General features: G+C 39.5%; 1 protein-coding gene and 1 long non-coding RNA gene across 2 annotated transcripts; one reads left to right on the forward strand and one right to left on the reverse strand.

Annotated features, from left to right (window-relative positions):
- Positions 1–33,706: 33,706 nt before the first annotated feature.
- Positions 33,707–119,780, reverse strand: hs3st4 (heparan sulfate (glucosamine) 3-O-sulfotransferase 4). Its single transcript, XM_020642486.3, has 2 exons — positions 118,293–119,780; positions 33,707–35,853 (listed from the first exon to the last, which is right to left on the reverse strand). Exons 1-2 carry the CDS (start codon positions 118,889–118,891, stop codon positions 35,199–35,201), a joined length of 1,254 nt encoding a protein of 417 aa, XP_020498142.1. The 5' UTR covers positions 118,892–119,780; the 3' UTR covers positions 33,707–35,198.
- On the forward strand, positions 89,638–92,796 carry LOC136183072 (uncharacterized). The gene is made up of 2 exons (XR_010668895.1): positions 89,638–91,536; positions 92,571–92,796. It is a non-coding gene; the product is annotated as an uncharacterized lncRNA (long non-coding RNA).
- Positions 119,781–121,896: the final 2,116 nt, after the last annotated feature.

The following is a 121,896-nucleotide window of genomic DNA, read 5'->3' on the forward strand; positions in this document are numbered from 1 at the left end:
GCTGATAGTTGACTTCCATCCATGAAATCCTGGTACTGAGCCCAACCAAGCCTGACCTAGACGGGTCATTAGACTTTGGACTATTTGCCCTTAAAGAGCTAGAAGCAGCAAAGTTAATCCAGACGCAAAACCTTGAGGTGGATGGTGAAATTCAAGGTTTGTAATTATTATGAACACAGACGCGACCGAGTTTCTTTAGGAGGGTGAATATCCCCAGTCACCTTTAATCTACAGGAACAAACAAAGGGGATCCGGTGGTCAAATCCATGGGGGTAAAGCGTGGCATTTATTAGCTTGGCTTTTGTTCTAAACAAACCCTTTGAAAAATATCCCTTTCTGTAAGACATTACGTAGCCTACAGGGGGCAAACATAGCTAAAAATCAATCAATAAATAAAATGTTTAGGTTGCTAGTTTGGAGGTCGTTGGTGAACGTAGCAACAGTTAGTATACTGAGGACTTGGAATAAGCACTCACCAATGTCCTGAGTGAGTCACGCTAGTCCTAAAGCATCTCATTTTACAGGTAGCAAAACAAGTCAGAACCTCTTTGGTGCACAATTATTTTTAATTTCAAGGTGATGGAAAAAAAAATTAAGCTCAGCTACTTTTCCTCATTATGAATAACCTCAGGCAATAATCCTCTACAAAAATTTCTGTCTGGAAACAAAATCTTAGAAATAAGAAGTTCATCAAAATGTATTTATATTAGATTTTTTTTCTTCCAAGTGTCCGAAACCCCTTTAGAAAACTTATTTTCATTTAACATTTAACACTTTTTTTGTTGCATAATCCAGTTTAAATAAATAAAACCAAAGTCTTTTCTTGTCCTCCTTGGAAGGAATAACTTTTATCTCTGGCTCCAGTCCCTCTGTCCTACGGCCTCAAGTTTTATTTAATAAAGATTAGTAGTGCGGAGAAATGTGGAGAAACAACATACTGGCTGTATATACTGCAGAGCGTCAGGAGAGAAAGTCTTCAGCTCTCCTGTCATCAGGGCAGTGGAGCGACCCACAGGGCGCCAGAAAAAAGGAAAGCTGGCCCCAGACATACTAAACTTCAGATCAAAACAGAAGAATATTCAACATAAAGAAGAGGAGCAAAAAGATAAAAAGGCTTTCTTTGTCACCTTTCTTCTGTCACACAGTCCAGAAAGACTAAATGGACACAAACAATTCTGTCTAGTGTTTGGTGATTGTTCTTTGTGGAACACATTTCTACCTCAGTCACAGGTGGGTGATGAGTAAATGCTAAATAATACTTGATATAAAACTTGAGTAAAGTCAAAACAGGACCAAACTATTCATTTGTATATTTATGTGCTTCTTAAAATATATTGATCAGTAATGGAATAAAAATATTTGTCTTTTTACTTCAGTTGTTAGCTTGATGTACATTGTAACAGTACGTTTTTTCCCCAATAAAATAGTAAAGAATAAGAAACCACCCTTATTGTTATTCTTGATTTGTACCAGTTACAATACTAGATAATAAAGCTATTAACAATAAAATCCTCTTAAGATAAATAAGAAATACACCTTTTCTAAAATGCAGTGAGATCCCATTTAGAGTAGGGGTGCAAATGAGTACTCGGGTACCCGAGTCATTAAATAATAATCGGTTACAAAAAAAATGTAATTGATAATCGTTTTGTAGTCCTCGTTTTGTAAATGTTTCTTGTTGCATTGTGGGTTCTAGGATAGGCCTAATTCAAAACAGAAAAAAGGAGCAGACTCAAACAGAAATAAAACTTCAGGTGCACGAGTGCAAAAAGAAAATAGATGACAAACAAAGCGCTGATAAAGGCTCTGCGCTGAATCGCATCCGTTGTTGATCCATACGCTGCTACCCTAACAAAAATATCCCTTTAATTTACCCCTTTATGAATTCACAATGAACAAAAAGTCCCAAACAAACAAAATATGCAATATGATCTACGAAAGTTCAGTTCAAATTGTCTTTTAAGTCCAAAGAAAAAGAAGGACTTTCATTTTGCGATTACCGCTTTACCCCGCCAAACGAATGACGTCTGATCTTCCAGGACAGAGCAGCATAACTAGATGTTTTCCTATATTTTAGAATTTTAGATGATTATTCTTTAAATAACTACAAAACGGAACAACCTTATAGGGAGAAATAGCTCACAATGGACGGATGATCGAGATTGAGCGAGTGTGTCATTACGCACAGAGGAGAAAGATGAAACAGATACTTAAATCATTCACCTGTTCTATTGTAACTTAATTTACCAGAGTAAAGTGTGCTCTACACTGCAGACTGTAGTCTTTGTTAACAGAATGTTGCTGTCAAAACAGCTTCAACGTGCGATGAGTGCATATTGACGTCTGCATGTTCGCTCGTGACACTCACTGCTCTAATTATAATAAAGTGTTAAAACGGTCATAAGATACGTCTGTGTGAAGTTTTATTTGAGGTTTGCTGTCTGTTGAAGTAATAAATGTCCTAATTTGAACGTTAATACAAAGTAACAATTATTAAAATCCCGAAGATTAAAATTAATCTATAGATACAGTCGGCAACGCGTCATAGTTGGGGGCGGGGCCTCCCGTGGGGAAAAGAACCACAGAAGAAAAAAGGACTACAAAATGATTACTCGAGTACTCGCTTTAACAATGGGAATAACTGATTAGAGAAAATTTTGCATTTCTGCACCCCTAATTTAGAGTACATCGGTTTGGTATTTTAAGATGTTTTACTTCCTGAAGAGTGAAGACCAGAGTGGTAGCAACAAATCCGAAGAATTTCCATGAAGTAAAAATGTCTGCAGAACAGAGGGCAAGTGTCTGTTCACTGTGTATCGCATTTAATACAAAGTATTTCACAATCAATTATATAACACCAAATCTAAAGCAACAATATGTAGGAATAGGGTTTGGTGTGCTTTGGCGCCCACCGAGGGTCTCTGAGTGTAACTGCACTGTCAGGAACGTGTCTGGTAATGCCCAGTCAAAAGATGGATAAGTTCTGTAAGGTATGAGGGTAATTTTTCTGAGAGCTTTATAAATAAAAAGATGCCAGTGCATATCACGTCTTTCTGTTAAAGATGACCATCCAACCTTGTTGTACAAGATACAATGATGTGTATTATAGAGGTCACCTGTAATAAATCTTAATACAGAGTGGTAGACAGAGTCGATAAGTTTAAGCGTTGTGGCATGTGCATGCCTATAAATAATACCATGTCCAAGGCTGACATAAAAACAGACTCCACAACCCTCTTCCTACAGAACATTGGAAAAACAATTTTATTTCTGTAGAAATAACCATTTTTTTGCCTGAGTCTTTGTATAAGATTATTAATGTGGAAGTTAAATGTCAGTCTTTCATGAATCCACATGCCCAGATATTTATATTCTGTGACTCTCTCAATAATTAGCCCATTTCTGTCAACTATCTTGATATCGTTTTTCGTTAAGTTCTGTAGCTCTCGAGAAAAGCATACATTTAGATTTGTCAGCATTGAGGACTAATCACAGGTCATTTAGGGTATCCTGCAGTACATTAAAAGACTGCTGCAAATTTGTGGCTGCAAGATGTACCGAGTCAACCACACAATATAGAACTTTGTCATCAGCATAAAGATGGGCATCACGGTTTGGTAGAGATGAGACAATATTGTTTATATATATAGTAAATAAAACCGGGCCTAAAACTAAACCTTGTGGAACACCTTTTGTTACTGTTAAAAGATCGGAACAGCAGCTTCCTAGTTTTACAGATTGTTGTCTATCAGAGAGATAACTCCTGAGCCAATTACATGCATTTTCACTGAAACCAATGTTACACAGCCTTTGGAGGAGCAGGGAATGATTCACACAATCAAATGCCTTAGTTAAATCAAGAAAGAGTGCCATGCAGTGCTGTCTTTTATCTAAAGCAGAGATATTGTCATTAATAACCTTTGTTATGGCAGTAACAGTACTGTGCCCTGTTCTAAAACCTGACTGATATGGACTTTGTTCTGGAAAGAAAATCTTTTAACTGGTCATTTACTAAGGATTCCATAATTTTTGCAAGACAAGGCAATTTGGATATAGGCCTTTAATTATTGAGATTGCCCTTGTCACCTCCCTTATGTAGGGGTGTGACATGAGCCTTTTTCCAAAGTTTTGGAATTATACCATGAGATGGAATGATTAAAAATGTTTGTAATTTGTTTTGAGATAATCTGTGCTGAAAAAAAGGATGCAGGTTGTCTGCTCCAGTAGATTTCCTATGATCAATTGCAAGCAATGCATCCTTGACAGTTTTGAGAGAGAACGGATGCAGGGTAAGTAGGGTGGAGCACAGATCAGTGACTACATTGTTGTCACACAATGTGGGATCTAGGCTGATGTTCTCAAAGAGGTTACCAGCTGCCACAAAATGTGTGTTAAAGGCTTGACAAATTTATTTTTGATCAGAGAGAAAGAGGTCAATCACCATGATCTGATTTGGAATAGTCAAGCTTTTGTTCTTATTTGTGTTTACAGCTTTCTAGAAATGTTCAGTGTTCAAGTAAGAGCTGGAAACTAACTCAATGAAATACACAGATCTAGATCTTCTCACCATAGAAGTGGACTTGTTTCTTAAGTGTCTGAAAGCAGACCAGTCGGAATTATTCCCTGATTTTCTGGCAATGGACCACGCTTTATTTATTTCTGTTAATAGATCTATTATTTCACTGGCAAACCAGAAGTTTGATCTATTTTTCACTCTATGTTTCTTAAGTGGTTCATGCTTGGCTATGACTGAGAGGAGTGTCAAGGGCCAATTCGACATCAGGGATTTCAGATGTGAAATGAATGTCACTATAAAACAAATCGTTTAAAAATGCTTGCTCATTAAAATGTTTTAATTGACGCTTAAAAAATATTTTGGATGGTAATTTCTTAAGATGTGTACTCCTGACACAAGCCACCATGGCAGTGATCACTGATTCCAAGTTCAAAACACCTGTGGAGGTTATTTTATCACTTCTATTAGTGATGATCAGATCAATCAATGTGGAGTTTTGAGGGGTTTTTAGATTAGGTCTTGTCGGCTCGGTGATCATTTGAGTGAGATTTAAACTGCAACAGAAGTCTTTAAAGTAGTGTGAAGAAACAGAGAGCCAGTCAATGTTAAAATCACCCATGACAATTACTTCTCTGTAAACATATTTAGAGAGAATGTCTCCTAGATCCTTGATAGAGCTAGAGGCAGCCGATGGGGGCCTGTATTTTCCAATTACAACAAAACAATCATTAGAAGCCAAGACTATTTCAAGAGCAATAAATTCGAAACAGTTCGGCACAGAGACAGCATGAGACAGAAAAGCAAGATTTTATATAGACCACACCCCCTCCTTTTCGGTTTCTGTCTATTCTATACAGAGTGTAATCATCAATAGCCACATCAGAGTCACTAACGCTCTGTTTTAACCATGGTTCAGTGAGAACCATAACATCAGGGTCTGCCTGAGACACTAATATCTTAACATGATCCATTTTTTCATGCTTAAGCAGACTTCTGATGTTTAAATGTAGAAATCCCAGACCTTTTCTAGATTTGAGATTGTGTGGTGAATTTAGACTGAGTGAAACAGGACACTCAGCTGAAGGAGGGGTCTCTGGTGATATATAGTGGAGAAATGTATGCCATTTTGGGACCAAAATGCCCCATATTTATTTCCTTCAAATCTCCTGGTCCGGCGGTAATCCATTGTCACCGGAATGTGACAAGAGTATTTGTCAGTACTGAATGTAAAAATGTTAGATATTGGATCAGGTATAGAAGGTGAGATGTGTAATTTGCTGTGTGGCCGACAGGGGGCGTTTATGTTATTACCTTCAGATGACGGCACGGAGAAAGACCCACTGACCAATGATGAATGAGTATCCAGAGCTGGTGCACACGTGCCATTGATTGTAAACAGTCACACAGGTAGGCTGGATAGAGTACAGTGAGAAATGTTCGCCGACAGCATCCGTGTGTCCTGTGGAATGGGATGTAGACCATCTCCTCGCAACAATTCAGAACGCTCCCAGAATAAATAAAAATTGTCAATAAAAACAAAGTTAAGAGCTCTGCATTGGGAGTGCAGCCACTCGTGGAGGACATCTCGGTGTTGGATGCTACCGCTACCTGGGTTTGCTGGTTCAGAGCTGGCGCAGTGTCTAGCCACTGCTTCCTTCAGCAGCCTGCACCGTGAGGACGAGGCTTCATTTCGGGGTCTTGGTTGATAAGCGGTGGCTGATGGGCAACGTTTCTCTCCTGATAGCGACGCTGCGGTCAATGGAGAGAATTCGTTGAGGTCATCCGTGTTGTAGGAGCCCACAGTCGGCGGGCCGGGATCAGGATGAGCATCCGAAGAGAAGCCAGCCAGGTCCCGGTACACAGCTGAGGTTGGCAATAATAAGTTTTCCAGGAAACTTATTTCCAAGCTGAATAGCCTCGCCAGTTGGGGGACAGTTGGAGACGATTACACTGCTTGTTCTTAACCTGGGTCCAAGGCTCTTTGGTGAACCTAACTTGAGTTAGATTACTTTCTGCCCCTGGTAAAACTGCTTAATATGAGACTTGGGAAGCACTGATGCATCAGTTCAACATCGGCCAATATTGGCTCTGTTGACAAACATCGGAACATCGGCAAATAATGTGGCATGAGCCAATGTCGGTCGCCAATGTTTATTTGTTGTGCCAAATCAATTTAAGGCTGGTATCTAGTACATCTAACTAATTCAGAGAAGAGGTTTTTTATTGAGCAGATGAAGTCACCTGTTGGACATAAATCCAATGTGTGGAGCAAAAAGCACACAAACAATATAATTACACTTCTGTCAGAATACATCTGTCTTCATTCCTAATGTATATGTGGTGAAAGCTTAGTGATTTCTCAGTTCCTTATGGCGTCAAAGCGGCTGGGTGGGTCGTCCTCCACACATCATATAAGATCTTCTCATTTGTTTGCTCATTTCCAGGTGATAAAAAAAAGAAGCCAGAGGCACACATCCGAACATCCTCTCTCCATATTACACTTGATTCCTTTTTATTGCTTTACAACATATTTTTAAAAGGTAAAGCAGCAGGGTTTTCTTCCAGCCCCTTTACTGATTTTTATGTGACTAGATATGTTCAAATAGTGAGTCATGAATCCTGAACACGTTTAGACCGCATTCTCAGCTCTTACCTCCGCCCACTTGCAAATAAGCCCCATCCTGTTGACAATACAGAGAAATCGTGAGTGCTGTAAACAATGAGCTGTAAAGGCCAACACACTGATGACAGGCTGCACGTCCTTGTTTTAACTCTGCAATCACCAATAAGGCCAGGGGTAAACCACTATCTCTGGTTGCTTTTTCTGACAGTACCACATTCAATCTAAACCTCATTCTGTCAACACCAAAAACACCTAAATTGAATAATTAAAGGTATTTGCCAGTTTTGGAGCCTGAATGTGAGATTTCTTTCTTGTGCAGCTTAAAGGTTTGACAAAAGACTTAAAGTGATGTTTATAGGTTTTCTTAGTTCTTGTGGTTATAAAGCAGTTGATTCTGGGTGCTCTCATACCTCTCCTGAGCGCTCAGGATGTCCGCCCCAGCCCCTGCAGGAACGAGTTCATTCTTTTCAAGGAGGTCAATATGAAGACAATTTTAGCCAGTGATGTATCCTCTACGCTGCAGCCGAGCATTTCTCAACTGTCATAATCAGCCCGGCTCGATAACTTTGAAAGATCGTCCTGGGCAAGGTCAGTCCTCAGTCACTGTGTCCCAGTATAGTTTCCAGCAGCTGATCTAATGTAATCACAGGAAGCTGGGAGCAGCTAAGGGGGCTAGAATGATCAAACACATGCTTCAGTATTGCTACAGAGAGAAAACCTGATTTGGATGAATAAAGTAGGTCCTGTAAATTCGCTTAGGGGAAGAATATGTGGAAAAGAACACAAGACCGACAATATGCATGTACTCCTGAACAACAGAAGACTAAGAGCTCTTCAGTAGAACCAGAGGCGTTGCAGACAATAATTTAAGCATCTCCCGTTACAGGTAGCAAATACATATTACAAGTCTGGAGGGTTATTTAGTCTTAGTATCTAGTAGGATCATAAATGTACCTTTAAATCTCAGAGTGGCATACTAATCACAACATTAAGACATTTTTTCATCTGATATGTAAGAAATTATAATTAAGGATGCCTTCCTGTCTGTTATGAAAACATGTCCGTGCAACATCTCTTAAACCACAGAAAGATGTATTACCAGTGACAGCTTCTTCTCATCCGAACACTGTGTGCAGAAAAGCTGGTTGGCAATCATTGGAACTCAGATCTGACAGGCATTGGTTCTTACGACTTCTTAATGAAACTGGACTAATAGTCTTAATCTGACTCGCTCATGTGATGAGATCTAATGCTCCAAGGCTTTGAACAAACAATAAATTAGCAAATCGTTCTTTACTTTTTATGCTGCATTAAACAATAACCTCAACACATTTTTTCCCAGTTCAATTGAAAAAAGAACAACAACATTATAACAAACAACTCTGCTCATTAATACTGTTCTTTATGAAACACTTTATTATCTTTTGATAGTAATGGGTTGGTTTGACATGACAGCAAACTGACAGTAAAGCTCCTAAAATGAGAAAGCCTTGAATTAACTTTAGTGATTCATGCTGGATTTACACACAGGAAACTCCTACAGTACTGTTTGTTATTAAGGGATGGCTGGATTTTTATGAAGTGGAGCTGTATGAGGTACTTGTCAACAGTAAGCGTATTGCCCACAGGAGATGCCGGTCAGCATACTGTTGTCAGTGGGACTAGGTAACAACTTCAACACCTTTCTGAAACAGAAGATACCAGCGGCTCACATGTGCCTGCAGTCTGCACCACTCACCATCCAGAGTTCCCTGCTTTACTGAACGCCTGTGTTTTTTTTAGGCAAAATTCAAGTTGACTCATACTCTTAGATCAGAACAGCTGAGCAGTGTGCTGCAGGAAGAGGGACACGTACGTGTTGCATCCACTAAACAGTGTTAAACAATTGGGCTATCTGACAGCAAGAATTCAAAAAGATAAAACAATCTAAATGAAGTTTACACTTACACCAACATTGGTGTTTAGGTAACTAAATAATGGAGTACCAGCAACGTGTAGTCTATAGCCTACATGTTGGGGCTCTAGCAGGTTTCTGAATAGAGGGGCCATGCTGACTGGAATCTTCTGTTGGTAACACTCTAACTGTTAACAAGTACCTCATACAACTTCAGTTGAAACAACAACAATTATCTAACAATCACAGTCAGGGGTTTGATCATACCGTCTCAAGAAAGGCTACAGCTAACACGAGCTAAATTGAGTGCTGTGATTTATTAAATGCACTGATAGTTTTCAACGGAGTGTAAAAGTGCAGCAGCAGAGTATATTAAAAAAAAAATACATGGGAGTATGATGCATGTTACGTAAACCCTTTTCACATATACGGAAATCTCCTGAAAAACTGAGATTTGGCTACCTGGAGGTTCTTTAGGCTATATGTGAACACAAACAGCCGCATTTCTCGCACGGACTTTACCCAGAGTTTCTCCGGCCTGACCCCTAGTATTTTATCCACAGAATATCCAAGTGAGCTGATGTCTGAACGCGGCCGAATATACTCCGGAGATTTCAATTTGAGCCAATAGGAAGAGAATGACATTTATATACAATGACCGGCTAAAGTGTCTGCACGCGACCACTATGATCTCCGTGCACGTAATTAAACGGCCCCCTCCCCTCTGACAGGGAAAGTCCCCCACTGTGAGGAGCATATGTGAACAACTAGGTCGGGAGAATCTCCGGAGAAGTCCTCCTGTAAATATCTAGATATTATCCGGAGTGCATATGTGAAAACGGCTATACACATTTTACCCCATGCATGTGTGTGCCGATTCTGGTCAAATATAAAACTCTAAATACATGGATTATATTTTGGTATTTAGCATATCTCTGCCTATTTAAAGCCCTTATGTGTATCCCTTTAATCCCACGACAACACAAAAAAACAGGCCTGTCGTTCCTCTCTGATTCCAACAAACATGGATTAGCTACGGTATGTCAGACAATAAAGATGGTGAGATGAAGATGGCAAAGCAAGGGCCGAGTGGTTTGACAACAGATTGAGAGAGGGAAAAAAAAAAAATCGTTTTTTATTGAATGGGATTAAATCATTGGGAGTGTAAACATGAATAGCACACTGTGCCTCCAGTACAGAGTGAAACACTCGATTTCCCAGCAGTAGCTTGATGTGGCCAGAGAGTAGCAGGGACTCTACTCGGGTAATGACGCTAACTCTCCTTCTATTAGACAGGTCCATAGGAACAAAGGTCGCATACAGGGACTTTATTCCATATGATCTATATGTTTGTAGCAAATTATGCTGTGAAATGTTCACAGGAGGCCACAAAATGTCCATATCTCACCATCTAACCCGTCCCATGATGCCGACTGCGGCTGCCATGTCTGCACTAAAATAAAATATGCATCGATTGGAGAAGCCACTGGGGTTTTGCTCTTTTGTTGAGCGTATGCACTGGTACTTGAATTGCTGCTATTGGTTCATTAGCAGTGTTCATGCTGTGCACACAGTGGAAGCAAAATGCACGGATTAGGTTTTTTGTATTGTTGTCTTTAAGCTAGCGTTAAAATAGCTGCCTGACACTTATTTTTTTAAATAATAAAAAAAACTAGGAAAGACAATCAACAGCATGTGGCTAAAAAATACTTTAGCTTCCTCTCTGTCCATGTAAAGTGAGAAAAACACAATAAAATGTGACATGTGTAGTACCTTCTTGAGTGATTAAGTACTGAAACCCTGGTTTCCTACCATTGTAATTCTTCATCGACCTGAGAGATGTTTAAAATCCAGCCCTTGCTGTTTGTAATTACTAGTTAAACCTGGGAGTCTGTTTATGTTGGACATAAGCGCTGTGACGTTTGGATGGAGGACCTTCTATTAAGTCCAGTGACCTGAACACCCAGAGGGACTGAGCCCTTAAATAAAACTAAATATCTTTGTCAATATAGTTTGACTGTATTGTTTCTGCTTGTATTGCTGCAGGTTCTGGTCAGCCTTTTTAACAACCTATTCATCAATACTTAAAGGTCGCAATATAAAAATTGATTTTCTTAAGCTGCAGAATGTTTACAAGACCAATACATCATTTTAAATAACAGTGGCGTGGCAGCAACCTGAAAAATGCTGTTTTAAACAAGCGCCTGGTTTGAATGTATTAAAACACAAACCGGCCGCTCACTATAAAACACAAACGTTCATTCTGTGTATTGCACTTTTTTTTCCCCCTGACATTGTGGGCAAATTGCAGGTGCATTCATTATCCAGTAATTACCCCGTAGTTAGTCTTCTGGTGTATTATTCATTACATACACACTCTGCACAGTGCTGTGACAGGAGAGGTAAAATGAATGAGCTCCGCAGATAGGATCAACCTGCACTTGCATCATTAATACTGAGCTACAGCTTAGAAGTAACCTGCGCTCAAGGCCACTGCTAAGTGACCGCTCACAAACACACAGACAAAAAAAACTCACTAAACCTCGGCCTCCTAGTAATGAGAGCACATGATGGCTCCTTCGAAGTCTGTGAAAAAAAAACAAAAAAAACCTCTAAAATCTATTCTTCACATCACGCTGCAAAGATAAAATTCCAGTCCATTATTGCGGGTACAGGTGGCACTTCATTCTTGGAAGTTTTTCATTTCTCTGCCGGAAAGCGCCAACAGCTGGAAAATGTAATGTCTCCGTAAATGATGCTTCGCGCTTGATGGTGAACAGGATGCTTGCAGACTGATAATGTTTCGGGGAGGGGGTTTGAAGGCAGGCCAACAAAGAGGGATTTGGGAGGATGTAGCAGCGAGATGGGACAGTGAATCACACTGTAGGGATCACTGCACAAGAGGAGCAGCTCACCTACATGCAAGCAAAGCTGCAGGGTAGAAGGATCCTTGTGAATGAGGCGAGAATACATCCACATTGTATTGATCCACAAGTGATCCCTGCAGTGAATAAAGCACACAGCACCAAGCAGAGATGTGACAAATCATTTAAGAAAAGAGAAGAGAAGCCAATATATGCAAAGTATGAAGAAACAGAGAAAATGTTGATGGTAAAAATGTTAAATGTACAAATACAATAAGATTTTTAATAATTTCAAGGCTTTGATGAATATTCAAAAATGATTGGTCAATTATGGTGTTTTACATTCTGTACTTTCTACCATTTTGTATAGCAGAACAGTGCGGTGGCTGCTGTTCTGGTCAAAGATTCTGGAGAACTACGGCCTTCAAATCCATTCGCAGAAAGAAGACATGTGAATTTAAAAGCCTTTTTTACAGTAGCTGAAAGGTGAGGGAAACATAATAACCAAGTGAGATAAGACATAAAAATGTTTAAATGCAACACTTGGCAGACCACAGTGTTATCATGGCAGAATATTCACTTAACCATTTTCATAGCAAAATGCACTTATTTTACATAACAGCCAAGTCATTTTAACTGTGAACACATTTCTTTATGCAGCTAAGCAAACGCAAACTTATCAGGTATTTTTTTAAACAGCCAAGTACACTACAAAGCAAAGTACACTCAATTCAGCAAAGTATGCTAATTTTAACAGCTATGTGGAAGAGCCCAATACTCTTATTTTAACAGCTATGTGTAGCAATTGTAAGAGCCCAATACTCTTATTTTAACAGCTAAGTATACAAAATTAACGGCCAAGACATCTAAATTAACAGCTAAGTACACACATTTACCAAAGTACCCTAATTCTAAGAGCTAAATACACTTATTTTACCAGTAGAGAGAAACCAATTTTTACAGCAAAGTTCACTGATTTTTAAAAGCCAAGTATACTAGTTCTAAAAGCCCAGTACAGTAATTTCAATAGTCAAGTACACTCATTTCACCCAGCTATGTACACTAGCCTTTGTCCTCTACAGGCTGGATTACTGCAATACTCATCAGGATCTCCAGCAAGAGCCTCCAAAAAGCTCAAGTATGTTCATATCAGTGCCACGAGGATCCTGATGAGAGTGTGGAAATATGACCACATCACACATATCCTTCACGCGCTCACTACACTGGCTTCTCATCCATCTCAGAATTCAATACAAATGTCCCTCCTCACTCATCCGTGCATCCACAGCAGCGGCCCTGCCTACCTCAATGAACTCCTCACGCCCTGATCCTCTGCAAAAGAAAATCTCGGCTTTGGCAAGAACAACCGTCTCCATTCACAAAGGTTATGGAGATTACCATTCAATGGTTGCATTTCCAGCAGTAACATACAACAGACTCTTGTTAGTGGGGGAAATTCAATGATTTTCAATCAGTAAAATCATTTATGTAAAACATTTCATGTTGTTATTGTTTCTTTTCCATTAAGGTATTAAGTAATTAACAACTAATACTGCAAGTGTGTTAAAATTTTTCCCTTACATAACTCTTGGAAAAAGACTTCTTTTTCCTGATCTGCAACAGAAGTACATTTTTATGTAACTCTAAGCTCTGTAAGAAACACTAAACCAATAAGTTAAGGGCTTACTGTGCAACTTTCAGAGCAGATTTCAGATCAGAACAATGCTCTCTTCAGACACACATCCCTCCGCTACCCCCCTCCTCTCCTGTCTCCACACGTCCCCCGCCCATCCCATCCTGTTTCACTCCCAGGGTTCTCTGTAAGGCACAGACAGCAGCAGACGAGTGCTAATAAATGACTGAAAACAAGATTCTAAGACCAAAGAACATCATTACAAGTAATGATATTCATCTCAAAGTTGATTGGATCTTTTCTTCTGTTTGGAACTCCTTCACTTGTCATGACACACCATTATCATGCAGCAAGAAACAGATTCTCTGAGTGGGCGGGGCTCTCTTTTCCACTGTGGTGGCGGGACCAATGGTTGGACAGGAACAAGTTCACTAGAAAAAAAGGTTTTTGCCTCTTTGAGACCTTGACAAGCTGAAGGAAGAGCTGCCCCTTCAATGTGAACACAGAGCAGTGATCACAATTTTCCAGAGGGAGTTTAACCTAAATCTCTTTTTAAGGAGTAATTACTCCTGATATATTTACATACAGTATTAGCTTTTTGCTATATTAATATTCAGAACGTTGCTTATTATACATTTAACTTGCATTACTTGATTTGTTTTGGCAAAGGAGCAATTCAACAAACTGTTACCACATCACTGACATACAATCACTTTATAAATCCCCATTTACAAGCCAACACTTGTCTATTTTCATCATATACAGGAGACACAGAAGCACATCAGCATTCATTTGAAATCATGCTCATTCATTTACAGTCCAATTTGCACTCTCTTTTCAGCCCTGGCTTGCTTTCTACTAACTCCTGAGAGAATTATGTGGCTCTGTAGCTGCTAAATGCTCCACTGTGTTCACCAGCCAGTCCCTGACTTTGTCCGTCTGTTGTTTGCTGATGGACAATTTTTCTTTTCTTTACAAAAAAAAAAGTCTCCTATCTCATTCTGAAATGACACTGAAAGCAATGAGACTATGAAACTGAAAGGATGTGGTCAAAGACAGTAAAGCAGTCCACAGAGCAGAGGGGATCTGCCTCCTTGTGTGAGGAGAACATTTGGCTTCAACACTACCCACACCTCTTTCTCTTTAGTAATATTCCTTTTACACATTGTCAGTATGAAACTTGTTTTGAAAGCCTCTTTAATAAATCTTGTCAGTAGGCAGTGGTTCCCAAACTTTGCCTGCCGAGCCCCGCTCTTTGTCAGATGAAAATATTAACAAGCCCCCCCCTCAGACAGATTTTTTAAACCAACTCTCTGAAGAGGAACAACTCTCTTAAAATGATCAAATGTCTAAAATCTTTCTTTCTTGATTTTTACTTCCGTTCCTGCAATAATTTGTATAACTTGTTTGGTCCTTTTGTTGTGCTACAGATCGCAACATGAAGTCCATCTTTGATCTGCATCTTGTCTTGATTGAGGCGACTGCAGAAAAAAGCTATTGCACAGAGGTAGGATGTGGCAAAAGGAAGGAGTGTGGCTCTCTTCATTACCGCCAGATTTTCATGTCGATGTTTTAGTAGTTGTGACGTCCAGTGTAGACTCATTGTTAGCCTTACATTCACTTGACAGCGTTGTCACAAAATTTGCCATGCTTTGCTGGCACTTCAAAACAGTGTGCTTTGCTTTTATTTAGCCTTGCTGTGCTCCCCCCCCCCCCCCCCCAGGCGACACTTTGGGAATCACTGTGCTGAACTTTCATTGAAGGGGCACATATTTTCATTAAATGGTGAACTTAACGAATCAACTTGAAAATCATCAATGTGAATGTAAGCCTTGTTTACTTCGTTTTTTTTCAAACAATGCCTTTATTCTGAAATCTGTACTGGAGCGTTATTCAGTGAATGCATTGCGAAGCCATTAGCTCTTTCTTAGGGCAAACTGTCTTAAAATAACATAGTGATAAATCACATATGTTGTCGGTTAAGCTATGTTAATAACATAAACATCAAGTTACATGCGACATTAATTCTTGTGTGATTTCCCTCCAGATCTCTGCCTCCCCTCTCTGACTCTCCTTCTCTGCCCCTCTCGGCAATGCAATGAGTTATTTTTTGTGCCTGTATGTTAATGAAGCACCTGTTTTTAATGTAAATACTATTGTTTTCTAAAAGCCCAACACCTGAGACCTGTTTAACAACTGAAACCACCTCTGTACAGATGTGCCAAACAGCCTGTAACATGAAAACTGTTTCCTATGTATTGTATATTTTGTTGATGCGTATTGTGATTTACAGTGTACGTCTTTTCCCCCTTTCCTGTATATAATCAATCCTTATAAGGATATTTATTAAACCAATGAATTTAAATATCATATAGGCTGATTTATGGTAAATGGACTTGAGCTTGAAAGTGACCATCAGAAGTAACTAATCCTATTCATACATGCCCAAGGACACATCGGACATGTGGCTGCAGGAGCTGGGGATCGAACCCTTGACCTTCCTGTTGAGAGACGACCGACACTTCCAACTGAGTCACAGCCACCCCCCCACCCCCCTCTGGCCCTGATTTGGGTCGAACTTGAAAATAATTTGATGTTAATGACATGCCATAACCTTAAAAACATTGCAAACATAGTTACTGTCAGAATCATAATATTCTAACGGAGCTTTTAAGTTATATCTTTATAGACCATCATTTATGCAGAACCCTCAAATAACAAACTGTCTGATGGTTTAATTTCTTAAAGAGCTTCATTAGTACTTGCTTTTTGGCAGTCATGGTACAAAAGGGAAAATGTTACTCTTACAAGAGAGATGGTGATGAGTGTGTTTCTCTTTTCACACACTTTCCTTTAATATTGTCTCTGCTAAGGTCAGGAGTAACTTCTTTCATGTTTAGACTTCTTATGCTGCAATCATTTTTTCGCACTGCTTTTTCTGTCTTTGGTCTGACAAAAAGGATTTATTTTCCTTGTTTTAAACTTTCCGAACATCCTTAGTCATGTTTCCTCTTATTACACAAGACAGGTATGAGGAAATGAATCCTAAGTTTAGTTACAGAATGCCTTTTTTTTCATCCTGCCTGTCCCTTCAAGGAGCAAATAACAAATAACACTATGAATTTGATATCATACTAACATTTAGTCCTCACAGTACAATTTGAGTTCAAAAATGTTTCACACCACCACCAATTAAAATCTGTCTTTGTTTATCCGTGCCTGCTGTGTCTCAGGAAGACACTGAAAATAGATTTTTGCTGCAGGTGATTCAGAACTGTCCAAACGAGTCCTCACCCGCACATTTTTCTTTTTTTCTTCCTTCTGCCTGAAATCCCACTCGAGGTTTGGTCCTGTGCCTCGGCCTGGCAGAGTTTCTTGCAACACAGCAACATTCATATTTTAACGGCTGAATATGAATTATGCACAATAAGCAGTGAGAAGGAATTTAATGATGCCTCCCTTGTACAGTCTGCCTCAACAAACGAAGAGTGATTCCCCCTGTCTTAGCTGCGGGGCTGGAGGTGCTGATTTGAACAAATCTTTGACCTCAGCCTGCTTTTCTGCTTCAGGTTTGCAGTCAGCGCACAGGTTTCTGAGGAGGGAGAGGAGAATGAGGCTACCTCACCCTGTCAGAATATTGATCCACTCTGACATCTAATGTAATGATTCTTTGTCACTAAAGAAATGACCGGACAGTCTGAATTTGGGTCCTATCACCAGTGACTTTTAATTAAGACTCCCCTGTCGTCCCCTCCTGACCTCGTCATCTATATCACACGGCAGCCAATGAGAGACGATTTTACCGCCAGCCCAAGAGCGAACGCTTCTCGCACAGAAATTGGATGAGTTATCCTCTGTCGCTCAGTGTAACCTTGATTTGTGTGGCAGATAAAAAAAAAAAAAAAACCCTCTGCCTTGAAATCAAATATTATTTTGTAACAGCAGCAGCATAAACAGATTCTTGTATGCACAGAGCGGTTTCTTTGGATCTTGAAAAGCAGCTCAGCAATTGCGTCTCTAAGCCTCACAAAACAACAGACGGACTGTTTTTGGGCTTCCTTCACAAACATTTGATTTGAGCTCCTGGACAAATTTCAACATTTCAACATTCATGTTCGCTCAAACATGCTTGGGGTTCTTATCAGAGACACAAGGACGTTGCGCTGGAACAGAAAAGATGCTTTCTTACATACAAATTTAACGATTTCCCCCTTCTTGCGTGACTAAACCCATTTCTATTCCATTTACACTTATTAACATCAAACTACCATTTTTAGTAGCGATGAATAATTGAGAGATTTGTGTTGTAATTGTGAAACGGGTAAACATTTATATTTAATGTTACATTAAAAGCAACGACCGCACAGTCTTTACGTTGTCTTTGTCTCTTTCTAAAAAATGTTTTCCTACTGTCATGATATTCCCCTCTTTCACTGCCATTTTTTATATGCATAAACATCGTGGAGGTGCGGTTGACGTTATTAGATAGGACAGCTGAATTGAAACAGGATCCAGGGGGAAGAGAAAGGGAGGTTTACATGCACCAATAAGTCACAGGCCTGAGTTGAACCAGGCCTCTAGTGGGCGCCTTCACTAACTGAGTTCAGCCCGATTCCCACACCTCTTCATTTCCACTTTTAATCAGAGAAATCTTTAAATATCGCCCAAGAGCCAATACACAAACAATTAATCAACACACAAAACTCAAGTCAAACACAATTTTAACATTATTAAAATAAATTTAATAGGTATGAGTTGCAGCAAACAGTGTTCTTCTTCTCCTTGTCTCCTCCTCTTCCTTCATCTCCTTCGTCTCCTCCTTCATCTTCTTGTCCTTCATCTCTCCTCCTGCTCCTTGTCCTCCTCCACCTCCTCCACCTCCTCCTCATGCCCAAATGCATTTCTTTTTATTCTTTTCAACTTTAACAAGAAGTGATGTTTCCTGCAATAGGGAGGGAAAAAAATATGATCCTTTTTTTTGTTTAAAGCATTCCTCCTTTCCACCCATCGGTTCTTTATTCTGAGGTTAATGAGAACATGTCTCGTTCATCGACAGGTGGTACATGCCTTGTGGTTAACATGATATTATGTTTGCACAAGCAGTGGTAAACGTATAACATGCCTTTTGATGACTTAGACAGAAATCGTTAACAGAAAACAGCAGGAAATGGATGTCTGAAGGAGGAATCATTAGTTTGATTCTCGGCCAAATTAAACAAATATAAAATTAGAAGCTTCTGTCTGTGAGTCAGTCTTTATATAGAAAGGTGAAAAGCCTGCTGACCTGTTTGTGTACCTGTGGTGACCATTAATTACTGGATCCTGACTCAGAGAGATATTATTGTAATTATTAATCATAACCCAACGCTGTGAAAAACAACATCAAATCCTCCGTATTGCATTTAATATTTGAAGTTTGTGGACGCAGACATGATGTCGGGCTGATGACACTGTTGTCCTCAGGTAGCCTCGGCTTTGATGCTGTTTTTCTTAGCCATTAAAAAAAAAAAAAAAACAGGTCAGAAATAAAAAGACATTTCAGGTGTAATGTTGAAGGCTTCTTCATTTTTTAGTAGCTGAAATGGTTTTCAAAGTGTTTTAGTTTGTCCGTGCATGGCCCCGGGCTTCCATTTGATTCAAGTCACAACATTGTGAATGCCTTTGGACGTTCAGTCATAGTGCTGAGCTATATTCAGTCCACTGCAGGCTGACTTTTTCCATGATGAATTTAGGCTCAATTTAGGGACACACTGGGCTTGCTGTGTGTCTGGTTTGCATATCAGTGAAACAACAAGGAGTGTTTATTTTTTATGCTCTGAATGAGGATTTTTTAGCCGGCTATAGCCTGCACATAACAAATCCCCTCCTTCTGCAACAGATCAATGGCTCAGACTCTGAAAGCTATGCATCTAAATTATAATTGGGAATGCACATACTGTAGTTTTACTGTGCAAAACAGCCCAGCCACATATTTCTGTAACAAATGAATCTTCCTCAGTGGAGTCTCTTCCAGTTATGCATCACAAAAACTCAAACTCATTCCTCCATGATGAATCCCATCTTGCTCTGTCTATTTAGAACCCTTATGGGATGCAGTTATTTCGCTTCTTCTGCACAGTGTTCCTCATACTACTATCTGCTGTCAATTCCCTATTCAATTAAATGATAAGCCTTTTATTTCACTGTTCAAATGAAAGAAGAGTGTGCAAACTGTTATTTTGACCTAACACATTTAGATTTAAACCCCCCCCCCAAAAGTTATTTTTTGTGCATTTTTTATCTCCTCATGAACATCAGAATCAATATTTTTTTGCAAAATCTGCGTGGTAAACGTGGATTCTCTTCTTCTTTCGTCATTATATGAGAGTCTTTGAGAGCTGCTTTCTCCGGTAAAATACATAAATTGGCTCTTCCAGCAAACAGGGGATGGTCTTATTTGTTCGAGACATTAACATATCGCTTGTTGTTTGACAGCATGGACAGCAGGCTGGGAATTCCTGCACACAGCAGTGTAATCCCAGGAAGGTTCATTACACTAAACCTGCTCAAACCTCGTGTACTCGAGGGGATATTTCTTAGAAACCCACATGAACGCACTCACACACAACAGCTCGACATTTGAAGCAGTTTCCTTTTGCTTTTTTTTTTTTTTCCATCTTTCTCTCATTGTCATTACATTATCATCATCATACATTTACCAGTAATATAACCCAACGTGTGACTAATGATGTTTTCATGCACAGACCATATATCTCTCTGCAGCTTTGGTCAGCACTGTTTTGTTCAGGAGTTGGATTGCTCGAGGCCAAAACCTGAACTTATGAGTCCTGCATCATTTATGCATTGTCAACATCAGGATGCAACGGTTAGAGCAGACTCAGTCCACTGAACAAACATATTGATGTATTTCCACCCATTGAAAGATTAAATCAGAGTGACTGTTTGCTCCATATCGTTCAAGTCACAAACAGATTTCTATTTAAAGTTCAGAATGAAGTCAACATCAGCTCACGCTAAAAAGCAAAGGAATTAAGCAAAGAGGGGAAAGTCAAGTTTGCTACAGGAAGGGAAGAAAAATATCCCCAAGAACCAAAAATAACACGGGGCATGTGCACACAGTGAGCACAGCATGTTGTGTTGGCACAGGAGGATTTCAGCTTTTCTACATTTACTTTTATGTTTTAGAGCTCATTATGAATGCAAGACTTGTGAACAACATTTATTTAAAGAGACTTTTCTGTGGTTCAAAGTTGATGCTAAAATTTAAGATTTGATATGTCACACAAAGTCATCTTACATGCTGTATTATTAGGACAGAGCCTAAACTGAAGCTCGAGTACAGAATTAAATGAGTGAAATATATACATCAACGCATCGAAGAAACTTGTGCACAATGTTATTTACTTATAATTTAGGACATGACACTGTGCGCTATCTTGTGCCTATTAAATATCTCAAAATATTGTCAGCAATAATGCCATATGGTAGTGGATTCAGGTGAAGGTGAAGAAGTTATGTAGGATCACTGACATATTTGTATGCTGTGCCAAGTTAAACCGGCATACATCCACTTGACTGGAACAATGAGTCACCGGGTCAGACATGTGGACATTAACCTGCAAGTAGTCTACGTCTGAAGTCTGGCAGTGTTAGCATTGCTAACATTAGCTTCCCTCGGCAAACCAATTTGATAGCATATACCCGCAGGCGATGTGACACTGTGTTTAGCCCTGTTAAATAAATTGTGCTTCTAGTCTGAAAGTAAAATTGTGTTTAATCGACGGAGACATGAGTCACTGGGAACATCCCTGGTTGCAACAGGCTTTATTTTTATTGTAGCAAATTGTATTTGTTAAATCCTTTTAATGTGACTTTTGGTAATATTGCTCACATTTTTTTATGTTATTATTTTGTTGTGTAATTTTATAGTCAAAAAAAAAATTCTTAAAAAAATGTAACAACTGTAGGTTATCTGGCTGTTATTCTATGGAGTAGATATGATTGTGGGGGCAGGGATTATATTTAAAATGCTACTCAGACATGTGTGCACACACTACTTCATGCCCCCCAACCTCAACCCACCCCAGTCCAAAAATCCTGGACACACCCCTGTCTTCCTAATGTATGTCAATTTTGAGCAAGTTTTTATTGTAGATTTGGAACATGTAACGGCAAATATGAAATATAAAGGTGAGGAAAATAAAAAAAGAAAACAGTATTTTCTGATGTTGTGTCCAGTGCCGAGATGCTCAGGGTTGCTAATTTGAAAGACCCAATCAAATATGCTCCTCCTTGCTCTCAACATTTTTGCCTTAAAAAAAAGCCAATTATTGCGTAAATTATGACCCATAACTAGTCCCAGTGTAAATAGGAGGGATACTTTTATTGAAAGTTATTGCTCCAGCCTCCTGATCTGAAAAATGCATGTTTCAGAAGAGAGCTGTCTGCATCCCTTGCAGCAAAATATCATGAATTTGGTCTTATTTGCATTCAGGCGCGTGATGCTGTTCATCTTCTTAAGATTTATGCCTGCCACATGCAGGGTCAAGCGTACTCCTTCAAACTTTATCTGCAGGCTGACAGAGGCAGTGCGGCAGCAGGAGCGGATAGGAAATCATTTACTAACATTTAGCGGGGGGGAAATTTATGTTGACAAGAAACGTAAACCTTTGTCATAACTGGATAGACAAGTGAGCAATCAAACATGATGAAATGGTGCAGCATCCCCTCTTGTAAGGTTTGGAACAAGAGCATAAAACTGGAAATGACAAAAGATATCAACAACCATTATATCATGAAAGCATTGCATTTACATGTGAGCAATATCAAATGAGATGTTTAATGAAGACCAGAGTGTTAAATTCATATGAGTCAAGTAGCTAAATGCTGTGTAGGTTGTGTTGTTTCTCATAGTCTGCATCTTGGGCTTCTCTATCTGCCAAGATGCTGCCAAGAGACTACCTGACTCCCTTTGCACCTTTAAGAAAAAGCTAAAGACCTAGCCCAGTCATGAAAACCTACACACTTAAAGATATTGATGTTGACAGTGATCATTTTGATGATGAGGACGATGGTTTTGTTTGATAATGTCGATGACGATAGTTAGCAAGGTTTTGATGCTGATTAGCTACAACTCTCAAGAACAGCTGTGTATGCCGTGTTTTGTCTCTACGCACCTGCCTGTCCAGCACCTGTGTGTCCGATCAGACTTAAAGATGTGTGTTTTCACTTACTGATGATGGTTACTTCTTTCTAGAGCCTTCCTTTTTGTTTTATTTACTCTCTGATGTACAGCGCTTTGGATAAAAGCATCTGCTAAATGAATTGTGGAATTGTAGGCTTACAGACAATGCCCCCCACCCTCCAGCACTGAATGCACAAGGTCATACACTATATCTGAAGTTCTTGTAAAAAAAACCATTTCAACCTAGAACTATCTGCTTTTAAACTTTTGGTTTCCTTTTAGAATGTAACCGAAGGTGAACATAAATCAGAATGAGAAAAGAACCTTATGGAACTCTGCTTACTTTTGCATTTATTGTGGACTGAGCAAAAAGTAAGATCTGGAATTCAAACCAGCCAAATGCAGTTCCTTTAACGCCAAGTAAGTGTTCTAGTCTCTAACAGGATATCACGTTTAATTTTGTCGAATGAAGCACTAAGATCTAACTGGAAAAGTAAAGCAAGACTTCCTTTGGCAACATTCAAACATCACCTCCATGATTAGATCCATCTCCCTTACAACACTCCAGTCTAAAACCTGAATTACACTTGAATCCTGCATCAATTATAAAATTCAAATTGAAAGGTGTTTCATATTTTTTTGCATTCCTGCAAAGTTACTCAGAAAACGAATGCATACACTTGTGACACTCCTCCCTCGCACAAAATAGCCTCATTAGTGCCAGACAATGGGCCACTGGGTGTTGATTCCCTGAAGTGTGAAAGTTTCTGCCTCTCTTTAGTCTCGCTGTAAAGCTACACACTCACTCCTTTCTTCTACCTACGCAGAGTTTTTCTTCCTCCACACAAACACTGTTTGAACAAGTTCACTTCATTTAGATTCTAACGGAGAAATGCAGTATTCTTTCATCTTCTCAAAACGTACACATTTAACAGGTTTTTTTGTTGCGTTGCACCATATTAGCCTCGCCATTCTGAGGACTTGTATTTTATGCGTCTTTTTTCCAGTAAAACTCTGTTTGCTGGGGGATTTACTGCACTCCTGTTGTCAGTGTCTTTCAGAGCAGTCAGTAAAAAAAGAATGAGTGCTATATTCTGCTGTGGAAGCACATAAACTAAGCTGAGGCTCATGTGAGGAGTACTGAGAACAAAAAAACTGTAAATGGAAAGAACCCCTTCACTTGACAAAAAGCCCGACGTAAATGTAAGGTTTTTTTTATAGAGTGTAGTGTGTTGTCAGGGACAGACACAAGCGGTGGTGGTAGACAGGATAAAAGTTGTACTTTAGTGACTCTGGCAACTATAATTACAATCACTTTAAAAATCACTCAGAAGCCATGCAGTTTTCCTCCAGAGAGGTGGTGCCAACAGGCGTCAGTTATAGTTCAGTTTGACAGAACTCAAGAGTGAACAAACCTTTATTGGATTACTACAAATATGGTCAACAGGAGGTTTTTGGCAGCATCTTTTAAAAACAGACATAATGTCCATCTTCACTGGCTTTGCAGAAAAGACGCTCTCGTGCCTAATTGTCTTTAAAGAGGCTAATGGCTGAAAATATCCAAACAGCTTCACTTCAAGTTATCCCGACTTTCAATACCATGACAACCATATTTTATGGAGGAGCTTCAAGTTGTAAACTGCCTACGTTGAAACTGTTTCAGCTGGTGCAACACTTTCCGTATAAGTCTGTCAGCTCTGTCCTAGAATAGGAAATGACTAAACTAGGCTACATTTGAATGTACACTAAGCTGGTGCAATCCAGAGCTGACCTTTAATACTCCTTTTAATGATGGTCTAAGTATACTGCGCCTAGTCGTTCAAAATATTTAACCTGGATAATACGATCTGGATTTTGGAATACACTTTCATTGCTATCAAGGATCATGTAACCAAAAACAATGTTGATAGGATCAACTTCATCCAGGCTGCAAGGTGATGCAGTGGTTAGTGCATTTTCCTCAGCAAGAAAGTTCCTGGTTTGAATCCCCATCTGACAGGACCTCTCTGTGTGGAGTTTGCATGTTCTACACATGCATGCGTGTGTTCTCTTTGGGTACTTCTGCTTCCTCCCACAGTCCAAATAAATGTCTGTTAGGTAAACTGGTGACTCTAAATTGCCCGTAGGTGTGAATGGTCTTTCTCTATATGTCAGTCCTGTTATTGACTGGCGACCAGTCCAGGGTGTACCCTTCCTCTCGCACAATGACAGCTGGGATCGGCTCCAGCCCCCCTCGACCCTGAACGGGAAAAGCAGTAAAGAAAATTGATGAATGGATGGATGGAACTTCATCCACATACACATAATGATGACCTATTTTGGATAACCAGAACTATGAATGGGACTTAATTTGTCCACAAGGGCCCCAATCAATTGTAAATGTTCCTCACCTCTTCTTTTAATTTAAACATTATATGATTGATATTAACAGATATTTGGTGAAATATCTAATAGCAACAAAACATCACAACTCTATATGTTTTCCATGCAATGATTCAGCAGTTCAAGGGCAGAATATGAAAAAAATTACAAAGAATCAACATCATTGCAAAAATTTGAGTTTTTCGCCTACATTTCGGTCTCGTATTCGACCCTGAATCCTGATCCAGATGTTCTGCTTGGATCAGGATAATGCAGATCAAAGTTAACAGAATTCTACTCAAAAGTTTTGAACACACTTTGGAGGAAGTAATCAATCCTACCTTCTCAGCCCAACCGGTCGAGGCAGATGGCTGTTTTTCAACACGTCTGTTTCTGTCTCTTCAAAGGATATTTTTTCTTGTCAGGTTTGCAAAGTGGTGACATATTGGTTGAGGATTTTTGTAGCTTTTTTTTTTTTTTCAAACTTTAACTGATCATTAATCATGCCCTTTGTGTCGCTGCATTCAGTCTGCGGTGTTCTGGAAACAGTGACCATGTGCTATACAGTTTTCCCTGACTGCCCGATGCATAATTAAGTATTCAGAGCATGATAATTGTCCTGGAAAAACATGCATGACTACACAAAACAACACAAATAATCCCCCTTGTCACTTCTGGGATGAAAACAAACCGTGTGTGTGTGTGTGTGTGTGTGTGTGGTGAGAGATTAGAGCAGCTCTGGTGGTGGTTGTATTAATCGATCATTCGGGTGTAAGATGTCAGCCGGACATCATGAAGGACCTCTAACGTCGGGCGCCTATTAATTGTTTTGTTTATGCGGCTCCAATCACAACATACCACACCTCTCCCCACAGAAAATTAATGATTACTGGCAAAAGGTTAATATCCACTCAGCTGAAAATGCATCAACAGTGAATTAATGAGATCATTACCTGCATGGATTGATCACGAAATTAGTCTTCTGTCAGAGCAGGACTTTCTGGGATGTGCAGGTATTGATTTGAAAAATAATGTGTTGGTGAAGCCCTTGACCAGATGGCCTGTGCTGAGGAATACCCTCTGTTTGAGGACGTTCCAAGAAAAAATAAAAAAATAATACTTAGATAATGTGAAATAATAACTTGGAAAAAAAGGGATTTTGCTTAAAGTATTCAGATGAATCTGAAAAAGTAAAAATGCTGCTATATTTCGGTCTAATTTTCTCAAATCTGAAAGAAACTTCTTTTCTCCAACAATCTAAAAGTTTTATCATTAACTTGTGTTTTTTTTTTTTTTTCTTCCACTGGCCTGTTTTTCGCAGTCTTGAGGAGCTAAACTACCAGCAGGTCCCCACGGTAATTTCAGGAATGATTCATGCGCATGAAATATGTCTCTGCAGAAAAATCGTACTGGGTTATTAATTGGCAGGGAGTCAGACATTACAGAGGACTCCAGAGATAAGCTGATTCATGTATCAATCCGTCATTTGAGCAGCACTTCCAAAGTTAACCAGTCAATCTGAATGTGCATCAGAAGTGGAATGTCTTATTAGAGCCAGGCTGTGGCTGAATTGTGCTTCAGACTTTTCCAAATGTTACAAACTTAAACCAAATGTCTGCAAGAGGGGCAGCTGGTCACCTTCATTTCTCTATCATGAGATCAATCAGCATTCATAAAACTCTTATGTGTCTGACTTGTTAATCCAACAAGCAGAGCTTCTTTTTCTTTTAGTTAATTTGCTATTTTTTTCATTTTTGCAACCTTACAGACTTTGTTCTTCAGTTTGACAACTTTTTTTTTTTTTTCCCATTGAAATATTTAAGTTTTTAGTATTAGCACCAGCAACAAATGTATCAGACCAACATAGCCTACATATTGGTCCAGTATGAAAGCTTTCTCATGGCTCTTTGCTGCCTCGTTAAGAATTTTTTTGTAATTTGTAATTCTTTAATACAACTGAAAAATCATTAATTAAAACACAACTAGTGCATTCAATGTGTCAAATATCAAGATCATTAATACATAAAACAGACTGACAAATATAAGTTACTTTGTAAGCCCTGTTGGATTAGTCCAACTTTCTATTAAACTGTGTTATTACTAAGAGTCTCTTTGGCCACTGCTAAAACATTTTGTTCAATCTTTTCAGCATTTAAATGTACCTGCATTGTAGTTCGAATAGAGATCTACGGTGTTGTTTTCGAGATGTCGGTTCCCCCGCCCGCTGCCGCTCCTCCTATTGTGAGTATTTATGTAAATGATGTAACGGAGCACAGACGCTCTAGCTGAGCTGTGGCAGCAGCAGCGCTCTGTGATGGGGAGCAGAGACTATATGTCTGCTCCTCTCTATCCAGAATAGAGAGCTGTTAAGGAAAGGTGAATTAAATTTTTAAAAGGTTTAATATTTAAAAACAAAAACAGCAAGGTCAGACAGAGGTCGTGTTAAAGTTTCAGTGTGCATATCAGACGCTGTCATTTAGAGAAATTGAACTGGCATGTTGAAACTTGATTTTCATTCTCACAGTCGGGAAAGAGAAACCAGTTTATCTCCTGATTCCTTTTTTTTTATTCTTAATACTGACTGAATGCATCATCTCAGTGCATCTTTGAAAAAAAATGAAACATGGCATTTTTTTTTAGTTGTTTGTTTTGTTCATTTCCCCAGCTCTGATTTTGGCCGTATCCTTATAATACTGCAGTATCTTGTAGATTTTATTTCTACTTTTGTGTGTTTATGCCTCAAAATCTCTCATCTTTGTCTGACACCTCATTCTAATATTACATCTGGTTTATCTGAGGATTTGTTTTGTTTCTCTTTCCAACTATGAATGAGTCACTTATGCAAATGTTTCCCAAGTATTAACCAAATGGCTGCTGTGATCCTAATTTCTGAGATGAAATGTCATTTATTTCTTCTCAGTTTTTTTTTAAAGTTTTTTTCGACAATCAACACAGGCTCATCGTGAGACCACTGATCATACTCTTGTTTGTTTGTGCACACATGCGTCACACTGTGAATGCTGCATTTGGTGTCGTTCTTAGTAGCAGCTTCAAAATGGACTATTTTGCGACATTCGCTGTTTGCTTGTTTGTCCTCTGGCTTGGATTTTCCAACAGCACAGCTCATAAATATAACTCACTGTCCTTCAGCCAACTCAGAAGTCTCTGACTATGTTCATTAACACCGAGGCTTGGCTTCTGGATAAGAATCCGAATGCATCCAAGTATGACGTAATCTACCGCAGGCCTGCTCATAGAGGCTGCAGAGGGCTCAGAATTATCGGAATTTTTTTAAATATATATATATTAATATTGTAAAAAAAAAAAAGGTTCCCAGTGTTTCTTTTTCTTCAGTGTCATTACACAAGACCTTGAAAAATGAGACACCACTGCCCTTGTTCCTCCACTCTGCTGTATGACGGCCCTTGATTCAAGGTGACACAGGACCACTTTATGGAGCTTCCCTGCCAGCGGAGAGGAGTGCTGGGCGTCATGACAAACCCCTGTTCTGGCCTGCAGCCTGAAAACACTCAACTCTGCTCCTCAAGGCCCAGTGTCCTTCAGGTCTCTGATCCTCGTTCTGATCCTCCTTGATACGTAATGTGCCTCACAAGGAGCCAATAAGATGCAGAACAGGTGTTGCCGGGTAACTATTAGGGGAGGGATCAAACGTCTGCAGGACACTGGAGAACCATATTGATACACACACGGTGGGCTGGAGAAGAAGACATGTTTAATTTATCCCTACAAAGGGGGAATAAAATACAACATGTCTTTTGACCCCCCCCCCCACCAAAAAAAAAGGACATTTTATTTTAACCTTAACTTGATTAACCAGGATTATCATGTGACACTCCTACTTTATCCAACCACCTTTGACCCCATCCACTCTCTCAGCTATCCTAGGATGCACATTCACAAATACAAATCCTTATTTTTGAAAAACACATTTGGACATATTCCTGGCTTTGATAACGTTATTCAGCATAACATATTTGGGAAAGCAGTTTACTAAGAGCCATTACTGCTAGGAAACCAGGTTGACATAACTTGCACTGATAACTTGGCAAATTATTCATACTTGTTTCTCTCCTTGATTCTTCCCTAAACCCATTTCCAGAAAATTCCATGCCCACTTTACTTATAAGAACTAGAGTTCAGTAATCACTGTATTGATTGAGGAGATCATGGAATGTAATTGACAATTGCACATGATGGAGTTGTTAGAGGAAGTAACACAGGGAATTATTTTTTAAAGATAATTGTTTTGCTGCGCATCTGAAAAATAAATTAAAGGTTTCTTAAGAACAAGACAACTCAATCATGCCTGAACATTTTCACCACCCCTGTGTGTGTATGTGTGATAGAATATGTTGTTGTTGTTGTTGTTTTGAGCATTATAAAACATGAGGGGTAAGGGGATAGACTTCTGGGTTAATACTATTCAGCTGCGACTGGATTACTGGAAATTATCATAGCACAGCGTGAGCGGCCGATGTGATTTCCATGCCGATTTCATTAAACATACATTAATTATGAATGCCTCATTTATTGGTCTACATTATCAACAGGTTTATCTTTCACTGATTACTGTTTAATTGGTGATTAGATGATTACTGTGAGCGCCGACGCTGGAGTGGCTCGTTTTTTTTTTTTTTTTTCGTTTTTGTTTTGAAATTATCTTTGCTCGAGCGGACCTTTAAACACAGTGAACACAGAGCAGCTCATTAATTAACACAACACAGAAAAGTGGATTCATAGTAAACAACACAAGGAAGTAAAAAAAAAAAGAGGAGCTAATAATAAGTGTGCTGGACTTTGTTGTGTTTCATTTGCAATAATGAGCTGACCTGTTCTTCTGAGTGTCAAATTTTCATTTTAACCTCCTTTTTCAAACAGTTTCTCTTTCAGTTGTTTACTGACGCTGTTGTGTTGCCTCAGATTGTGGAGCTCATAGTGGAGTTTTTAAGAATGCAATTGCACACAAGACTTATATTTGAGTTAACGTTAGGACTCCAGTCGGGATCGTAAATCACCCAAACAGAGGAGAGATGAGATGAGGTCTGGAGCACAGATTCATGAAAGGGTTCTTTTTCCTCTCCTGAGGTGGTTTAGGAGGAAGTTCCTGATTCAGGAAGCTGCAGCAGATGAAAGGATTTTGCCAGGTGTCAACTCTGGTCTGTGGAAAAGGCACAAACTGTTGGTAGGAGGATGCAGGACACATTTAGGGTTCAGGACAACACCTGAATGTATTTGATATATAGAGAACATTTTGAAATATATGGAAACGACGAGTGTCTTTCAGAACAAGCAGAGCAGATAGATGTTATTATGTTTGGGTCATGAACCTCTATATGTTCAGTCACCGATGTACAGATTTTCCTTTGACACTACCGGATGCATTGTCCTAACTTTCTGTCACTGCTTTCATCCTTTCTTAAACCTGAAGATAAAAAAGAAATCCAGAAGCAAAATGTGAGTTTAGAGAAAAAGATTCTGGTTCATAAAGCAGCTACACAGTCATGAGTGACTGAACCATTTTCAGAACATTTCCATGCAGATACAATTTCAAGATGGTAAGATGAGTGATTTAATTTGGGCTTAATCAGATTAGAGTGTAAGGAGAGTTTTTCAGTTTCATTTTATATTCTGATTCTTTAATTTTTTGTTTTGCAAAAATTCAGCACTGTTTTTTCAGAATTACCAATCTTTGCTAAAACTGCACTCTTAGTTTATCTTAAGGCCCTGATACACGAAGCAGACCGCAAAGAACTAGTGGCGACAAAGACCAACTGTGGCGTTGCCCCACAATGCCTTTTGTCTTGGCCAAAAAGTTGCACTTGAACACACCGCAAAGACTACAGCCAACCACCACGTATGGTCAGTGTATGCGTGAAAGGAAATAACTCTCCATGCCAGAAGGTAGCGGTAGTTCATTATTATGATACGAGAAGTCCATTTTCACACCGCTGTCGGCCACCACTGTCTTATAGGTAGCCTACTAACCGAGAATAGTGTCTAATAAAAAGCTGAAAAAAGGCTCTCGCATGCACTGTTTTTGGTCTTTTAGTCGAAAAAGAAGAGGTGGACGAGCCAAATAGGGAGAAACCGCACTAAATTGATGAAAATATGGAGCTTCATGCTCCAAGGGGCTTTCCTGAACCTGTGTCGAAAACAAGCAGACGGGGGGCTGACGGTGCCGGACACACTGCAAAAATAGGATCAACGATTGCTCTGCGACGATCCAACAAGGACCAACGGTCGGCGATCTCCTTGGTGCGTCAGGGCCTTTAGTATTTTGTGTGTAATCTTTGGTGTCAGCAATGGAGTCGTTGTAGGGCCAGAAGAAATAATAGATCTATGACAAAATAATAAAATCATGTGTGAATAAAAATATGAATTAATAATAGAATTGATAAGTACAATGAAAAAAACATGCAAATGAATAACAACTTAAATATATAACGTATTTTCCGCACTATAAGGCGCATCGGATTATAAGGCGCACCTTCAATGAATGGCCTATTTTAGAACTGTTTTCATATATATAGGGCGCACCGGATTATAAAGCGCATAGAATAGAACGTGTTTACAACTAAACAAGGCTGGGAGATATTGTGAATATATAAATACGTATAAAACGTAGTGCATTCACAATAACTCAACATTGTTCAAACGTTAATGTGCATATTCACAATATCTCCCAGCCTAGTTCAGTTGTAAACACGTAAAAGAAACACAGTCTGATACCGCTAATTCAAACGTTAGTGCATAACTCAACATTGTTCAGTTACGTATAACACGTAAAGCTCACTTTTTCAGTTCATTCCCCGTCCACGAATCCCTCGAATTCTTCTTCTTCAGTGTCCGAATTGAACAGTTGGGCGAGTACGGCATCCAACATGCCCGGCTCCCTCTCGTCATTATCCGAGTCAGTGTCGCTGAGCGCCGTGTACAACCAGTATGAATCAACCAATTAACCAATTGATCCATATATAAGGCGCTCCGGATTATAAGGCGCACTGTCGTTTTTTGAGAAAATTAAAGGCTTTTAAGTGCGCCTTATAGTGCGGAAAATACGGTATATATGTATATAGTGCTTGAAATATTACAACTTCAAAACACATTTTATTAAATTATTCAATACTTCTGTTTAAATATATGTAAGATATATATCTATATTAGTATTCATTACATTACTTGTATTTTTCCTTCCTTATTGCTTTTCCTTTAAGAGCTAAGCTGTCAATAAATTTTGTGTGCAGGCCTTCCTCTGTAAATACGCTTACTGTATGATTACTCTTTAAGAGACTCTTTCAAAGTAGATTTCTACACAAAGTTGACACCGTGTGTGAACTTTTTGTAATCCTTCAGTCAAATGAAGTGAAAAACCAATTAACTGCTCTTAATGGAGACTTCACTCCCTCTGCAAACATGTACCGTTCTATAGTTCTACTTTTCACTTTTCAAACTGAGCTGGATGTTTTTCTGTATCTTTTTCAGCTGTGTTAATTATAGATCATATAAGAGACGCCTGAATGCAACACTTTGAACCACCTCTCAAAAAAACAGATTATAGCCCTTCACCAACTGCTCCTCTGACTGCAGCTCACTTTGAGGTACATCCAGGAAGCTTTATTTTCACGCCATGTATCACTGTTTCAACGCTTTGCCAAATTGTCAGTAATGACTGACAAATATGTATTTGTTCTTTATTTTGAAGTGGTGGCTCTTCAGCGGTGACAGCTTGATGAGGCGGCGATGCTCGTTCATCATCTTCTTTACTTGATGCGAAAAACCACATAATGCAGCGTGACCCCCAGCGGGAGGAACACATGAAGGACAGCTTAGCATGTCTTTCATGCATCGTAACTCTCCCAGGAAAAATCACAGACACAACCCTGCCTGTACCCAAACAAGCAAAGAGTTACCAAAGAGAAAGGTGCTGCGCGTTTCTGTTAATGAGAGGTTGGATCCATGTTTTGACACCGCAGAGGAATTCCCCCCACGTGTGTGATCCTGGATATGCAAATGACAGCAGGATGCATATTACAGATGGGAAACAGAGTCCTAGTATGCCTAATAACCCTGTTGGTTGCCTTTTCTGGATTTCTTTGAGTAGCTCCACACTGAGTAGGAGGGACTGTCTTGTTTGAAGGCTGGCTTATATGTGTTCTTGTGCTCGAGGCTAACAAATGTGAATTAAAAAAAAAAGATTAAAAACATCTCTTAAATGTGTGATTAGCAAGTCTTGATGAATCTTTTGTTAAAACAGCTTCCCACCGCAGAATACCAGAGGTGCTTTCGGAGAAGACAGGAAGCTGAAAGGTAAAAAGTGCAGAGAGATTGTCAGGAAAACCCCAACAGATGGCTGCACAGAAAACGCCTCAAAGTGGAAGTAGTGACTGGGGGGGAGTGAGACTCTGAGGTAAGTGTTGAGGCTTGGCGCTACAAAGGGCAGTATAGTGCTTACTTTGATTGAATCAATGGCTCTGTGTAAGTAGCTGCTGGTGCCGGGCCTCCCCAGGGTGACAGAGAGGTCTGCAGAGAGTGTAACAATCCAGCCATCCATGGCCAGAGAACAGGGAGGATTAACAGAGCAATGCATCATAGCTGGAGCAAGCAGTGATGTGGAGCAGACTGTATTTATTGACTCATTGACTGTATTGATTGTCTCAATTGATGAAAAAGTCCAGAGACAACAGACAGACGCACAGCGAGTTATGCAGAATGAAAAATAATAGAGAAAAAATATGACGTTGTAAAGGAGCATTGCACAGCAAAACAAAACAAAACAACCCTGTTGTTTTTCCACAAAAGCAGCCACCAGTTATCCCAAAGTGTGTGGCAGTAAACCTCTGGTTACAGCACATTTCCCTGGCAAACAATCATCTCATTCAAGTTAAGTACACATACAGTAATGGCTTTGGAATCTACCTGGGCATGTATGTAGCTTTTTTCCTTCACAGCAAAAATTCTCTCTGACATTGACATTGTTCCAGCAGCAGCGGTTTATTTAACACGCCATTAATCTCCAACGACAGAAGAGCGCGTGGCAGCAGATGTTGGTTAACAAACTTCTGCTCAGTCCTGCGTTGTTGTTCTTCACCCTCATTGACATGTATTACTGCGAAGAGTGGCTGGGGGGGGGGGGGGTGGTTGCCAGGCAAGCAGTCAAGGACTGGAAGAGTTAACGGATAGTTTTATTTATTTTTCGGGAGGCCACAGGAAATTGTTTTTGTCAAGATGCAGGATTGTTTTGATCCACAGCTAACCCTTGATATTTGTAGAACACGCATTCATTTGTCAAATTATGCCAAAACCACTGATACTGCGGCACATCTGAGTGCATGGTCATCAGTATGCTAATGTGTAGCTATGCAGCGAAACAATCCAATTATTGACTGATGGCCACTGTACATCAGCTCCCTTATTGAATATGTGTGCAATTAATGAGTGCAGGGAAACCAGAACACTGACACTGAGGAAATTAACACTTTGGTAAACTCAGACTGACAAAACAGAAAAAGGATTGTCTCCACTCACAAACGGAAGGATGAGCACATGTCAAAGGATTACTGGACTGTGTGTCTATGATTTTCTCTCTCTTCTAAAGCAGCAGGACAGTGTGAAAAGACATAACACAGAGCTCTTCATGGCCTCAGCCATTGAAATAGAATATCTTTTTTGTACTGGGTGCTGGTAAGTGGGCGTGAGGGCAACAAACTGCAGGAAAGTAAAGGGAGAAGAAACAGGCAGAGTTTGCCCTTAGGGCTCATGAGGTAAGGACACTTAACTCATCGCATGCATTGCCATAGTCGACAGGATTTTTATATCAGCTCTATGCTTTAAAAACAAAATGAATAAATCATCTTCTTTTCACAAATATAAATATATTTTATGTTTGGTATGTACAATATGATTTGCCATCATCAACCACATTAGTATTGAAGGGAGAGAAAAAGCATGTCAGTAAACTCTTGCTAATGGATACAGACACTGCAAAGACGGCCATGATTGATTGGCGTGCTCGAGCACTCCCTCTGCAAGAGGAGCGAGACAATAGTTTTTATAATTGAAGGCTGGTGGTGTGGCTAAAAGCCGTTGCCATGCCGCAGTCTGCTTAGTCCTGAGAGCTGCGAGATTCACTGTCCTCCTCCAGCTCCCACTCAAAGTTCTGGCCGGTCATTTGGTAGAACATCATGTTAAAGGGTTTGTAGAACTTGTGCAGCCGCCGAATCACGTCTGGGTCGATTTTAGGGTGAGTTCTCCCTTTGGATTTGCCTAGGCATCTGGGAGTGCTGCTGTCCTCCGGCTTCTTCAAACACGGAAATCCTTTAGTCTTATTGAAGTAAAAGTGTTTGTCTGTGACAATCCTTTTGAGGCCCAAGAAGTCCTGCACTTTGGCCATCTCGCCCGCCGGGTCCACGATGAGCCTCTCGCCGCTGACAAAGTGCATTTGGGAGAGAGGGAAATACTGCATCCAGCTCTCCAAGTGGAGCGCATATATTCCGATACGTAACGCACTCCACGAGGCGTCGATAAGACCCAGCGTCCGGTTCTTGAAAGCCAGAACCTCAAAGGTGGGGATCTCGGGCTTCTTGGACAAAGTCTGCGTGTAGTCTGAAATGGCTCTGGTGACAGGATTACGCACCACAATAATAAGCTTGATGTCCCTGGCCATGGTGTGGATGCGCTTTGGGGCATGGTTAGTCACAAAGTAGCTGGGTGTCTTCTCCATGGTGATCTGCCCCTCCAGCGTTGAAGGCATCAGGTCTCTGGGAACACAAACAGGAAGAAGAGGGGGGAAAAAAAAATCAGCTTAGCATGGTTTTATCCTGCACACCTCTTGCAGTGCAAATGAAATACCCAAGGACACTGTGCGAGCAAATTTGGTACATTTATTAAGCAGTACATTATTTGAAATTACAAGTGAAAATAGCTGTTATTATCACTGGACATTATGTTGCGAGGAGAAACATACAGCTAATTACACCCGCGGAGTAATATTCCAGAGATAAAAGAAAGGAGATGAAACGGCAGGCAAAGCAAGTATGCTCATTGCTTAATTGACTCCATCTGTGTTACTCCAGGAGCTGTTTTGGAACTTTAATAATGAGTGCGCTGCATATCATTAATACCGGGGTGCCTGGGGTATTGTTTTGTCATACATCTATTATGCATGCATGGCTCACACTCAGGCAGTTTGATTTCTTATGCACACACACTTCCAATGCAATGGGTGCAGGCTGCTCTTTTCTTCTTCTTCTTCTCCCTGAACAATGTGCAAGGTTAGGGGCTGTCCATTGAAGGCAGCCATGATTCATTATAAGATCCAATGTGATAATTTGTAGCACAATAGAAATGTCCCCACCCCCACCACCACCACCACCACCTGAGAAATGTATTAGCCAGCCATTTGCCATTGCCACAAATATGCTGGTGAGAGTGAGTTGTAGGATGTGACAGTGCAGAGGGAACTATATCACACACACAGAGACGGGGCTCATTTTTACAGTTTCTATTTTCATATCAATAATAAAGCATAGCATTGCGCCTTGAGCAAATTCTTATCAAATGTTTACACTGATGCTCATTCCAATCCGTGCTGTTTTCTTTGTTTGTAGGCTATGTGATTCAGTGCTAAATTGGTACATTAAATCCTCTGTGAGACACACCGTGTATTTAACTACTCACAAATAGCTGCACAGGAGCTCACAATATAATGTAAAGTGAAACGGAATCCAAGCTCACACAGTGTTTTTTTTTTTTTTTTTCCTCCCCAAATTAAGTAATGTTAGCTCGGGAATTAACGTATAAACAGCTGGCCAAAATCCAAATGATTCCATGCGGGGGACTCCCAGATTTAGTGCACAAGCTTTCTTCATAATTCTGCCTTGAAACCTATTTCCTTCCTTCCTCCCGTCCCTGCTATATTTTCTTTCCATCAGGCTGCTCCCCAAACCTACAGTTGTAGCGATATAGTCACATCAATCATTTGCATCTTGGACATATTCTAAATTAACTGTTCTCTGGCAAAGAATCCAATTTACTCTGCAAAACATAAGAGCTGTTATGCACATATCGACCACCCTCACACACAGCCATGCACCCATGGATACATGGCCTGAAAGTCTCACAAGTGGCCTGGTAATTGCATCTCAGTAACAGTATTGCCTTCCTGATGGGTAATTTCCCTCCGGATTATGTTTTTCTCTTGACAGAATAGAACTGTGGTTACTTCTGGGCCTGTAATGGGATATTAAACATATCTACAGATAGAGTACAAAGAGTATTAGTTCCCATTATATTTGATCTTTTTGCACTCTTGTCTTAAATTAATGAATCACTAAAAATGTATTCTTAACCTGTCAAGGACTTCTGCTTTAAGTGAACTCCAAAGAAAAGTTGGTGGTCTGACGGTCTAACACAACCATGTATGTCATAAAAAAAAATCTCAAATACACCACAGCAAATCACCTTGAAACATCCTGTTTGGACATGAGCTGCAGCTTCTCTAGTAATGTGCTGTGCATCTTTGGAGCATATCCAATTGACAGGACAGATGCACGATGTTCAAGGTAACCTTAACATAAGAAGCCATTGTCCCTGTTTGGCTCAATGCTAATCATCCTACACTTAATTGGAAAACAATGGAAACTGCACAAGCCAAATGCTTTGTTATGTTTCAGAGGCTTCGCTCTCATTGGGAATCAGTCATGGATCATGTACGTCTCAAATGTCAGCGGGACGGAAATCAAAATGCTGATAAACAAGCTAATTTCTCTGTCCGTGGCGAACGACTATTCTGGCCTTGCAGTGTTGTGGAACTGGAGTAAACAAGAGCAAACTGTTAACTCAAGCTTCTTTTTTTTTTTGTCTCTGCATCAGCTGCACAGCTCCACACAGGTCATTCAGGTGGGTAGCTAAATGAAATCCATAGCGCTAAAGAGGCCCCGCGAACCATCTGCTGTTTACTGCCTCACACTGAGGACATTCAAATTGACATTCACTTTCTTGCATTGCAACACATGTCCAAAGCTTCATTTGAGTTGAAAACGTACATAGGGAGAACATATGCCTTGTTCACAAGATTTCTCCTTTGAGAGGTAGTCTATAGAATGTGTGCAAGAGAATTTCCTTTGTTGCAATGAGAGCTAAATGCAAACAAGTAATACAGATGGACTAAGCTGCAGAGTGCGAGTCTGTAACTTCACTCAGACCGTCGAAATTCTTAAAAGGTGCGAACAAAATCAGTCCATTAAATGCAGCAAAAATATAATCCGAGTCAGACAGATGAATAAAGAAGTAGAAAATCAACCTTTAAAACTACATTCCTCCAGTCGTACTGAAGTTATGTACCTTACTGAGGGAGGAAATTTAATTTCACACCCACTCCACATAAAAATTTGAATCCACACCATGTCCAGTCGTCTCTTAAAAGGTGGATTCATCATTCAGAACGTGCAGTGCACCAAATCCCGGCGAATCTTCGTGTTTGTTAAAATAGAAGCTAATCTCCGCGGATAATCACAACTCTTCATGCCTAAACGCCCACCGTTTAAGTGCTCTGGAACATGCCCAGCCGGTTTTTCCCTCCATGTTGCATTATGCTCCCTGAAAGCAGAAAAGAAGGGGGGATATTTTGAGGTTTGATGAGGTTAGGGATCATGCTAACACACATCGCAGATACTAACAGGTCCAAGCTGCAAAAAAAAGCATCCCTCCAGAGAAGGGAAGTTCTCCCTAATAAAGTCTGGCAGAGGAAATAAAAGCTCCCCCCCCCCCCCAAGTCTCTCATTTGGATTGATCACTGCTCTGCTGCAGAGTATCAATCCGCCTGAGCTTCCTCCATGTCATGTCAAATACAATCAATTATTCTAAAAGGAGTCCACTCATAATAAGCTTCAGAGTCCTTGGAGAGAACTTGTTGAAGATGGCGCCAGGGATGTGTTGAGTACTGCTGTGATTCTTTGAATGGTTCCTAAAAACATAATCTATCAACATTATGGAGGTGTGAATAAAAAATAAATGTCATTGTTTAGTCCTTGTGAGTCATTGCCTTTTGCAGAAGAAACATATTTCATTCAGGTTTCATGAAATTAGTGACAAAAAAAATAACGCTGCAGTCATTCTTATATACAAGTATTCTCCCATAAAGCTGTTTGGACATATTTCCAGTAACTTGGCGCCTTCACTGTCACAGCATGCTGATAATAGAACGGATGACAAAAGGTAATTGTATTGAGGTGTTTCTCTGAGTCTCATTGCAATTATCAATCGAGGTTGTAAGCGGCTATTCATCAACAACAGTCAGTCAAGACCTTTTGAAGTGAGAGATACCGGGGTCAGTTTGCAATGAATAATCCTGGTATTACACTCTGAGTGACATGTTTGTGATCACAGCAGCACAAAGAACAAATACATTGGTTTCCTAAGAAGTGGAGAAACATGTGTATATATATATATATATATATATAAAAAAAGATCAAATGAGTCATTCTTCACTCTGCTCTCAACAAATGGATGCGTACATGTTTGGCACACATAAACAACAAGCCCACAGGCCACAGCAAAGGGTCTTACAGGGTCTGTTTTGGAGTGGGAGGCACTGTGTTTTCACGGTTAAGGTGCAAAACAAATACAGAGTATACTGCCATTCTCAGCGATCGGATCAGGCTCGAGTAAAGGTGGAGAGTTTTTTTTTTTTTTTCTCTCTCTCACTGAATCTGACCTTCAGACCTGAGTGTAGTCAGAGGATCCTATAGGTCAGCTTTTCCTGACACTAAACTGTGTCTCCATATGTGTTATTACAACATGTCCGCACTCTAAACTTGTCCATTAAAGCACCTCTTCATGTGGCCCTAAGCTTCATTTTATGACTACCTAGCTACGACTGTTGCATGAGTTTGGCATATGCAGAGTTTGCTGTCTTCTAGCTACAATATATATTATCAAATGTCCATTAAGACAAAGTGGAATATAGCGTTAAGTTAGTAATTATAAGGAGACAATAGCTGGTTAGTTTTTCAAGTCATTGTGCTGACAAACGTCAACATGAGTTTAACATAACAGCTTTCTCAGTTTTGCTATGCTGAGTTTGAATAATTACTGATGTATTGAGACTGGTTACCTAGCCAATAGATGTTGGGTGATTATTGAGTGAGAATCCCATATGTTTTAATTTATGTACTTATTTATCTAATTGGGGCAAACCATGTTAATCATCAGTATAAAATACAATATGAAAATATAGAATAGTTAGCAGGATACCAATTTAACCCTAACCCTAGTCTCAAGATAACATAACCTTCAAAAGTATCAAACTCAAGTAAAAAAAAAGATGCTTCAGGCATCATTTAAAATGAAATTAATAATATTTCTGGTTTGAACCCCCCCATCCCCCTGACATCCATCTGGAGCTGTTCTTCATATATGAGTTTTAGTGATGATAACTTAAAATGTAATGGCAGAAGAAAAACTAGAATCTTATATTTTTTTTTGTTTTCTCTACATTTCAGGATACCAAATCTGTCAAATTTCACATTTGTATGTCTATTGGTGCAATTTTAACAACTTAATTTGTGACTTTACATAATCTTGACCAAAGCATTTTTCAATAAGGGGTTTTTGTTGCCCCCTCAGGACCAAAAGGCCCCGAGTTGGGAGGGGTCGTTATCATGTGTGATGGCCCAAGGTATGGGCTAACTAAAAATACTAGTGGAAAAAAAGGTATAACAAAAAACATCCTGAGGGATGGACCTGGTTCCCGGACTAGTACTACAGTACATATTTGATACTACAATGGATTTGGATTTGATACAGTAGTGAGAGTACAGGTGAACCTCCTGCATCACATTTTGACTCATTGGGCCTCTGACCAAGCTGCTGTTTTCGGTGGCTTGGGCGTATGATTCATCCACCTACTGTGGTTTGTAATATTTTTTATGAATATGTTTTAACCATGTGAGCTGTTAATTAGAGAATAATGAAAAACTGACTGTCTCCTACTAAATGATTAGCAAATACAAAAACACTCAGAAGAAATGGCAGTAATTAGTCTTTTGAAGGGGCCTCGAGCGGCATTATTTTAAATTGATGTATTGGTCCATATATGGAACTGCGTTTGAGATATGGCCACAAAGGCCACCTCACCCTTTTTGTCCACTACTCAAACTATACTAAATATAACTATATTATGCTTATTATGTCTTCTGTCTGTTTGCTACATACATAAGTCTGATATCTACCAACTCCAGTCCACTGATGGATCACAAATTTCATCATCATACCTACACAAAATCATGATCAGATCCCTCATTGATTAAATATAACAGCAGGATTTCAGTCATGTGATACATTATCACTGTTTGTCTCTCGTGGGACATTACGTTCTACTGTCACGTAAACCCCGGCTTGCTGAATGGAGACATAAAGACTAATTCAAACACCATTCAGCCTTGCCACTCTTCAAAAAAAAACAAAAAAAAAAAAACGTTATACCAGTACTCATGCAGGATGTGGGCTTCAGCAGAATATTTGAGGACAGAAGTGACAGCTGGTCCTGATCAAAAACCTTATTCCCCACTCTCTTCCCGAGATCCCCTAAAGACCGTCCCACTTCCAACAGTGGGCGAGCCAGGTACCTCTTCTCCCCACATCACCAGACTGCAGCGCTGAGATCTGAAGCTGTGTTCAGACGCCCTTTGGACATAAAAACATCATGAAATAAAGCACCGCGATGAGGGGGGGAACTGTGGGGATGTTTGGAATGCTATACCACCCGGCATCATTAGTCCATAACAGTGAATATGAGCTGGAGAGTTAGTCTATTTTTAACTGAATTAAAGTCAAGGGAGAAAATGGAAGCAATCTTATCTCAAAATCAGAGCCTCAAAGGAGGATATTGCTTTTTTTTTTTCAACATCAGAACAGTTAAAGTGTTACATGGTTTAAAAAAAACACTGATTTCTCTTCACAAACCTAGAAATACATTAAACCCAAAATAAAATCCTTACATAATGTCTCATCTGTTCTCTTATAAAACAAACAGCAGTCTGACACTCTTTTGAAAGATGATTTTTGTTCTTTTCTTGTTGTTTTTTTTCTCCTTTGGATGAGCTGATGAGAGCACTTCAGGCTACGCTCGTTCAATTTGATCACAATTGCCCTCAATATTCGTGTATTGATGTTGCCACTACAAAAACAAGCACAGTCTAAACACAGACAGGGAAAAAATGGGGCCTCTGTCAGTGTCATTTAATGCACAAAGTTGGAATGTAGAGAGAAAGAAACGAAGCATAGCATCCTGGAGTTTAGCTAATGCACCAGAGATATGGAAGAATAATAAACATGCTTCTTCTCCAGCTAACTTAAATGACCTGTCAGAATTGTATCAGTGAAAACCATAGGACTAAAAGGGTTGACTTTAAAGTTAATAAAACGTCACATGTTCCATTTATCTTTGCATCTCCCATAAGTGTTCTCTTACAACCCCCTGAATAAAAGGTTTTAGCTTAAAAAAAATAAAAAAAAAAAGTCCAAAAACGGCCATCTGTAATTGGACGTCACACCTGAGTACGTCAGAGTCAAAGGCTAAAATTTACATCCTGAAAATGTTGCAGATCCAGCTCAGTTAAGCAGAACCAATTAATATGACAGTTTGAACATGATAGATTTCTGCACCTCATAAAGAAAAAAAAAAAAAAACGTCTCCGATCGTTCCAGTGAAGTTTAAAGCAGATACAAGTCTGCTCTGTCTGACCGCTGCATGAGAAGCAGCATTTTACACAAATACTTCTCATTTAAAACTCATTCGCTATACATGACATATTCATGAGATTTGATAATGAGTACTTGTCTTAACTGGGTTCGTTTGAGATTACTAAAGCCTGACAGAATTTGTACGATTTATGAATAGGTTTTTTTTTCCCCCCAATGAGAGCATTCCTGGCATTTTGCATTTTCAATCATACATGTTGTACGGAGCCTGCAGAACTGACAAGATGACAAGACTGAAGGGCATCAATGACTGTGTAGATAAACATATTGCTACAGAAGATGTGAACTGCTTTCTATTAGAGCAAAGCCATATGGCTGAATGTTGTATCAGAAGCAAATGGATTGAAAAGGTCATTAAAGACAAACAAATAAAAAAAAAAAACGCTTCTGTCCTTAATTTTGTCCTTCTCAATGGAGCACAAAAATTCTCGTTCTTTAATTCTTAATGTGATTTATTGATACCTGATTCTTCCTGTGTGTTGAGTGTGTAACTCGGCGCAATAAGGAAGCGTTGTAAGAGAGGCTTGTCTGTCTTATCTTCCCCTGTTTTATACCCAAGAGGTTATTTTTTGGCAGCGCGATCAGTTAAACACCTAAGCATGAACCTTTTGCAGGAAATTACCTATCACAGCCACTTTTTTTTTTCATTTTTTTCCCCAATTCATTATGGAGCTGTAGGTCAGTGTGACACCACAGAGAAGAGGGGCCTGCACAAACTATTCCCACTTCTATGTGGAAGCATTAGTGCACATCTGCAGCAAACACCGACAGAACCCAAATGAGAGAAAGCAGCAGTTTTCTTCTTCAGAGATTTAAGGTTACTAACAAAATGTCAGGTTGAATATCACAGCAAAATGATGGCAGGCAAATGTGTTATGTCTGCCATTTCTCATAGCCCATAAATTGGTGATGTGAGCCATAAAGCTGTTGGAAAATGTCAGTGACAGTCGCTCACGGAGAACTGCAGTGTATTACAACGAAGTCTACATATTGTATCAACCTCGCATTTGCACCAAATGTGAAATGCAGCGATAGAACTTGAGTATTTTCTGGCCATTTGTTTCTGTTAGTTTTGTAATTGGGACTGCAGTGACCCTCAGTCATTCAAACTAAGGCACTGAGCCAGTGCACCCCCAACAGAGAACATGTCTCCTCCCAGGATTACCTCCAAAAATATTTAAAAAAAAAAATAGTGGACCGTTGGAAAGACAAATAAATCAGCCCAGCTGGCCCACTTCCTAACTAACCTGGAAAAATGCATAGAAATATGAAAATGGCTCTTATACTGAACTCAACACTATGATGGAGAATATGGACCAAGAAACTAAAACTAGTGAAGGCCACCAAATTCAACTAAGGCCACAAGTTACACAACTACCTCACCTCAAATGAGCCCCCATTATGACCCACCATAAGGCGGCCTTATGGGGCTAACAACAACCACAAACTGACCCAATAAAACCCATTACACACCTAACCAAAGTCATAACGCAGGGTTTTATTATCAATAGACAGACTACTCAATCATAAAAGGATCAACTTAGAAACCCCAATTAACTAAATACAACAGAATCCCAGACTGCAAGGCACAGCAGTCTAAACTCCTAAAGCCTCTCTCCTCCTGAACGCAGCACCGGGCTTTTACGCTCTGAGGCCAGGTGCGCCTCGTTGTGCAATCAGTAGCGTCACCTGGGCTGGAGACTACAGAAGGGGAGAAGGGACAAACAGCACAGGGAGACATACAGCCGTAACATTTCTTAAATGTGTTTGCTTAGAATCATTTCAACCTAGCATAAGTTTGATTTACAAATGTCAAACCATAATAAATGTGAACATCCATTTTTTTTAAGCTGCAATGAGCCAGAAAAGCACATGCATGCCATGATTCCTCATCAAATCTTTTGTTTTATATTAGTTACACTTTGCTGGATTAGTTTTGCAAGGAAATTAATTAAGAAATGTGTAGATCTCCTAATTCTTTTTCCAGAACTTCTCAATAAAATCTACTTTCTTTTGGCCAATAGGCTGCGCACCAGCCTTTTACAATGCAGTGCAACCTGGGTTATTAATTCACTGCGCTTTGATTTTGATGCAAGAAAAATGTCAAATCAAAGTGTGCATTATGATACACTTAAATGCAACTTTTTATCAGAGGACTATAAACAAAAACTGCCCCCTACAATTTAAAATAATATTAACATCAATAAAAATAATATTGATGGAGATTAAGTTCATTAAAAAAAAAACTTTGAAGCATTTTGTCTGCAGACTGTTTTCAAGGTCAGTCGGATATTCCCAGGGAGAGATACATGTGGGAGTCATACATTAAACTGAATAAGGAGATGAAACTGATGAAGATTCATTTTTATTTACAGCCATTAAATATTTACAGTATGTAACAATCAGCAGACAATGGTTAATTATGGCAAATATTCCTATCTTTAACCCTGAATTCAAACGTATACACAATCCCCTGCCTTCAGCTTCATGTTAGAGTTCCTCACTGTTTAACCTCAGATTTATTGAATATCTAGTCTTGACTTGGATGACCATTAACTGCATATAGCTCTTTATTCCTCTGAGAGAGAATTGTGTAAAGTTCTTGTCTGGCGGAAGAACAAAAAAAAGGCTTGGGAGATCCGGTAATGATGTGTGTTAGCTCGTTGTCATGCATCCATTAAGGCCGTTAATACTAAAAGGCTGAATCTACCTGCTCAGAAATTGGCTGTTTGAATGTCTTTGTGCTAAATTGAATGATTGGACTGATTAACTGATGCAGCAGTGGAGTAATAACTGAAGAAAAATATCCTCCGCAGTAGCGCCAGCAATGCTTTGTGACCCCTGGTTGACCCCTTTTTCTTATAATGGCCCCACATGCAGCAGCACACTGACATGGAGTATCAGTACGGATGTGTATTGATCCTGCTATTTAAACAGTGGCACAAGTTGAAGGGCTTTAAAATGAGTCGAGAAAAGCAAAACGTGCTTGAAGTGTTTGGTCAGCAGTTTACAGCTGCGACTGGCGAGCGAATAAATGTGACAAACGGGAATGATTTTCTCTCTTTTTCTAGTGGGTTATAGTGGACGCCTGCTGGTGTGTGTGACTTAGATCATTTCAGACGATCCCACGTAATATTTATGATCCCGAGCAAACAGTGTATTTCAATTTAAACATGATGTGACTCACATAGCAGAAGTTACAGTATGCCATGCTGATACTGTCAGGAAGCTGTCAGACTTTTCCTGAACACTGAAGGCATGTATTAATCTTTTAAAATGCTATAGCTCCCAGGTATATCATGTATTTATTTAAATGTATCTCCCACATACAGTATGGGGATGTGTCATACTTTGGTCTTGCATTCAGAGAGCCGTATACTTGCTCCCAAAAGACAAAAACAGAGAAGCAGGGAGGGAAAAAAAATGTACCTTTGTGTGAGAGATTTTTAGCTATCTTTCTCTGTCTTTGCTTTGCACAAAAAAAAAATCACACATGTTTCATACACAAAGTGCGGCGTGTAGTTTGCTGCAGAGGCACCTTAAATACCGATCAAACCCTGTAGCATGAGTCAAATTCTTTTTTTTCAGCTGCTGTGGCAGGTCATCTGGGCAGTAAACACTCTAAAATATTGATGTTGGCTGTAGCCATGGAAGGCAGATACAGATGTGAGGAATAGGAACCAGAGAAATGGGGAAAGCCAAACATGATGGACAATCGGGAGGAGTGTGGTTACCAGTGTTAAGTGAAATAAAGGGGCATCAGATAATATTTCTGGACACCAGAAGATATTTATTGTTTTTTTTTAATTTTTTGGCTTGTTCTGATAAATTAGCAAACAGCATATATGCCCTGATGATGGGCAGTTTGCATCCTTCTGAAAACTGCAGAAATTACACAGATTTGATTTTGCAGGTTGCCTCCTAATTTCAACATTGAGCAGCCAGAGGAAACATATTTATCTCACTGCCTCTTGGATGTTGTGCATTCATAAAGCTGTGAGCCGCCCTGCAGCCATCCGATGGGAGCGAGTTGCTTCCTGCATGCGATGCTCATAAACTCTCCCTTGTTTGTTTCAATCCTGCAAGCCAAAACATCTGTATGACGCAGAAAATACACCTGAACACAAAACATGCATTGAGTTATTAGTTAAACACTTAAAGTACTAGTAGAAGAGTGTGCATTGGAGGTTTAAAGAGCCCATATTATGCCCTTTTTGGGGTTTGTATATTTAATCTATGTACCTACTTTTGTACGTTCACGATAGCTAAAGTCCAAAAAAAGTATCTGTTTTCATGTACTGCTCCTCCTTGCTCCCTCTACGCTCTGACTCCGTCAGCTACGCTCTGCTGAGCCCCCACTGCAGAGCCACACGTGGGCCAAGTCTGCTCTGATTGGTCGGCCTGTCGGCTCTGCCGTAATTGGTCAGTCACTCAGCACGGTTCTTGGAAATGTCCCACCTCTTTTACCATATTGGGAATGCAGCCAATGCATTCAGCCACTGGCTCCGTCCGAGGGGATCATAAACATTAGCACCTTAGCACTACTGTGCTACCGCAGGCTACGGCATATCGTGGGCGTGCTACAGAAGTTAACGGGCGTGCAACATGAGCTGCTGGGCTTGCCACAACGAGCCAATGGGCTTAGATCAGTGATCTCACACTGACAATGATGTCGGACTGACACATTTTTATCGAGGGGGGGCTAGAACCGAGCATTACATGCAGCTAATGCTGCAGCTAACAGGAGGACGTAGGAGAAGCCGCGTTTCCGCGGACTTTGAATTTTTGCAAATAGATGTGCCTAAACATGCACAGGACACTTGGAAAACACACTAAAGAGCATATAAAACCAAAAAAAGCATAATATGGGACCTTTAAGTCAACGGGGTGTCACCAGATGTACTAACCCGTTTCAATCAATTCCAGTCTACTTTTTTTTTAATCTCTAAACTGTCACCCACATTGTCACACAAACATCTGGACTGTCATTTGCAGGAAAAAAAAGATTGATTTTTCTGGTAATCTCTTTTCCAACTAGTTTCCAGCATTGACTAAAGCAATTTTGAACCGTTAAAACCTTTAACCTTATTTTGGCTTGTTGGAGCTGCTCCTTGATTTTGCAGAGATTGCTGCTGAGAAACATTAAGTACTATTATCAACAACACAAACGCAAAACAGCCTGATAAATATAACTCAAAATAATCCTTCTAATGTCTGCATTTCTCACATTTGAAATAAATAACAATAGTCAAAGTGTTAATGTTGTAAAAGCTGACATTAGGATGCAAACAGATGAAAGGCAAAATCATGTCCAGGATAATAACTTCAACAATTAGGTAACTGTGGCAAACACTGAAATGAGAATTTCTGCCGCTGTCGTACGCCTACAAAAGAACATTTTAGACATTAATTAAGATTGAAATTTAAATGTCAGTAATTAGACTTGTTGTCAAACACATCACAAATGCAGAGATGTTTTAAAAGCATGTTCTTTTATGTCCCTGTGATCTAAAAATGTGTTGGGCTTAAGGGGAGGCAGGGATGTTTGTGCCGTAACATCTGGATGCACGGAAATAGGCTGCTAAGAATGTTATAATCATGCAGACAAGGCCTAAGCTGCTCCATTACGAGCTAAGCTGACCTATCAGTGGGGATTTTTGCTTAATCCAAATTGTGCTTTAGCTGGCGGAGATTGCTCAATTCAGACAGTTGGTGCGAGAAAAAAAAAAGGAACAGTTTCACCTGCCATGCAAGTTGCTATCATGGATAAGATATTTATCTCATATATGTGCATTAAAGCTGAGCTATTTCGGAAGCATTTCCATGCACAGGATTCCATTCTCTCACCATATAAATGCCAGCTATGACCAGTTCAGATTGCCTTAAGCATGCCTTGACACAACCTTAATAACCCCAGCTGCCACACTTGCATCATATTCAAATGTGCTGAGTGACAGTTATATTTACAGCTGCAGACAGGGGAACAAACAGAAAAGGTTCTTTAATGCAACATTTACTTGTAGATGCACACGACTGTTGTCTCTCATCTGACATAAGGCTCTTTTGAGGGTGATTAGGGTGTCATTTTGGGGAATGCACAAGCTGTTTTTTGGCATCCTTAGAATCTTGTTTGTCTTCGGGGAGTTTTATTTTTTACTTCTTTACAAAGGGGGCAGCCAGTAGGTTAGAGCTGTTTTATTTCCAAAAGCCGGTGTGACTGCAACTAATATCAACGGCTCACGCTGCGTAAGGCAGGCCGACACCACACCAGGGAAATTAATTTGCTACAGTCATATAATGGTTGGTTATTTAATCACTGTTAGATTTAATCGAACACCTTAATCTCATTGGGTTGCTTCTCCTCCTGGAGTTTCATACCTGAAGGGATTAGAGGCAAAGTTTGCTATGAAGAGGATGAAATCCTGCAGTATGAGCGTGTTGCTGAGCTGTCAGTTAGAAATCATGAAAATGGTGACTAGAAAACACCTCCCTTAAAAGTCTCCCTTCAATCATGTTTATTTCATACGACCAGGATTAAAGCAAAGCAGGCACTTAAACGCTTTCACAGAGTCAAGACTTGAAGCGACCACACGTGTCTAAATTGTGATCAGTGATATCTATATGTCTTCCATCATCTAACCCATGGGTCTCATTCACCAATATCTTTCCTCTTTTACCCCTTAACCCTTGTGTGGTCTTCGGGCCTGTGGGACTTGTTTTAAATGTTTGCCAAAAGACAAATTATGCTGTAAAATAAAAAAGTTGAACCTCAGACTCCTTCGCTTATTTTCTGTGATGAACTTATAGAAGAACATATTTCAATGGCAGTACACTGAATAATCCTCTTCACCTTTATTTCCTAAATGTGTGTGTGTGTGTTTATGTTTGTATATTAGTGTGTGCATGCGTGCGTGAATTTGTCTTCCTGCACCTGCTATTCCCGCACAAGGTTGCATCATTGTTTTATTTCAAACACCTACATACACCTCTCTGCTTCCACATTCCTGCACATTTTACACTCTGTCTTGCAGGAATCACTCTACATTTTCTTACCCATGTGCAAATTGGGGACGGGGTACAACAAATGAATAGCTTTGCCTGTATGGCTCATTATCACAAGCGATGAAGAAGGCAAAAAGATTCTGCACTCAGGGGGCCTTAGAGATGTTTTTTTGAAGAGAGAGAAGCTTTGGAAGAACATGAAGACAAAGAGTTTTTAGAATATGAGGATCACATTTCTGACTGGTTTTGAAATATTAGGATGAGACTGACCATCAGCTAGCTCCCAAAATAGTGAGCTGCAGGCCACAAGACCATGCTGTGAACAGCAATCCACAGGACATGCCCCGCAGCAGCCATCCACAGCACCAAGCCGTCCACAGCCATCCACAGGACCAGGCCGTCCACAGCCACTCATGGGACCATGCAGTCCACAGCCAGCCTCAATGTTTCTAATAAGCTCCACAACCAGAAATGTAGTAAAACTAGGATAAATATTGGAGATACTTTTGAAAAATGGAGCAATGTTAGAACACAGAAAGGTTTCAAGACTGATGCAGAGCTGGCTAAACACTGAAGCCCTGTCCATGTCCTCACATGTGCATCGAGTCAAGGGAGGAGGTGGTATGGGCTGAGAAAGTTGGATGGAAAGAGAGAAATCTAAAGAAAACACCCAGGAACAACAACAAGTTTGAATGAACTCTGTGTAGAACCTCTAACCTGCTTATTGGGGCTGTTCCGCATTATTTCTGCCGCTTACAGCCCCCTGAACAAACACAATGATATTATTTATCGTGGAGAAGATGGACAGACAACACCTCGGCTGTGAAATGGCTGTTGCAAGTCATTGAACGTCTCGCTGGTTTTTAATACTCAAAGATGGGAGGAGATAAGAGGATGTAATACTTGAATGGATCTGGGTATAGCCCTCAGCCTTTTGAGCAGCTTGTTTGAGCACTTCCTGTAAAGCCCCTGTACACACCCTTAATCTCCCCAGCAGAGGTAGTTTGACACAGCAAGTGATTCTGCCATAAACACACAGATCACAAATGCGGGATAATGTCTCTGAGATAACATGTATAATCCAAGCTGCCAAAGGGAGAGATTAAAGAGAAATGTGTCAAATGTTTATAGATAGAATAAAACCAAATATTAAACCGTAATCTCTAAAGACTCCCCCCCCCCCCCCATTGTTATTTCATCTTCTGGACTATGTTGGGAGTGTAGGGTAGATCAATACAAATCATTTGAAGGGTAAGGATGTCAGAATCTGGTAGAAACGTTTTCAATAAACCACTTGTTAAAAAAAATCTTCCTGCAGCCTATACAAGTAAGAGCTCCAGTCCATTTACCATTTAGATTAGTCTACACTGCAGAACAACCCTTTTGTTTTGATAAAAACAAGAGGTCCTAATCACTTCAAAAGACACATTTATTGATGCATGAATGTAAAATTAAACTTTTTCAATAAAAGGTGTCATCTTCAAAGTGTTTTCTTTTATTCAGCTGGCTTGAACAAATACAGGATTTGGTCAAAGCTGATTGGTGTCAACCAATAAGTCTGCTTATTCTCGAGGTTTTCAAGTTTTCCTTAAAACATCCTTACATTGCTTCCTCATTGATGGATTGATGTCTGGTCCCTTTATCACTTTTTATTCTCAATTATCTGGAGCACAGAAGAAAAAAAAAACATGAATAAATTGCAATCTGTTGTTGCAATTGCTTTGACATTTCCAATATCCTCTGATGTTGGTTTTCATTCTCGGTGCTCTTTTTAAGTGGGAAAACAATGCCCATTATGTAAATATTTAATGTGCGTTACAGGGATTGAACATGCATAATAACATGCTTCCTTGGGTATGACTGGAGATGTTTTTGGTATTCTGAATTCAAAACCATTATGAGGAAGAGGGCATGTTAGAGGGGTAAAAGAAAGACTGAATTTCAAAGAAAATATAGCCAATCATTAACTCCTTAGCCGGAGCAGTCACACTTGATTGCTCCCCCAAACTGCTCGGAGCATTATGAGAACTTTTTTTTCCTTCAGCCACTGGGTTTCCCGCAATGTTTTGTGTGAAAGCTGCACTGATAGCTGACACTTTTGTGGTCCGGAGGATGGCGTGTGCTTTGTGACACACAAGACAATTTACTGGCACAGTTGGCTCAGAAATGGCTTAACACATTTTGGACCTTCAGCATGTGTGTATCACCCATACCTGCACAGTTGGAGTCAGTGGACTGAGCGATGGTTTAACAGGGTGTAAGAACTTCAATCAGAGGGCAAGAAAGTTTTACGCTACTGTATCACAATGGGAACCAGTCACTCCATGGTAAACATGTGATGTAGCCCGACATGTTCCACAGTGCTATTGGATGCGTCAATCTAGGCTGCTCTTTTTTTCCAGTTGCTTTTTAATGAAGGATAAAGCATAATTCTGGATGTTTCTCTGGTTCAGCTTGGCTGCAAATGTGACATCCATCACTACCAAAGCTGTGCCACAGCTTGGGTGTTTGTTTGGCCCACATCTCTGCCAAAGAAAACTTGCTGACTGGATAATGCAGTGAGGGACACACTGTGCACCAGTACCTCACTGGCTTATCAACTGATAGATTAATATTTGCAAAGCAATCTGTGAGCTCACCATTCCTGTTGTTCTTGTACCAAGTTTATCCATTAAATTGTTATTTATTATTAATTATTTCTCTACCGTTCTTGTATTTTAGATTACTTTCTGTGTCCAAAAGGGAGTAGCTTTGATTTATTTTTCAGAACATACAGTACATTATAAGGCTACCTGATTAAAACCTTTTAAATTACGAGGCTGATGAAACTGCATACTTGGCAGGTGTGTGTTCATTTTCCGTGATGCAAACATATTGCTGACCAAGATATTCCCTTATCAATGAGCAACACTTAAAGCAGGTACACACGCAGCGCAGAGGATAAACAAGTTAAAGCAAATTATCCATATGGGCCGAATACCGTGTTTTAATTACTCGTGAAACCTGCTCGGGTATCTCTTGCTGTCTGCTTTTCACATCAGTATTCAATTAAGCGCTGTGATCAGATGATTTGGCAGAGTAAACTGCATTGCGGGCTTTTTTTCCTGCTTCTCCTGCTGTAACACAAGCGAATCTCACACAGAAGCTACATTACAAAGACATGTTTTTTTTTTTCTCCGTCTTCCTCTAATGAGTATGTGGGAAACTTGTACCCACATATGAAACAAATGAAAGAGAATCTCACTTTCAAAGCAGAGTCATGCTTTTGCAGATTTTCATTTTTTAAAACAGAGGAAAACTGGACTTTAAATTGCCGTCTAATCTCAGTGTTTCAGTGTTCCTTGTGTGAGTTCTGTGTCACTTTCCATCATTAACCCCTGGCTTTTATCATCCAAGAGAAAGACGCTCTTTGTTTTATACACCGGAGACGCCGACCAGCCCTTGAACTCTCTGTGTTACGCTGCAGTGGGTGTGGACGCCTCCCCTCATACTCCGGTCATTTGAAGAATGTAATTTCACTATCAATCCGCCCTCGTAAACCCAGCAGGGTGTGTGAAGTTAAACAACAAATTAATTGCCTAATGACTCTTGAACATACAAGCGCTATATACTGTATAGTCTCATGATAGCAGTCATAGAACAGAGGACTTCTGAAAAGGTTATACTTCAGTCGAGCTGACAAATGCAGTGAACAAGAGGCTATAAGAGCCCCTTAATAGCGGCCTAGCTTTACTCTTATAGTGGTCGTTCAGATACCATTCAGGACCATACACAGTTGGATGTAGCCGCCATCATGGTTTGGAAACACAGGAAATTATTTTTTAAGGTTAAAAGTTTCAGAGAAAAATAGAAATCACCTTAAAATAAATGATCATTAATCATCATTAATGAACAGCCTTACATGAAATCTTCTTGACATGACAGTAAAAGTAAAAGGTGTTTATTTCTAACAGGCAGATCCAACGCTCTCAGACTTCACTTAATTCTCATCATTATAACATTTTACAGAAAAAAAAAACGGACCATGAAAAGAAACACATATTTCTCGCAGGAGAAACTCTGGGTGAAGTCGGAAACCTCCAGAATATATCAGGAGTTTTTTCAAAAGTTTTTTGCATGTGTGAAAGCCCTATATGACAAGATTCCCCAAACAATTAAAAGGACATTTACAGGCCATAATGTTCAGCTATATCCTGATTCAAAAACTTGACAACATCGGATCCACCAGACTGGAAACCACAGAATCCTTGACCTCAACTCCATGAAGCATCTTTGGTATGACATGGAACCTCTAACTGTAAGCCCGACCTTATCGCCAAACATCAATGATCAGACGCACTTTTTGTACTGATTGGAAGAAAATCCCAGCCGCTAGGTCTCACAATCTTGTGAAAAGCTTTTACCAGAAGCTTTCATAGACCAGCAGATTAACGCCTAGACATCTGGTATGAAATGTCTTAACATTTCATACCAGATGAAGCCAGATGAAGCCCAACAACATGACAAGCCCAAGTGTCCACATACTTCTGGCCTTCTATTTTGTCACAAAAAGAACAACAGCAAATATATTTTTAACAATATTCCTCGATGTTCTTCACACCATTGTTTTTGCAGAACAAAATTTGTTCCATTTAGGGAGAATAGAATTCACAATGCGTTCATTTTTTTTTGTCAGTTCCTGCTGTTTTTTCTGAGCAGATGTTGTTGTAATTAATATCATTACACACTGCAGTCATCTTTCACACAACAAGGATTAATGCTTCACGCTTTAAACAGGAAATTTCAAACAGTTGGCCTCCGCCACCACTTTGTGTCTCGAAGAAATTCTAAAACTAAGAGTGTTTTTCAACAGGGATAATCGCAGATGAACTCAAACGGGGGGGGGCTACAGAGTTATTAATGCTTTTAATGGACAGTTTTTATATCGCAGCGTAGCAGTTAAAAGCCTGTCGGAAAGAATTTTCTCCTCAATTAATCCTGTGCTTAGTCGATCACGTGATCACATTTAAAATGTACGTTGTCAAGTCAACACCACTAATCTTTACAGGCCGAGCTGAATGTCGTGAGCACAACCTTCGGCAATTTGCATGATTCATGTCAGCATTCACACACACTGCAGACGCGTGCAGTGTGTTGCTATTTTTTTTATTTCTCCCTGCATGTAACGAGCTCAGGAAGAGTCCTGCAGCTCGTTTGGTGGGGGGGAGAGGGTTTGTGAGCCAGAGGAGAATTTCAGGGCACATTATGAGAAACAATATTATCACGAGGTCCACCTGATGATTGCCTCATTATAAATAGCTTTCACATTGACTTTTACCTCTGCAGGACAGAAGGCTATTAAATGATGCTTTATTCTCCTTCTGGATGTTCATTATTTCCCGCAGCTGAGGATGTTGACGTCTCAAACAAAACGCCTTGAAGTGACCAGCCTAAGGCCTGTCAGAGGGAGTTAAGATAAGCCTCATATGCATTCAGCGTTTTACTCTGTTTAAATTCCGTTTGAGGAAGTATTATGTGGTACAATCACGATGAAATCATAAATGCTTTATTTTTACACATTGCATTTCCTACTGACCTTGATTTTTTGGAACAGTTTACAAAAAATAGAGCGGAAATAAAACATCCATAAGCAGATGCTTCAGACATTTTTGAGTCACTTATCCAGCCTGAAAGAAAGACTTCTTCAATTGAAAAAGATACCCATCAAGTCTCTTTCCCACTGCCTTGTATTCATAATGACTTAATGTGCAGCATTGGGACAAGCAAATAACATCTCATGACGACATTTTCCGACATTTCCGATCCGGCCTGTAATTATTTACGTTCTTTAAGTGCTGTGATGCTGGAAAAAGTGTTCACTTTTACTTACTTTACTAAGAGAGGTTGCTTACTAGAATGAAATTGGGTTTCTTTTCCCTTAATCACAGTTGGAATCCTTATACATAAATATATTTAAAAAAAAGCTTCTTGGGGCCTAACCCAAGGGGCTAACAAACCCAGGAAGCCTTTAAAGGGATGGGGTTTTGAGCTACTCGGTTTCAAGCACACTCTACATGCTGAAGGTAATTTAAAATGTCTAATAAGTGTGTTTGTTTACCTCTAAAGGTTAATTTTGTAATCTTAGACTGCGTTTTTTTTAATGTCCCCCGTCGCTGACATTCTTGTAATCAAATCAGACACTTATTATCCTGATATGATTAGTATTTAGCATCATAGTGTATCCATGGTGTGTCTCTGTTATTCTCAAAGATGTTCAGCGCAGTGTAAGGGACCAGCACAGGAATGTAATAGCTAATATTTGGTGTTTATTGTAAATATTTTGTACATTGGCACATGGTATTAAAAATGCATGTATAGAATTAAGAATAACTAACAGTAATTATTTCGTAGATTCCTGAACAATTAAAGCTTTGTGTTTTCTGGAGTTTGCAAGCTTTTTCATATTGAGCATACAAATTACAAAACTCTGATTTCAGAAAACAATCAGTTATTTTTTGGAACAATACCTCCATGATTTAACCTACAGGAGTAAACAATAGCAAGCTTCTCTGACAATATGGCTTTCATTGGCTAAAACAAGTATGCTAGCTGGATTGTTGTTGTTTTTTTTTAAGCTAAAGCTAATGCTAATTCCCCATGAGTTCTTTCTTTGCAATTTATTTTTCTAATATGTCCTGCAAGAAATAAAATAATATAGATCCCAAAGCTAAAGTTTAACAAGCTAGCTGTGTGTATTTTTGCTAAGTCATGATTGGACAATAACTATTTAGGGTCGGAGTTTGGTATACCATCAAAAAGAAAAGTTACTGCCGTCGTCCAATTATCTTAAACTATACTCCCTTTCCTCCGCCATATTAAGTTGTTTCAAGCGCTCCTCAAGGTACTTTTCATTTGAAGAGTGTTTTGATGGCATGACACTCCTTACTGCCGTATTTTAAGAGTGTGTTTCTTGGCTCAAGACAATCCTCCACCTCCGCTGTGAGCTAGATGACAGAGTGTCCCGTCTGGCTGTCATCTGACTTGACCGTGACAGAGAAGCACATGGCTGCGGGCTGCATACATATTCCTCCGCGCCCAATCTGCCTGTGACACTGACACTCTGTCTCGGCTGGAATGAGCTGTGTTCAGCCCCGAAAGCCAACACTGCTGTTTGTAATAGAAGCAGTTTTTGATTTTGTTCTGAATACCTGTCAGGACACATCACTGTTGTTTCTTTTGGCAATTTCAACAAAAGCAGCAACACAACATACTGTAAGGTCTCACAGCAGAGTCTCCTTCCATTAAAGACTCCTATATAAATATTTTAGATCAAAAAAACTTTTGCTTTTTTAATTGCATCATCTTTCCTTTGGATTTTAAAATGATATTTAAAAACTATTCAATGACGCTAAGCCAGACTTTGCCAAGTGTATTGGATATCATGAATAAAGTTGTTCTAGTGACCTCCAAATTTGATTTGAATTTAATATATCATCTGCCAAGACCATCACTATTCTTGGCAAGGAAGAAGTAGAAAAGCTTGCTGTCACTGTTTTGTTTCAATTAACATAAGCTGTCCTAAATATGCTGAACACTAGTCTTCTTCAATATCCCCCCGGGGACAATGCTTTCAATAATTAACAGCTGTGCTGACACTTAAATCTGTGGCGTTGCTCTGCTTTCATTATCTGTGTCAAAATCATTTAGCTGTGTCATCGCCACTGAGAACGAACAGGAAATTGTAAACGTTTAACCATATTGACATGGCCTGTGTCATTGGAAAACAAATAATTTGACATCTTCGGTCACCCCCTTTGTCAGTGAGCTGTACAGTAACATCACACTACAGATGAATATATCATTACTCTATTTTTGCCGCATTTTAGGAAAATAGGTATTTTCTCCAACGCCCAATTTAGCTACGAATGATTTTCTTTACTTGAATTTTCACTGTTTGCACCTAGCCAAACTGAACAAGGCTGAGCTGTGCCCATTCTTATGATGCACGTCTATGTGAAATCTTGCATAATGGTGACTACTGAAACACAAACAAAAAGCAGTGAAAAATTACATTATGTGAAATAAGGAAACAAATAGAGTTGTATGCAGAACAATCGTTTCTCTGTTAAACTTGACAACACAAACAAACACAAGCTATCGATATGGAAAATCAGCTCTGCCGTCAATAACAAGATGCAATCGGCACCTGCAGGGCGAGGGTCAACACCACTTTTCTGTCCAACACATGCCACAGTTGAGCGAAGAGCTCGATTCGCACAGAGCTGGCCTACAAAAAGCAAACACCTCCATCACAGATGGCTCTTTCTTGCCTTCATGCCTTTATTAATCATACTATAAACACAATGTATAACGTTACACCCAAGCGTATGCTAAGCTGATGCACTCCAGGTGGGCTGTCACAACAATGGGGTTGCCTGGAAACCAGAAGAGTCTCCAGGAGGTTTTGGCAAGAAATACCCCAAATACTCTGTACATAACCTCCTTGTCATTTAATTACATCTGTTCTTACGTGCATCAAACTTTGTTGATTTGTCGAATGCACATTAACCTAGCAAGCAGCAAGCTTTGCTACATTACTTCTGTTACCTTTGGACAAAGCTATGCTAGCTTATACACTATGTTTCAAAATGTTATGCAAAAGCTAAGCTATGGATTAAACAAAAAAACAAAAGTTTTGTCTTTTCGTTTCACTATCATTGTGTTTTAAAATTAAGAAGCGGATTGACTCTTGTTACCTATATGGAAAAAGCCATGCTAGCTTTTTCAGAATGTTTCCAAACCTTATGCTCAGCCAAGCTAACCATTTCCAAGACTGTTGCCACATATTTACAATGCAGGTATGAATATGGTGTCAATTTTCTTAGTTTATAACTCCTGGGAAAAACAGCTGAAAAAATAAGGTTTCTGAACAGAAGTTGGTATTTTTCTCGAAAATCATGGCCCACCAAACAAGAACTGAGGTAACTTCTGGAAACAATAGGTGACAATATTTTATTTTCAGAGCCAATAGCCTTGGCCTTTATCTTGTGTTGTACATGCATCTTTTGTCCACTTAAAGCACCCTCCAGACCAAGGTCACTGCTGCTGTACTAATCAACCAGCTGCCTCTCACACAGTCCAAGAGTCCCATATCTTCTCTCATTAACACCACAGCTCAAGCTCACTCTGTCGAAGCTAAGAGTTGTGCACATTACTTTCTTACCTTGTTATTTCAGCGGACTGACTGAACATGTCGCAGAGTCTCATAGTCATTAGAACGACAGTCAGCAGAGACTGATCAACAGACTGAGGATTTCTATAGGGAATAGCTCTCCTCACATAAAGAGATGAAATAGCCTCCCTGTTCTGCATAACAATTACAAATCCAAGGGTATTTTTAAATCTGTCAAGGCACGGTAAGAAGATGATGGTTAGAGAGGAGGACAAATGCTTACGCTTCTGTCTGGCAGCCATGTGTTAGCAGATTGTCGTTCAGCCTTGCTGGTATATCCACAGAGGAAATAAATCTGTCTTTGTCTTGTAAAAGGTTATCCTACATTTCCGTCCTCCCCTACACCTGAGTGAACTACTTGTTGTACTTTAACATTAGAATAAATCATGTCTAAATGGCTGTCATTCTTTCACACGAGAGCTATTTCATAGGTTGCACAAAGGAGATGGCAGGGCTATTACCCGCATAGGCAGAAGTGTTTTGATAGATGTCCTGATAGGGGCCGTCTTGTGGAATCTTGTGAATAAAAAATGTGAAGGAAAACGTCAGTCAAAGGAGTTAAATGTCATCTCAAATACAACGTGGATCAGCCCCTAAAACTTCATCGCATGCCAATTAAAGATAAATATGCCAGGAAAGTGATACAAGAGATGTTGGGTTATCAGGTCACTTACATTTCCAAGCAATTAGTTGTTCAGTCAGTCAGAGTTGTGTGAGTGTGAGGAACTCTGCAGACCTGGCGCATTGCATCAGTTAGCTCAAATCAAAGCCTCTGACCTTTGCAGCCTCCAAGATTGTCAAGTCTTTTCAGTACAGCGCTTCCTATAATCATAGCATGTACATATCAAACAGAAGGCACATCCTGTGACCTCTTTTTAATCCCCCTCCTCTGTTGGTGCCCTTCATTTGGTCCAACATGTGGCCTTTATAAGGAAGACAAGTAAAGAAATACCTTGTGTGACCTTTGAAATCTTCTTCTTCTTCTACCATTAAAATAGGCCGCTGGTTCCAATACTTTTCCCTCTCTTGTCAAAAATAAAAGTATACATTAGGCATATAAATTAATACAAACCTCTAAATAAGCAGAGAAAAAAATCTAATTTAGAAATTAGTTTGATAAACTCACTTGAAGAGAGCACTGACATGTTATGAATCGTGTAATCAGGGATCGTCATGTGAGCCAGGCAGCCCTGTTATCAATTAACCTTTGCTCAGGTTTTAAAATTCACTGCAAATGAGGACACATCGAATTCAATTTGTACAATTTGTAAGTAGTAGCAGGACCAATATAACATGTTCCCTCAGTTCCTGTTCTGCACACTCTGACACCGCTCTCTGACATTATCATTCTAGCTGCAGAGAATCTTTGCTCATTTTATCAGTAGCGACTGATTAAAATATATTAATTGAATTAAAGGTTTTTTTTAAATATTAATATACTAATACACTCATTGACTTATTTGGGAACTTTAAAAGACTGGGAAAATACTAAATAAAGTCAGAACTAAAAAGAATAGCTGATTAAAATAAAAATCTGTCCGTCTTAAATTCCCCGATGGTAGCGGAAGAGGCTAAGCTCATATCATAATGGTTTAAACTGAATGTACACTGCCTCTATCAGAACTAAACTGACTTTATTTGACTTTGCAAGCGTTAGGATTTATAGATTGTTTACAAAGGAAGTGATCAATATTTAAATGAAGTGTTGTTATTGATTGGATGGATTTAGGATTCACTTGACAGTCTTGCTGAAATGCACTAATGTACACAACTCGGATATGTGTCTGTGCCGTAATTGCTTCATTTCCTCAGCTTCCATTCTGTGTGAGCACCTAAATGGAATCATTATTGCTGCAAATGATACGGCTATGCAGGTGTGAATATTTCATAAAGGTTTTTCTTTGCTTTGGTCCTTAAAAAAGAAATATATACTGCCTCCAGAGCATATGTTGGTTTAAAAATCAGAGGTTTACCGTGCAACACTGAGTTTATTTACTGTAAAAGACACAACTCAACACAGAATGCAACAGAGATCTTCAGCCTGTAGCAGTCAACACAGCAGATTCTGAATTATTGATGCCTTTTGTCAGTTCTCTAAGACAGGCATCTCCCTCTGCCTGGAGCTTAACAGGTTAATCACTCAGCCACATTAAAACCCAGATTTGCACACAAAAGTATGCATGAATTTGGATTATGGGAGGCTATACATACAGCATACAAGCAGGGATTGCACTCTGGAGAAGGAAAAAAAAAAATGAAAGAGAGCGGGGAACAAACAATATCATTAAAAATAGATGTTTGTCTTCTCTTCCAAAACAACGCATTTGACCAAGTAATGGATTGTTCACATGAGCGATAGAGACACAAAGACGTGGGCTATTCAAGCAAAACAATGCGGCCCCTTTGAGAGAGTATGATCGCAGGGAAAGTAGTGCATATCTTAAACATTACGCTTTACACCCAGCAGGGGGGCCATACGGTAGCAGGAGTGCTTGGGAAAACTGCACGCACACTTGTAAGTAAGGATCGTCTGCAGCTGTATTTTTATTTTATTCAACTTGTGACGTACTGAGTCCTTTGATGTTTTATGCTGACGTCCAAGCCTGCAACCTAAAATTATCTCTCACAGTCGTTGAGCTGTTAGACGTGTGCTTTTGTTTGATGGGCCTACTCCATTTCCTTCTCAGTCCACTAATTGGTGTAAGTGAATAATCCGCCACAGCAGTGACACTAATAGATGTGAATGTATTGATTTTTCCATTACTGTGATGACAGTAAAAAAGTGTGAGATTCCTGGGGTTAGAAGTTAGGTTGATCATTTCTGATCATCCTTGCAACTTTGCTGTTTTTGGCATTTCTTCTTTGTAAGAAGTGTGTATCACACTTCAATTTTGTGAAGTGTGCCACAGGGCTTATTTACGCCTCTCATCCATCATGGCGTTGTCAAAAGCACTTTTAAACTCTTATCACATCTTCTGGGAGAAATTAAACCGCACAGCAAAATGAAAAATGCGCCTTGCAGCCATGATAGAGGGTGAGTGAATGCACATCACTGACATGTCTACTGGCAAGTGTGGCCATGTTTACACAAAGAAATGCAATATATGTCAATATCCTTTATACAAAAAAAAAAAAAGAAAAAAAAAAAATCTGCTCCAAACCTCATATCAACCGAGACCTGGCTGAGGGATAAAGTTTGCACCTCTCGCTGTGTGGTTACCATAGTAACAATAAGAACATATCATACCAGGGCCATCTGTTTACTGGAGGAAAAGAAAAACATGAATAGAAAGAAAGAAAAAAGATTCATATACACATTTGTTGTATGGCCATGATGGATCAAAGGTAGGCTTTCTCTGAAAACACTCTTTAAACAGGTATTTATATGACGATGAACAAGTGAATTTCATTTTCAAGAATCCTCTAAAAGGTGTGTTTATGCTATCATCAAAAACAAGTCGACATAGACATACATACACTGTATCTAAATATATTCTACATAATAACAATGTAAACATAAAGCATAGAATCAACTCATTTTAGTTCAGTTTTATTCACCAATTTTGATCTTTTGATACTGAATGCTCTTGTCACCAAGTGGCGCTGGCCATCATATGGATGAAAATATCACATTGGATGATGAGAGGGTGGAAGACAGAACCTTTTGAGGATTATTTCAGTTCTGTTTCAACAAGAGATCACTCTCTAAAAGGAGCTGTATTTTAAGTGTTGTGCTTTGCTGTTTAAACTCAAAACATAACAAAAGAATGGGATGTATAAAACATACTTTTAAAACTTATTTTTACATCAAAAAAGAGCGCAGTGTATTATACACTGGTGCGACCAATAAACCAGTACAAAATGCTGACACCCGCCTTCATTAAGTGCAGCCGCCATCATCACCACTGCACACACACCACCTGATGTGATTGAAATCACCCCATTCATTTTGTGTATAAGATGCTGTGCTGGGATGCATAGCGACACAGACCAGGCTGGCTGAACTACTTTAACATCTATTCTCCCTCATGAAGTCATAATCATGCATTTAAAGAATATGCTGGTACGAGTCCTATATTTAAGTTAATGAGTGGCAAGCGCAGGTGGGCAGCACGACCTGTAGGCTGTGCATGTAGGCCAGTCACAACTTTCACCATAAAGCTGAGAGCTGAACTACTGTACTCTAGTGGGTGTGGGAGAGCAAACTCAACAAAGAGCAAAACAGATGGTACTGAAAGAGTGACAGCTGAATAGAGACTGCACGTTGTGGACTTCACTGAACACAATAGAAATTGTCATGCAGGTATAATGTTGTAGTCAAAACCAGACTGACCAAGACCAAATCATACCAGAGACCAGAGTGCTCCCAGACCGAGTGAAGACCAAGACCAAGGCAGGACGAGACCGAGACAAAGACCGGGACATAAATATCAATGAAAAGTAATCATCTCGTGTGCAGCAGGCGTGTCACTCACTTAGAGCGTAACACCAGGAAGGTTGTGGCCGTTACCAGGGGACAAAAATCAAATTATTAATATATTGTAGTTATTTGTTCTTAGAGAAAGGGGCGTTTTCCTTCTCATCACAGTAATGACATTGAAAATAGCCTGTCAGTGGTGGACTTGACTGGTCCTGATTTGAAATCCAGAGTCTGCCCAGTCTGAGACCGAGACAAAATCGAGTAAAAGAAAATTCCAAACGAGACCTTCAAAAAGTGGTCTTGAGACCAAGACCGTTTTCAAGTACTACAACACTGCGCAGGTAGACAAGGTTTAAACCTTTTATCTCTCTGGTAAAACCCTACTAAGCAGACTGCGTTTTACCACATTCATTTAAGGAAATAAATCATGAAAAAATTCTACAAAAAATAAATAAATCAGTAAATGACAAAACATTAAAGCTGTTTCTTGAACTGATGTATCGCTGTTACAAAGATGGCAAGGAATGTCTAATTGCACTTAAGCAACAGTTGACAGCAATAAATCGTACAACAATATTCAGAAATTAATTTAATGATCTTGGAACAAAGCCAGACATTTTGAACCACTCTGAGAGATGCAATACACATTGAAATTTTTAAAAAGCACCCAGCTAAGTTATCCTGTCAATGACGAGTAAATCAATGTGATTTCTGGAACATCAACAGAGAATATTCATTTGTTAGACCAAACGACATATCACACCTATCATAGCCTCAAGCTCATTGGTTGTGCATGTCCCTACATTGTCCTTAATTGCTAACTGCTGCTTAAATGCTAACACTATGAAAGTGTTCAGCAAACATTAATGAGCAGTAGTTTAGAGAGAGCGAGAGAGAGACAGCTTTTAATGGATCGTTGTGGAGCTGTAAACCTTCATGAGTTTATTTATGAGCTTGGCTATGAAGGATAATGTACATTAAGTGATGTATTTACATTTTCTCAGGGAAAGGTTTTATTTCAAAGGCCTAAAGGGAAACGCTATCATTTCCTCCAAAGTTGCGCTATTATGGAAATAATCTTCTCTCACTATAAATGAAATGAGTGTGTCATGCAGACAAGTCATGAATTAATGGCTTACCCTTTTTGGCCAAAAATCTCCGCTCATACTGTGTGTTTTATTAATCGGTCATATCATTTTTGTCTAGACAGATAGCAGTAGACGTATTACAAACACCCACATTGCTTTCGCATTTGCATCAGGTTTCACTGACAAGTTTTATTTTCAAAGCACTGCAAAACAGTATTTTTTTAGGATTCGGGGTCTTGCCAAGTGATACATAACCCTTAAAAGATTAGCAGAGACAGATTAAAAAAGGGGCTGTATCATTACAAATTCAAAATCTGGATTTTTTTATTTTTTTTTTAGAGCCACACTGAGCTGTGTACTCCCTTGTAATCCTTTTAAACCCCACAAATTCAGGGGAATTTGGGAAACTAATGCCACGCTTGACCGCTTTGATATGCCAATGCTGCTTTAGCACCGCAGTGTAGCGAACACAGCCGGTTATGACATCTAAATCACAGTTTTGTCAGCACACGTGGGGGAAGACAGTCACTTTTAATGTTCGGCTACAACTGGAAAATAATCTCCGGAGGAGGGCATCAAGAGTGATCATTAGTTTGCAGAAAGTCAAGTGCCTTTAGCAGGAGAATTATATAATTTCAGAATGAAACAGAGAATAATCATTATTAAAATGAATGACAGCTAAAAAAAGACTTACTAACTTGGCATGCTAAATGTGCTCAAAGGTATGACCAAATGTATCCTTGGAGAAGTAAAGCTGATGTGATTTCATGCCAGATAAGTAAAATTAGCAATTAGCAGAATACAGCATGCCAAGAGACAGCCTCATGATTTCTAAATGTCTTATGATGGAAATCCTAAATAAGCCATGTGCTATTTACTGTGATGTTCTGTCTGCTTGGCTTCAAACCGGCCCCTGAAGGCAGTCCGTGACAGAAAAATATACATGAATATACCATCTCTAATTTACATGACTGATGTCAAACATCCCAGATAAGCCCCGAGATACACTGTCTTTCCATACTGCAAAAATAATGGTGTCTTTATGTGTCTCTATTAGTTTTTACTTCTAGGTGACAAAGAAAGACTGTAAAAATAGACACAGTGATCAAAGGCTCATGTGGGACTGGTTGAGAAGAAAAATAATTCATCAGTAGCAGTCAGAGAAAAAGTGGGTCTGCTGCTCACTCACGTCTGTCTAAAAGCAAAGTCGGGGAAAAAAAAAAAAAAAAGAAGAAAAAAAAATGCCAAGCCGCCCCTCGTACGTCTCCTCTGAGAGCCAGGTGCACAAAATCACCTGAGGTCACCAAACCCTACTCCCACGTGGGCCATCCATGCCCTGGGCAGGCGCTATCCTTGTTTAAAAGCTTTATAAGCGGGTAGAGGAAGAAGACGGGGTTGTCATATAAAAACTAAAAGCAAGAGAGAAAAAAAAAAAAAGTATTTGAACGCGGGTCGGGAGAAGAAGAAAAAGGGTTTGGGGAATAAAGCAAGTAGAGAGGAGGCAATTTTTGTTCACTTTCCAATATATCTCTGTAAAAAAAAAAAAAACACTGTCCTGAAATCTTTAATGGCTCTTTCATTTAGGACAGTTTATGTCACTCTGATCAAACAACACTGAGAGCGAAACAGATTTGGACACAGGCATAAAATGTAGATGAGACACAAAGGTTTGAAAAATAACACAAGTGGGTCTGCTGAATACAGGACTGTAAATTTATTTCAACATCAATTTAGCCAGGAGGAGCAGAGCCTCGCAGTGTACAGCCGACATAATTAAACACTTAGTCGCTTCATACGCAGCAGGTTTAAATACTCCCCTTAGGTATGTCTGCTTCTTCTTTTTTTGTTCTTGGAGAAGTAGCACTTATGCAGATGACACTCCGCTTTTTTTTTTTTTAATGGGCACATGCAGTCACCGAGCTAATACAGTACTGTGTTATGTGAATCTGCATTGTGAATTACAACAACCCCAACTATGAAAAGGGAGTTGTTCAAGTGAGGCTCATGATTTTTAATGTTATTTTAGTGCAAGCTTAGAAACATGAGAATCTTCTTTTTTGTGATGGCTTCACACATGTAAAGACAGTTTGATACACCTGGGAGACCTTTAACCTCACATGTCCATCCTTCACATGACACTGTCGGGCAAATACTCAGCAGTACTTATTTAATCTAGCATGAAGTGTGAATATCATACAGTCCCTGAGATACTGAGCTGACGAACTTTCGCCCTGCTGTGTGTCACTACAGTGTAGTCTCCCTGCACACTTGACACCGCAGCCACATCACCGAAGACGGAGTCAAGTGTGATTTTGAAAATCTTCAAGATTTATGAATGTTATGCACACAATAAACCTGCCTGGCTTAAAGGGGCGGATTCACTCACAACTACAATTCCTCACTTTTGCACACTAGCAGGATTTATTCCATATTTATTTTGGATTATTACAAAGTACATGTTGCCTGTAACATTCAAATCTTATGGTAAATCAAAGAGGTCTACAGTCTGTTTCTTATTATTAGACTTATGGAAAGCAGACCGTTTGTTGCCGATATGACCTCAAACTCTGGAAGACTAAGTCAACCATAACAATCCTTAGAAACAAGTTTGGTATATTAAATGTCAGCCCATTTACAGTGACAAAAAGAATCCAAGAGAAATCAGAGGCAGGAAACAGCGCAGCCTAACCTGAGATAATAAAGCCAGAAATTTAAAGGGGGAGACATATAAAATGGGCAACATACTTAAAAAAAATGGTATGATCTATGGCAGTGTTTAATGACTGCTTAGGGTAATAAGAAAACTGTCTCTAACAGTTACAGTTAGCATTTAGCCATTACATTAGCAGGACACAAGACATTCTCTTTGAAGCGTCCTTATCACCCTTTGGGGGGTTGCTTTCAACTATAATAACTACATCACTGTATTTCATCCATTTTTGATGATGCTTGATTTTTTTTTTTTGTCACTTTGCCAAAACTCCAAGCACCACAAATGGAATTCTGTTAACTTACATTCTACACCGTGTGTCTGTCTTACTGTTTGCATGATCATGTACCTCAAAAAGTAAATAAATGTGTTTTTTCTTTTTTTTCAGACAGTGCCTTCAATAAATATTCAACCCTCTTAAACTTTTCCACATGTTGCAGTGTTACAATCTGGAATTCAAATAGACCTATTTGGTCTATTCACTGTCTAATTAACAAGGAAGAGCGCTCCAAAAGCAGAAATCTGTTGTTAGTTTTGGGGTTTCAAAAAATGTCCATTTCCTTTGTATTCATTTTTGTTGTGTATCATGTAGAAAATGTGCAATGTCACTGGCATGGGCCTGTCTTTCTACATGTGGATGGCTGATTCCTGTATTTTTCATTTTTCATTTTCTTTGAGCAACTTTGGAGCCAAATATGTTTTGCCCTCAAGTCAGAGACCATTTTTTCTATGGGGACCAAACAGTGTAACGTATCGTACCGCACTGTACCATATTGTATCATGATGTACCGCCATTTTTCATATTTCACATTTTCCAAATTTATTGACTATTTTATGTTGGCAAAATGCTAATGCAAGGTGCTGTTTACGATTTGTCTCTATGAGTTTTCTAATAAACTTTTCAAAAGAAAGAAATGTCTTTAAATATCAATTATCTCCAAAACCAAAATCTAAAAATGATTTCGTTGACAACTCTTACTGAAACATTTGCTCCCCTGTAGCTGTACTTGCACGTATGTTGGAAAACTTTTCATCTCCTGTTTAGCTCTCTGTATTCAATTGTGGAATGAAGAGAGCTCATATTCAGCGAACACTAACTAGTACATCATCTAACTCTGCTCATCAGTAGGCGCCTCATTAGGCTGAAAGCTTCAGAGGCAGAACTCAGCCATGTAACAACACTGTCAGGAACGTGAGGTACACTATAGAGGAACATTTGCATCTCAAAACCGGATCTTTTTCCACCGGGCAACATGGAACGCCGGGTTTCTCGCTGTGTTTTATGTACATTTCCAGTTGTCAGTGTTAGCCATGTCATATTCCCGGGCATAACTCTGTGAAAGCAACCCGCTGTGCTGTAAACGAGATGAGATGAGTCCTGTTGAGAGGTGGCTGCACAATCTGTCTCGTCTTGTGTGCGTCTGACCTTCTAATGATCGAGTCATGGGCCCCGGGATGGCAACCTTGTCTGAAAACTGCAACTCAAGCCCTAGTGTGAGGAGGGAGATATAAACGGTTAAGACTTTAGCACTCAGAGACTCTTTTTTTTCATAGCACCTTGCCGAGCTGATAACAAAATCCCTCTGACATTAGGGAGCTAGCTGCCCTCCCATTTTAATTACCTGGAAAACTGCAAGCCAAACAGTCTAACCATAGCCTCCAGATGCTTTGTTGGCGTTTGTCATTTTAAAAAGAGATAGGAAAATTGTCAAGCAGGGCTAACCCCTCTTCAAACTGGCGCATAGATTCCCAGCTAATCCGGGTGGGACGGTGAGACTGAATGGATAAACACAGACTAGAAGTGAGCAAGTAAACAATCTTAGCTGCTGCTCACAAGCATAAACACCTCACCTCCAGCATAAAAGAGTTGTTACTACATTGTCATACGGGCAAACAGAGGATGTAGTACAGTGGTTTTACTTCGGACTGGGGGGTAAACGGCAAACCAGTATGTGGTTTTATTTATTTATGACGCTGCTTTAGCTGTTACAGGACGGGGGAACATTTTTACGGAAGACTCTTCATCTGAGGATGGCTGAAAATATCCCTTGAATAAGACAGGGACTAAAAAAAAAAACCCTGTTCTGCCATTGTAAGCAATATGCCCGGGGTGAAAAGGCGCTAAAAGCAAAGGGCTGCTCGACACTCCTCTTTGCTTAATGGCATGGAAACACTCAGGTCAGGACTAGTGTTTCTTTATGTTTGTATTGGTAATGGCCGAGCATCTTCGCTGATACGTGCTCGAGTAATTAATGAGGTCACCGGATCAAAGTGCATCTTTCTTTTCTCCTCTGAGGAGATTTCAGAATGAAAGAACATGGTGTCTTTTATATATCATGTCTTCAAAGACTCTTCTTTTTTGGTCATAAAAGTTTTCAATAAATGTCTAATTCCTTCTCCTATATTAAATATTTAGAATTTTTCTTATGACATTTTTTAACAGCATGAATGAACAAAAATGTCTCTGTGGGACGACAGAGGTTTGACGTTCCCTTTAAGCCTGACAACATACTCCTCAAATTCATTTAGGTTTTTATGTACTATGTCTGTTTCGCTCATTTATTATTTGACTTATGGTTCATTTTTTCTTTGCACAAGAAGCCTCTGTAGATATAGAACATACAGTTTTGGCTTTCAAGATATATTCAGACTGTGCAAAGTATCTTTACCTAACTTAAACCCTTACAATAAGAAAAGTTGTGTCAAAATGTTCCCTTGGATTCAAGGCCATGTCAAGACTTTTTGGACCGGGGAGGCCCAACTGGGGTACTGAATTTTTGCCGAAGAGCGTTTATTTACTCTTTCTGTCTGTACTAATCACATCGACTTTTAAGTAACACAACATAATGGCAATTTATACACCTGCAATTACTCAAAACAATGTGTATGTCCAAAGTCTTTCAAAGATGCAAACAAACATCTGCACACTGAAAACTATGAGCTGCCTGTTATAACACAGCCTGACTATTGAATTTCAACATAAGTCCCACCTCTGGCAAGGCAAAAAGCCAACAATAGTCAAGGATTTCAGGGTGGCACCTGGGGTGGCCAATAAAAATTTCAAGTGGGGCCCATGCCTCCCCTCACCTCTGGACACACCCCTGCTTTAATTGACAATGAGATTACAAGTTACATATGGCAACATTAGTCTCTTTTAGCACCAGTAGTGTAGCTGCGTACGCCTTTTGTTTAGATGGACACAGTGCCGAGTACGACATGACACATGAAAAGGGGTACAGTAGTAAGTCTTTATACTCAAAATATTGTGTATAGTATGCAATGATAGACTGTGTAAAACATGGACGTAGACTCAACATTGGTTTCTGAAGAGATTATGTTATGTCCAACAATGGCTGTTATCATATTAGAAATGCCGACTGATCCAGATTTTTGATCCAATAACAGATAAAGAGATGGAGTAAAGGTTTTGGCATGCCTCTTATCATGCTAATATATGCATACGTCTTAAGCTTTGGCAATCAAAAGGGTTTAGTTATTTAAAAAAAATCTGTCAAGTTGCAATTTGTATCACAAGAGCTATTGAGACCAATCTGATTTTTAACCAGACTGTAAGCATGTTTATTTCTGCTTTAATAATTGGCCTTTTTTTTTTACATGGGGCCTAATGAGTGGTGTGAAACTTCAATTTGTTTTGAACTTTTGCACCGGCTTCATTTTCCATCTCCAGAGTTTGCTGCTTGTTTGCAACACAAGGCCACCAAGAGGTCCTGCATCACTAGTAGATGACCAGACTCCACCAGAAGGGTTTGAACATTGCTCAGGTTACTTTACTGGCTCTGCAGTAATGAAGAAATTAAAGAGATTTTCCTGAAAGAGAGATAGTATCATTTAATTATTCTGGTTTCAGGTTTCACACGCTCTTACTAAACAGTAATCAGTGTCGTCTGGACTCTTAAGTAGCACGGCGAGGTGATGATGAACGACTCTGAAGGAGACTCCGATTTTTCTCCTTGATGAATGTTATCGCTCCCTTTTCTGCCATGTTTTGGCCACTCTGTTCTTGTCCACTTTCAGTAAGTCTCACTTGAGATAGTGTCAGAAGAAGGGTGTGCTGAGCACTTTAACATCTCCTCTGTACTTGAGACACTCTTTGTCTCTCGTCAAGTATCCGACCAGACATGGACAACTCAAAGGTTATCTGTGGTTAGTCTGTGTATACTGCCATTAAGGATAACACCCAAAGCACAGACGACTAGATCTTCTTCTACAAAATGCAAAGCCAAACAAAAAAAACAACCTGGTTGCAAAATTCTGTTTGTGCGTATTTGTTTCCTAACAGGTTTCCTCCCAAGCAGTGTTTGTGCTGCAGTAAACAACGCTCTCAAACCCTGACTAAACTGAGTGATTTTCAGAAACGTGAAACAAAATGTGTCTCAGGAGAGGAGAAAAAGAGAAGTGTGCTCATTTGATTTACTGCAGAGACTGCAAAGAGGAAAACTTGAAAGACACAGGTTTACTAGAGTGAGGCAAGGCTTCCCCTGGCACTCACTAAATTATCTTTTTCACTTTGAAAGTTAGAAGCAGAGTTAGAACTCGGAAAACAGCCTTTGGGGGAAAAGATGGGCATCTGTTTAGAGTGATATATTTCCACTGGAAACTTATTTGAGTCGATTACATTGAAAATGATATTCAATCAGGGTTTTAATGCATTTAAATTCTAATTGAAACACATTAAAAAAAAGTTAAACTGAGGACACATTCTCCATCCTTAATTTGTGTCCCTGCTATTATTAATTTCTTAAACTTTTATCAAAGTGACACGTTACCTTGTGCTGTGACTCAGTCTAAAGTTACACAACGATTCATATTGATTTTGTGATATTTAGCTAACTTCTGAATTCGACAGGTTTGTTTTCAGATGCAGAAACAGTTTAGTAAAAGCTCCGCTGCTATTGTTGCTAATGCTAACAATTACAATCTCCCTGTTTAATCTAACTGCCTACCTAAAGACCTGAACGGAGACTAATTGTTTTTGAATAATTGCATTTGTCAAAAGATATAACTGAAAATAAAAGTAACATTTACCATGACTGTAAAAAGAAAATGCGCCCCTCAGTTTCCAGTCATAAACCAGTTCTTTCATATCCTTCCAGTGGCTGATAAAGGGGTGAAAAGGCCATCTTCCCCTGTGATAAATTACGATTCCTCTCTGTGATTCTGACATGTGGTTCTCTCTGAAACGTTTTCCACATTTAACACTTTACACGGACGGTGCTTTCCAATTGGTTTGCCAGGAGTTAGAGGCATTTTAAGAAAAGAGGGGAGAGGGAAAAAAGGAAAACCAGTCGAGCATTTACTACGTACAGAAAATGTCTTTATCCCTTAAGACAGCAAAGGGAAGTATGTGTAACAGGATAAGTGCTGTTTTAGACATTTCCTTTGGCTTTTGAAAGTTCAATCCTTTATTCTCTACTTGATGTTTCACACTTGTAAACTAATTGTTTACTTACTATTGAACTGTTTGTCCATGATTCAGTTTAGAGAGACAAAAAATATGTGTAAGGTATTTTCCAGTGGTGGGGTGTCACACTTACTCAATACTGTAGTTTGTTAAGTTGTAGTTCACATAAAATGTTTTACACCATATCTTCAAGTACTATTACTACTATACTGTAGTAAAATTTACTCTATGAAAAACATAGCTCATAATATTTTACTGACTTGTGACATCTTACAATGAGAAGCAGTTTATCGTGTCTTGTGATGTGTACGAGTGTTTTGTAGTTACAGCAAAGAGAGATTTAACCTCTCATCCTTTTACTTTGTTAAAAGTTTCTGGTGCAAAGTCGTAAAAATAAACAAATATTTCACACACAAAAAAAATAAAGAGAACCGAAAAATTCAAAATGAGAACATTTTTTGTTTTTCTTTCATGAACATATCAATGATACTCTGACACGTACATAAATGATGTCATCATTGGTTAGGTATCAATCAAAGACGGGGACATTTTACTTTGAGGTAAAAAAATACATGAGCCTATGTTCTTGCTGATGTTGTTTCTTTCAAGTTCTTTTCCAGATGAGTGTGCATTCAGTGTTTCAGTTAACTGTTGAACCGGTTTATTTGATTTAATGAGCAGCATGTGCTTATAATTACTCTAATTAATCAGACATTTTGACAAGGATGCAGTTCAATATAGAAATATTCAGTCAATATAAATGCACCCACAAAAGCAAATTAATTATAGTGCGGCCAGTAGAGCTTAGAAATAACACACACCCATGATAAACAAGAGCCCTGAATAGATAATAAATATGTTCCATGTACTATTTCACAGAGGAAAAAGTAGTTTACCTCCGACTAGAAAATGTCACGCAGTTGATGTACAGCGTCTACCTCTGTTTGCTGTCATTCCGCTCGGCTAAGAACAAGTGAGGCTCAAATGATCCTGAGCAGCGGCCTACATCACCGCCTATAGTGCTTGTTTAAGGCCCCTTGGTCATTTGGGGGAAGAAGAAAGAAAAAAAAAAAGCAGAGACAGTAAATTTTTTAACATATCTCTTCATTTATTTATTTTCTGCATGCTCGGTCCCTTTGTGTCGTCCATCCCGGCTTGAAAGCATGCTCTCTGGTGGGCTGCCACAGGGAGCAAGTCATGCAGTGTAATGTTAGAGCGGGCTGGTGTGACGCACAATAGCATGTTCAGGCAGGAGAAAGTACACGGTATCCTCGCTGAGACACAACATCTCTGGTTTAGCAAACAAAAAAAATCAAAATTCCCTTTGCACAACAGATTCACAGAATATTTAAAGTAGCAAAATTATGCTAAGCCGATGTATCCCTATTCTCTCCATACTGTTCATATATGAATCACCTTGTCACGATATCAGTATCCATTTAAATGTCTGTGCATGCATTTAGGGCAGCCTGACAGAGATGCAAAATGCTTGTAATTGTGATCATGGAGCTGGTCACACCATAATGGAAAGATTACAACAATCCACACAAGCCACCTGGATAAATGTGAGGTCTATAAATAACCAGCCTCTCCTTATACTGTAATCAAAACCGCCATTACTTTAATTTCTCCTTTCATTTGTCACATTTATATTTGACTTTGAATTGGAGGTGTGTAAAAATGTGTCAGCTGCAGAAACCATGTCATCCTAAATCACAGAGATAGCTGCTTCAGAAGTATGTCTGTCAAAGAAAGATGAATGTTTAAGGAAGAAAGCATAAAAATGTATCACAATACGGCTCATCTTGCTGTTCGGGGGTAATGTATGAGCCTGCATGTTGTGCAGGGCTGTAATGAATTGTCACAGAATACCATCTCGTGTGCCTTGAACGCTGCCTGAGAACAAAAGACAAAGGGATAACATAGCTAGTTGTCTCCGATATTGGATATTGCACACTACGCCCGCAGAATCGCTAATGAACTTCATCCAGTTTCATGCTAATGGTTATCAGGGTGATTTCACTCCCCTGGCTTTTGTGTGTAATTATTGATTGTCCCAAGAAAAGGTGGGGAGTACAAAGCCTGGTAAACAGCAGGTAATTAGTATTTTGGACCTTTGGCGGGATAATGTCCTGTGTTGCTTTTATCTGTATGCATGAAAGTGAGAATGTGAGAATTCTCTTCACGCAAGATACCTCGGAAAAGACTCACAGGCTGCAATCTTCAACATGTTAACAATTAGAAATAAGAACAGGAAAACACCATTACTTTCAATTAAAGCCAAAGCTTAGAATCACAGTTTCACATGGAAGATATCTAAGCTTTATTTGGCCTGAGAGCCTGAGAAACAATACTTTTACATGTTATTTCAATATGCCGACAATTGTCTCATTATCATGATTTATCCGAAGCTCTTCAAGAAAATACAAAGGGTGAATTCGTCTTCTCCCAGAGGATAAATGGCTCAAATTAAATATCATCTAGATGGTACAGGCTTTTATATTCATAGAGTGTCTTAGCTTGGGGACCCAATGGTAGTTTGGTGGTATAATTGTGACGCAGGATATCGCCCAAGGCACCGGTGTGTGGGGGTGGAGAAGGTGAAAATAAAAATTGCTCGGTGTCTCCCTTCTCACTGCTTCTTCTCAGAGTCATAACTGAGTCCAATCTGAAGGCACATGGTACATGATACTCCTGGAGTGCTCCTGGAGAAAACCTGTGCGTCTGAAACCATGTGATAAGGCTTTTAATGTGCATTGTGTAAAAACATCCAAGTATTACTCATTATGGGTTGGAGAAATTAACTTCAGACCATGCCTCAGTATAAAATGTATTGTTCACAACTGAACTATCAGTGTGTACGTCATTTTCTTCAATCATTTAATCAGTCAAATGTCATAAATAGATCAAAGTAGACCTCATAAATACATTTTGAAATACTAAATACATAATATAGATATACCTATATAATGGACTGTGTTACCAACTGTCAAAAAACCCACAGATGTATTTTTAGAAATTAATTCAGAGACTGCAACTTCGCCACAAATACTCTGGGAAACAACTAAGTGTTTTTTGAGAGGAGAATCTTCTTAATTTTCCTCTCATTTGAATAAGTCAAGGAAACGCAGAATCACACAACTAGAGGGGGACATACATACGTTAGAAACTAGACAGAAACATCAGTTTTCTGAACAGACACAATCAGCTCTTTCTACGCTGAAATTTGAACTAAACAATTTGCTTAAAGCAAAAGCTGAATTTATAATTCATCGTACTAGAGTTACATATTACAGTCAGAGTGAAAGTGCAAGCAGACTTCTAGCTACCAGATTAAAACAAAATGAATCATTTTCCACCATCACTGCTATTCAAACGCCATCAGGATCATGATCCAGATGAAATAAATGAAACGTTTAGATCATTTTACTCAGATCTGTATAAGGGTGAATCTACTCCAGATTTGACTGACCTTAAGTCGTATTTGTTAAAACTCAATTTACCGAAGTTAACTACTGAGGAGGCTCACTCCCTCGATTCACCCCTCACCCTCTTAGCGCTCAAAGAGGCCTTAAAATCAATGCAGAAAGGAAAATCGCCAGGCCTTGATGGCCTGCCTCCTGAGCTTCTTCTAGAACTGTGGGATATTATTGGACCACTCATCCTAGATTCTTTAAATGATGCCTTTGATATTGGATCTTTTCATTGCGACCAAAATACATCACTTATTTCAGTGTTACTTAAAAAAGGCAAATCCCCTTTTAAATGTGTCAGTTATAGACCGATATCATTGATCACAACATAATTAAAGCTCTTTGCTAAAGTTTTAGTAGGAAGACTGGAGCCATATGTAGGCAAACTAATTCATTACGACCAAACAGGATTTCTAAAAGGAAAATTTGCATCAGACAACATCAGACGGCTTCTTCACATTATTCATGCATCAGAATCAAATGAGGAACCTGCTGCGGTTTTTAGATTAGATGCGCAAAAAGCCTTTGATAGGGTGGGTTGGGATTATCTATGGGCTGTTCTTGAGGAGTTTGGATTCTGTAGAAAATTTATATGTATGATAAAAACGCTTTATACCAATCCTTATGCAGTTGTTCAAACAGATAACATCCTGTCTACACCGTTTCCCTTACGGCGCGGTACCCGCCAAGGTTGCCCGCTTTCTCCACTCCTTTTTGCGTTATCACTGGAACCGTTGGCTCAGGAAATTAGACTGAATAACCAGATATCACCTATCAGTATACAAGATACAAAACACAAGATCTCCCTATATGCAGATGATGTATTATTGTACTTCACTAATATTTCCAACTCATTATCTCGTATATTAGAAGTCTTTAGCAAGTTCAGTCAATTTTCTGGTTATAAAATTAACTGGGATAAATCTTTACTCATTCCTCTAAATGTTTCAGCAAAGCAGCTCTCCTTACCAGCTATTCCTCATGGATAGTGGCATGACTCTAGCTTTATATACTTGGGTTTGAATATAACTAAATTCTCAGACATATCACATGCAAACCATGATAAACTTAAAGCTGAAATTTTATCTGATATCCAAAGGTGGTCTAGTTTAAAAATGACATTGCAAGGTAGAATCTCAATTGTGAAAATGAATATTCTTGGCCGACTGAACTTTCTATTTTCCATGATCCCTTTACCTCCACCATCTAAATACTTTGACGATTTACAAGCAATGATTTCTAAATTCATCTGGGATAGCAAAAGACCTCGCATTAGGTTGAAAACACTTCAACGTTCAAAAACCACTGGAGGTCTTGCACTTCCCGATTTTAAGCTGTATTTCTGGTCCTTTCAGATTAAATCATTAAAAACATGGTATAATGAGGAAGCCACTACATCTTGGCGTCAAATAGAACAGGCACTAGTCAAACCACATAGAATTACAGACTTGATGTTTTGTGGGATGAAACTTAGAACAGCAGGTAGAGTGTTTGGACCAATTATAGGGACCTCACTGCAAATCTGGTCGGATGTTCAGAAATATATGGATTGTGATATTAAGTTATGTGACCGCTCTCCAATATGGTACAATTACAATCTACTACAGAACTCTGGCTCATTCTTCAATAAAAGCTGGGCCGCTGGGGGAGTCCATAGACTCAAAGATCTGTACAGCAGAGATGGCCTGCTTTCATTTCAACAGCTTAAGGACCGATATTCCCTCCCTGGGTTTTCTTGGTTTTTGTATTTACAATTAGCAATCCATGCCCATGGAGTTCCATGGGATTTACCTTTATCCTCTCATCCACTGGATACCTGGATTAACCCCCAGAAAAAGACTACGGGACTAGTGTCAACCATATATAACGATTTAATCTCCAAAGTGCCAAAACTCTGGGGGTGACCACATCCTGGAACCAGGACCTTGAAGGACAGAACCTTGTACTACACTGGGACATTATTTGGACCAATATATTTATTTCGTCAAAAAATCCAGCACATCAACTCATTCACTTTAAATTTGTACATAAATATTATGCAACACCATATAGGCGCTTCAAAATGAAGTTTATAGACCATCCAAACTGCACTAAATGTAATCTTGACGTTGTTGGTACATACCTCTATGTTTTCTGGGAATGTCCTTCAGTTTCCACCCTTTGGTCTAAGGTGACTAAATGTCTTGAAAATATCCTGAAATTCCCAGTTCCCAAACAGCCCTCCCTACTGTTATTTAATGATGACTTTGCTCTCAGGGATAACACCAGACTGGCCTTTAGGAAAATTATCTTTGCAAGCTCAACTGCGGCAAAGAAGACGATAATACATTCTTGGTTCTCTGTTGAATCTCCATCGATAAAGGAATGGTTTAACTATTTTAGAGACATCTCTCTTATTGAAAGATCATTAGCTGTAATTCATTAGGCACGGGCATCCACTTTACAGGCTTGGGATTTCCTTATTTCAACTCTTTCAGATCCAGAACAAATATAACCGGTATTATAAACAAACCGGTAAACAAAACATAAACTTACACTTTGTAAATTTGTTTGACTGAATTATTATTATTATTATTATTATTATTATTATTATTTTTTTTTTAAATCTGTTTATTTGTTTTAGTTTTATTTATTAAGCTGTGACTTTTGATTTTATTTTGTGTGCATATGTGTGTTTGGGTATATATATATATTTGTGTGTGTGTTCATGCATATCATAATTTCATTCAGTAATTTTGTCTTTGTTTTAAATTTTATGTATATTTTTCCTCATCAAGGCAACGGCGATCTGTAAATAGTTTGTATGTTTGATGATGCTGTCTTTGGTTTCTGTCATTGAAGCTCAGGTGTATAAGCATCTTATGTAAAATTTGATCACAACAAAAAAAAACACAGATATTCCACTTAAAGGAGCTATATGTAACTTTCAAAAATATTGCATTTGTACAACACCGTTGATGTTGCTCACTCTTGCTGGCGTGCTCGTTCATCACTGGCCGTGAAGCCCTGGATATTTACCGGCATAATGTTTACAGAGGAGGTAAGTGGTCATACACATGTGAAAGTCTGTGAAGGAGTCTGTGTTGTGCTAGAGACCGATCGTTTATTTGAACTAACAGATTCCAGTCTCGGCAGGCACTACTGTTGATCTCTGTAAGCGGAGCGGAGTGAGGAGGACGTCAAGAACACGCATATAATGTCACTTCCTGGTAAAGCCATATTTCTGACAACTAATAAATCATCTTCAAATTTCTGTAGTTGACACAACATTTTTTGTTATGCATCAAACAAGAAATGCTAATAGCTAATTCAGCATGACTTCCTACAATGAAAACTTGTAAATCGTTAACTTATGTAGTCCAAACATGGGCAAAGATAATTTTTTTGAATGAAACACCACTAAGTGAAGAGGAAAACACATCAAAAAGCAGCTTTACAGTGTGCAATAAAAGCCATCCTGGGAGATTTGCGAATCAAAATGTAGCAAATTAGAAGAAATAAACCCCAGGAATGCAGTTGTGGATTAATGTCATAATAATTACATAGTACTTTGCTAGTTATTAAAAAAAAATAACATTATGAAATTTAAGAATTGTGTGAACAGGGAATTGCAAAAAGGGTCATATTCACATAATCATTCTTTTCATGGGGGTTGGAGGGAGCAGGAGAACACCTTGTTTACTATTTATTAAACTACATTTAATACAGTAGCTCCCATTCCTCCTGTCCTAAACACTGATTACCAAACACTCTGCAGGCAGGATGCACGGTGTAGAATCTGCTCCAGCAGAGCATTATTTCACAATGATAGCAAATGTGAGACAATACCCGTGTGACTGCCGCTCATGGAAGTGGAAGTATGACTCCTATTTCCATCATGGAAGCAGCCACTTATCAACCAGAAACCATTCTTTTAAACAACATTTTTCATGTAGACTGAAACAGAAAGCTGATTTGTGCGGCCTGGTGAAGCATCACCTCTGCGAGCGCTGCTCAGCTGACCCCAGCCTGGCTGGAAGGAAACAACAGACTTTCATGAAACACAACACACCATTAACAGACATCTGTTGTGGATCACTCACTCCAAAATGTCAACACTGTTACAGGCTGGCACTTTCTTTTCTCCTTTCTTTTCCAGTCCTGAGAGTGAGGCGGTGAGGGGTCACCATTAAAAAGCCCCTGCAGCTATACAGTACATGTGCATGTATCATTTATGGGCTTCGAACAAAATACAAACAAGGAAAATGATCCCAGGAAAAACCAGGTGGAATGTTGCGAAAAGATCACTGTAAAGGATTTCTGTAGACCATTTCATGAAAGTTTTAATTATTCTATTATCTTTCTCTCTTCAACCTTTTGAAATACTGAAAGACATAATTTAGTATAGGGAATCGAGTGCCAGGTTAGAGAAAAAATATGCACAAACACCAATACGAGGCTCAACATGTGGTAGAAATTAAAAAATACTTTGGGTGCACTCACGTCAGAGCTGTTTGGTTTGTTTGAAACAAACAATGATGCGCTTTGTTGCATAGTCTGGAGTGGTGTAAATGCTCAATGAACTCTGGTGTGGACCAAAGAACTGAATTCTGGTCCGCTTGAAAACAGGGATCTCGGTTCGCTTCCAAGTGCACCACAGTTCGGTTCGCTGATCTGAACCAAACGAGGGAAGTGAACCAAAAAGCATTGCATTGTGGGTTGAATTTGGTCAGTCATTCAGAATAAACAGCAAATGTCAAGGTTTGCCCAATGTGGCTAAAGTTAGCATTGCTAACAACAACAGCCTTCAGTCCTCCTTGCAGGTTAAAGTATACATGCCTGGGCTAAACATAGTAACACATTACTCCCGTCGAAATGCCCGTTTAACCTGACACAGCCAACACATAACTTCATCTCCATTTTATAGATCAAAATACTACAGGATGCCATACTTCCACTGTACTGCTGTTTACTCTGGGGTCACAGAGCAGCATTAGGCCTGGATGGTGGTAGCCAATGACTGGAGCTACTGCCCCAACTATTGGCAGGTGGCTACTATACACAGCATTTGACAGGCTTTTGGGGAACTTTACAAAGTGAAAGCAAATCCAACTAAATGAAAAATGCAACAATATTGCAAACTCACCCCTGAGTCCACCGAATGTCGTATGTGAAACCAACATTTATGGATTCATGACTTATTACCAGTTTTAAACCCCAAGTTCATGATAAATAGATCAGCCTTGGTCTTTTTATATAATATTTGTCTAAAGACAAACATACTACAGTGCAAACATGTTGTATGGTCAAAACAGTCATTCGGAGAAATGAACTTCAAACTCAGCAGCAATGTAAATTCAAAAACACATGACAAAATGCTTTAAGGAAATGCAACAATGAAAATGTAGTAAGTAAACGAAGTAAATGTCTAGCAAAACTTCAAAACAGATGCATTGACAGTAAACATGCTGCAATTCGTAAAAGATATAAAGTCAGAAATCCCAAACAACCAAGAAACAAAGAAAGCTTAAAAGAAAAATGCAGCAAATCATTACAGCATACATGTAAATTGTTTCAGGGCTGCAGCTTGCAATAGTTTGGCCTGTAGTCTTTTTGCCATCTGTAATAATTCATTAACAGTTAAATGTGCAGTTGACATGCAGGTTTGAGCATAAATACTGTTAAGCTAAAGCATTTAATGTATTACAAAGGACCAGTTGCCAGTGTGATATCACAGTAGCACAGTATTTGGTGGGTTTGGAATTATTATATCTTGGATGTATTCCAATATGGCAGAGAAACAGAATCTGAGAAGCATTTAAAATAAACCAACTTTTTTTATTGCCCGTGTTTATATTTTCAACTGCAACACGATGCCTGTATGTGTGTTTATTCGATACCAAGAAAATACAGAGGTAAATTTAATGGATTTAGTTTTATGGCCTTGCTGCTGGGCGGGTTCATAACAAACACCACCTGCAGAGGCATATGTTGCCTCCGTCCTCCTGCAAGGATAAATCAGTGCACTGATCGCAGCATAAATTCCAAAATGAGTTTACAACTTTTACTGCATATCGTCTGCTCCGTAAACGTGCCTGTGAGTGAAGTAAGTTATGGTGATTATGAATAACTTTTGGACATATTTTCTGGTAGTTTATCTTTTGATTATTCATTTACGTTTTGAACTAGATCTCTTCTAACAGCCCCTCCCCCGATCGAACAGAGACCCCCTCATGAACGACAAAAACTGATGGCAGCCTGAATTTCCTGTGAAGTCGGCTGAAACAGTTTTGATGTAAAAGCTTCACAGCGTACTGTTAAATCTTTTAGAGATGTTTGCAAATCCTCTGAGTGGCAGCACAAAAACCTCCTCTTCTCTGTGTACCTGCTGCATTATTTAACTACCTTCTAATGACACTAAGCGCTCTGAAAATTTAAAAAAAAACTTCATGGAGGCACCCACTAATATAAAACGTTTCATTTATGCACATGTGTGGAGGTAGTGCAGACATAATACAATGTGTCCTATAGCTGGCATGTTCTCTGATGGACGGGGCCGCCTCCAGGCTCGGCTGCCTCACCCTGACACTACATGACCTGATTGATCATTGCTGCTGCCAGTCTTCCCGAGAACTGCCAATATCCAATGTCTTGCCAAAATAAAGGCGTCAAGTGTAATGGCAAGTTAAGAACCCATCCACCATATTCATATGGCAGCCAGTTTCTGCTGACATCATGCTGTGGGTGGGAAGCTCAAAGTTTCTTTTATATCAATGTGCTGAATGCCAGGGATGTAAATTATGTAAATTATGATAGGGGGAACTACTGATTTTGTAGTATTTCATGGTTTCTTGATTGCAACTGTTAAGACAAAGACTTGTTAACATCCATGGGGAACTACATTTCATTGTAAAATGGCTAAGCCCCATTGGCTATTGTTAGCATTTCACCAGTTCCTGGCTAACATCAATATTGTAAAAGCAAGTTGTAATTTTACCATTAGAAAACCTTTCCTATTGCATTGTGTAACCCGATCAAATGGATGTGTTAGTTCCGAAGGGATTTATTGCTCGCATTTCAACAAAACAGTAACACAATAGTCCGGCTAGCAGATTCCCACCAGCAGTTGAAAATGATAGCAGTAGGCACATTTAAACGTGTAGTACTTTATCATTTTCATAGTACTTTTGTTGTTCTTTCCCCCACAAGAGCATATTGATGCAACTTGTATAGACGTTCTTTCTCCATCTTCTCGTCTTTACCTATGCACATTATGACTCATTACCAGGTCATCAACTTGACAGACACTTGTGGCATCTGCTTGAGTAGAATCTGTTGTTTAGTGTAAACTTATGTAGGCCCTCTATCACAATGCTTTCAGACTTGCCAAGTAAAACCAATCACCGCAAACATTGCTTGCAAGTCATTTTGTAAAAAAAAAAAAAAAAAATGGTTATTGCTTACTTTTTAGAAGCTCCACATGTACTATTAATTCTAAATCATTTTAATTCATAAAAAACTCTGGAGAGAGGGGATTTGAAGACCCAGCTTGCCCCTCCCTTCAGCTTTCACTGCAAGTTATACTTAAAGCTGGAGCTATTCTTTCAGGGGTACACTACTGTCCTGTTTGCCTGGTTTAACAACCACACCATATATTCACTGTCACCGTGACCCTAAGGGGTTCTTTAAAGACGCCTCACTCTTAGCGGCCCGCAATGCTATAGAAAGAGCATGAAAGCTGCTGCAGCTGATCCTTTTTTCATTTCAGTGCACTCAGCACGTTGGGCCCATAATGCCTTGAGTGCTTGCCTGAGCTACATGACATCACTCAGCTCAGCCACTCTCCAATTCAAGTTTCCCCCTCCGATATCCAGGGTAACGAGAACAGAAAACTCGAAGAGAGAAAGGTGGAATAAGGTTTTTTTTTTTTTTTTTTTACTTTCTGTTTTTCTTTTTTTTTTTTTTTTTTGGAAAGCTGGCTGGCAAAAGCTTGCCCGCGGCAGAGCACACCAGAAAGCTCTCCATGGTACACACTAATCTGGCCACCCACTAGTTGTGACCTATGTATTCCCTGTGTGAGCAGCGTACTCCAGGACAAGCCCACCCTTCCATCACTGTCACACGCTACACTAATGAGAGCCGGAGGGCGTGAGGTCAACGACTTAGCTGATTTGCCTGCTGATAAGTGATCGCTAGGAGGTAAAGCAGTGGAGAAACTGAGAAGCAGACTTCTCTGCATTCACCAGACCAGGTCTCACTTTCTTTTTCCTTGGGTAAAAAAAAAGATGGGTGGAAAAAAAAGGATTGCACACTTTAGCCTCATCTACACAGTGAGACGTCCAGGGAACCAAACTAGGCCGATAACCAAATCACTGCTACCATTACATTTTCATTATGAAGAGAACATGGTGTTACTCTCTGTGTAATCACACCCCAGATGTTTTTTAACCTTAAGCAGTGTTTGGTGCATTTACTTCTTTGTGCATAACTGTCTGTTATTCCTAATGGCACATTAAGTGATTTGAGCGTTAGATGGCCCGTCAGTGATTTCAGCATGCCACTCACATTCATAGGTAAGTTATAACAGCCCCCAAAACTCATTTACTTGTGATTATACAGCTGCTACTGTAGAAAAGAGAGAATAGCTGCAACTGTCAAACTTATAGCTTGTAATTACAAATCAATTTGCTTTGTGTAATCTGACATGCATAGGGAGTGCAGTGCAGCAGAATTAATTAAAGAAAAAGGTGGTGAGTTATTGGGATGCACACCTCTTTTCTGATATTCACAGCTATCCACATTTCTCCTTTTAACGAAGGGTGTTTTTTTTTTTTTTTTTAACCTGCAACACTCTTGAGGGGTACAGGTGCGACTTCTCACTTTCCTTTATATAACGTATATTCTGTGGAAGGCAACACAGCAGTGGTTAAAAGGAAGGTGATATGCAGTAATTATCCGCACACCTATTAGAGCTGGAATTTTTTTCCTCTCTTCACATCATGTTTCTATTTTATCTCACTCTCTCTTAACTTCAGTTCAGCACAGTGGTCATTTTCAGGATTGGAATCTTAAAAGATGTTACAATGATACTGCTGCGTTCGGTCTTTGAATAGTGTACATGTGTTGGGAACAGTAACAGTAGCTTCCCAACCTAGCTCCTTCCATCACATTCCTGTTGTTAATGAGAAGCTAATTATTTGGGGGCTTTTTGTGTCTTTATTCGAGAGATAGGACAGTGGATAGAGTTGGAAATCAGGGAGAGAGAAAGTGGGGAATGACATGCGGGAAAAGGTTAGATTTGAACCTGGGCCGCCCACTTTGAGGACCACAGCCTCCTTCCAAGGGGCGTGCGCGCACTAACGACTGCGCCACCAGCACAGCCTCCCTAGTATGTGACTCTTGAATGCAGTTTGTTGTTTTGTCGCACACAAACTTTTATGGTATTTTTAAATTCAACCAATATTTTTTCACTGCAGCACCTCATTTAAGTTTAAATTTAAAGAACGGCAGGGCTTTAGTAAGACAATTAATAGGCTACATCAACATCTTTAATATCAAATTATCACTTCAGTTCTGAAACACAGCTATTCAAATGAGCATATTCTGTCACACACACACTCTCTCCATGAAAGTCCCATATAGTGGGGTGAGCGCTACACATTTGTTAACTCTGACTTTTTACTCACCCAGGAAATGTATTTTCAGAACCTCACATCCCCTCCCACTTTCTCACACCTCCACCTGGTGACTGTAGTCTCACTGCTGATGCTACCTGCTGAAGGTGCAGACAGAGACACTGCCAGAGGATTCTTTCAGGTTTAGGTGTCTATTGGCTGTCCTTCCCTAAAAATAACACCATGTGGAATTTTAACATGAGCTTTTTTTTCCCAATTTGGTCACTGTGTCAGAGAGTGGATACGTAAAGAAACGGCAGAGAAAGAGAAGACTTGAGAGTGTGGGATGTGTGGCTAATTTCATTCTTTGGTTTAGGCGGGTGTGAACACTATGGAATAGTGTTCACCCACATACTGTATTGTCCAGATTAAGCTGGTTGGACAGCAGCTCTCCTGGTATTTAATCAGCTTCCCCAGGCTATTACCCCAGTATGGGGGAGTGCAAACACCCAGTATTGTCTTTTCTCTAATTCTATGCTATCTCTTATTAAACCAGCATGACGTGTGAGCAGACATGGCTGGTGCAGTGTGTGTGTGTGTGTGTGTGTGTGTGTGTGTGTGTGTGTGTGTGTGTGTGTGTGTGTGTGTGTGTGTGTGTGTGTGTGTGTGTGTGTGTGTGTGTGTGTGTGTGTGTGTGTGTGTGTGTGTGTGTGTGTGTGTATGTGTGTCCTTCCTCAAAGCTTTTTGAAGAATGACAGGCGCACAGGAAGCCCATAGAGAGGAGGCTAAATGAAGGAATATCACAACCTCTAAAGCAAGGATTTTTAATTAGCTATTCAACAATATAATTACAAAGACTCTGAGTAACAATTACTCTGAATATATGACCTTCAGTGCTGTTCACAGTAACCAAATTGGCATTGCAGCTCTATAGCTGTGCTCTCCTTAGAAATAAATTATTCAATTATGAAATTATACTCCATTAAAAATAATCGTAGACATACTGTGAAGGTATGGGGGAAATGTTTTTTGTATTTTTTTATTGGTACTTCTATGACTTTGGCTTGAATCTGTTGGTCAAACACCCATCAAATTAACGTTTGTTATAATAAAAAAACGTTACTTATGACTTCAGATTTATGTTTTTCTTTAAGAGGGAAAAATGCAATATTGTGACTATTTAGTAAAGAGTTAGATGACTCAACACTATTTCTTGTAACATTTGTTACTGAATAGGCATTAATATCAAAATGTGCCATTTTGCAAAAAAATATTTCATATAGGCACAGACATACTGTATGTCACATATTGTGCAAAATACACTGTACCATGGTGTTCTAACACTAACATGTGTCCATAGCCTGCCTACAAACCCCCCAATTATAAGAAAAGTTCATCCTCTCCCTCTTTTGCCTACTCCACTTTTCAGAAAATGTGTGCTCAAAAAGGCTGTTTGGATATGTTACCTTTGTGACATCACAAAGGACAGTAAGCCCTCCCACTGGTGGATGACACTACCAAAGCTAGGTGTTTGTTCTGCCCTCTTAGTCTGCCTTATCATGGTAAATTATCAGGCATGGTTCAAGAAAGCCAGAACCCAAGCCCTTTCAGAGGGCATGTGGTCAAACACAGCTCATTTGCATTTAAAGCTACAGACACAGAAACAGCCTGTTCTGAGCAGGGCTGAAATAGAGGGGTTTATAGACATGATCAAATATAGGATCAGAGAGGATTTTTAACAAGAAACTTCACAGACATGTTTGGGGCGCTCTGAGAATTATTTAAACGTGTTCTAAAGGAGGATAATATGTGACCTTTAAAGCAACATTCACCCTGACCCATGGAGGAATTTTGTTTTGTGTCTCTTTTGCGCCCACAGGGATTTCTCTGAGTTGATAATAATGTTTATGTTATTATTCATTAAGAATGAATGTTAAACGATATTGGCAATGTTAAACAAAGATGTCTCAACATACTGTATGTTTTAACCAAAAATGTTAAATCTTTTGTTTGTACCAAAACATGAGTATGCATGAGCAGCAGAGCAGCCTGAAGAGAGAACTCAGCGGAGGTTTAGACGTTCTGAAAGAAGTCGCTCAACAGATGAAAAAGTGTGAATCTTTGTTAATGATTGAATGATTTGATTGGTCGATCATTATCAGAGAGTCAGACCGGAAACAGGAAGACTCGACTCTTTTTCATGTCTTTGTCATGATATGAAGAGAAGATGAACTCTCTCAATGTATACTTTATCCATCTTTATTTGTCATGTAATTTTGCTTTACTGCAATGCTTGTAAACCTTTCAGATTAATTATCCGATGCTCTTGAGTGTAAAGTCTGGACAGCACAAGCCGCTGTAACACAAAGACGCTCTGATTTACCACAGACTGCAGACTTCTGTGTTGCAGTCTGATGTGTCTTTGTTCTAAAGATGAGAAGATTTGAAAGCTATGTCACGCTTTCATCTCAGACTGACTGACTTCACAGGCTGCCCGCCGCGATACAGCCACAATTTAAATGAAGTGTTTTAGTCTATAGATGCAGACCCGTGTCCAAAAACAAAGGACACGCTAAGATATCATTATAATGCACACAGAAGCTACAGAAAGAGAACACCATACACAAGAGCTCTTTTTATATTCCTCTCAAAACCAGTTCTTATTTTTGGTCTATTATGTTTCTGATTCAGAGGCCTTCAAAGGGAAAGACAAAGGAGATCGACTTTGTTAAATACAATGTAGGTCAGGAGCCTTAAAGCCAGGTTCAAGCCCCATGGAGTATTCTCTGACCAACTGGAACCAAATCAGAGACAAACCACCAACCACAGACATATGATGTGCACTTTTAACACTCGCAGAAATCATCACATTCCATGCTAAAAATAACAAAGCCAAGAGTCAACAAATATTGCTAGCACTAAAGGAAAATCCAAGTTTTCGGTGTCTCTAGCTTCTGTCACTTTGGAGTTATTTTTTACCTGAAAGTTGTCAAATTAGCTACATGCATGAATTGATATGGAGAATGTAACTTCAAACAAGCTTAAAGAAAACTAGAAAGCCCAGATGCATTGTGTAAAACATTATCATATGGTAATTTTGCCAAATTGAAGGATTTGTACAGAATTTCAGGATTTTAGAATTTAATTATAGACTTATTGCATTTAAAAAAATCAAACAGTATTAATCACAAATTAACAAATGAAAACCATCACACAAGAGCAGAAGTTTGGGTTTTTGCTGGTTTCTCAAAGTTTAAAAATACCTGGGCCGAACCAAATGAGTCGATCAGAAGAGTATGTTTTGAGAGACTTTCAAACGTGGTGCATTTTTAGGGGCGCCTGTAGCCTAGCGGTTAGTGCACACGCCCCATGTACTGAACTGCACGGAGGCATAGTCCTCCAAGTGGGCGGGCCGTGTTTGAATGGGACCTGCGGCTCCTTTCCCGCATGTCATTCCCCACTCTCTTTCAGCCAGATTTCCAACTCCTTTTCACTGTCCTCCCTCTAAATATAAAGACATGAAAAGCCCAAAAATGAACCTTAAATAAAAACAAGTGTATTTTCTGATACTGTATATCATACAACCTGTGATACATACATGTTTGATGATTCATATCAGACCTTGGTTGGTTATATATTTTTCAAATGACTCTTGTTATATAAATGAGTCTGGGGATGAAATGAAGCCCTTCTGCAGAGACAAAAAAACTTTTATTCGTGTAATATAAAAAAAAGAAGATTTGTGTCATTGATTCACACAGTAAACACAAATGTGTCTGAAGAGCATCCTGTGCAGACAGCCTTCTACATTAAACAAGACCAGCAGTGTCAAACTGATATGAAACAACTGTCTTTGAAACTATTTTAAGCCTCAGTGTCAATAGTGGTTAGGAAACAGAATTATATGAATTATGTCAAAACATTTATCATATAGCTGATCTGATATCATTGAGCGTATTCTTAAAACAGTAGTTGTGCATATTTCAAAGAAACACCTAGGTTTTCCCTATGGTTGTTAATCATTAGCGCTGAAATAAACATGTATTACCATCTACTAGACTCAGCACTCTGAAGGCTAATTCCCAAAAAGCTGATGCATGTCATCCTCATCTTATCCACTATTATGTGAAAATGTAACAGCAGCGGTTTAAAGTGTCAGTATCTTCTCATCACAACACAAGAGGTTCCTGGAGTTTCTTTTTTTGGGGGGGCATAATCTGCATTCATCACCATCCCTATGTATCTGCCATCACAAAGTAGTAAATTACATGAAACATTCTTTAGCTGAATATCGTCACACGCAGCCATCTCATTACTTTCCTTGATTCAAGGGTAGTTCTCTGGCTAATCTGTTGTGCGGTGTCAAGGGCTGATTTTGATTAGCTGGCTAGCAGAGTGAGGAACTCGCTTTGTTGTTGCTATGGTAAACTGTGTCTCCACACAGTGATCAGCTCAGCATTTCAAGAGGATTCTTTTTCCCCTCAGTGAATGTCTGAGAAAACTGAATTAAAGTAATCAAATTAATTAGAACATTCAAAAAACAAATGTCAGCGCAAAAGGGAACAAGAAGCATGTGTGCTTACACTGGTATATGTTGAATGAAGACTATTCTTATTATAAAATTCCTTTTTATATAACCAAACAAACACAGGGACAAATATTTGATTCATTGCATTTCAAGAGTTTCAGAGGAAAGGAAAACGACAAAAACAAATTTATTCTATTGGCGTCAATGTATTACTTTGAATCCCTGTGAATATTTTGGGACCATGTCATTTTGTCCAATCACAGCAGCTTTTCCATCAAATCTGCCCAATGATATCCCTGCTAGAATAGTCATGTTCATCACTAGACTCATTTTCTTTTTATCAAAAATAATCCCCTTGTGCTATTAATCAGCTTCACAAAAAGACCCTTTTCAGTGACCATATACAGATTAATTCCATATAACGTCTTGGTAATCATTTATCTATTTGTCTATGGTGGAAACTGTAAGTTGTCCACCACTCCATCCCATTATTAATGAGGAGGTATCTGTTGAATTGAGCTCCAAACTCCTTAAGGCTGAAAAAGAAAAGTGGTAGTAATCAGAGTACCCTAAAAAGGTTTCTCATACTGTCAATAATAGTTATTCTGTGTACTTTAAAACCCTTAAAATGTTGTGTTTACTATTTTAACTGAGTGGAGCTTTAAAATGTATTTTTTGTTTTTAGGAATGCTCTCCAGGTTCTATTTTTTACAAGAAAAAACTACGGAAAGCATGTTAGAACCAAGGGGCAACCTCCGGTCTCGAAAAATGAAGCCTATGCGGAAGTACAAAAAACTGCAGTTCCTCGAGGTTCCGCTTGAGGCTGGCTGCAGAAGTGTCGGAAGTGCCATAAGCCCACAGCCAAAAAAGCCCGTTTTTACCACAGGAATCAACATGTTTACAGCCTGGTTCAAAAAAGGAGATATATCTGAGAAGTTGACGGCCCCTTCTCCTCACACTGTGGGGGGTTGAATTTTTTTATAACTCATCGGATTTTATTCTATTAAGGAAAACGACTATGCCCATATTTGGTTGTGTCAGATTTGATTGACAGCTCTGCACGCTGCATCTGTCTGTCAGGTCAGCAGGTCAGGAGGCTAACAGCTTGATCCGTCTGATTTCTCCTCTTTTTTACTTCGTTTGGAGAGTTTGTTTAACACATATCTGACAACATACATGGCTTGCTGTGCGGTTAACAGACCATCCAACAAGTTGATGCTTCAGTTTTTTTCGGTAAGTGATATAGTAGTGTTATATTTACTGCTTACTCATGTGTCGGTATTTATATTTACGGACCTAGCTTGTTTGGCATTAGCTTGTAAACCAGTCGACTAACTGTGTAGCTCATTATTTAGGGTCAATGGTTTGGAAATGTTTGTTGTTAAGATGTTGAAAATAATGAGTTTGTGTGATGTTAGAAGCTAAAGGTTCACCTCGGTGGTTACCACAGACTGTAAATATGGTTATCTGACGTTATGATGAATGTAATACTCCACGTAAATGTCGACATTAAAAAACAAACTTTGTGTAGTAATTATCCGTCAGTAACATAAACTGAACTGAACTGAACCTCATATGCTGTGTAGGTTATAGAGGATGACATTAATGTTACATGGTTGATGTAGTGTCTTAAGATTTGAGCAAACTGTTAACAAATTAAAAAAAACTTCACTTTGTAAGAGCATCTGTAACCATTAAGAACTATATTAATAACCATATTCATCTTCACTGAACTCATACACAGAATATAGCAGTAGAAATATAAACTATAAATAACATATGGAATGAAAATAAGATATAAAGCACATAGATATAAAGTATAAGAAATAGTTTGAAGACTACAGCCATGTACTGAGCTCATGTTAATAATAAATGAGTTACTGTATGTTCTGTACTAAAGCACAGAGAGTTGGGACCTGTTAATGATTTAAATAATTCAGGTTATATTTGTTTGATGTTAAGATGAAGAACTATCCACAATAAACTGCTTATTTTTTCCTCACACAAAATCTGAGACAATTTGATGTGGAATATCATTGTGCAAGTGAGTGAGAGAGCTGAAAACAGCATGATTACAATCATGTTTATCTTCTTAACTTTGAATAGATGTTGATTATCTGAATACTGTACCTTTGTTGTCTGGGTAGTACACTGTTGAATTTATAAATGTGCTCTTACACACAGATGAATACAGAAAAATAGATGAGAACAAAAAAAATGATTTAATGAATAACTGATATTTTCTCTCTTTCTTTGCCATCCTGAAGACCCCTCACTAAAAGTTCATGTTCTCCTGGATCCATGTCACATGCTCGAGCTTCTTCAGAATGACTTTTCAACAGTTGAAGTTCTGCTGAGAGAAGATGGCCAGCAGATAAGACAGCAGTACATCAACGAGCTCCACAAGCTTCAGGAGGAGGAGGAGGGTTTGCACCTTGGAAGACTGTATTCATGCTTCAGCTGTTCAAATAAAAATAGATCTCCTCCAAACAACTTGCAATCAAACCATTTTCTTCCCATTTTAAAACCCTTTGTCCAGTTTAGATGGGAGAAGTTGATATTATGTGATATTGATCTGGGAAGACTACATTTCTAAATCATTTTAACTGTTTTTATTCACAAGTTATTGATCTTATTTACTCTCCATGTATCTTGATTTAAGAATGGGGCTGTGTTTAAGGGCATATTTTTGCAATGACTCTGTTCCATCCCACTTTCAGAAATGAACTACATTAGTATTTGGTAAAAAAAAAATGTCAAAAGAATAAGAAGTTGTGTAAAAGTAGACTTCCTTCCCTAAGCTATTGAGTTGAGCATTAATGCACATTTTAGTCTTGTCATTTCAAATCTGAAATGTATACTCATAAGTAGACATAAAGGAGTGCATTTATATAGAAATATTTATTTAATCTGAAAAACAACATTAAAAAAAGTCTGTTTTTACAGCAGAGATGAACATGTTTACAGTTTGGTACAAAACAAACAAATAGGTGTGATTAGCTCATGTCTCGATGGACACACACTGTACGGGTGGTGAATGTTTTGATGACTCATCAGTTTTGATTTGATGAAGGATAAGAGTTATTCACAATAAGGCGTGTAGCTGACCAGCTTGACAGGCGGGCGCGGTGTAATGGTTTGTCAAGAGGTTTAAAACCCGTCTCAGCTCCAGCTCTCAGCCTGTGGGTGACATCACTCAGACCTCCTTCACAGCGAGCTGTTGAAGAGAAGCAACCGAAGTCCACCCCAGAAGAACCAACAAATGCAGATGTTGTTGAGGCTCAGGCTTCTTCCTCTGTCTCTGCAGCTCTCTGGGCACCTCGACGGACCAGTCACCAATAATCCACACTGTGTCTATAGGAGAAATACAAAGATGTTCAATTAATGCCTCAGACAAGACAAAATGTACAGTTAACTACATGTGACAGCTCAGGGTGTTTTTTTTGTTATTAGCCACATCTGCAGGAATAATATTGAACAAGGTAGCTGCAACTCATAATAATAGATACCAGTCTTAAACACTATTTTTTTCGAATACTTAATTTTTTGGTGTGAAGCTGACACTGTCCACAGACTCCATGACTTCACGGGGTTCTATAGAAAACAAATGTCTTATAATAAATACTAAATAATTATTTTTCAATTGTCATGTTCACCGTCATGGCTGTTGACATCAGTAAATATAAGACACAGACATTCCTCTTTTTGTCAGAACATGAACTGTATGCTTTGTAATATTGATTTCTTCTGGATGTCTCATATTTATTTACTGTGTATGGATAAAACTTTTCTAATGTATTGCTCTGCTAACACTGACAAAGTCTAACTGCTCTGACAAATAACTAATAACCATGATTGTATATTTAAAAAAGTGTAGTTTTAAGACTTTAATAAAATATTTGGGTTGAATATAATTAGTTTTAACTGTGTTGTAGAAAAGTTAAATGTTAACTTACTGTTTATAGAGTTTTCTCAGGACGAGCAGGAATAGTCGATGATAGCAGCCTAGCCGTTAGCTATGCTGTGAAGTGAACTGCTAACGTCGAGCTGAATGGGCGGAGTTAAGTCCCGCCGGTCCCGCCTTACTGCTGTTGCTAGGTCGATCCGAAGTTAGGTTGAAACTGCAAATCCAATATGGATGCGGTCGTCGATTGGACTCATTTTCTATGTAACAGACGGGTCAGGGTTCGTCCAGTAATATTTACAGTCTATGGTTAGAACACTTATCAGAGTTGAACATATTTGGCCCAATTTAAATGCTAAAGCAAAAAAAAAACAAAAAAAAAATTGACATTGCAACTTGAGTGCAACTTAAAAAAAAAAAAAAGCTGCTGTGATATCAGGCATTTTAGATCACAATATTCATGGGTGTGTCCAGAGGGGTGGCCAGGGGTGGCATAGGCCCCCCTAGAAATCTGATTGGCCACCCGAGGTGCCCATGGTTTCCATCATTGTGTATTATAGATAGTAGATCATAGTAGATATGATTGGTTATGTTAGTAAGGGTAAATCATTCATATTCATTTGTGTGACTTTGTGAAGACATCATACTTCAGGCCCCCCCCCTGCAGAAGTCAGAGCCCCAGTTAAAAAAGTCTGGACCCCACCCCTGACCACGTTCAAAGAAAAAGCCCCCGACATCTCAGTGAGACTGACTCAGGGTAACTTACAGACTTACTACAGTGAATGAGAAAATGATTGCACAGTGATATGTAGGTCTCTAAAAGGGTTAAGTGCATCCACACCTCTGGCTCCGCTCTGACAGTGTAACTGTAAACGGTGACCACTATCACACACAGGCTGGTATCACTACAGCCAGGATGAGCGAGGACAAGAATGGAGGTTTACATTAACATACCATCTCATTACCGTATTAACAGAGTGCATGAAAATGTGGCCCAGGCACTTACCTCCATTAAACTACAGTTGGATTCCAAGGTCAAGGCTACATTATGTTCAAAAAGTCTAAATAAATCACTTTTTCAAAGCACAATATACAATATAAATTCACTCTGAAAAAAGAGGGTCAACAATGTTCTGGTTTTTAATAACAGTGAAGTGATTTTTTTTTTTTTTTTGTGCGAGGGCGGTTATTATAATTTCAAATAATTTTCTGATGTTTTGGGCTTGTGCTTAACCCAGGCTTTATTCTGCTCAAATGACATTCATATTGTTGTTTCTAAATCTGCTGAAATATTCACAAAAGGGAAACGGAACAAATGTCTTCAACATGATGAATGTTTGACTAAATGCTGCATGTTGCCAGCAGAGAGCGGCACCCATATTATTAGGGAGGTAACATTTAATACTATACTGTTAAGAAGAACAAGTGTCACACACAGATTTGTACACAGTTGAGTTTGACAGATGGTTAGGACTGAGCCCAGCGCAGGTTAACATACGCTAACGCAGGATGCTAATTCCCATATCGGTACAGCGGCATGCTGTTTACATAATACTCTGAGGGGAAGAGTGAACCTCAAACTGAATGCAACTTTACATCATACATGCCGCAGTTTCCACATTACTGGGCATGCAAACGTCTCCCTTTTAATCAATGAGTCATACAGTTTATAAATAAAACACGAGGGTAAAACATACAAGGAGTGTTAAAAGGTTCTGTTCATGGAAACGCTAGAACAGGCAGGACGTGTGATTTGCAACCTTTAACGTGTCATGACTGTTGGTACCAGAGTCTTGGAAACAGCTGATCTTCAGGGATTTTGGCATGCTAAAGGGTCTATATTTAACCACAAGTGGCGTGAGAAACTGAAGCAAACATGGAGTCAGAGGAGTATGGTTACAGGAATAGTGAAAGGGAACATTCTGATGTTTTAAACGATTGGCTTATCCTCAAAATGATTTATATTTGTATTATATAGCACTTATTATTACACTTTTATTTACAGAAAAACCAACATGAATCCATCATGAGCAAGCAATTGGCAAATTTGTCAAGAAAAAAAAATCATTTTAAAAAAGCAGAAACCTCATAGAGAAGCAGACTCATTGGTGGACAGCCGTCTTTCTCAACCGAATAGGCAGAACACAAATGTGATAGAGAGGTAAACTAATGTAACCTTAGGTGATTTCTAACTGACTTAACCAATAACTTTCTTTTGATATGAACAAACACTGAACAGCACCAGACTCATTGGTGGACAGCCATCTACCGAAACCAGTGTTTACACAGATGGCATAGAAAGTTTGATAGAGGGGGGACAACTAACATAACCTAAGGTCGTTTCTGACTGACAACCCAATAACTTGTTTTTTCCACTGCAGGCAAAAACCTCGATCAGGACGAGACTAACTGGTGAAGAGCCATGGGCCGAGAAAGAGGGAAGGAGAGAAATGCAGAAAAGAGAGATAGTCAGAGATAACAAAACATCAAGGGCGAGGTACAAACATAAACTAACATTACAGCACTTCATGTTCACTAACCCCCAATCCTCAAATACTCCATGCGCGCCGCGGTCCGTCAGTGACACGCACTACACCCAAGTTCGCTGCCACTCCAGTCAATCATTGTGTTTCACAGCGAGCGCCGCGGTTAGTCGCCTGATCGTGCCACCTTCGTACGCTCTTCTCCGTGTGAAATTCAGTCTGAGTCTATTTTCGACGGAGTACGCTGCAGGTCCGCGTCAAGCGCTGTCTGACGGAACAAAACCGTGGCGCTGACTGGACCGTGGCGCGCACAGAGTAGGTGGGGAATGGGGGTAACATTCACTCTAGATCCGAATGGGCGGTGGCTATATGAGTCCTTTCAAAGGTTAACCTAATTCTTTGATTTATGTCTGTCATTCCATGTGACATTTTTGTTGAACTATTGATGTAAAAATTGAAATAATTGGAATAATAAAAAAAAAGATACTATTTCTATATCTTCTTATTGTTTCATTAAACTCAGTACAAATAGACCTTGAGAATAAAAGCATCTTATTTGTTTCAGATATTCATTTATATTACACAATGTTCTACGTGCTGCGCAGACAGGCTGTCACTTTGAGGAATGGCTCATCATAGTGGCGCCCATGGGCAGTGTGAATTGAGTCGCACAGCTGGAGATATGTTAAACGTAAGGCGAAGTGACAGAAATGCTAATCAAGTATCAAAACTGACACCGCGTTCCCATCGATGCACATCACGCCTTCAATGATTTATTAGTCAAAGTGAAAGCATGTGTCACTGTGTTGAGTGCTCATGGGTAAACACGGTTCCGACCCCCCCCCCCCCCCTTGCTCGGAACTTGTACAGCACTCTGCTGATAGCGCAGTTGAAGAGTTACTTTTAAAAATAGGTAAGCCACACGCAACCTATCTCAGCAAGTCCCTTTAAAGGGCTATTATAAGAGCAGAAGGTAAAGGGTGCTGTGTGTCACTACTTCAAATAGGTTCTTCTGCTGAGTAAGCCCCCCCCCCTCCTTTGCTCAACTCCCATTCCCTTCCTGTCCCCCAGATCAGAGGGAGGACGGAGAACCGCAGCAGACCCCAATTACCACACTGCTCATTCACAATTCTTCATTGAGCTCCTCAATCGGCGCTCACTACAGCATTCGTTTAGTCAGGATATTCCTGCCAGAGCCGTGGGGAACTGTGGGGTGGAGAGGTTAAAGACTCCACCGAGTTTTGGCACAAGAACCGAGAGGGGACGAGACATAAAAGACGGCGAGCTCTTTTTTTTATTCCCACACTGGATAATATTTGCATCATGGACAGAGGAGGGAAGAAAAAGTTGCCTGTTTGCTCTGTCTTCACTTTGGTGTTGCCAATTAATTCTGAATTTCTTTGTGAGTGGATTGCTGGAACAGGGCCTGGTTTGATGGATAAACAATGCTCCAGTGCATAATTTAGCTGAGCATGGGAGTGAAAACATAAGATCCATTCACTCGCACTCTCTCAGTTGTATTCTTAGCATCCACTTAAGCTGACTGCAGGGTTGTAATGAGATTACTGTGATTGAACAATAGGAAAAAAAAACTGATAAATGGATACTTTTATTGACACTTGAATGTTTGCAACGCCACGTAATCACACCTGCTCTCCCCTATGCAATAAAGACTATCACATATAGTGATAAATATTAGAATAGCTGCTATCTGCATAATTCATACGTCTTAACATCTGAGAGAATGCCCGCCCCCGCCAAGACGTTTCATTGGCTGCCTCACAAATCAAGTCGAAGCCCATGCTGCCAAGTTTTGCAGCTATAGTGGGTTTTTTTCATTTTTAATAGCAGGGGAAGGGAAAAAAAATAGAATGGCTAATGATGTTGATTATTCTGTTGGGCAGACCAACATGTTTGGTTTTCTTTAAGAAGCGTGATTCATCACAGAATCGTTGACTTCCCATATAGAGCCCCCTGTCCTTATGCCAGCACACACACATACACCCCCACACAAGTGCGCACACTCATAGGCACAATTACCTCTCAAGGATCCTATTTGCATGAAATTGTTGCAGTAACTTTGATGGTGCTTTTCGCCCATCAACAAGAATTATTTGTTTAGGGATGTAATTAATGCACAGCTTTTGATTACTTCAATAGATAATACTCTGAAATTAGTATTCAACTCTGGGCAGAATATATTCCCACAAACTTCTAATTATGTATAATCAAATCCCCCCCCTCCCCCCAACCATGACCCACGGTGTCACATGTATATATATATTTTTTTCCTCTAGACTGACTAGTTCCCTCTCAGGGAGCAGTTATGTGGATATGAAGCCTGCTTCTCTGCCAACAGTGTGGACAGTAGGAGCTGTTGTTGCATGACAGTAGCCCGAAGCAATTTATGCTTTCATGTGAAAAGTGAAGGGGAGAATGCTGCCGGAGATTAATGGTACATAAACAATATAAATGACTGTATAAGCATGGGAGGGTTGTCCTTTGTATGTTCGTGCATTTATTTTTGTTCTTTCTTTTATTTCTGTGTAATTCAGCATCTCCTCTTGTAAAATACACATGCAGCTTTTTGATGGTACATTTTACAGTTGAGTAACAGTAAAGGTGCTTGCTTGGGGATGTTGATTATACAGGCATGGGTTAACTGTGGCTCAGTGGTAGAGTCTCTCCATCGGAAGCTTGAGGGTTCGATTCCCAGCTCCTGTGGTGACATGTCAACGTGTCCTTGTGCAAAACACTGAACCCTGCCTCTGCGTCGGACACTTTACACAGCAGCCTCTTCCATCAGCGGGTGAATGGGTAAATGTGATATGTGGTGTAAAAAATTGCTTTGGCGGGGTGCAGATGGCCTAGAGGTTAGGTCACATTCCATGTGCAGAGGCCTTGGTCTTCCAGGCGGGCGGCCCAGGTTCAGGTCTGACCTGTGTCACCTTCCCCTCATCCTGATTCCCTACTCTCTCCACGGTCCTATCCAATACAGGCAAAAAACCCATTAAAAAAACCACTTTGTTGTCAAAAGACTAAAAGGTGCTATACAAGCTCAAGATCATTTACCATGTAAGGAAAAAGACAAGATGAAAAAATGATGATTCTTCTGTCAGAACACATGAATATATTGTCAAATGATTAATCCAAATCTGATATGTGCAGGAACCAGACTGCTGCAAACACAAATCTCTGCACTGCACTGCTCATTTACAGTGACTCATTTCCCCCTTTGTTTCATTTCAAACAGGTTACTTGCAAGCCCTGAATTACCAGTGCTGCTCTAAATATGAGCGGAAAACTATCATTTCAGTTTATGTTACAAGATTTACATCAAAACAGGGTTTATTTTACCCCTGCAATCCTAAGGAAAAAACCCCAAAAGATATAAAAGCATTTTTTTTTAAGGAAAGAATCATGTGTTGCAGGAGTTTGCAGAGTGAACATTACGGGCTCTTCCCCAAATCAATTTTGCAGGCCCCTGGGGTTTTCTAATGGAATGCAAATGTAAGTATACCACAGGGAATAGTACCTTTAATTAATTTGGACATAGACCGCCCGTTTTGGACGTGCGATTGAGGTGTAAACAGATGCTTGGCAATATCTCCTCCATGTAATAAAGATGTCCCCATAGCACTGCCAAATCGCTCCAATATGCAAGTGAGGAAATTCACCCTGTGCACCCTGATTTATTTGCTGTTATTAATGGGGCGGTGTTGAAGGAAGTAGTCTGTGGCTGCCAGCACAATATCTGACCTCTGAGAGAGCATTAAATCAAGGCATTAGGGAACGCGGTAATAAAGAGGCCAGATATGGCTCTGAACTTGCTCCGGAACCAACAAACAAACAAACAAACAAACCACAGCACCGGAAAGAGGAGGCTGAAATCACGCCCAAGGGCTTCTGTCATACAGATGAAGTGGACATGGAAAACAACTCTCTAAAATGTTGTTAAGTTAGGTACAATGTTACAGAGAAGCTCTCCACGTCTTCTGCTGGTTGAGATCAAATCGAACTCAATCATTTCCTCATGTTCACATGCTTGCTGTCTTCCTTAGACGTCACATTGAAAATGAAAGGCTGAAATGCTGGTATAAAAATCTTCAAGAGTATTCCATGTTGTATATTGTAAAGTATAGAGCATCTGCAGCAGATTCATTTCACAGCTTTTCAATTAATGAGAGAGATAGTGAAGAGGTCAGGCTGCATTTTAAGGCACTGTGTTGTGAAATATGTGATCCAGATTTTTGACTTTCATAGGTTTTATGTTGCTGATCAATCTGGTAGCTGTACAATCACAATGATTCACCATTCAGCCTAAATACATACAACATACAACCTTGAAAACAGCCGTACAAACCAGCATTTAGGTTTTATACGCAAAAAGGAAAATGACTTCTGTGTTAATATGGTCCACGAAACAACAACTCAATTTTGATCATTTTTTTCACTATTACAACACAACACTTTGGAGACTAATAACTAAAACAGACTGTTGAGAAAATCTACGAAAAGACAACTGACAGATGGACTTTCAGACCCTATACACACACTAGCATTTAGCATAATCACCATCATGGCTAGAAGGAGCCAAATATCACAATTCTCCAATTCACTTAGCAGATGCTTTTATCCAAAGCGACGTACATCAGAGAGTAACTACAACACAAGCAAGGATCTAGAAAAAAGGGAACAATGTCAGTAAGAGCAAACGATCAGCTTTGAGTCCAATTGGACACACAGGTGCTGACAGGCATCGCACAGAGGCAAAGCACAACATTAACGGCAGTTCTTGAGAGCTCTAATCAGTATAGAAACCATCTTATAAGTCATTGTTATCAAACAAAAACAATCGTGACAACCATCATCATCATCATCAATGATATCGAAACCATCATCATTAAGTTAGTAGGTATTCATGAAAGAGCTGGGCCTTTAGCTTTTTCTTAAAGGTGCAGAGGGACTCTGCAAATCGAATGGAGTTTCGAAGTTCATTCCACCACCGGGGGGCAACAGAGGAGAAGAGTCTAGTCAGCGTCTTAGGACCCTGTTGTGAAGGTTGGATCAGACGCCTTTCATTGGCAGAGCGTAGTGAGCGGGAGGGAGTGTAGACCTGGATGAGAGAGTTTAAAGTAAGGAGGAGCCGTTTTTGTCGCAGTTTTGTAAGCGAGCAGAAGAGTTTTAAATTTAATGCGAGCAGTAAAACACAAAAACTTGTCCAGCAGACTCTTAAGAAACAACTCAAAGACAATTCTGGACTGACAGAGGTCCAAAAAGCATCCCCTTTGGTTTTGGCTATCAGTCTGCATCCTTTTTTTTGTATCGGCTTGCACTTTTTTACTAGTTTCATCCGCCATTGATTTTTATCTTTCTTTGTTTTGCCATAATAGCCGTTGACTCCCAACCCAGCTGGGATTAGAGAAAACAGTTCAAATTCCGCCTACTCTCTATATCGAACCAACCTCTGCCGGGGTGATGGACGCTGCTGGAGATTATTCCTGTTATGGCAACTTGACACCCAGTTTGTTTCTCCCATGGAGAAAACAGCAAATCTAAGGGCTTTTATCAGGGAGTCATAAGCCTATTTTTTTTAGGAAAAATGAAAACTTCACAGAATAATAATAATAATAAAACTCACTTCATTTTTTATTCTCTTTGATACAGAGAATGCAAAAAGTACACCGGAAAATGTAAGGACAGTTGATTATTTCTAGACAAATACATTTAATATAAAGTTGTCTGACATATTTGTAACTTCTAATCAAGCTCTCGTGATCGTGACCAAGATCGTGAGCATACTGTAATTTTCCCCGAGCGGCTGCTGTATGCAAACAGACAACAGATGCAGCAGCCACGTTTTTAAACGGTCTCCTGTATCCTATAAGCAATCTGTCTGTAAACCCACACTGTCACAGCCTTTACACTTTTATCTACCCACACAATGCATAGTTCCATACAGAATGCTTAGTAAATTTAAGTGTACCATTCTGAGCTATAGGACCGCACAACTGCCTACAACTGTTAACTACATTTAAACGTATAGATGCTAATATAAATGTCCTATTTATCATAATTTAAATGCTATACATTCTTCACTTCTTTAAAGGCTTCATATGCAATTTTTTGATCCAGCAGATGTCGCCCTTGAGCACCAGCATGAAACCAAAACAACTCCGCTGCATTGTTGTGTTAGCATGCTAATGCTAGCAATCTTTATTATGCTCGTATCTTCACACTGCATGTAAATTTACCTGAAATGACCATGATCTAGACACTTACGTGGCATTCAATTAATCAGTGAGTACAGTATGTTATTCTTCTTTTCTCTAGTCCCTCAATTAAACAACTTTTATGCGCGAGGGGATGAATGAATGTAAACAAAGTGAAGATAGGACTCGGAATATTCGTAAAGCATCACAGACAGTGGGACTCGGGTGTTACACCCATTGTAGACAGTCATGACTCACAGAGTTATTTTCAGAGGATATACTTAATTTCTATTACATTCAAGTGTGAAAAATCGCATATAAAGCCTTTAAGAAAATATCAAACCTCTTATTCTCTGATCTTTCAAGGATATTCTACCTCACACTTGGAAGTAGCTGGTGGTCTTAGATATTTCAATGTTTTCCACACTCAAAGCTCAAAACCCAGACGTTCTTTTTTTGTAATTGCATCAAACAACAGGGGCTTGAAAGATTACATTAATTTTCACTGCACGATTTCCATGCAGGACCGGGTTGTGCTTTTCAAAAAAATGCTCAGCTTTCACATGTCAGAAAAAAAATGACTGCAGAAACAAAAAGCAATGAAGTCATGGAGAAAGAAAGAGTCATGTCTGACTCTGTGGGTTAGCAGTTATGCAGGGCAGGGGGCACGGCCTCTCTGATGTCAAAGTGTCGGCGCAACCCACTGTCTCATTATTACTCTGAATAATAATTTGCCACCACGCCTCTGCAGACACTCCTCTGTGGACTAAAGAATGGCAAGCGTGAAAGAATAATAAATTTTGTATACTTATTTTTTGTTATTGACATTGATCTGACTGCTTTTGTGAAGAAATTTAATAATAAGCAGTGTTTTTTTTTTTAAAGGAAACACTTGCTGACTTTTCTGGAGAGCAATTAAAGTGGATTGATTTGGAAGTGGATGAGTGTTTAAGATAGTAGTTCTCAATCCAAACCCTCAGGACCTAAACACCTGCTGGTTTTCACTCAGAACCTGTAATCAGGAAGTGGTGCACACCTGGGATGCCAGGTGAAAGCAATTACCTGCAATCAACTAGCTGGCAGGAGCTAAGGAAGCAGTGCTCAGGAGCCCCAACACCGGAGTATCTAATGATTCTACTGTGAAAATAGAGGTGCAGCAAACACCCTGTTGAGGTGGTTTATAATGACATGTTTTTATATGCTTAGTCGTTTTAGAGATATGCTTAGACAGTATAATGCATTATGCTGCTAAAAGTTACCTAGCAAGTCTCTAGACTCCATACTCCATGTGTGCTAACTAGGCCTGTAAGATATACAGAAATATAGGCTTTGCGATTACATGTTCAATATTGCAACAATTGCAGAACCCATCATCATGTGATAGACGGTACTTGTCTCTTGGAACAGACGATGATTTCTCAGTAATTCCGGTGAAGTCAGTAGTTAGGGTTTGATGACTTCCAGGCAAGACTACTCTTTCTGTGCGGCGGTCATGCCTGCAACACAAACACCTTGAGTTCTTGGTTTATAATAACGCCCGTTCTTCTGTTAAGTCTCAGTTCAACAGTAAAATATAAGTTATAGAGCGGCTTCATTTTGACCCACTTCAGCAGAATAAGACAATTTTGTGATTTACTTGCAATTAAAGGGTCTTAAATTTTCTGAAAGAACAACATCATGGTGCAGATTTGTGGAAATGTTTGATTAACAAAAAAAATCTGTTAGCTGCTCTTTTATGCAGATGTCTGTTTATGGAGACAAACAAAATCATTGTCAGAATATCGCCAATGGGAGTCGGTATGATAAGGCCCGGATAAAGGTTCCGCCTGTTTTTTGCTGTCCACACGGACAGTTTTTTTCTGCATACACTAAAGCTTGGTAATACATAATGGGTCAATATGGGTCAATGCAGCTCAGACTACAAATGTACTGCAAACAGAAACCAGAACACTCCACTTGCTGAAAATCCAGACCCCTGTGCACAGAAATAGATTAATCTTGCAAATATGATATAAGTGTGATACATAAGAATTAGAAAGAACATTCTATTGCTAACTCGCGTTTCTATGTCTATCTGCTTTCTTTATGTTTAACACAATACCTTTGTTTGCAGCATGTGTGTTCTAAATCCAGTATTAACCCAAAAATCATTTTTAACCACCAAACTGGCACAGATTAACCCAAGGATAATTATAAGTAAGCAAGTTTGAGCGTCATCTGACTGCATCATCATCATAACCAGACCTCCATCCAATGGGTAAATGTATGCATGCTGAGTGAGAAAGCATTACTTTTTAACATCAAGTATTGATCGCAGTGAGCAACACAATAAGTTACACAAATGAATGATGTATTGAAACATGTAGCTGCTGTTGTGCCAATGTGTGATGATCCATCTGTTCAAAATGTGACAATACAACGCCAAGACCATGAAATAACATGCACATTACAACCAAAACAAATTATACTCTATATTATTAAACTCAAGGTGTGAAATCCCCTCCTCTGGCATTACATAACTAATTATCATGGCACATTGATTTTCTAAACCCAGAAGCCTGTCTTGAGTTTACCCAATGTGCAGAGCATGCGTGTTTATTCCTGTAAAAATTAGGTGTTTTCCAAATCAAATTTAAGAGAAAGCCAGTGGCTCTGAGCTGAGACGACGCAGAGCCGGCAGCTGCTGCTGGGATGGCTTCATTTGTATTCTGCAGATAGCATCAGAAATGTAGGAAATGTTAATTGGAGACAATGTGTTAAGAGGCAGATATGGTCTGACATGTAGCAAGCATAATGGTATTAAGGATTAATTAATTATTGCAGCATGCTGAGGGTAAAAAACAGAATGCCATCCTCAATCCATAGAAATACATAATAGATGGAAACGATAGCAGTGAATGCTAAACATTTGCTTGGACAAATATTCTCCAAAGATACTGCTCAACTGCGTCCAACAGTGAAGATGTTGACAAAGCTTTCATTTATTACAGAGCCACAGCTCGGTGAGCATAGCCCCAGTGACGCTGATTGGAAGGCTTGTACGGAATAAGCCACAGAGCCCCAATTTCGCCACAAACCTATATTCATTTAGTTCTGCAGATTTATACATCCAGCTATCTGGGCACGGAAATCCAGCATGACATGAGAGTGTATTCTGCCCTTTTGAAAACGAGGGCTAATCTCTCTTTCTTTCATGAAGAAACCTCAATCTCCCAGTGACCAGCATGTCTCATATGATGCAGCGGCTGAGCCATAAATTGAATTAAATAAACCCATTAGTTACAGCAGCTACCTTCTCACCTCGGCCCTGATGTACTTTCATGGTTACTCGGTTGTTTTATAAAGACCAGAGGACAGAGCGCAAGACTGGGATGGCACAGTGACCTTGAGTCAAAAGACAGAGAGCGTGTCCTCGTTCATTACTCAAATCAATTAAGAAGGCCTGTTTCCAGCGCCGCATAGACCCCCTGTGTTCTGCAGGTGTTTAAAAGTAAATGTATGCTCACTCAAAAATCAATTCATACTTAGGATTCTGCCGCCTCCTTTCTTGTAGACATGAGACAAACTAGAGGTCGATCAGAGTAGAAAGCGACTATTGGGAGATTCGCCATGGACGTACTTAAAATGCATGCAATGACTTAGCCAGTGCAGTTCACATGAACTTCTTTATGAAAAAAAAAAGCAGCAGAGAGAAGAAGTCAAGGATCTTAATCCTGCAGCAGCCTGAGAGCAGACTGCTCTGTTTTTACACTTTTGTCCCTGACATCCTCCTCAAATAAAAACACTCTGGATTTTGGCCCAAGTTCTTATAGTTCTGTGGTGATGAAGTTGTTTCTTACAGACACACTTTAAAAGCTTATAAGACATTTTCAATATTTTATTTCACTGGAAGAGTAGAGGGGAGCTCACAGGCAGCAATACTTAAAAATATGCTTATTCTAATAATATTCAGTGGTACTGATTGTCATAGTTCATGACAAGTGGTAGCTACAGATGTGGTGCAAAGGCTTTTTCATACCTCAGATTCTCAATGAATAATACAAATACTTGTAAAATGATTTCAGCAAATCTCTAGGACTGTCTTTCTCTCTCTCGTTCTTTGATGAATCAATAGTTGTATTCAAGCTACAGTATAAGCATACCAGCCTTCCAGATTAAAGTCAAACTTGGTGAAAACTACTGCAGATGAAAGGTCTTTTACAAAGGAAGTTTTGACTTGAGGTAGACTTGCATGTGGACTAATAAATTGCCTCAAGTTAGCTTACCAAAGTCAGCATCGGTAGTGTTTGAAACTCATTCTGAAGTGTGAAAATGACCAAAAAAAGACCAGCAAACGTCATCTCTTCACAGTACCCTCTGGTTCCCTTTGGTTCTGCAACACCACGTTGAGACTGTCCTGGAATAGTCAGTACTTTTATACTTATGTACTGTATGCATCTCGTACAGGTGCAGAGCTATCGAAAAAGAAGACAAGTTTGCACCCTCAATGCTTCACAATGTTTTAATAATACAACTCAGGTCACAATACTGCATAAGGGGGAGTATAGCGGAGAGAATCGCTCCCATGATTCCCCGCCAGCCTCGATGTCATGGTTTGTTAGTGTTTTGATTGAACGCTAACCAGGCGGTGGAATTTACATTTTCATAATATGTACGGACACTTCCACCATGCAAAAGTCTGCACTGTCAGCCTGTAACAGTGTGTTTCACCTGTATCTTTCTCTTCTTAACATGGGTCTAGAATTAATCTCTGAAGCAAAGTCTGTCCATTGAGTGCAACGGTTTAAGAAGGTCCTCTGTTGGAAAAGTTCAAAGTAAAAAATTAGTGTGGCAAAAAGTTTTGCAAATGACATTGACTTTTTTTAGACCCTATTTCCCCTGTAAGCCACGACATAAAATACTGCAGTGTTGTAGGTTTTATTTTAAGTCACCATGCTTTAAATAAATTGGCCTTCCAATAAAAAATGTACAAATATTTTATTTTTCTTATAGTTTTTCTTAAGTCATTGCTTATTTTATTATGTGTGTGGTTGCTTTGTGCAGTATGCATATAAGACGATGTCTCACACATGTCAACAACTCTAGTAGGGGAGAGCTGCCGACATGGTTGAAGGCAGGTAACTATCTAGTTAGAAAGTCACAACACGTCAACTCTCCTCTAAATCTCTAATGCAAATAATCCAAATTATCCAGGGAAAACAATCACCTTCTGATAAAACAATTAGCAATTAGCATAATCCCTACAAAGTGTCCTTTTGAATTCCAGTGGCTTAATCCAAGTCACAGGGGAGTTTGGCAAATGCCACGGCGAGTGTTAATGACTTTCAACATGCTAAATGGGAAGACTGAAACATCTTTCAATAGAGTTACGTAAATGTGATTTTTACTGATCCCATGATTTCCTGTGCAAAGCACCAGTCAATCCACTTGCCTGAGTCTCTACAGCATGTCAGAAGTGTGTTGAGTGCAGTTTACACATCTAATACTCGGCTCACGCATTGTTTCACACTGTGCTAAAATTATTCTAACGGAATACCCCATGGTGATTTGTGGGAAAGAAAGAGCATGAATAAGTAAACAACATAAAGCGATGAGAAACTTCAAAGGCGATGGGACAATCACAGCAAACAAGATCCTGGAAGCCAATGAATGTGTTTGTCTTTGTTTGTGACAGTGACTCAGGGGTGTAAACAGAGGAATTAGCTCGCACCTCCGGAGTCTCAGCACATCACACAGCCATAATTGAATTAAGTCTGTCAGGTTGTTGCAGAACGGTGGACACTGTGAGGAGCATGAGGTACATCTGACTCCGAAGATCACCTCGAGCTTATAAATGCTACAAACTTTTCAATTTAAAAAAAAAAAAGGCTGAAGTGGCATCTATGTTTAGCAGGTGGTCGGAAACGTTAATTTATTTGCTAACACACATGGTCCAGGGTTTCTCGATGGGAAAAAAAAAGCCATATTCTGCATATGTCTGAAGCTGCCTATACTATTGGGAACGGCAAATGTTTTCATCCCCCCCACCCTTTAGCATAACAGCACAGAGGTACCTATCAGCTCATGGACACACATTTGAAACATACTCCCAGCAGTCCCTGTATCTTGGCTCCATGACCATTCCTGTCAGGTCTTTGCCTTTGACTGAACAAATGCATCAGCTTGTGTCATGAGACCACATCGCTCGCAGCCAATAAGGAGCACGAGCGGCGCAAGTGCTCCAGGAGATGTGGAAGGAAAATTGGAATCTTGACAAGTATGATTGACATGCATGTTTGTCCCTAGGTAGTCTTATTTGCAGAGATTTAAAGACGTCTGTAAAGCAGCATTCTGCACAAACAGAATCATTGTTCCTCCAGACTAGAGGCACATCAATGAAATTCTGTTGCATGCAAATAATCATGGGAGAGATGAATCCCTTTGAGCATAAAATGACTTCAGCTTATACTTTATTTCAGGACCAAAATAAATAATTTAACAGCTGAAGCTATGTCTTTCATTTGCAGACAATCTGTCTATGTCGTAGAACAAAAACACAAGCCTCCCTTCCACTCCGTCAAAAATGCAGGAGAAGGCTGCTCTAAATTTTATCGGAGCTTTTTTGATGGACACAAAAATAAAGTGGATATGAGAGTTGATGGTGAACCATAACCCAAGGCTACTTCATAGCAATGAAAGGAGGAAAAAAATGGTGAATTAAATTCTAACCATAAGTAAAATAGACTTCCACTTGAAAGCATCGGAGTGTAGCTACAGCAGGGCAAGAGAAAGAGATAGATGCGTGTGTGAGGGAGAGGAGGAATGCACATGAATTCTGAACAGGACCGACGGAAGGATGAAATTGGCTATACCCATTAACTGCTCAAGAGGGTTTTTTCTCTCTCTCTCCATATGCTAAAAGGATGGAGCGGTATTACTACTTCCATAATTCTCATGTTACAATAGAAGTCGCGAGAAAAAGATCAAACCAATCTGTAATCCTGGGATGGAATGAAAAGGGGAGCCTCTGTTCAGCCAAAACAAAACACCACTGAAAGGCAAGAAATACTCCTGAAAGGTAATTCAGCACTCTGCTCTGTACTGTATAGTGTTGATCCATCGTATTAGCAGAGAATATGAAAGCGCATTTACGGCTGTACTAATTAGCCGAGATGAAATAGTTTATGGCTCTTCTTGTTCAGACTCTAATGGAATTTGTGCAATACAAAAAGGGACACTTTCACCTGACGATTCCTCAATATGACACCAGATGAGGTTTATGAAATCTTTGACAGTCCAGCAGAAAGTGGTATCCAACTGGGAGAGTGCGACCCAGTCTCCTACAATTTACAGCCAAGCAGCTTTAGGTGCAAATCAAGGAGTCATTTCCAATGAATAATCAAAAGTATGAGGACTAACCATGTAAGTAATTAGTTTTCCTCTAATAATCAATCTTTGAAACAATAAAACAAGAACTAGTGGCCTTATAGTAATACAGCAAAAAGCAACACTGAATTGAATCACAACAGAAGATTGATTTTCTTTTGCAATGCATAGGCAGATCCATAATTTGATCCCTTACCTTAATGGAATACAAAGACATCTTCATTCATGATGCTGGTTAGATGAGAAGATCGATACCACTCTTGCTATCGCACTACATAGTTTGCTTAATATGTTTCACCTAACTTGGCACAAAAGGTAGACATCTGGGGGGAGATCCTCGGCTATCTATAGCTCACAAAGCACTTGTACGTTGTATGCAGACTAGATTACCAACAACTTGAGTCAGTTGCCATCAGAGAACTTGTTAGGAAAATACCTACATATTGAAAACGACTACACTGTTATATAGAATTTGCGAGTTGCTGCTCTCACACTGCCACAACAACACTAAATAATATATACATAAATATGAATATTTAAGCAAAACAAATATTGCTAAAGATACTTTTATAATGCTGCAAGTCAGTTAGTAAACTCCTTTTTGATATGAGAATCTGGAACTACTAATTTTCAGTAATTTTCCCATCATTGCTTCTAATGACTACAAACACATCATATAACCATTATTGACTCCTGTAACTTGATTCAATCATTTTGGGAAACCAGTGACGATTTACTGTGCCTATGCATACTGCTGCACCACTTTCACACTCAACAAACAGCTGCATGTTTGACAATCTCAGAGGAGTGTCCTTTTACAAGAAGAGCTCACCTCCTGGAGAAGAAGACTTCATTATATCGATGATATAGAATGTATGTATAGCATGCCGCCTCTTCATCACATTGATTTGTGTGGGAGAAATAGGCTGCCCCTGTCTATCTGAAAGATATAATGAGTTATTTCCCCGTGCTGTGCTGCATCCAAAGAGATGCTCCAACAAGAAACAAACATGATTGCTCCTGTGGTAGCTGGAACCTCGGAGCTCCGTGATGCTTGGGATTTTAATCAAGTGGAAAGAGGGTGTGGAATGAGAGACTGTATTGAAGCGGTCCACTCTCTCGACAGCACAGGGGTATGCTGCTAATTAAAAAGTTTAATTCCACAACTGCAGCACTGGCATTGGAGCACTCGGAGGTGCGTCCTTGTGAGTCTTGGCGCCGTCTTATCAGGCGTCGGCAGATTTCTGCCACGTCGAGAAGGCGCAGGACAGGGAGCCACTGCAGCAGCACACAGGCCCCAGCTGGAAGGGATGGCATCCGGCCTACTCCTGGATCTGGCCCACCTTGCTCTTTTTCCCCCAATCTCCCCACTGAGAGGAGTCACAGGCTCCCAGTCAGGTGGCATGAGTCAGGGGCTAAGCTGCCCATGGAGCAGCTGAGAGAGGGGAAGCAGGGCTAAACAAGGGATAAACGCTGGATTTAGTCTTTCTGCTGCTGGGCTCGGCAGTGGATCCGTGTCTACATTACACACCTCCTCGCGGCCCTGTCTAACGACCGGAGGTTGAAGGTACACAAAAGCCTTTGCTGTGAGTACACGCTGTTCCTCTAAAGTCCCCTAGCAGCTGAATCAGATGATACTCTGACACTGCCTCCATGAATAGACTTTTAATATTCCACAAAAAGAAGGTGTGAACTCTGTTTCTTTAATAAGGTGAAGAGCGAATGCGGTGGCCTTGGCTGAGAAAAAACTTTTAAAGCTGTGGTAACATCTATTAATTAGAACATATTACAACCCACACACCGAGAGATCCTTTCGTAATTGCAAGACTAATTCTTTGACTTCCTTTTAATAGGACAAGTATCATGAAGCGTCAAAAAAAATAAAAAGATCACTTAAAAAATTCTTCAACAACAGTGACAAAGTTTCAGAGTAAGCGTGGATCAAAAACGATGTCTTCTGGGACTAATCAGCGCAGCGCTGGAAGCTATCGCCGACTTGTTTCTTGGCACAGGGACACCCTGAAAGGATAAGATCGCCACTCCAAAGATTTATAGGAACATCCCCTCAGCTCTTATTGCAAAGGGGGTTAAAATGACATTTTTAATAACACAGAGATATTAGAGCTTGCAAACCTTGGCAGAATTTTGGTTCCTGTTGGCTGATGTATCTTCTAAATTAAACCAAAGAAGACAAAGGATCATAGGACGCATTATGCACATGCTAACCTTTCATAGATTTTCTTGCTTGTTGACCTCAAATATCCAAATTTCAGTCAATAATCACATTTTCTTAATTAGTTTCGTTACAAGCTTGTAAAATCAGGACTTTGCTGCAGTGCCTTTGAATGAAAGTCATGAAACTACCGTCCAAGTTGTTGACAGTCTGACCTGCCCGTTGCTTCGTCTTTTTCTCCTTAAAATATCCTTTTTAATTTAGTGCTGCCAAGTCCCGACTGTGGGGCTATGAGTTTGATAAACGATGTGTTCACCTCATAAACAGGTGAGCCTGGCAATAAATCCTTTAACACCGGGTCATACCCACAGAGTCCGCGGTGCGACTCGGTGCTACTGAAGGTGGCAGCTGTGGTGTGTTCACTGACGGAGCAAGAAGTTATTCAGAAAAGCTGCTTGTGCTTTCAGATCAAGGACCCGGACTTGTGGTGTGGGTATGTCTTTGAACATGACTGCATTTTTTAGATTGACCTGACTGCTGTTATGTTGGAGTGTATGCTCTTATAGAGGCAGATATTTGAAGAACAGTGAATCGATTTTATTTTCTTTGAGGTCTTACACAGAGACATTTTGAGAGATATTTGAGGTTTATGGCTAATGCTCATACACTCAGGTAAACTATATATATATATATATATATATATATATATATATATATATATATATATAATCCTATAAGGATTGCAGATTTATATATTGTTTTTATGTTGATGTATCCAGCTAGTGACTTAAAGCTGATTTTATTTGTTAATTCAGCTCCATCATTCTGCATCAGATTTCCACAGTGAATTATTGCTGGATGTTTTTTGGGGAATTCTTCCAGTGTGCTACATGAAGGAGACTTTTCTTCAATCCAGGATTGTTTATAACATGTGGATTTCACAAAGTCTGTACTGCTTGTAATAGTACCTACACACACACACACACACACACACACACACACACACACACACACCCACACACTCGCAAAAAAGACAAGAACTCAAAGGCAGAGTTCCTGAAAATTTAAAGATCAGTGTTTCACAGCCACATTGATTTTTGATGAATTTCACATGGAATTCGGTTCAGATCTGTGCTTCTGTGTTGATGTAGCTATATCTCTTGACTCTTGTATGGATTTTTCCATAAGCATCAGTTCAACTTTGCACCCCTGACACACACACAACCGGATTGTGCGGAAGGCCAAAGATCAGAAGACGAATACATATAATATAACGTACATTTTTCCTTATTTGGATTCATAGGTCAGAGAAGTGTTTGATGAAGCGTTCAAGCCTCAACATTGAAAATGACTTGGTGGCATATTTGTGACATCATTTCTTTATTATTACACGGCACATTTCTCAGACAATAAGCTCCTCATCAGGTTCTTTCAGTGTGGAAAAAAAAAGTCTGTCCTCCTCCCTGTAAAGAGACTGATAGTTCTGCTCCCACTCTGCTGACTGTCCGGTTCATACATCAATGCAGAGCAGAGATCCATTGAGTTTCACTAGATGAGAAAGCTCACGCCTCCCGCTGTATTATTTGATCGAGTCACACGTGATCCTCAAGTAGAATTAATCTAAAAACGGCCTTTCTGACACTATTCACGATGATGTTTTAGCAGTGTGGTGGGCTGATACTGCCACTGTTAATCTGCACAAATGACTCAAATGTTTAAGTGCTTTAAAGAATGATTATTTTCACAGCTATTCATGTTAAAATGGACCATCTTTAAGGGAGAATAACAACAGATCTGATCTCATTATATTGTTTTCTGATGTAAAGAAACCACATTTTTTAAGATTTCTAGTAATAATAGTGAGTGATACAGCAATCCATGATTTTTTTTTTTTTTTTATGTTTCTTAGCTGTTTCTGCTTTCAAACACCATTTTTAAACACTGATCTAAAGACTATTTGTATGCTATTTTAGAAAATTGGAATAACCATGCAAAAAGGCAACTCAAATCATGTACGATAGATGATCAACGAAATCTTTTAGCACAATTTATGAGGCACATTATGTGCCCCCCGAGCGCTGGCACAGAGCTGGAGTAACATTTATTGTTTTGGTCATAATGCATCGAACATTCCCAATCCCAGGACTGGCGTTTGCACCAGGTTGAGACGTGCTCAGGAGAACACATAAATTAATCTTTGCGGCAGTGGCTCATTCTCTTCACTCGGAAAAATAGAGACGACATCAGAAGCGCCAATTGGCTGTTCAAAGTCCTCTGTGTACGCTAATGATGGCACTACATTGCTAATTGCTTGTTCAAGGAAGCCCAAAACACACTGCGGGAGCAGTCCAAGAGCGCTAAAAAATAGCACCAATCACCAATCTGAGCCCATCTACGGAGGCTCACAGCAGACGCTCAATAAACTTTGGATCCTGATGTGAATTTTAGATGTGTGCAGAACTTTTCATGGAAATCGAACTCAGCTTCTACATGAGATAATGAATCCTCCCCTTGCCACATCCAGAAGTGATAACATTAAAGAATACATTACTGACTGTAATTACAATTTTCGAAACAACCCGATGAACCAAGCTCACAAAAAATATCAAAAATTGTTAAAAGCGTAAACAGTCTCAGTACTCTAACCTTTATAGCCACTTTTTAAAATGTTCTTAATGAAGCTGTTCAGACTGGCAGTTGCATCTCAGATACAACAGATTTTACTGCTTTTCAAGCTAGATTTAAATAAGCTATACATAGTCATGAGAAGGTCATAGTAAGTTTGTAGTTAAGTAGAAATACATTGAATGTTATCAATCAGATGCAAGAGTTAATCATTATCAAGCTTGCAAGCAAACATATTCAACCCTTAAATGTTAATTTAATTCCTTTACTCAATAACATGTTTATTCTATCTGTTCCAGATTGTTGATTTTATCACTTTTTTAAATTTCTCCAAGAAATCTTTCAGCTAAAGAAGTTTTCAAATAATAATACTCAAATGACGTAATGCTTGAGACTTGATTTAAGAGCATTCCTTAGGATGGGTTCTCTAATTTGGATCCCTTAAACACTATAGGAACTTGCAACTCTCTGCTTGTATTGACTTCAGCAGGAGCCTGTCAGTTGTTTTACCTTCAAACACACAGTCTGTGTGAGAGAGGAGTGGGCGTTTGCTGCTGCCTACAAAAAAAGAACACGTATATAACCTGTTTTCTAGCGCTGTCACTGGTGTTTGACCATGTCAGACAGGGTAATGATAACATCCTTGGAGGGAGCAGATTCTTTATGAGTCTTTGGCTCAGCTTTACAAAAGTGAAAGCAAAAAAAAGAGAGAGAAGGAATTTACAGTTTCGCTCCTGGAGAGAGAGGATCAGTCTTTTTTACAGCAGAAGGAATAATCAACTGAAAATGGCAGAACTAATTATGTATTTAAAGATTTAACTGTGAACTAACCCTGCTTCCCATGACCTTCAGTGACCCTACAGCACTGCAGAGGTAAAGGCTCCAGGCTAGTCTGAATGAATCCATAGTGTATACATTTCCTATTTCATGGTAGGATTTTTAATTCACAGCACAAAACTCAACAGAATTTCCCTTCATCTTGGATTCTTTCCTCCAGAGAATCACACACACTAGCAGAAAAGTAATCCTCAAACAAACAAAACAATAACAGCATCACAAACATTCTTTTTTCTTTCTCTAAAGTTAACTAATGAGTAGGACAAACTGTAGAGGACAAATTAAATTAGCAGAAACACAGACATCATTTGATTCACAGTGCTGATAACACATGAATGCAGCGTTTTCACAAGATGCAAGAACTTGTGCAATGCCTTTGGGGATATGTTTCCCCGTACTTTGTCTGTCACATCCATCAAAATCGTGGAGCAGGTGTTTACCAAGACAGGCCCCAAATTTATGAATCATATTTTTATGAGACGACCGGTCTCATCAACTCCACCAATGTCAAATTGTTGCAAACATCTGTAACTGATCATAATTTCACTTCCATTAAGTGCACATTAGCCTGAGCGGGAAACAGAGCAGTATAATGCATCATTTAAAACCAAACAAACAAACGTGGGGTGAATGACTCTTCACATCAGTGTCTGGTCTCGACTCATGGTTGTTTTTTAACCATTTAACATTTACCTTAAGAGGGTTGCAGAATATGGCCTACGTGCTCCTTTCTGTCCTAAACGCAGCCCTCCACACAGGACAAGAGCAGATTTCAAATGAAGGCCCCATCAGGGTTTTGTTCAGCTAAGGGGCCCCTGAAACCCACAAGCACACTTATTATTATTTATGTAAGCATGTCATCCTCCTGTCTAATGAGCCTTTCACCGGCGTCGTAATGAAACAGCTTGCATTAACACAAGCTAAATGAGCAGCCGAGAGCTCCCATGTCTATGCAGCAAAGATGAAAGCAGATGCTCCGAAAAAACCCAAACACAGGGCATGACAGACCCCGGTTCTACGGAGGAAACATAAGGGACTTTGAGTCAGCGGCGTTCTCATGCAGCTCATTGACTCCATTAGAAAAAATCTTGAATTCCCCAAGTCAAACATCATTATGTGAGAACAACGCCGAACACAGCCGTGACCAACTGACCATGAATGAACCCCTCAGATTGATTTTTTTTCCCCTACCATAAACACCGACGCGATAAGCAGGGACGACTTAGACTAATGAACTCAAAGTCAAAGTCAAACATCACATACATGGAAGGTGGTGTCAACAATTCACACCCGGCTGAGAGCACAAACAGAGGATCTGACGGCACTATTCAAAATCAGATTACATATAATTCAAGTAAAGAAGGAGTTCTGGTAATTGCTGGATTGAACGTTAAATACTGAGACACACCGTGTACTTGTAGAATAATATCAGAGTCAACACAAGGAGAGAAAGAGATCAACAACTGGATGCAGTATAACAGGTACTTCATCAAACTTTAAATGTAAACTATGGAACATGAAAGTAAATGAGCTGAAAAACAAGCCATGTTCTTCTTAAGTGTCATAAATATCCTCTAGAAAGTATCAACATTATATCAACAATTTAGGATAAGCAGTTATTGTCTCACTGTGTGGTGTGAATTTCATTTATGCACACACACACTACCAAAGGGGAAGGAAAGGATCATTTGAATTTGATAAAGACTTAACATTTTAAAATCTGACATATTGCTTCTCCTGGTGTCACTGTAACATACGCAAATATTGCTTTACCATCTTAAAGCTCTTGACAACTACTGCTTTGGTGACAGAACAGTAAGTTGGTCTGTTTGAGTACAGTTCTGTTTTTAGTGAAATTATCTTTGGATGGTCTTTGCACAGTTTCCATTTAAAATCCTCTTTTTGTGTTTCATAAAGTTTCCATATGTCTGGCAAAATGACCACAGTTAGTTACAGGACCACCAGAGTGATGGATTGATGTTCAATAGAAACCAGGAATGCATCACTAGACGACACTTTTTATGTTTTAGATCATTATTTCAGGCTGTGATTTCCTTCCATAGCTGGTAAAATAAATGAAGGACGGAACACAGAAAGTTTCGTTTAGGTTTTATTCAGCTTTGAAATATTGCATTAGAACATTCAGATCAACTTTCAACTTTTTAATCGAAAGATCTCCACTAAAAATCGGGTTTAATCTGATTATTAATACAGCAAGAAGCGTTTACGGTTCTGTGTCGTGCAAGTTGATTTCCAAACTCCAGTGGCACAAAGTGAGCATTTTAAACTAAATGGAATCGTTAATTCAATGTAGTAAAGAAAGTAAAGTACAAGTAATGTGAAGGTAATCGCGCTTAAACCTGCAAAACACTAAATAAAGTGTTACTCACCGGTACCAGTCCAGTCCCTTCTCGTAGTTCCTGTCAAAGAAATGGGGCTCGTTCCCCACGGCTCTGACGTCGGGGTGCACCCTCAGAGCCTCCAGTAGGGCTCGGGTCCCCCCCTTTTTCACCCCGATGATGATGGCTTGGGGAAGTTTCTTCTCTCCGTAATCCATGGTGCAGTTCACCCTGAGTTCGCTGTCCGTGGTGCTGAATTCCTGGTGCTCCCTCTCCTGCGCGCTGGTATGATAAACCGCCGCCGCAGATTTCGTCGGAGACGCCTGAGTCCTAATCCACTCCACGGTCCTCTGCTCGGCCTCAGCATGCTCCCTCGTGCCGGTCACCGCGGTGGTCCCCTCGGCCTCGGTGAATTCAGCTAAGCCCTGGGAAGCGGAGTAAAGTTTCTCCCTCAATGTCACAAAAGTTGTCTCCTCCGTCACCAGCCTCCCCTGATACGCGTAGTTCTCTTGCAGGGGGAACTGCAGCGAGTTGTAGCAGCTCATCAAGCTGTAGAACAAGTAGGTGACAGAGAGGGAGAGGGTGAACATGAATAAGATTTTCCGGGGCACTTTAGACGTGAAAACCGAAGTGCTGGACCAAAATGCCATCTCTGATAGCAGTGATCCCCTCAAAGAAGTGGCCAGACATGTTTCCACCCCGAGTCTTGCATGGACAAAAATCAACAGCAATAATCAGTCACTATCAGCGCTGCTCCAGCTTTTTTTTTTTTTTTTTAAAGCCTGGAGCTGGACCGAACCAAGCTATTCCAAGCTGAATCGCATATTTATAAGGAAAGCCAGGGTGGTAGATATCGTTAAAATTCCGGAAGAATATCGCGTCCCCTTCTCTCCAGTATCGATTTCTTATTCCAAAGGCTGACAGACAATGTCACAATTTATTGGACTGAACTTGCAGATTTGAGAGGCTGGAGGTCTGGCGCCCTTCCAAATGAGCAGCCTGGCTTGAACTGGACTGAGTGTGATGATGAAGGAAATCCTGGCATTTTAATAAAGAAAGCGAGGAGGAGAAAAGAAGAAGAAAATGAACAACAGAGTGTTTAAAGTGGGCTTCTTGTCGTCCAGTCCAGTCTGCGATCCAAATCCATCAAGGCAACCTACAAATCCATTGAGTCTTTCCAACAATCCTCAACGCTCTCTCTCTCTCTCCCTCTTTGTGTACTTTGTGTAGTAGAAAGTCGGCAACCTTTTGCTCAAAAACATCCACTCTCCCTTCTGTGTACACGGCTGCAGCTCGCCGTCCTCGCGCTCTTCTCACATTGCTCGGCTCCTACGATGTGCGCATCGGCTGGGTGAGCTCATCTGAACTGAAGCACTGTGGAGCCACACAGCACAACGTGTGTACACCCACTTTTTTCTCTCTCCTCTATCCGTGCACAAGTAGGCTTATAAACGTCCGATTTCCTTATCTGAAGTCCTCCGCGGAAATCTGTTCTTCCTCATTCAACTCAGCAGCAGAGATTGGGACTCACAGCTCTAGAATACTAGAGGGCTTATTTTGTTCAGATCTTTTTCGTATGTGTGCAGAAAGTTTTCTTTAAAAGTCCATCTCAGAAAGCTGATTTTAATAGAGATTACATTTTACAGAAAGCTCATGCCTGCACCCTGCTGGTTTTCTGCGGAGCACTGCATAAGTTCATTTACAAAATAAAAAAAGAAGAAGAACATTTATTTCTGATCAATGCAAAAGCGGTTTATATGAATCAACTAGGATAATGAGCAACATCGTGTGTGGAATTACGATGGTGACTCAGGAGTCGTGTAAATTCCCCTCTAGATGTTTCTAAATGTAAGAGAGCACGTGCAGAAAACAAGCTTGAATTCTGCATTATGCTGAGAAGGAGGGTATTGCTTACACATATTATACACTGGATTTATTATACATGGCTGCAGACTATAATTAGTGATGTGCATATTCACCAGACCTTAACTTGTACACTTTGTTGCCGCAATTTGAGGATTTAAAATTGCACACTACTGAAACGTCTCCCTGTGTTAGAGAATCTCATTCATCACACACCTCCAACACACCAGGAGAGCCTGTGACACACTAAGCACTGGGGTCCTGAATAATTTGCAACGCAAGACTTGGCTCATCCCTAATCCACAATTATACATTTCAAGTGTTGTGTTTAAAGTGTATATAAATGTGCATGTTGCTTGACCAAATGTGTCTCCCTGCAACTGTCTGTTGCCGGCTCAGCGTGATGTCAACAAGAGCTGACACAAAGCCATTCTGTGATATGGTTGTATTGTTACTAAAGCACAACAGTAAAGCAAGAGCTCTTTTGAATTCAGGCTGTATCAACCAAACCAGAAAGTCTATGTCACCCAAAAGACAACTACCATAAAGATCAAAGCAAGTGTGTCTTCTGAATTTTCCTACAAAAATATTTTTTAACCAAATAGAAATATTGCGTTTGTTGGCGTTTCTTCATTTATTTAAAGCACCTACTTTGAATATTATTTTCCAATAACAAAGCATTAAATATTGATGTTAAAGTGGTAGATGGTGATACAGTCAATTAGCACCCAAATTCAAAACTACCCCTAGCCCCAGTTAGCCAATTTCACCTCTATTTTTTTTAGATGTTGGGTCCCTAAGTATTATATTATAATAAACTCATGTCAATCTTAGTCTAGTTTTGTTTCTTGTTATTTTTTTTAAGGAAAAAAAGCTGTACAAATCCATTTAATACACACTGGTGGACATAACTTGGCTAGCTGTATCACTCCGAGGCAGACTGAACTAAATGAACCTATGTGTGATGCCTAACTATTTGCTAAGAGATCGGAACTTAAAGGTAAGTTTAAAATATATATCTGAAGCCCCATCCGGTGGTATGGAGGACAACAGCACTGAGACTTTAAATTCGACTTATCAGTACGCTTCACCTGTTCTCAAATGAATTCACCTATGTTACAGATTGATCAAACTGATACCTTGATACCACACAGGCCACCAGAACAACTGTCAAAAGAAGATCAAAGAATGTTTAAGATAAATGTGCACAATACAAAGTAACATGTGGACATGCAAAGAAGTAGCAATAGTGAAGGAAAATGTCGTGAGTTCCAGTCAAGTTGTGCAACTAGTTGCGTTGGTGGAGCCAATTAATTTGAAAACAAAACAATAATTCATAAGCTGATGTTGCATTCTACTGTTTCATATGCTGCTTGTAGAACTGCTGTATGAAAGCAAAAAGGGAGTTCTGTTTTAGTGAATATCAGAACAGCTGTGTTTATATTTGCTACGTATGACCGTATTACAGGCTGTGATTTGAATCCATGGTGATATTCAGTACACATTCAGTGTAAGAATACCATCGGTACAATATGACACAATTTAGCCCATGGGTTGAATATTTTTTTATCATGAAAACTTGATTATCTTAACAATGGCTTAGCTCCAGTTTGTCCCAGTCTGTCTGAAATATCAAGTCATTTGCAAACTGGACCTGCATTCAAGCGGTGCGGGTGATTGGATGTGGGGGAAGACAAGTGTTTGGAGCACAATTGTGACTGGGTGTTTGGCAGTCAAGAGAGCGTAGGAGAGCTCAATGGGTTTGCTGAAATTGTCGCATTCGTAAATTGCC

Source organism: Labrus bergylta, chromosome 16 (assembly GCF_963930695.1).
Source record: "Labrus bergylta chromosome 16, fLabBer1.1, whole genome shotgun sequence".
NCBI lineage: Eukaryota > Metazoa > Chordata > Actinopteri > Labriformes > Labridae > Labrus > Labrus bergylta.

Bases quoted from the DNA above. Each gene is read 5' to 3' on its own strand.
- hs3st4 (XM_020642486.3), bottom strand. From the start codon at position 118,891: ATGGCATTTTGGTCCAGCACTTCGGTTTTCACGTCTAAAGTGCCCCGG. The intron at 35,854-118,292 runs GTGAGTAACACT...TTGTGTTCCCAG, and splicing joins AAGGGACTGGACTGGTACCG to AGACCTGATGCCTTCAACGC.